Source organism: Vigna umbellata, chromosome 3 (genome assembly GCF_029865625.1).
Source record: "Vigna umbellata cultivar VRB3 chromosome 3, Vumbellata_1.0, whole genome shotgun sequence".
Classification (NCBI taxonomy): Eukaryota; Viridiplantae; Streptophyta; class Magnoliopsida; order Fabales; family Fabaceae; genus Vigna; species Vigna umbellata.
In genome coordinates this window covers 51,699,770-51,806,443 of record NC_142167.1, presented here as the reverse complement: position 1 = coordinate 51,806,443, position 106,674 = coordinate 51,699,770, and the positions used below count along the sequence as shown (strand labels likewise).

The following is a 106,674-nucleotide window of genomic DNA, read 5'->3' as shown; positions in this document are numbered from 1 at the left end:
TAGACGTCAGATCACAAAATAATCAACGTAAATTATTGACTAGTAGCATTTTCGTAAATAAGTTGGGCATATAGACGTCTGTTAGGAAGGGTTCCAACGTCTATAATATTGTAGACGTTGGGACCCCTCCTAACCGACGTCTATATGCTTGACAGGTAGGTGAAAAGTCATTTTTTTGCCATATAGACGTCTGATCCCGCCATCCCGACGTCTATATACGATTATCGACGTCGGCCCCCTGTAACAAACATCTATATGGCTGACAGGGTAGGTGAAAAGTTAATTTAGACGTCGGACACCTTCATAACCGACGTCTATATGCCCCCGCGAATATTAATTTTTAAATCAGAAATACGTCATATTAGTGAGGGCCCCGACGTCTATACTATTATAGACGTCGGTCCCCACCAGCGCACGACGTCTATAGCCTATTATACTGGAAAACGCGAACTCGCGAGGAGTTACGCTCATTGTTCATCGTCTTCCTCCTCGCGTTTTCTCTCTGCGGCATTGCATTTTCAGGTGCGTTTTTTCTCTTTTGGACCGTTTAAATTTACTTTTACTCTGATTAAATTACACTTTCATGAAATATCTTCCATTTGAACCGATTAAAATTCGTTTTCGTTACGTTTTGGTGCAGTTTCTGGCGTGTTCTTGGGCGACATTTTTGACCCTTTTTGCCTACGTTTTTGGGCGTGCACTCCTCCATTTCCCTCCATTGCTTTTTTAATCTGCTAAAAAGGTTAGCTTCTTTGTTGAAACTTTTTTTGTATGCATGTTATTAGCTTTTGTGTATGCATGTTATTGGCTTTTGTGTATGCATGTTATTGACTCAAACCATTCAACCTTCTGGTAATACACTTGAAAGCAAACAATATTATTTGCAAACATGGATGGCTAAGTCAAATAGAGACATATACCTTGTGTCATACATTGATGGGTATGTGTTGTTTTATGTAAAAGTTCATTAAAGTTTACTTAATTAGTTTACTAACTATTAATGATTCGTGATAGGTCTCACTGGCAACTGATGGTCATCATTCCCAGACAATGTAGAATTATATGGTTTTGTTTGCTGCATAGGAAGATGAAAAATGACTTGAGAAGCATGCTTTAAGGGTAAGTGTTTCTCCAAAAATGACTTTGAATTTCATGTTGACCTTAAATTTTTATGATAAATATAGTTATATTAATTTTACTTTGTGTTTTCAATCTAAATAGAGTTATGGGTAAATCCCAAGGTCAACTAGTTCAAGTTTTGTATCAAAAGGTCGTAAGTCATTTATAGTTCTAATTCATTTTCTATGTTATTGAATGGTCTAAATTCTTGACTATTTAGTTTGTCATTTTAGTGTAACAAACGCTAGATTCATGGGAATGTGACTTCTATGTTATGTCTTGGATTAAGATCATCATTCGAGCTGCCATTACAGATGATTAGAATGAGATAATGATGCATACCTTCAATACATTATAAATAAAATTCATCTTTGAACATATATGAAACCATAATAAATCTTTCTTAATTCTGCAGCGCTTCAAGAGTACATCTCCTATACCAGAGGACACAATTAGGCAGATAAGGCAGGAGTGAACAACTTATCTTCTGCAAAGATGGAGCTATGAACACTTATATTTGTTGTTGAACATTACTTAGGTTTAGTTTAAGTTTATATTTTGATAGTTTTAGTATTTGATTGTTTTTTAGATTAAGTAGAACTTTCTTTAGTTGAAATGCATATATATATATATATATATATATATATATATATATATATATTATATTATAGTATACTGTTATGGGACAATTTTCTGTTTTTCACGTATAGTTTTATTGTAAAAATAAATTAATTTAAAAAAAAAAAACACTCAGTAGATGTCTGTTAATGTCATGTCCGACATCTATAGACGTTTGTCAGTGCACAAACAGATGTCCAATGAGTTACAATAGACAAAACGTTCCAGGGCCTATAGACGTCAGATATGGACACATCCGACGTCTATATAGATGTCTGGTATACCTACATCTGACGTCTATATAGACGTCTGGTATATCCAGTCCGACGTCTTATTAATGTCACCCACAAAGACGTCGGATATGGATCTGACGTTAAAAGGACAAAATAACAGATGTCTAAAGCCCTTTCTACATTGGTGTTTGTTTCAACCAATTTAAGTGGATGAGCATGCATGAAAATGAGAGATGGGAACTGGTGGAGTTCCTCATTGTGGTGAAGAGATATGACGAGAAAGACAACTCATCACTTGTGAGATTATACAATTAACCTTATGTTTTTAGGTGTTTTTTTCCTCTCATAGGGTAAATATGAGGGATTTGAGGGTGTTAAATTAGTTGTAGGATGAATTATTTTCTTGGTTTATCAGTCTTGTTTATAGGTAGCGACCATTGTGATTTGCACATGCATTTTTATTCCACTAATACAGCTCAAGAGAAGCATCATGGTGTTGTTTTTTTTTCCAACAAACTCCTTCTCTTCACTCTTTTTGCACAAAGAATTGATTCTTGGTATTACATGCGTTAGGAGAATCAATTCTCTCACTCATGTTTTACACATAATTGGTTTTTCTCACTTTTGTTTTGGTGGTTGCAACACATTTTCTAATTGGTGGTGTGATGGTACTGTGTGCTGAAGAAGAAGAAGAAGTTGTTGAAGAAATATTCAATAATTAGAAACCAATTTAGACCCTAACTCCTTTATAACTAAAATCTTGATAAATGTAATACTCTTTCAGAATGCGACTAAAAGATTAAAAACTTTTTTTGTGCATATACTAAACTTATTTATTTTTTATCATAAAATAAATAATTAAAATGTTCATTTATTTCATCAAATAAGTGTTTCATTCAATAAAGTTTATTCCAACAATAAGAAAACATAAAAGAGTTAATAACTAATGTTTACTCAAAATACAAGAAAATGTGTTTCCGATGCAATTCTCACGCTTCTCACTATTGTGCATCTAAATCACCATCTACAACATTATTTACTCACGTATAACACAAGTCATACTATCATCAAAGGTGAAAAACACAACCACAAATATACAAGGATGAGTTAACTTAAAAGAAAATATAATAAATAAACTTACATATAAATAATAATAACACTCATAACAAACATCATTCAATCTTTCGATAATTCATAAATAACATATAATCAAATAGCAATTTTTGTCATATCATCCAACCACAATGAATATATGGGTAGTCTCGACCCATGAGGTTCAATCATCAACATAGCTCTCGCACATAGCTTATCGTCCAAAATCAGCTTAAGTGTCATTTCCCACCATTCTTACAAAGAGCTTCACCAGACAAGTATACGATGTCACTTCCCATCATTCTTCCAAAGAGTTTCACTAGACAAGTACACAGTGTCACATCCTACCACTCTTCTAGAGAGCTTCATCGGAAAAGTATGTGGTGCCATTTCCCACCACTCTCCTAGAGAGCTTCACCGAGTAAATACATAGTATCACTTCCCACTACTTTCCCAAAGAGCTTCATCGGGCAAGTACACCTCTAGTATCGCTACGTTAAGTCCACCACTCCCCACTACTCTCCTAGAGACCATAACTGGAGTCCTTAGGGTCAACTCCCAAAGCTCCCTCACCTCTGGCCGAGACACACGCTTCTCATATGCACCATCATATCACATATGTAGGCATCACATTCACAATAACACATGCTATTTCATATTATCAAACAACCATATAACTTAAACTCACATAATTAATACATGTAATATAAAAATCACATCATATCCCTCAACCAACATTCTAACTCGATCTATAATCATATTTTAGCTCAAAACATGTTATCAAACCAAAAATGCAACCACACATGATTTCACACCCTAGTTCATCACACAGAATGATCTCAACACAAGGCATCGACTCATACAAAGTCATATAATATATCTAAGTAAGGATGAGTCTGATACAACACGACCAAGGGTTGATACATCTCGACCAAGGTTTAAAACATCTCGACTAAGGTTTAATACAACTTAGCCAAGGTCTGAAAAATATGGTCCAAGATTTGAAACATCTCAGTCGAGGCCTAATACAGCTCGATCAAGATCTAAAACCTTTTGGCCAAGGTCTAAAACCTCTCGACTGAGGTCTGAAAACTTTTGCCCAAGGTCTGAAACCTCTTGGTCGAGTTTTGATACCTTTCGGTCGATGTTTAATACGTATATAAATTATAATAAAGCCTCTTATTGCCTTTTTTGTAACCATAATGAAACCAAAACAACATCATGCCCCATCAAAGTTGTATTGATAAACAAAAACACAATTGTAATTTACCAAAACTGCATCATCTTTAGTCTAAGGAAAAAATATCAAGACCTAATTATCAACATGTTTACTTTCAAAGCATAAAAGAAACATCTGCGTACACTAATCTATAAACAAAATGCCTCAATCCCAAAGCAAAACAAATCATCAATCTTAAAATGCTTAATTAACTTCCGCAACACCAAACATGATGACCCAACATCTTACCCGCTTTCTCCCATACATTATAAATACAATACATTTAGGCTGAAGAGAAAAACAAAACAATCAATATCCAATGACTTAAAACTTCATATATATTTTAGTATAATGCATATCCATTCTGATTCAAAACTTTTTTCATAAACTCTTATCAAAATCACAAGACAACACATATTGAAGTAAAAGAAAAAGATATAGTTAGCTCCCCTTACCTTGATTCACACTACTTTTCTTCCTTAATTACAAGAACATCCTTCCATTACCCTCATTAGCTCTTACGAATCTTTTAATAAGAAAAAAAATATTTTTATGACTACACACTCACATCTCTACCTCCTTTCCACGCTATCTTACCTTATAATTTTAGTTTATAAATTGGTATTTAAATTGGTTGCTATTTAAATATTTTTTCGTAGAGAAATTTATTACAACAAGATAATAATGAAAGAGAATTAAAAGAGGGACTTATATTTGATATAAATAACTAGATTGAACTTAAGTTTCAGTAAAAAAAAATTCAAAGGTTAAATATGCTTTCTAGTTCATAAACTTGGATATGAAATTATAATTTATTTTTTATACATTTTAATCTCAAACTTTAAAAATAAATAAATATAATTCTCTTATTCTAAATATGTTAACTTTTTTTTCTAAGTGTTAAAGGTCATTTAAGACTAACATTTGAATTAAAATATGTTGAAATGCGTAAATAATTTAAATACCAACTCAAAGTATCACTTGATATAAAAAAATTTAAAATAATTAACTTAAAAAAATTATATTCATTTATTTTTAAAATTTGATCGAATTATATAAAAGTTTCAAACAACTACAAATTTCAATTTTATATTTAATTCGACGAAAATATCAATTAAAACAATATCAGCTCAAACAAAAGTGCACTGCTATTTCAAATTGAAGATAACAAATATTTCTTTTATATAATAATACCAACAAGATTTTAACATGTAATTCAGTTTAAATTATTTAAATTTTGCTAAAAGTATACTAATTTCAATAAATAGTGAGATTAATTACTATATTTAGTTTAAGTGATGTATGTTACATCATGATGACATGCATGATTGTAAAAAAGGAAGAAATGAAAGATGAAATTAATTTAAACCATTTAATGAGATAAAAACGAATGAAAAAATAATCATGGAACCTTATTGCAAGATAGATTAACAATAATTTTTCTTCTTATTCTTTTGCTATTTCTTTGATGACATATTTAGCCTTTTAATTCATCTCTCCTATCTATTTTTTGCCATAATTCTATTTTCATACACGCTCAAATTCTCTTCTCTGAAAGAAAAAGGGAATATAGAAAAGAAAAAAAGGAATATAGAAAAGAAAAAAAGGAATATAGAAAAGAAAGGCGGGCGAAACGACGACGTAATTGGGGCGTAATAATAGCAGGGAAATTGAAGATTGTGACTGATAACATCGAAGTTCCGTTTCTCGGAGCACACTACGAAGCTATCAACAATGGCGATTTCCGGCGATCTGCGAGTCTCTGCCACTCTTCCTCTCTATCGCTTCCACTCCCACTCACCTCCACTTCGAACTGCTTTCGTCCCTTCTCCTAAGGTTTCATTTTTTCATCTCTCTATTTCCCTCTTATCTTCTCACGAATGCTTCTCACTCTCTGTCACAACATGCATGCATTCTCATTGCAATTCCACTCATGCTGAATTCAACGCTTAATTACCGGCAAACCGCACCGTTTGAGGGCTCCACAATCCGGTTAGGGTTTTTATAAAATTGCGGTGTTTTATAATGTTGTACTCAGTGGAGAGTCAAACGTGAAGCATTCAAAATAGAAACAAAGAAAAATATAGTTACCATTTTAAGATAAAATAGTAGTCTTGAAGAAACTGATGTGACCCGTTATCCGAGCTCATAAATTTTGTTTTATGTATGCATTTAGCGTCATTTGGCAATTTGGCATGATGTGATGGATGGTCTAGTGACATGTCTGGTAGAACGTGAAAACCTTACACTATAGTGGTGATTGCTTAGGTGGTGTATGCCTGATTTTTGTTAAGTATGGGCTTAGGTTCGATTTTTGACCCTTGTAAAGATTAAGACCCTATGACTATTCAGCCTTTTATGTGCTTTTTTCCAGTCGCTAGTGTGTGTGATGGAGCAGGATTGAGGGGATTGTTTGCGAAGTTGGCGAACTTTCTTGAGCTTCAAACCTGCAAACATTTATGTTAGGATCCATTTGCATGGAAGGAACTAGAGTGCCATATTGGAATTATGGGATTGTAGTCTGGGGTTTATAAGACCTCAAGCTCTCCAACTACAATCATGGACTTTCGTGGTATGGTTCTCCCGAGGATCTTATCAATTTATAGTAAGCTTACGATTTTGTTCAGGTTATGACACTTGGGCCAACCACTTTCTCTATTCTCTTCCTCGAGTGTTGACAGCCTGTGTGGTGGCTTGACCTTCTTGAATCACACAATCTTCCTCTTAATCCCTAAATCCCCCTCGACTCGACCTCTTTGAATCACTCTATCTCTCCTCACTAAGACTCTCAACTCCTCTGATAGGTTGTATAACTTGGCTGAAGTACCATTTTTTTTGGTTTTGAAACCCGTGTAGTAGACTTCTTTTGGCTTTTTCATTGAAATTCAACATCTCCTACTTTTGGAATGTCTTTTCTGCGCTTCTTTATGCTATTCTATGTTTTTTCTACCTACACAAGATTGTCTCCCGTAGAAGGTACCTGTGGTTCTAAACCAAATAATATTATAGGTGTTTTTCATATGATGGAAATCCATGCAAAGTGTTGGATTATACACTATTTTGTCTCTCTGCGATTAGTTGAATGCTATGAAAGATCTTATTAGGCTAAGTTGATATGATAGCGTGCATTCTTAAGTTGTAACTCCATTTCATGGCCCTCTAGACGAAAGTATTAGAGGAGGGCATCATTATGTTTGCATCATTTTTCATTTGATTGAAAATATTTATAACATATTCCGTTAGACATTATAGAATATATTTTGCGATTCAGTTGGAGGGGTTCAGTGTGATTACAGAGATTGTGGTAGTGCATTTATGTTTTCTGATTTTTCAGTTGTGGGGAAAGGTTCAACAAAAAGCTCTTTGATTTTCTATTTGATTAGATGTCTTTATTCAGATTTCAGATGCTCGTGGCGTAGCTTCTTGTATGTTGATAAATGCTCACATTAACCTTAATATTATTTCAAGATCTTGAAAGAAATGAAAAATGCCTTCTCGATAATGTTTCAAATTTTTTGTCTAATAGGTAGACTTTCATCGATTCTTGAATAGAGCATGTAACATCTCTGAATTCACCCCAAAATGCCCTTGCCTGACAATTGTACGATGCAATATTCGTGGGTCTTGCAAGCCAGTGGCTGCAATCCTTGGAGGTCCTAAATTCACCTCAAATTCAGTTAGTCAAGAAGCTGAAAATTTTCTCCTTGACGCTGTCAAAATGAACTTTTTTGAGCGATTAAATTTGGCTTGGAAGATAATTTTCCCATCGGCAACATCTAGAAAAAACTCTAATGCTAGAATTGCTAAGCAACGCTTGAAGATGATTTTGTTCTCTGATCGGTGTGCAGTAAGTGATGAGGCAAAGCGAAAAATTGTCAGCAATGTTGTGCGTGCTCTATCTGACTTTGTGGAAATAGAATCACAGGATAAAGTTCAGCTGAGTGTCTCTGCTGACACAGATCTTGGAACTATTTACTCTGTTACTGTGCCTGTACGGCGAGTTAAGCCAGAATATCAAGATATGGATGAATTTGGGACGATAACAAATGTTGAGTATAAGGACACTGGAGAGAGTTCCGGTTCTGTTGATGTTAGATTTGATTTCTATGTTCCAGACGAAACAACTGGATTTTGAGTTGAAAGATCTTGAATCTTGATTTCTATGAAAAGTAAGCGTTTGAAATGCTTACCAGTGAGAGCAAATGTGGAGTGGTGTATATATTTTAAAATTGAAGCTTACATTAGGTTGACACTAGATTTTGATCAGAAATTTTGTTTTTGTACTACCTATATCAGTTATTTTGGTTCGTTGCATCATTGAACTATGATATGCTGTGATTTCTTACGTAGCATTTTATGATAAGCATTTGTTTTAGTGTATGAATCGTGATTATTCATGAAATTTGTTCTACTTACGTGATTCTATATAAAATTATAACTAAGTGGTTTGTAAACATGCACCTGAATACATTTTGTATGTGTTATGTAGTTTTATGACTCAATTACCTTTTCTGCGTCCTACTTACTTTTTCATTTATTTGGTTTAATTTGATTTTTCTATTGATAAAGGTTTCAATCAAATTCTTCAATTTTAGAAATAGAATAATGTGATTATTTGAAGATTGAATCAAGTGACTCAATTTTGAAAATGTAACAATGCGATCTTTTATTGGCGGAAACATCATTAGTTTCATAAATTATTATACGTGAACTAAACAAATTATTAATATGTTAATTAAAATTATTAATATTTGATTATATTTATATGCAATGTTACATTATTTTTCTGTATTTATGTCTAATCAGTTTATTATTTATTATGGTTTGGTCAACTTTTAGTTGAAGTTGTAACAGGTTGAAAAACCATTAAGAATTATTGATCTAAGATAACATAATAAGAAATCATTTTGATGGATAATGATTTAGTGACCATCTCTTGAAACCTTTAAAGAATTATATTGAAATCACCTAAATAAGAGTTTCGTACGAAATTGCCTTTATCTTTAAAGAATCACTTTTAACTTCTCTTACCATGTAATTGTAGTTACATTAAGCAAATAACACTTGAATCCCTCAAGGAAATTACAATAATTACTCATTAAATAGGTGAACTAATCCCCAGAGTTTCATATTCTAATGCAACACTATCATATTGATCAATAACAGTCCGAATAATAAAATAAATGAATTACATACAAATATTTTATTATTTTTTTTAAAATTATATTATAAAAGAATATACATTTTTATCATAAATAATGTAAAAGAGGAAACCTAATATATTTTTATATGAAAGAAAGATACCTCCAAATTGACCTCTCTTCTAAATACCCATTTTTTTTTTAAATTTTCTCTAAAAGTGAGAAGAAAACTAATACTTTTTTTTTTCAATTATCTAAAACAAATTTATTTAAACTCAGTTTTTCTTTCCTTCTTTATTTATTTAAAACACAAAAATAAAAGTTAAAACTTACGAATCATATTACTTATAGTAGTGAAAAGACATATGTTATATTTAACATTTCATTTTAATAGTATAAAACTACCAAACTGAAATGTAACATAGATGTTAAAAAAGAACAACTAACTAAAACAAACCTTCCACAAAGAAGAGATCTACTTCTGTAGATCCATCTAACTACATCGTTGTTTCACCCTCACCTCTCGTCGGAGCAACTGTTAAAACTTCTTCCTAAGCTCACACCATTTAGGTGATCATTGCAAAGAGAATAACAACACGAAAACAAGGGTAAGCTAGATACAAGACAAATTATATGACCTTTATAACATATAGCATACATAAATAATTTATATCACATACATCAACCAAAATATCTTAACATGCAAAGACTTAGACTGACTATCTGGAAATTGTATGGAATGTCGAGTTATAGAGGTTCCTACACTTGTGGTGGCCTCTATTGCTCTGTAGAGCCATTACCAATGAGTTTCACCCTACCACTCACAAGGTTAGTCCTCAAACGCCCTTTTGCTAAATCGAGAAAGGCTCCTCAGGCTTGGACCTCATACTATTCTCATAACACGACTCATCATTCTCTACTTGAACATAGATGATCATTAGAATGTCAGGATAAACCCCATCTTAACTTCGACCATTCATACTATCAATACTTAAAACCACCATCAAGAAGTTCCTCCTTGGAACTCATTTTCACAACTTTGAAATTATTGATATCACTTCACCTTTACATTGAATCCATTTGAAACCATATACATATATTCCTTCACTTTCACATTGCATAATATACCAATCACGCCTTAAAGTATCAATGTAATTATCCTTCATTAAGAAGATAAGAGAAGAGAACACAAAACTCATCATCGTCATATATCATAAATAATCATATACATAACCTTGTTTCCAATTCATATTATAAATAAATTCATACTTCACAATAAGTATTATAAACCAATCATTCAAACAATCACATATATTGAATATACCTTAGGAAGTATATAAAAACTTAGTTGAAAATCTTATATTTTTGCTTAGTCACCAAGTCTGCTCGCTTAGCTAAAAGTTTTTGCTAGCTGACTTGCTCAACCACCATGACTCGCTCTATGAACACAGAAACAATTAGTTTTGCTCGCTCAACGACTACACCCACTAGCAACTAGAAGTGTTCTGCTCGCTCAACGGATACACTCGCTCAACTAGATTGCATAATTCTACAGCACCAAAATTGAAAAATTTGCACCCTTCAACTACTTATGACCTTTCCTATGCATATTTCCCAACTTCTAACATTCCTAATTTGATTTCAAAACTAAAATGATCCTAAACAAATGTGTATCATCCAACTTAAACTAGTTCTTAACTGTTTTACAATAAGATTTTAACTTAAAAACAACTAAACTCTCACCTTAAAGACCAAAATTTAATTCTACAAGTTCTAGCTCATTTTTTTTATCAACTTAAGGGCTCTAACAAGTCAGAAATGCCAATACCCTCAAAAATGACCATTTTGACACATAACTTAAAATTCAAAATCTCACTAGTTCAAACCCCCAAAATACACTTGAACAACTTTGCAAATACTCCAAAATGACTACTACTCAATTCTAACACACATATAAACTAATTCTCGTCCAAAACAAGTTATAAATGACCAAATAACAGCCTTAAAATAATTGCTTCTTCACCCTAACACCTATTTCTCAAACTCACCTATCAAAACCTCCATTTTTAGCTACACCACCCATGTATTTGATCCCTCTTCCCTCCAAACACTTTGAATTTAAAATTTCCAACATAAAAAAACTTCATATTACATCATTCAAGACAACAAAGACATCCAATTTCATCATATCAAACATAGGTCATACAATACAATAACATACACATATAATTGAACTAACATAACATAATTACTCAAATTAATACTCAATAAAGTTAATAAGCAAATAACCACTAAACTTGCAAGACAATTATAGTTAATGATAAGACATCTAGCTTCCCTGACCTTATATTGGAGCAACAAAGCTCTATAAACACCGAACCATTTCCTAGAGCTCAATGAACTTTAGAAATGCCTACAAAACATTGAACAAATATCAAAGAGAGTTCTTAAGACCTATGATCAACAGGAAATTAGGAAAAGACATTACAATTCACATGTGACAAGAGATCATCAAGCATAATCTCAATTAAGAACGAAAAGAGAAAAAAAACTGAAACTTACTTACTCTATTGAAGTAACTGATCGGGTAGAAATGTAGACCTTGTTGCCGTGATCGTTTAGGTACCTCTTGATTCTTAGAAAAATGACTCAGAGTTAGAATTCTTAGAGAGAAGGTAAAAAACTCTAAAAAAGTGGTTTCTAGAGAAATGATAAGTTTTAAAATAATGAAACTCGTTTATAACAAAACTATTTATAAATAAACCACTTAATATTAAAATGACTAAATCTCACTATTTTTAAACTACTACCACTTCAAAAATACCATTTTCTGGGGTTTTATACTATTTACACTTGTATATTTTTATTATAGGAAAACATTTATTTGTATCATAATTATTGAAATAAAAAATATTATTAAATTATATACATTTTTTAATTATTAAATAAAAATATCATTAAAGTATAAAATTACAAATAAATCTTTTTTATAATTTTATTATAAGTATTTTTATTGTGTAAATAATCTTTTTATTATGAATAATTATCTGATTAAAAAAAGTAATTATTAAAAAGTAAAATAAAAATAAAAATTATATACATAAAAAAAATCTCGTTAGTGAAAACATACAGGTCCATACATACTTTTCTATGATAAAAAAAGAATGAAATTATAATTATAAAAATAAATATAAATAATTTTTATAATTTAATTATAGACAATTTTTATTTATGTTGTAGATTACTTTTATGTAACTTGAAAAAGTGGATAAATTTAAAAAAAAAATAGTCAAAATTTAAAAAGAAAATGTCACTTGAAAGGTAAAATTGAAAAACAAATACGAACAAGAAAAAAAATGAATCCTTTAATATATAGGTTTAAGATATAAAAACAAAATAATTGTTATAACAAATAATTATAAAAATAAATAATTATTATATTTTATTATAGGTAATTTTTTATTGTGTAAATAATTTTTTGATGATAACTAGTTATTTTGAATTTAAAAAAGTAGGTAAATTGTAAAAACATTGTACAAAAATTAATGTGCTTTACTTGGACATGCCCATATATGTAAAGTATTTCCACTGCTGTATGTATATTCCTGCCATTTGTAGGGGGGAAATTCAAATCCAAGCTTGGAGCTTCAGTTTTGAAGTCATCCAAAAGAATGAAGGATGATTCGTTCGAATTGAGGTTGGAGAAAGGAGTAGAGGACGCAATTTCTCGGACAAGATTCGCGCCCCACTCCAACAACCTTCTCATATCTTCTTGGGATTCGGTAAGTTTCTTCTTGATCTTAACCTTTCCCCTTTCCTTCTCGCCATTTGCTGAATCTGAATCCGAAACAGACTCTCCGCCTCTACGACGTGGACGCATCGCTCCTCCGACTCGAAGCTCCTTCGCAGTCTCCTCTTCTTGATTGCTGCTTCCAGGACGACGTGGTTGCTTTTGCCGTCTCCTCCGACGGTTTAATCCGAAGGTCTTCTTAATTTTCCTTCATAAAAATAAACTTTAACTTATTCCTCTTTGTTTTCTTCTACTGTAATCACTGTCAGATGAATAAACTAAAGTGTAGGAAGTCAAAAATTTATTCGCCTAGAGAAGAAACTGAGTTGGTTCATTGTTATTTCTTAGTCATCAAATTATTCATTGCTAGGTACATTTATTATGCATATGAAATTAGTGGTCTTAAATAATCATTAAATTGATGAAATTTCATAAGTAGTTCCTAAAGTGATGAGCATCCGGAAATTTAATCCCTATTTTAATTTTTTTTTGGAGGGACTAATTGAAGATTATTTTCAGTACTTGAGGGTCTGTGTCTAATATTGTGATGGCTATTTATATAATTTGCTTAGTTTAAAGACTACACTGGAGAAGGTGATAGTTTGGGGATCAAATTGGTGGTTTATTATGAAATTAAGTTACCGAAGTGTTGTTTTTATTATTGCTTAATGGGTTTGGAAAATAAAAAATATAGATAGGATGACATTTTGTAATCATAAATGATTAATTATTAATAAAAGCATATTTACTGGAAATAAAATTGGAAAACAAGATAACCAAAGTCCTTTGGATTTCATTAGTTTCGTATATGATGTGATATATGATGAATTTCTACAATGTTTCAAATGTGTTGTTTTTTGACTCCTTTAGAGCTAAACTTTCTAGGTATGACTTGCATTCAGGACTTGTTGATACAGTGGGTTGTCACAATGATATGGCAACATGCATTGGATATTCTAATGAAACTTGTAAGCTAAGCTACAGATACGATGCCTCTACTCATTTCTTTTAATAGCATGGATAATTTGTTCTGTTTTTAATTATTTGTATGGTATTGAAAGGCCATATTAGCTATTAATATGGAATCTTCACACTTCCTTCCTGCCGTTCCACTCTTACCCAACCTGAGAGGTAGCCCTTAGGTTTTTACAGTTACATGAACAGAATACAACAAGGATTGTGTTAGAGATAAATACTAATATCGAACATGTCCGAGTTACACACCCTTGCATGCCTTGACACACATGACAAAGGAGTTTTAGATCTGATTGCACCACTACTATTCCCTTGAAGTTGATCAACTTTAACTTGGACGTGAGGCAAACTGAAGCTTTGCCCATCAACTCCACTTGGGTGTGTTCTTGGTTTCTTAGATGGCCCAGGAAGAGATGGTGATGTGGGAGCTACCTCAAACAAAACATTACTAAAATTGTTTTTAAGCATTGTTGGAGAGATAATTTCTTTGCACGACATTTGTATTGTATATCTGTACCTCCAATGTACATGTTTGTTGGTATTTGAACGTCACAAGATGACTGTAGCCAAGGGAGTAATAAGTGAAAAATTCCTTCCAACCCTTATCTAACCAAACATTACCAACACCGTCTTTAGTCCAACATAGTTCCCATTCAATGCCATTGGGAACCTTGAGAAACAGGGGGTTTAACAATCTACCACCATATTTCTGAGTGAACTCCTTTGGAATCATAATTTTTCCCTCTTGGAGAGTAGTATCCCTAATAATCTTGAAGAAGCAGAACTCAGAGGGAAGAGGATCAATTCCTGGGCAAGAAGTCATGACTGATGTGACTCGATTGGGTTAAGAGGTCTCTGAGGTGAAACTCAGCAGGTAGCTAGCACTCTTCAAGGAGTGAGGGGGAAAAGTGAGCAAGGGAAAAACGCGAGCGACAACTACTAAATCGCATAGACAAAGTGCAAAGCTCAGTGAACCGTAGGAGACTAACAAAGAAGAAGAGCTTCGTCAGTCAACCTTGTCTACCGATTCTCCTCTTTTACCACTGGAACCCTACAAAAGACGATAACACGATTCATAAATATGAGGGTTGATCGTTGAACCCCCTATTTCTCAAGATTCCCTATGGCATTGAATGGGAACTATGTTGGACTAAAGACGATGCTGGTAATGTTTGGTTAGATAAGGGTTGGAAGGAATTTTCCACTTATTACTCCCTTGGTTACGACCATCTTGTGATGTTCAAATACCAACACACATGTACATTGGAGGTACATATATACAATACAAATGTTGTACAAATAAATTATCCCTCCAACAATGCTCAACAATTTTAGTAATGTTTTGTTTGAGGTAGCTCCAACATTACCATCTCTTCTTGGGCCATCTAAAAACCAAGGGCACACCCAAGTGGAGTTGTTGGGCAAAGCTCTAGTTTACCTCAGCACGTCCAAGTTAAAGTTGATCAGCTTCAAGGGAATAGTAGTGGTGCAACCAGATCTGAAACTCCTTCTTTTATGGTTACCATGAAGGATTCATATGTGAATGGATATTTTCTAGTCATTCTGTCCATCTTTGCTAAAAAGTATTTAAAGGAAATCGGACGACAAGATATCCTCTTCTAAGTCTTGGATGGGAGAACCTAGCACGTGACATTAAAGGATGGCAAATTTTCTAAGGGATGGAGGACTTTTGAGACGAATGAGAAATTGAATTTTTGAAATAAAAAATAATTCTTCCTTGAATGTCAGGCTAGAGAATCCTAGAGATCCTCCTCTAGCCACCTTCCAAGCACACCTCCTTCATTTCCATTCTCCATTTGTGCTTCATGAATATTCTCTCTCCTCCACGCAACATACTACATTCATCTTGCATCAGCTTTCGACACGCACATCAGCTGCCACATCTTCACCTGCGTGGCTCGCTTATTGCGCTACATCATTTTCTCTCTTGAATCAGCACATCAGAGAGCTACATTTTCATTTCTCACTTTGTCTTCTTCGAGTCATCATTTTCTCGAGAGAGCAGCGTAACATCCTATTTTAATAGTATAAAACTACTAAAATGAAACGTTACATAAATGCTAAAAGAACAACTAGGTAAAACAAACCTTCTACAAAGAAGAGATCTACTTCTGTAGATCCATCTAACTACACCTCTGCTTCTCTCTCACCTCTCGCTAGAGCAACTGTAGAGATTGTCTCCCTAAGCTCACACCATTTAGGTGTCATTGCAAAAGAGAAGAACAACACGAAGCTAGATACACAAGCAATACATTATAAGTTTAAAGCATTTCATACAAGAATCATATATAATTTAATACGACCCAAACATCTTAGCATGCAATGACCTATATTGACTGTTTGGACTTAGAATAAATGTCGAGCTATGGCGGGTTGTGCACTTGTGGTAGCTTCTACTGCTTTGCAAAGCCATTGGCAATGAGTTTTACCTTACCACACTCACAATGTTAGTCTGTTCTATGCCTTGGATCATACTGGAAGTAGCCAAGACTAAGACCTCTTGCTACTCTCACTACATCTGTCAATCCTCTCTATTTGAGAATGAATGACCATTAGAGTGTCAGGATAACCCTCAAGACTAAGCTTCCCGCATTCAGATTAACAACACTTGAAACTACACCAAGAATTCCACCTTGGAACTCACTTTACCAATCGTGAAACCATTTGAAGTCATACATATATCCATATACGTTCACATTGAATCCTAACATATAACATCATTGATCATACATCAAATACATACATAATCTCAAGAATAAACCATCATATAATACAATAGATACTTCTACACCATCCTCAAAGTCAAAGCATAGCTCAAAGTTATCAGAAAACAAAGAAAGAAAGAATCAAAACATGTTCTGGACTGGTCGCTCAGCGCACAAGCTTGCTATGAGAAATCAGAAATAGTGGGTTTTGCTCGCTATGCGAAAACAAAAATAGTGGGTTCTGCTTGTTAAGCGATTACACTCGCTCAGTTAGAAGTGTTATGCTCGCTCAGCTAGATTGCATAATTCTGCAGCACCAAAACTGCAGAATTTGCACCCCTCAACTACTCATGACCTATTCTGTGTATCTTTTCCAACTTGTAACACTCCTAGATTGTATTCTAAACTAAAATTGACCTAACCAAATGTATCTAAACCAACATAAACTCGTTTTAAACTGATTGACCACAAGATTTCAATCCAAAATTAACCAAAACCTCACTTTAGAGAACCAAATTGAATTCCACAACCTATAGCTTATTTTTAAGCAACTTAGGGACTCCAACAAGTCACAAATGACTTACTAACACCCTCCAAAGTGACCATTTATATACAGAACCTAGAATTCAAATTCTCATTAGTTCAAACCCCCAAAAACTAGTTCCAAACCCCCAAAAACTAGTTCCAAACTAAGCTAAACTCCACCTATCAACCACCAAACACTCTTACATCAGATTTCCCCCATTTCAACATCAAAACCAGCTCTAAATGACCAAATAACTAACTCCCAAACCTCTGTTTTTCCTTCCTAACTCTTGTATCAAAATTCACATGTCAAAACCCCTTATTTGAACTGTAAACCTTCTAAAACCATCACATTGACCCATACCAATTTCCCTATCAGATTTATACCAACTTATGGTGCTAACAAACCCCAAATGACATATAAACAAACCTGCAATACCAGATTTCTCCATCCAAACACTATCTCACCAAAATGCATATCAAAACCTCCATTTTAACTACCAAAATTCCTAGATTTTCAACTCCTTATTCCATAAACTTTACAACACACATTCCAATCAGTAATACAACATATTCACATACAATTCATGACCAAAATATCATCCAAGATAACTCACATCAACATTTCATCATCAAATACTCAAACACACCCATTTAAACGAGTTAACACTAGCACAAAAACAAAAATCACACCAAATCAGTTTAATACACATATAAACACCAAACTTACACCACAAACATCAATTAAAGAAAAATCTAGCTTCCCTTACCTCACAAGAAAACTGCTCAAATCAAAGAACAATCTGTCGATTACTTGAAACGAAAGAAATCTCTAGATGAACCTACGAAACACCAAATTGAAAACGGACAAAGTCCTTAGAACTCTAGATGAACCAAGAATGAGTAGGAGAAGCATGATCACACATGCAACGACACTTGCTGCTTCCAAAAACATATTAGGAATAAAAGAGGAAAAAGGAGTTGAAACTTACTTGCTCTATAGCAGAAATTGATCGGTTAGATGTGGAGATAACTCAGCTGTGATCTCCTAAGAACTTCCTGATCTTCAAGTAGATGATCGACGAGTAAGAAAACTTAGAGAGATGGTAGAGAGAGTTTAGAGAATAGTTCTAGAGAGATGAATAATGTTTGAAGTAATGAGACGAGTTTAAGAAATTCTATTTATATGATCAAATTATTTTAATTTTATAATAGTTGGTATCGTTATTTTAAAACACCTATCAACTCTAATACTCTATTTTCTAGGTTCTTACAAGAAGCAGCCACAACTCCATTTCAGGTTTCTCTAGCATCATCTTAGATCCATATCTTCCATTTTTATCAACATTCAAACATCTTCTTCTCCATTTCCTACCTCATCGAACCTTACAACCTATTTTGCTAGGGTTTCCTTCGTAAAACACCTTTTTCATCGATTTCAATTGTTTAAATCCTCATTTGCACCGATCAAACTCCTTTCTACGGTTCAATCTTCATTTTACACTGGTTAATCGGTTCAGTCTAGGGTTACTTCATCTTTTAGGGTTTTCCACCGAACAAAACCTAGTTCTTAGGGTTTCTATGAGTTCGATCTTAGTTTTGGTCCGCTAGTTTTCGATTTAGCATTTATCCTTCGAACTTAAGGTTTCGCCTAAGGTCCGCGTATCGTGTCGCGTTTAGTCTTCATCATTTTACCATTCTGTTGCGTTATTCTTCATTGGAGGAAGCTTTGAGGAGGTTTAAATCGCGTTCGTATCGCTTCAATCAGCCTCTCCTTGGAGCCTTCGCTCATCAAGTGGTATTAGAGCTCCAGTTTGTCCACGGTACAAGAGATAAGTATCTCTGTCTTTGTTTCGAGTTTTGTTTTTCAATTTTTTGTTCATTTGATTCAGTCGTGTGTTGATTCTGAGTCGTGTTTCTGTTTTGAGGTTTGTTAATTCTTGTTTTAAAACTAGCATTTATTTTTGTTCATTTTCCGTGTTGGTAGTTACATTTCCTTTATGCTCTTGAGTCTCTCTTCAATTTCGACTTCTCTCCTTATCCTCTAGATTCCTTCCTTAGTAGGAAGGCCTTACGAGTTGTGAGGCTTCCTACACACATCTCTCTTCCACTTAAACACATCAAACACCTCCTTTCAACCTCATTTCCGCTGCACTGGTTTTCTTTGCTGTTTATCTCTGATTTTGGAGCCTCTTCTTCGTGGTTCATGCTTGGAGGAGCTTCCATCATCATGAAGATAAAATTATTGAGATGCCAGGTTTAGGAAACTTAAAGTTGTATTATAGCCATGCTGTATTGTCTTTTAAAAAGTTCATATTATTCTTGGTCTTGTTTATTGCAGGTCAGTTGGTCACATCTGGATTTGACAAGAAGTTATTGTTATGGGATATGCATATGGAGAAGGCTTCTTCGTGGTTGAGAAGTCTAGAGGCAGAGGTGAACTCCATGTCTGTATGTGGGTTTAATCTTGTTGTATCCATTGGAGCATCAGTGCATGTTTATGATTTACGTAACTTTGACAAACCAGTTTTGTCAAAGGAAGCGTTCAATGGAACACACTCAAGATGTGTCAGTTCAATTCCAAATGCCGAAGGTATGAACTATGTAGTCTTATTTTATTTAGTCAAATTAGGAAAATTGCTGCTCTTCTTTTTGACCCACTAAGAACATTTTTCAAGTTTAATCACATTTTTAGTTATTGGTTTTCTAGACGCCTTTAATATCTGAGATTTAGAATTGCTAACGACTTGTTCATAGGCAATAAATCAGAAATCAGAGTTTAGGCAGAGTTTAAATTAAATCTGATGCATTTGCAGGGTTTGCCCTTGGGTCTGTAGATGGACGAGTATCACTGCAGATTTCCTATCCATCCAGTTCAGATGACATTGGGTCAGTTTTAGAAGAACATTTTACATTTCATATATGCATTTGTTAAAATTAATGATACATTATATTTGATTGTCGTCTTTTACCTTTCTTTGTCGTTGCGACAGACGAGTACACTTTAGTTGTTTTAAGTTTATAACTTATTACTCACACCTATATTTCTTTTTGTAATCTTGTAAGCATTCCATTCGTGTTCAGGAAAAATTCAATAATGGATGAGAAACTAGAGTTATTTAAATGTGCATAATTTTGTCTAACAGCCACATTTTTTATTTGTCAATTACTGGTTTGATATGATTTTGGATTGGAGTTGATGGTTTCCATGTCATGAAACACAGACACTTCAAAATAGTACTTGTATAGGCACTTCACATGCTTGTAGCTATATTTTAAAATTTTGATTTTGTTAACTTTTATACTTGTCTAATTATGGGAAAAAGGTTATTAGAGACACTAAAACACTCGTAGTCATATTTTACATTTTTTTTCACCATTATTTTTAATTTATATACCTATCCTGTTAGGGCCAAAGTAATTGACAATTGATTAAGACAAGAAACATTATTGAATATCAATTTGGGTTGCTTAAGAGGTCAACCTTGAAAACAACATACTTCTTGTGATACTTAATGCACAGATATTGGAGAAATCAAAAAGATTATTATTTGGTCTTCATTCACATGGGAAAGTATATAATTAGGTGTCAAGTGTCAAGTGTCAAGTGATGTTTTATGAAGGATCTTAGGAAAGAAAGGAAATTGTATTTTGCACATATTCGAGTGTTGAGTAGTCAAAGACGTTTACGAGGAGGTAACGACTTAGGTGAGAATATAATATGTTGTGGCTGTAGTTTTTCTAATAACCACAAGAATATACCAAGGGTTAATTCTGAACCCTTTCTCTTTATTTATTGTCTTGGACGTCCGTAGCAAATCCAATAGCTGGTGCTACTATGCATGTTTTTTGTACCAATATAGATCTGGGTTTTTGGTTGTAGGAGATAAATGAGAAATTTGAGATTTGGGCACAAGCTTTGAAAGATCATGACTTTTTCTTAGGAGTAAGACATATTGACGAAATGTAAGTTTAACAAGAGGTACAACAACGACCCCAAGTGTAGAGTTAGCTATAGCTTGGGGAGCATACTTTAGCTCAACTCAAACAATTTAAATATCTAGTGCCCATCAAAGAGGACAAAGAGAAATAAAGAGAGGCAAATCATAGGGTTCAACTAAAATGAATAAAATGGGGGAGGAATAGCACTGATGCTTAAAGGACAACTTTTCTGCAATGCTATAAACCCTACGATATTGAGGCAGTAAAAGGTCAACAAGAGAATAAACTCCAAGAGAATAAACAAGATAGAATCAGAACTGAACACATTTGAGAAAAAGTTGGGGGTAATACTCATTATGGAAAAATATAGAAGAGTAGATTTGATGGAGGCTAATCCAGTTGCAAGATACGAAGACCAAGAAAAACTAAGGGGCAAAAATCCATGGATTTAGATGCCAATAATGTGTTTATATGACATGATTTATTTCAAAATATTATGATGTCATCTAGTCCATGTAGTCTACACAACCTAGTGAGAAAAGGATGTTGTGATCGATGTCATAATAATTAGATAACTTATAGCATTTTTTATGTTCGCTTTTATAACTTTGATTCTCTCTTTTGATTAGAGATTTGTGTTTATGCTAAATTTATACCAACAGGATATTGTCGTCTTTTTGTCCTATAATTTTTAAAATTTGTCATATCCCTGTGTTTGTGTTGAATCGTATATACGCGACCATTGAACACATTAAGACAAAATCTTTGGTGTTTGATTCGCATTTTGAGGTCATGAGGGGAAGGTGTGATGTTCACTGTCTAAGTGTTAGTACAACACTGATAAAACTGACATTTGCAACATGTTTCCGTATTCTTTTTTCCAGCTACCATTGACCAATTGCAAAGTTTCTTTAGCATTAGATTCCTTCATAACAATATCTAAACTGTGCATCTACTTATTGTTTGATTAGGACCCTAATGTTTTATGTTGGAAAACACGAGTTTGCAGATTGTTCTTAAGGACAGTCACAGTTTCTCACGATTTGCTTTATCAAATCCTCGCAGATATATATTCCGGTGTCATCCAAAATCAAAGGATGGACGGCATTACTTTGTATCAGTGAATGACATTGCATTCAGTCCACTGTATGTACCTTTTTATAAATGTTGCATTATAAGTTAACAAAAGTCAAAATTTGATTATGTTCTGTTCAGTGTATGTGGTGCTTTTGTCACTGGTGACAATGAAGGTTATGTTACCATGTGGGATGCTGGAAGTAAGAGAAGACTAGTCGAGGTACTTGCCTGTTAATTTCACAAATGTAATCATTTTAGTGTTGGTAAATTGTAATAGGTTCAATGGTTTCCTTGCTTTACTAATTACTACCAATATTTATCAATATCAGCTGCCGAGGTACTCAAATAGTGTAGCATCCTTGTCATACAACCACGTGGGAGAGCTTCTAGCTGTAGCATCAAGCTATACTTACCAAGAAGCAAATGAAATGTGAGTAGTTTTTATCTTCTTTTCGTCCTTAGCACATTTCTTCTATAGTAAATTTGAAACCTGATGTTCTGTTCCGATGTTACCATTGTCATTGAAATTTTTTAGAATTTTATGCTTCATAATGATCAAGGAGTCAGACAACGAGTTTCATATTATTTTACACTTAAGTGTGTCTAAACATCCTTTGATCATAGTATTAGCCAACGTGTAATAAGGGAATTAAAAGGTTTTAGCTACAATTTTTTTTATTTTATTGATAGAAAGCCTTTTTTTAGCAGATTAAAGAAAATGCCTAAGATGATCGTGAGATTTGGAATTTCCATCACCTGAATCATTGATTCATTTCATGCTTTGGATTGTTGAAATTTCTATATCTGCTGGATATCCTAAAATATGAGAATGGGTTATCCTTTTCTTTATTTTGTTTCTGGATCAAGAAGTTTTACTTCCCACTGTTTAACTCACTAATGGGATATAGCTAGTCTTGCTATGACCTTGTAGTTCGTACGTTTTATTGATTTTAAATATTAACTTTGGTTGTTGTACATTTCATTTTCCATTTAAATCACGATAATACTTCATCTCATTACACTTAAACCAAGAAAGGCCTTGATAGCTGTAATATCATGCTGCATACTAAACGACTTAATTACTTCGTAAACAGCTAGGCAATAAACAAACCCAGGCCTTGCTACTAGAAACTAAACATGAAAATATCATTTTTTGAGTCAAGCCTTTATTCTATTACTCTGACTATTGCCTCTTTGCTACTGACAGAGAAAAACCACCTCGTGTATTCATCCATAAAATGGACGAAGTTGACACGGCATCAATTTCTGCTGGAAGAAAAAGTTAAGCACTTATGGCTATGCTTGCCAACGAAGGCAAGCGGTTATTCCTTTGCAATTTATTTTTGAAACAGGAATTTTAGGTTTATATGTTGGCGTTTTTTCTTTCACTCGGTCATTTGCCTGGTTTTCATACTTTTTTTCTAACGTGAGAAACCTCATTTCACGGAATGATCGTAAAATGATATTGCCATTGTGAAAAATGCTTCATCTGTACAAAATCTCATAGATGAAGTGAGATTGGAAAGGAAAGTAGTTTAGGCATGTTTTTCTTTTAGTCTTACTTGGGACTTTTGACTAAATGGGTTTTGCCATAATGAGTCAAATGTGAAGTAAATTAACAGATTTGTGTTGATCGCCCGAGGCAAGTGGAGGAGCACCGGTGAGGAAAATATATTACATAGTTTTGAATTCTGTAGAAAAGGATGAAGTCAAGAAAAATATTGGAGGAAAGTATTGAGAGAGATGGATAATAAATAATCATTAAAATTTTGTTTTCTTATTCGTGTTTTGATAACTTTACATTCATGTAATCGACTTTATCTAGTTAGATAGTGATGCTCTTGATGTAAAATGTATCATGACTTTAGAAAAGTTAATTATTATTAATTCTGTTTGAAAGGAATAGGCATCAAAACTGGAAAGTGACAAATTCATTACAATAGAAGATCTCCACATTTCACGCCCGTTCACACTCGTCAATGAAGTAAAAAAATCTTTTAAATTTGTTAAGTGTAACATTCTTTTTAATAGTCCAAACCATTAAGTGAAATAAACAAATTGATAAACAAATGCATAAATTAGATATTATTACAATTATCAAAAAAGTATAATTATAATAATCAAAAGATATGTTTACAACAAGAGTGATTTAAATACAAAAGTTATAAAACTGAAGGTTTTTCAAAAAGGTTGAAATCTATTGAACTACAATCCTATACTATTAAGCTCCACCATCATATTCTAGAGGTAGTTTAACACTTGTTTCCTTATTTGTATATATCAAAAAAGGCACAAACATAAAATAGACCAATAACAAGAAGATGGTAAGCTAATATATAAAAGAGACATCATATAATCTTTAATTAAGCAATAAACTAAGCAATTTATACCATTGTAATCCACAAGTCACTTTGAAAAAGATCCATTAGATTTGGAAGTTTTAGCACTTGCAATGGATAACCTAAATCCACAAGGTTAATTCTATATAGATCCTTAGAATTATAAAGTGTTCTTTTAACTAGATCTTCTATTATTCTAAATTCCTAATTCATTCTCTTATATATGAGTATGAATGATTAGTAGAATGTTAAGATAACTTCCATTTTTGAGTCCTTACTTCAAATGCACACTTAAAAAATCATACAATACAAAGATTTTCTCGGTGGAATCCCATCATCATCATCATAGTTTTATACAACATTATATTCCAAAATTCATATCATCCCTAAACATTTATTTAATATAACTTAGCAAGCAATACATATTCAAATTAGTTAAGGGTTTTGAGAATAAAATTGAATCTTCTACAAAACTCCAAAAATTATTTTCTTGCATTCAAATTAAAGATAATTGAATCAAGAACATAAAGTAAAAAAAATCAATCCAATTAGGTACCTGTAGGAAAAATTATGCACTAAACAAGTGATAAAGGTCAAAATTGTCAATAACTTAATATATGGGAACCTTACACGAAAAACTGCTCTCACTGTAGATCTCTAAATAAATATTTGCCCATCAAAGTAAAGAGCTATGTGTCTAGTACCCTTTACTAAAAATTTAGCGTGATCCAACCGTTAACGAAATGAGAATTTAAATATATTTGAAATGACTCAAAATAGAAAAATCTAACTTGCACAACTAGAAAATTCTCCCCAACGAGAATTGTTGCCCAAAAGCAAGCCAAAATTAATTTTGGCACTCCAATGAGCAATGAGCTCGTCTAACGAGTTTGCATAATGCACAAACTCAAATTTGTAATTTGTATGTTTTTGACAAAGTAAAATTCATTAAATGCTTCTAACAAGTCTCAAACACACCAAAAATCGCATTAAGACAATTTATGTTAGATAACAACATCAATTTCATAATTTCATTAATCAATCCATATACAATAATATATAACATCTTGACCCTTTAATTTCACAACATAAAGAAAAAACTTGCAACCAAATTCGTCTATCTCAATTCATTTAACTACCAAACAACAAACATACCCAATAGTCATAGAATTTCAGTTTCAATCATAACCAAAATCAATTGAAATTAAACCAATAATTAACTAAAATTAACTTTTCTCAACTTTGAAAGACAACTCAAACTCTAAGACTCCAAAATGCTTTCGAGCCCGCAAAAACTCTACAATAACATAGAGATAGCGAAAAAGAAGCAATGAGACTGAACCAAACAAACCATTGATTAGTGAGGTGGGAAAACCAAGATTATAGGAATACATGCAACCAAAAAGAATTACATGCACGATCCAACAACTTGATATCAAAGATGAAAGTGGGAAGAAAACGTTCTCATGATTTACTGTTTTCTAATGCAATTACTAGTTTTGTCTATTTTAAATAAAATAATTTTCTATAAAAAAAGATTACAATTTGAGTTTTTATTTTTAAAAATATTATAATCATACATTTTTTGTTTTATTTTTTCTTAATTAGTTTTGTTAATGTTAAATGTTTTGGTCAATAATTTATGTGGTAAACAGTTTGTAAAAACATCATTCAAAGTATTTTTATTAATATTTTATGATCTTTAAAACTTTGATTCTTTTAATTCATATGGGCAGTAGGATAACCGAATCTAAATCTTCGGGCATTTATCGTGATTCTCCAATTAGCACGATTCAGTAATTTACATTTTTCAATTTACCGACTTTGAAAAGAAATTTGTTACGCCGGTTTATTTCTTTTTTGTTTTAATGAAAATTTATTAAATTATAAAATAAATTTTATTAAAAATAATATAAAACAAATAATTTTTATAATTTTTATTATTAATTATCTTTTTATTATAAATAATTATTTACATTAAAAAAGTAATCAAAAAATAAAATAATAAAATAATAAAATAATAATTTTAATTTATAAAACAACTAAATTTAAATGAACAATTATTTAAAAATTAAAAATAAAATATAATTAATTTAATTTAATTTAATTTAAAATAAAGTTACTTAAAATAAAATTGAAAAGAAAAATATATACCCGGAAAAAAACGAATTCCTTTTATTTTATATATAGACAAGATAAAGTTGTATTTGAATTAAGTTTTTTTAGAAGTTTATAAATTCCTGCAACTTATAAGATACTTATAACTTTTTTTAGTAATAATATATAATCTTATCAGTTTTAATGATGAATATGGATTGAGGTAAAGTCTAACCTTATCAGGTAAAAGTATTTATTGAATAATCTCTCACACTGAAAGCAGGTTTTGATCAACAACTTTTCTATAATATATGATTTTATTTGTGATTTTAGGATATTTTACCGGCTTTAAGATTGCTATTTCAAATGACCTTTTTTTATAAAAAAATGTATGTTTTATTTATTTGTCGTAAGAATTTCAAGTAGGTTATCTTATAAAATTGTAATAGTTAAGTATTTTTGTTAAATGGTTAGAAACATCATTAAAGTCTTCTAATATGGTGATGCTGATTTAGATGATTTTATTACGTGAAAAATTTAATTTATGAATTGTAATTCCCCATCCAAATTAGGATTCTGATGCATTGGGAGGTTCATCTTCTTCATCACCGTAGAACCTTGCACTGTTGGGACCACCACGACTCTACCATGTTTGTTTCAATCATCACCGTAGAACCTTGCGCATTCATCAACTTCATCACACACAATAGTGCCACCGTGACGAAACCCTAATCGCAAAAGTCGCGAGTTCCACCACTACACCATGATCACGCCTCCATGAAGACCTTAAAACCAGAAAACTCAGATTGCAAAAAGCCCTAAATTTCAACCAAAACGCAAACTAGAGAAGCACCACCACAGAAGTTTTCAAGTCTCTTACCCTTCTTTCTTCCCCTCATTTGTCACTCACGGGAAATTTTAAAAAAAGGAAAATCGAAGAAAAAGAGTGAGAATAACATAAATGAACAACTCACGTCCGTCTCTTTGTCCTCTTGTTGTCTCTCAATGTAAGCACAACTTTTCTTCAGTGTCATTGTTCACTCAATGCAGGTTCGTTCACACCCAAAGCCTACGTGATTCGTTATTGGGACAAAGAGATCCACAACTTCCCAAGCCTATGTTTCTTTTGTCCAAGGCTTCATCGCTGAGTGTGGCGGAGTCGGCGACGTTTGTGAAACTCGTAGCTTAGAACGCGCTTGACCAACTACTACCGGAATTTTGTGCCTCCGCGAAGCTTCTCTACTTTCTAGAGGTGGGGTCGAGCTTTGAGAGCACGACAAGGACACAAACTTCGTCGTGTACAAAGACAAGAACTTCACAAACTACGAAACGGATTGACCCTCTACAACCCTAATTTGGGTAGGAATTACAAGTTAAAATTTTATTTCCACTTAATAAAATCATCCAGATCAGCATATCAACATTGTAAGATAAAAAAAATCTCAATACGTGCACAAGATTTAAAACATATAATTCTTATTGTGATAAATAACACATTTTTGTTTGTTTAGTAAACTAAAAGAGAGAGTTTAACTCTTATAAACATTCAAAGATGCCATCTCTCTCTAGTGAGAAAACCTTATGATTTGTTGATCACATCAAAGACCATATTTAATTTATTTGGGAGTTCTTGTTTTTAAAAAAATTATATTATCATGGATTGTGCAAGAGTGATTATATTCCAAAACAATATTTGAGTTTAACTAAAAGTGACTTAGTTGTTGAAAGAATATTCAATGGGTTAACATGAATTGACCACATTTCGAAATAATACTTATATGAGTTAATTAGAAGTCATTATGAGCCAAAATAATACTTGTTCTGTATCTTACAATATAGTATACATTCTAGAATTTAATCAATTGATTGAGAACTGGTATAATGCATGCTATTATATCTACACTAATATAAGAAGGAGAATTTCAAACTAAGTTTTTAAAAGTATTTAACATATTGTCTACGTAGTTAACATTATCCTTTGACTGCATAACCAATCAAACAATATATGTGAAAAGCTGCAAAAAGTTTTTAAAACAAAATTAACCTTTTTTTATTCTATTTTGCCTATTTTTCACAAGTTAGTTGTGATTCAATAATATACAAATTATAGTTTTAATAATAGATAAATATTTAAGATTGATGTTTTAATATTGGTTCATCTATTAACAAATAGTATGTCCAATTTTTTATCAAGTTTAACTAAGTAAACTAAGGCTACAAATATAAACCAAGTACTCTTTGAATCTCAATCATTTCTGGTTAAAATTGAGTATTATTTTAATCACAATCACTCTTAGCTAAAATTAAGTATTGCTGAGCACTTAGTCATTTTTTACTATGAATGAGTATTGTTTGAAACATAAACACTATTAACTAAGATTGCATACTTTTTGGAATATAGCTACTCTTAGTTAAGAATGAGTATTATTTTAAACACCTTAACTCCTTGCTAAGATTGTGTATTATTTAAAACATAGTTACTCCGGACTAAACAACTATTTCAAATAAAGTGATTTAAAATATCACATGTTCTGCTCACCAATAGAAGGATGACATCCTAAGACTAATACAAATGAATGTCACTCTTTTAGATAGTTGAAGGACACAAATGATTATGTAATGGCATGTTAGGTTTTACACACTTATGGTTTCAATTTCTATATGCAGATCACAAGTTTATAAGACTGATCATCGTTTTCTAACATTTCTTCTTCAAAGATATCTTATATATAGAGAGATTTTTGAAAGAATAGATACAAATCATTTTCTTATCGCTCTAAATATAAGAGATTGTCTTCTTATTCATATTGTGTTTGTCAACATTCATGCATAGAAACGTATTAAATGCTCTCCATGTAACATTAATTGCATATACTTTTTTAAGCAAAAACTTGATACTTACCACTTACTAGGCTTACTGTAAGGGCCTGAAAAATATAGGGCTTTTGGGCCTTATGTTGGGGCAGCCAGGCCCGTAAAACTAAGGACACCATGACCTTAGAAGGGACTTTTCCCAATCTGAGTTCATTAGCCAACTTTTCCTTCTCTCTCTAACCTCTGTTCTTTTTCTTCTTACTCTGCCTTCTCTCTACCCATTCACAAATTACAACCGTTGCATTGTCAAATAGGTGGTATTCTTTTCTTCACGGAGTTGAGAGCTTCCCATCCATCCGATTAGTTTCCGTTTGGGACGGGTAAGTCAGTTTCTCCATCTCTCTTGAACCTAGGGCATGCAACTTTACTGGTTGCATACAGCTGTTAGTCTTCCTCTTTTAATTGTCTGCCTATTATAGCTCTAAGAGTTGTTTCTGTCTCCACTTTAGTGGATTGTAGGGTCTTACTGTGTGCTGGCTGTGTAAGGCACTGTTGGGGTTTTGCTACTATTATGAGTAGTACTGTGCTTATAACCACCAAGATAAGGGGAGCTAATTATTTTCCTAAAATTCTTTCTTGGAACTGCTTTGTAAATGAATGCATGTTGACTGCTGAACTGATGGGTGTTGGATTGTATTTTATGATTTTAAGCATGTTGGATGTTATGACCTGAGATGTGTGGTTGATGAGACTGTAGTGGTTTGTTTGGGAATCATTTTGGATGAATGAAAAAGGCGATAAATTGAACCTGTAGGAAGGGGATGGAGCGAGATTTCTGGTTAAGTGATAATTTGGTAAACAGTTTAACAGTCAGGCAGAAGTTTAGGTTAGTTCAAGGGAAGTGAGGTGTTGAATTTAGGCATTTGGGGTCTAGAGCACAATGGGACAGTTTGGGCAACTTGGATGGATTAAATGTAACTTGTTAAGTACATAAGGAAGGTCTAAAACATGTTAAAAACAGTAGAATGAATCTTAGGCCATTAGGTTGTTGATTTAGATGTTCTAGAGAGTGAAGTGAGTTTGGATCACTTGAAAAAGCATTAGAGGAAAGTCAGGAACCGCTTAAACAGGCTTAACTGGGACATAATAACGATCTAGAGGACTTAGAAAATGGGAAAGAGGACGAGAATTGGTTTAGAGGGTGCAAGGGGGCATAATTTGCAGAATTGGGCGTTCTGCAGACTATGCAGAGTCGCTAGGCGAGTTGTCTCACATAACGAGACCCTGTAGAGAGTGTTCACTGTCTGAGTCATTCGCTGTGCGAGCTGGTGCGCTGTGCGAATGACCAGAGGGTGTTGCTCTCTGTTTGTGGATTCGCTTGGTGAATCCTGTCGCTATGCGACTGGTGGTGGTATAGAACCACTGCCCATTTAATTTGAAAGGTGAGTGGGGTGCATAGCGAGAGTTTTAGGGGGGTTGGTCTCTGTCTGGGTTCTCGCATAGCGACCTGGGTGTGCTATGCGAGGGACCCAAAGTCTGACACTTATTCAGACTTAATTCGCAAGGCGAGCTGGGAGGGTGCGCTATGCGAATAGCGCCAGTTTCGTTTTGCAAGGGTGGTGCGTTGTTCGAAACGTTCGGGGTTTTATTTTCTATTTTCTTTTTTTATATTGTTTCACTTAGAGTTGAATGTTGTATGGTTTGTGAAGTATGTGTTGGAGAAAATTATATCGTATGATGGGATTCAAACTTGTTGTATACTGTTAAAGTGAAAGTGTGTGTGATTCAATGGTATGATTGGTGATTCAAAGTATGTGGCTTTAAAAGTATGGTTGATGGACGTAATTCCATGATCTTCAAGGAGAAGATCCATGACGGTGCCCTTAGTTGTTTAGAATGAAAGTAGGAGCTCAGTCTTGGGGATCATCCTGAAACTCCAATGGTCTTTCTTCTCACGTAGAGAGGATTGAACCATGTGGTGAGGAGTAGTAGGAGGTCTCAGTCTTGGGGGCTTCCAGTATGCCTCAAGACCCGGAACAGGCTAACCTCGTGAGTGTGGTAGGGTGGGGGAGCCCAAGTTTCATAAGCCACCACGACTGCAAGACCCGCCATAGCTCGACTATCATTTTAAAGTCTGAACGAGTCAAGTTTAGTATTCAACATGTTAGGATGCGTGTTTTCCTTGCTTGATTGAAGTTAACTCTTGCATGCATATTGTCATATTGTATGCTTTTTATATAATTAGCTGACCCTTGCTTGTTGTGTTCGTGCTATGTTTGGGTATGTTTCCTCTTGCAATGATCATCCACTTGGATAGGAGCAGATGGCAAGGAGGTGCCCCTGGAGCAAGCATTGGAGGAAGATGACGTTGAATCCTAGTACCATTAGGATCTCCTTACTTTAACTTTTTGCATTTTAAAAACTGTAATATGTTGAACCCATGGTATGTGGGCAGACTTGAGTACATTTGCTTCGCTTCTTAGTATTTTAAGGATGACTGTAATCCTAATATTCGAATATATATTTCCAACTGCTTTCTATTATTATAACCTGGGGACGTCCTTATTATATATACACGTCATATATTTTGGGGATGTCACACTTACATTAAATAAATTTTATCCAAATTGAAATAAAAGACATAACCATAGAATGTTGATGATCTAGAGAGAGTTTACGTATAGTCTTTCTAAAAGATATATTTATGTTCAATAACATTAAAATATTCTTCAATATATCTTTGATTTGTGAGATTTTCTTTTAAAATATATTAGAATAAAAATACTTTAAACACAACATAAACATTTACAATATTTGAATTGTAATATAATATACTTAAGATATCTTTATCGTTCATGGAAACATAAACATAGTAAAAGAATACTCTAAAAGATTAACTAATCCTTAAAACATTTATTAAGATTGGTATATTATTTTTTAGGCTTAATACCTATTTTGCCTCTCGATTCGTAACGTTTGTTTAAATGGTCCTACATTTTTTAACAAAATTGTCCCTTATTGTGTAAAAACGGTTCAAGTTAGTCCTTTTTGCTGACGAGGTGTAGCTGTCCCCTAGACAAAACTAAATGAGTTGTGCTTTTTTTTTATTGCGTGACATGATGAGGTCAATTGAGATGTAAATTTTACAAATAAAAGTTAATGACATGGAAATTTGGGGTTGAAGAATATGGTGAAATTGGTCTTTAAATTGATATTTTTCCTATTTTCTCCTTCTGCCTCTTCAATTATTTCCCCCTCCCCTTTCCACAGAAAGAATTTGTTGAAGATCTCCATCTAAAACTCTGACAACCACCATCAACGTCTTCGATCCAAGAAGAGAAACAAAAAAAAAAAATACCAAAACCTAAATTCGCAGTCATCCTCCTCCAAGCGAAAATCTAGAATCCTAATTCAAACCTTAATCTCAAATTGCAATACGAAACAAACACAGAAAAATCAAGAACGCAAAAATAGGAACCTTAAAAATCCAATTCAATAACCTGCAAACCACAAATCCTAAATTTGAAAATTGAGAAAGCAAGAACAGAAAATCTCAAATTGTAAGATCATGAACACCAAAATCCAAAACGCGAGATCAACCAAAGAAAAGAAAATTCCCAAACAAAGAAAATAACCCAAAAACACGAAATCAACCGTAATTCAAAACCCTAATATGAAATTCCTAAATTTGCAAGATCTAAAACACAATGAAGAAATGTGGCCTCATTTGACCTCACGTCATTAAGTTTTATTTTTAAAATTGACATCTCATTTGACCTCATGTCATTAATTTTTATTTTTAAAATTGACATCTCATTTGACCTTAAGGGACAATGCAATGAAGAGGTGCATTTAGTTTTGGCCTGGACAACTACACTCTTAAAGTTTTTATCACCAAAAATGACTTACTTGAATCGTTTTTACATAATAAGATAATTTTAAACTTTTTTTTAAAAAATAAGATCACTTTGAACCACCCATGACCAAAATAAATATCAAACCTATTTTTTTTATCAAATTCTTATTAAACAATTTATAAATATTTAATTTCACAGAGGAGATATATCATATAATTAAGTCATATTAATTAAAAATATAATTAAGTCATAATATATAAGAAATATTTTTTCTTATTTCTCACTCTCTTAATTTGAATAACTATTTTCTATTATATATTTTTTTACTTTTCACTTACCAACTCTTTAATTCTTTAATTGAAATAAAGTGCCATCAAAACAATATGAGTTTCTATCTTTTGTTTTCTTTTTCCCACTTTCCAGCGTTTTAGTCTTATTCTTTTTAGTGGTATCGTGATATCATTATTTTTCTCTTTTCAGATTCTATATGGAAAAAAAAAAAGTAGATATCATACATTTTTTTAATGATTGCTTTGAAAATGAACATACTTAAATGCAAATTTGGCTGTTCAGAACCAATTCTTCACTTATCAGACAAAAATATTGTAAAATGTTGAAAACTAAAAGGAAAAAGAAAAAAAGAACCTTGATGATTAATGGGTCCCATATAGTCACACGTGGCCACTCCTAGTTGTGGCGTTGAATGAACGCAAATCCAACCCAGCACTGCATGAAGACTTTTCTAAAGGGATAAACCACTCCAAAAAAAGTTCTATATTATATAATTTTTAGATTAATATAGCTTTTGGGAAAGAAAAACAAAATATACAAAACTGTTCATGCTTCAATATGGAAAATTTTTATTCTTATTTATTATATGAATAAAATTTTCACTGTAATTTTTCAATATTTTCTTTTTTATATTTTTTCTTCATATATCATAATTCATTTGTTTTAAATAAAATATTATATATACATATTTAAAACATTTTTTATATGATTTTTATATAACTATATTACAGATTTTGCGCACCTTAAAATACTGCTTAGATAAGAGTTTTAACAATACATAGCAACAACACACTTATGTATAAAAAATAACTTTAAAAATATAAAAGAAGACTTCGTATCAAATATTTTACTAATTCCATTCAGTTTTTACAACAGAAGATACCAGTCATTACTATTTTTTCAAAAACTAAAATTCAACTATTTAAATTAGTTATGGTATAATTTATATAATTTAAATAATTAAAAAAATATTTTAATATTTTAAATGAAAAAAGAAACATTTATAATTGGAAAAAAAATTATGCTGTCAATATTATAATAAACAAAGAAAATTATTTTATTGGTTAAACTAAATTATTTAATTAAAATTACAGAAAATAATTAGAAATTTATAATATTACTAAAAAATAAAATTGTACCATAAAAATTAACATTAAATATGGTTACAAAAATTTTCACTTATATTTCTGTTTAATTAATTCTACCACATTATACAAGATAAAGTCGAAGTTTCGTGGTGGGTTCAATATTACCTCAAAAAGGTTTAATAGTTATCATCAACTAAAAAACGTGAAAAAATAAAATAAAAAAAATTGTTACTTCTTTTCAAGGGTGCCTCTATAAGAAGAAGAGCAGAGGCTTCATACATTAAGATGCTTGTGAGGAGCCACAACCATGTCGGACGAGGAACACCACTTTGAGTCAAAGGCTGATGCTGGAGCATCAAAGACATATCCCCAACAAGCTGGAACTATCCGCAAAAATGGATACATTGTAATCAAGAACAGGCCATGCAAGGTTCATTTTTTCCTCCTTTAATGTTTTTGGAAAAAATTATGGTGCCCTTTTAAGTTTTTCACTTTTGATCGGGCTTGCACTGAATTTTGTCGAAAGGTTTCTTTTTGTTAAGTGGATCGAGACAATTGACGTGATTAATCAGACCCCACTTGGTTTTTTTTATGAAATTGATTTCATGTGGAACTTTATCTCTCTCTGTGGCTTTTCCTCTTTTTAGGGATTTTGTTTGTGGGAAACCTAGGTTAAAGTTTGGTTTTTTATTGACGATTGTGTTGGCTGAACAGGTTGTGGAAGTTTCAACTTCCAAAACTGGCAAGCATGGACACGCAAAGTGTCACTTTGTTGGAATTGACATCTTCACAGGCAAAAAGCTTGAGGATATTGTGCCATCTTCCCATAACTGTGATGTATACATGAGTGTCTTTTGGATTTGGGTTTTACTTATTTAATTAGGTCACTAATATGCTTATCATGGTATGATTTATGTGTTTTTGTGGTTATAATAGGTTCCTCATGTCAATCGCACTGACTACCAGCTAATTGATATATCAGAGGATGGATTTGTAAGATTTTAATTACACTTTTATCTGTTAATCCTTCCCCTTTTCTATTGATACCTCCCAAAGTGATTTTTGATGTGATGTAAATAAAGTTGTTTTGGTAGGTTAAATGATTATTTGATTTTCTATGATTGCATGTTTGAATTATTTTATTTCATGATCAATTTTCTTAGAAAGTGCTGAATCAGACCCAGTGATTAAAGTAAATGATTAATGGTTGATGCATGTGTAGGGAATAAACTATATATGTTTGAAATTTCATCTTTATCATATAGATGTGTGTGTTTTCTGTTTCATTTTTCACATTCTTTTCTGATATGGTGTGATTAATCTAGTTTGACAATTGGTTAATGATGTTTGTTACCTTTCATTGAATATGTTAGGTAAGTCTGCTGACTGACAGTGGTGGTACTAAGGATGACCTTAGGCTTCCAACCGATGAAAGTCTGCTTACGCAGGTTATTGTTTGATACCTATTCTGCTTTTTATGTTGAAATTTGCACAAAATTGTTAAATTATGGTTATGAAGAATGAACATTTGATGATGGCATTATTTGTGCAATTAAACAAAGGGAAGAAACTGGCATGATCTTGATCATCTGAACTTTCATAATTTGCTCCTTCTTATATTGATTTTAATCTGTATCATGCAGATCAAGGATGGATTTGCTGAGGGCAAAGATCTGGTTGTGTCTGTTATGTCTGCAATGGGAGAGGAGCAGATTTGTGCACTTAAGGACATTGGTCCCAAGTAATAGTTCCATGTCAGGCTAATGGTGGAAAGCTGAAGTCGTAACTGAGATGATATAGTACTTATTTCTCTTTTTTTCTTTTATGTGGGTTTGTATGCTAAATCAGCCAAAAAATTGTGCCATTCTTATAAGATGTGGCCAAAATTGGATGGCTTTATTTGGGAGTCCTTGATCTTTATTTTTATTGTGTTGGATATAGAACCATAAACTGTTAAATGTTATGTTTGGATGCTATTTGCAAGTTTTCAGACCCTTTTTTGATAAAAATTTTCTTCACTATGGTGTTTCTTAATTGCATTGTGAAATATACCCTTTGGTTAGGGATAAAAAAGATGCAATCCCTGGATTCTGTACTGTATTGTTTTTTTTTTCTGGAATTCTGTATCAATTCCTTCGGGAGACAGAAGGTAAAACATGACCTCAAATTCTTGTTAGATTGTATTCACTTGTAAAGAATTTGTTTGGATGAAATTTTATAGAAAAGATAAATGTAAGAAGCTTCTGTGTAAATAATCTTGAAGAAGTAAACATAAGAGAGATCTTACAAATTGGACAATCTTTATAAATTAACTTCTATTTATTTATCTTATTTTCTTCTTCTATCTGGAAAAGATTATCATAAGGGATCTCTTTAATACTGACGAAGAGAAGGCAAAACATTGCCTCAATTTCATTAGAATTCAAGGAAGGTATGACATAGTTTTCTTCTTGTAAACTCCACATAGAGCCATTCTTTTACCTCTATTTTCATCAACAAACAAATAAAACAGTAGCGTTGCAGTTCATAGTTTAAAATGTAAACATTCCTCAACAGTTTTATGCAGAAGAGGAGATAGTAAATTACACAAATCCACTTTATAACATATTCATAAAATGACTGTAAGAGGTCAAATAGGAAAAGGAGAAAGCAATACTCAGTTTGTTCTATTTTAGGTAGCATTGCACTTCACCCTTTGCTACTCTGCTACTTTAGGATGTGTTTGAGAAAAACTATTTAGGAGGAGCAAACTATACAAACATAGTAACATTGTAACAGCTACATGTTTGTCAAATCTTATATTATACTAAACTTCATGGTAAACATAAATAAAAGGACGAGGCATAAAATAACAGACATGTCTGGGAGAAGTTTGAATATTGAGATCTCAGAAGTGGCTAGAGTCTGATAAAAAGGAAGAATATAACTGCCGTGGAACATATTAAGATGAAAAATCTGATATTTGCATAAAATGAAATGACCCTTCGTTCTTAACAGCATCAGTTGAGTTTAAACAAAAAAAATTAAAGAAATTGTATTTCAGTAAAAAAAAAGGTGTTTTAAAAGAGAAATATATTAAATTTTCACATGAACAAATTAAACTAGAATAAATAGTCAATTTTATCTCCAAGTATTATCAAGTAATCTGTTGGATAATTTCTAAAGTAATAGAATTCTATACCGGCTTATAATGTTAGTCTCCAGTATTACAGTTAGAATTAGAGTTTAACTTAATAAGCCATGCTAATTTCTAATGCAAAGGAAACTTCTGATTACTCAAAATAGGTTTTAAGTTTGATTCTCTTAGTAAAGTTAAAGAACCAATTCAAAATATATTTCAATATAAATGTATTATTAAAACAATAACCCATAAATTAATTTATTCATTCTTTTAATTCATATCTTATTTGTGACTATGATATTGATAGAAATTATTATTAAAAAATAATTAATACAATCAATACTTTGTTTTTGTTTTTGTATTTTTTTCAATCCCAAATATGAATTTTCATCCAATTGTTCATCTCTATTAGTGACAATCAGTTTTGACATTTTATAATCCTTATAGCTTGCAACACAGGAAAAATCCTATTTCAGCTTTTTCCATCCAATTTGGATCTTTTAACTATTGCAACAAGAACATAGAAAATTGATCTAAAAATCTTCAATTTTTTGTACTGGCATCACTCTTTTCCAACATTTAATTGATGTTTCTCTTGAATAACTCACTTGGGTTGTCTATTTAAGAGATATAACGTTGTAAACAGCTTCAATCCAAAGATTATTTTTAGGTATCTTTAGCAATTAAACATCTCACCATTTTTTAATTATCTTAATTTTTCCTTCAGAAACTTCATATGTTCTAGCGCATAGTTAACTGTTAATTGACAATTAGTACTCATATTCATAGAACATATTGAATTTATTTGAGGTATATTCATTTTCATTGTTTGATCTTTATTTTAATCTTGTAGCCATGTTTAGTCTCCACATAGCTCCAAGCTTTGTAAGACATTAAAAGTTTGAGTTTTGCTTATTAAAAGATACATCATGTCATTTTGGTAAAATCATCAACAAAAAAGTGAAATATCTTAAAGAAAAAAATACTCTCATAAGGCCACACAAATAATTATGAACAAGTTCTAATTTATTTCTGGTTTGTGTGACATCTAAACAAGAGAAAGAAAACAATAAATAATGCAAATTCACTTTTTGTTGACCATGAGCGTGGTCTTTGTATAAAATTTTTTTAACCTAGGAAGTTGAAATTCCAAGATTTCAGTGTCATTGATGTTCCAGCCGCTTCATTATCAAATCTAAGTCCAACAATGATTTTTTTATTCATATTATGTAAATCTAAATTTGGGGAAAATGATGCTTGCAACATCTCCACTCAACTTTCTTATTGGTTACTTTGTAATTAGGTTATCAAGAATCGTGTACTGTTGTTTTTTCTAATGAATTCCATGTTCTTTTGTATGGGAAGATAATATGCCAGTTCCTTCAATAGAGACATGAGGCACGGATGAAAGCATCAAGTTTCAACTAAATCTTATACTTGCGCTTCTGGATGTTTAGAGATCCTTTTTTTTCATTCACTGCACTCTTTAGGCAATAAGGATTATATTTCCACCATGAATATGTTAATTTGTTTCAATGTATTTGGGAATGAAGTGTTGCAACTCATACAAGGGAAGCACTTAAAAACATTGATGTAGCCAGACACAACTTGCATAAGCAACATAAGCTACTCAACAATTTTACAGAAACACTGTATTTCCTTGAAAATTTGGTTTATAATCAAGTCTACTGACATCAACTAATTCATGTAGCTAATCTTGACAGCACATAATGGAAGAGTTTAGGATAAAATGAAAAGTTTCAAATGATTATCAGTAATTCATTCATTCAGCATTTGACACATGATTTGGAAGTTGTATTATTTAGATATACAACTCATATTCATGACGCGGCCAAAAGTTACAACTTCATGTTGTTGATGGTTGAGAACTATGCAAAAGATTTTGTCAGGCAGATTTATCTCAAGGACCGAACAACAGTCCCAAGCCAGTCATCAGGGATGCTGCTTCTCAGATCTCCATTTAAGGCCCTTAGTGAGTGGCTTGTAGCTGCCTGAAAATGCAGCCAAAGGTTTCAACATTAGTAGTTCTGACATAAAACACAAACAGATCAAATGTAACAAACATTACCTTAACAATGTAGACATCAATTCCGTGTTTTGCTATCATTGCAGCTTCTGATATCTTTGTTTTCATCCCACCAGTTGTATCATGAGCAGCAACTGTCAGTTCAACTATAGAGAACACATGCCACGAAAATGCATTCTATATATTTCAGTTCAATTTAAGCCCTCAGAAGAAATAACCAGAAAGAAAGGAGGAATAACTAAGTCATTGTGAATGCTAAAATTCTTCTTGGAACAATTACTGGACTAATAATTTCAGAAATTTCCCCACTGCAAAATTTGTCAGACCAAAGAATAGAAGAGAAAGAAAAATGAATATTGATTTGCCAAGTTTGCTCACTTGAGTTCTGCAATTTCGGTTTTACAACTGACCAGCTTCCATCGTCAGCAACAGCTGTCACAACAGTTGAAAATTCTTTTATAATACCCAATCATGAAGATATTAGACCATATTCAAGATCATATACGCAACAAATGCTTACCAATCTCCTTTAAGAGTATTGCATCAGGTTCTGTTGGAGGGCGATCATATACCCCATACACATCTGTCTGAGTCATATTTAATGGAAAACATTCATGCAATGTCTTCAAAAATATAATATATATATATATATATATATATATATATATATTATACAACCCTTTGTGATAGCTAAACTGCTCTCATCATTTGGAGATATGAATGGAACTCTATAACATACACTAACTAGAAAACTATTTGGTATGGTATGTTCAGAAAGAGCTTATATCTGTTGAAATTAAAGAATAAAAATTGTTGCAAATGATATATAAAGGATACCAGAAAAACAACATATTTAGGTTTTGAGTACGCTGCCAGATGACTTATGATAACATCTCCACTCAAAATAGTGCATCCCTGAAAACAACCTAACTTAAAATGCCATCTCCATTGATAGTGAATAAGGAACAATGAAACTGAATACACTTGGTCTGTACCTGAATCTCATCAAGCACTGCATCTCCGTGCAGAACCTAGAGATATATACTGAGGTCAATGTTATTCAAAGGGAAAAAATTGAAGAAAAACAATTACAAGATTTAGAACCCTCAAAGTAAGATTCAAAAGAAAAAAGATAGCAGTAAAACTTTATGTTCAGATTTTAAAATTTTACATATAAAGAACTACTTTTTTTCTATTTCATTAAATGCTGTATATAACAATTCATTTGCTTTTGGCATTGCATAAAGAATAATATAGTACTCAAGAAAAGAGTCCGTTGTTGGGAACTATGAACCATTTTGGATTAGCTTCTAGCTTATGGGAGCAATTCAACTGAGACAAGTAATTCATTTCTGACATACAAAATAACTCCTGGAAGTTCATTGTGCTTATGAAAAAGATAAGGAAGTTTTCGAAAAAAGTCCATAAGTTGATTTTAATTTATGCAAAAATGTTTGATTTATTTTATCTTCTGTAAGTGCTTTCTAAGAAAATTATCCAAACTGAATCTATATTTTCGGATGGAACTACCCATTCCCCAACAAGCAATGTATCAACTGGTATAAAATATAGTAGGGCTCCACAGATCCGACATTATAATCTTACAGTTACTTTCACATTTTAAGTACTACCAATGATTTTTCTAAAAGATATTTAGAAACAACAAAAGAACATCTATATGTGACAATGAGGAAAGGTTAGAAGGGTAGAAAAATGTTTAAAAGCTTTAAATCAGTGAAATAAATTTAACATTCGCTCTTACAGGTGTAAAACCAGAATCAATTGCCTTAGCCACTGAAGATAAATCAGCTGAAGATATCTGCACATGTGGAAAACGAAGATAGATCATTAACATATATTATTATCTGAAAATGAAGACAAACAAGTTTACAATTTATTATGTTGATGAGTATGATCTGGAAAATATTCAGTTAAAAATTTACTAACATGTCTCTCACTGGTTAACCATCCACATGAGAAAGGTGACATTCCAATTGAAGGAATTCCCTCTGCACAGAGAAACAAATATCTTTTAGAATGAATTTCATTACTTTACAAAGAACATAAAGCCAATAAAGGGGATGAAACAGAATAACTGATAGCAGCGGGGTATTAAGATTGGGTAATAATTATTGTTGGAGATTCCACATTGACTACAAATATGATCAAATTAATAATATATAGATGAATGCAAACCTCTAAGTAAATTTTGTGATGTTAAATTGTGCTTAAAATCCACTTTCATTTTTTAAGATGAGTTAAGCTTAATTTCCATTTTCTTAAGATCAGATCAACATTCATCCAAGTCAAGTTTGTTAAGCCAATCATGTCATCCACTATTATGTTTCTCCCCTAGTCCCATGCTTGAGATGTCCAGTCCTGAGTTTGAGGGGATGTGCTGAAGATTCCATATCGACTAGAGATATGATCAAATTATAATATATAAGTAAATACAAACCTCACTTTATTAAGTGAGTTTGTGATGTTGAGTTAGGTTTAAATTTTATTTTCTCAAGAATTACCAATGCTCATGGCATACACAACTTTTCAATTACAAATAGGAACCTCACTCAATAGATGAAATAGTATATGCACCTCCAGTTATAGTGGAAGCGCATATCAGTGGGTTATCAGTGTTGTAATAATTGTAAAGCCAAAAAAGTGCTCACAGAGATGCAAAATTTCATATTGACTTTTAGTGCAGAAGTTTAACTCTGTTCACCTTGCAGATTTTGTAAAAGCATAGATTAACATTTACTGGAGAGTCTATGCTTTCTGCATTCCATTAAGTTGGAGGCAAGGAGAGTATCAAGCAGCCCAAAATAATAAAGCCAGGAAGATGTCACATTAGTAAAATCAGAATAGCAACCAAACATGAACAGAAGACTGGAGAAGATAGACAACAACCATGTGAGCCAAATCCCAATATGACTGAAAACTTGAAATTTACATCATGTTGCCATGATAACATTGAGTACATTACAGATGATAAACTACATTATGAATCTAAAGGCATATAGGTTTGACACAAAAGATAAATGCCTAATGCTCTGATATAAGAAGAATGTGTGGTCATATATACATAACAATAATTGCAAAACTACCTCTGGCTAGTGCTCTGACAATTTCCAGATTAAGAGTGGTTACCTGAAATTAAAAGTAAACAGAATGATAAGAACAGAGACAATTCTCATTCTGAAATTAATTTGTATATAAACAGTTTATTAATATTGAAAAAAGATGTTCTCATAATAACTAAGGATTATGAAAAATTCAGACCAAACATATATAAGGAAAATTAAAAATAAAAACAATTAAATTATCAAAACACTCTAGTGATACCACATGGCCAATTTCTTCTAATATATAAAATATGGCGCTGATGGAGACCCAAACTTTCTTTCTTACATTGCGGTATGCCAGACTGCACCAACCAATCATCCCTTCAGTGATATCTTACTTGATTAATCTCCTCTATTCATAAGAAATATATCTACTGCTTACAATCTAAACTTTGATAATTATGGTAGACCCTAAAAATATATTCATCATAAACCATATTCTAGATGATGTCAGACATCATGCCACCAGTCAAATTCTCCCTTTTTAAATTAAAGACTGTCATCTCCACATGTTACATTCAGAATGCTTCTTTCTCAGGATTGGTAAATTTTGAGGGCCAGAGCTTCAATTTTTAACAAAATGTTCTATGGTTTTTGCAGCAGTAGTACAATTCTACAATTTTGACATCTGTCGTAATATTAATGGCAAATCACTTCATAAACCATTATGGTTACAAATTAGAACTTATAAGATCCCCCAAAAATAACTAGAAAGAGCTTATCATCTACATTTAGACCAAATTTGGAAGCAAAGAATTTCGAGTTTTCACTGTCAAATATAGGACTAAGTTTTTTATTATCAACTTGGATCTAGACAAGAAGTTATTTAGCAGGTGCTAGGTACATTGATATAACAGTGTAAATGTCATACTTGTCTTGACAACCTCAACAATTACAACTGCAGATATCTTGCCATCAATTACTTACAGATATTCGGGTAGCAACAAAGCCTCCTTTGACAAGAGGTTTATTCAACTGCCCCTTGTGGACACCAGATTTGCTAGCTTGGAAGTGCCCAAAAGAACCTGAGATAATCACCGGTTTGAGGACAAAATATTGTTAATTCAGGGAGCTCCATCCATCCAGCGCAACAGATAATACTAAATCTCTATAACAGTTTTAACTTGAATAGTTTATAAAAACTAATAGATTACAGACATCAAATTGGTCTTCCATTTATAAATACATCAAATTGATACACAAGATATGTGTGCCAATTTTGCATTAATATGTCCTTTAATGCCATATTTTCTTTCACTTTTCCATTAAATGGATCCTTAAAATAACATCAAATTGGTCCATGAAGAACAAATCTTTTGACGTAAACTATCATTAGAGGATTAATTTGGTGTCATTCATAGTTGGAAGACCGATGTAATAATGTTAGTATGTGCGACATCAAAATATTAAAAAAAAAAAACTAATTTTCCTAACATTTCTAGTGTTTAATTTTCATGCACTATCAATATAAAATTCTTATGCCATCAACCAATTGAAAATCATCCCCAAGTATGACTTTTAAAGCAGTTAATATAAAAATCAACAAACTTAGTTTTATATGATTACATGAGGGTGTAAAATGCCTTTATATTGTCAGTGTATTCACTATTCTAATTGAATTCTTATTTTTCTTACTATTACTAGAAAAAAAAAGTTTACTTCAAAACGAAGAGAAAAAGAAAAGGAACTCAAGGAACCTGCTCCATGAACCACAATGAAAGGGCTACATTCCATAGCAGAATGATCTCCAAATTCTTCCGGATTGCAACAGATTTCTGACCCTCCAGGTCTCTTGCTCCAATCCATCCCGGGAGGCTTCTCAGAAGATGCAATCATAGCTTGCCTCAGCTGTTCTGAAACCTTCTGAAGAACCTCCTCATTTATCATCTCCAATTCATCTTTGCAAGTAACCGCAGCTCCTCCTGAATACCCAACCAAAAGCATTTCACTTTGTTCACTGATTGAAAACCCTCAAAGTGAAGCACTCCATGTACAACACTAGAGGGTCTCATCCAAATTTTTTAAGAACAGAACAAACAGTCTTCAAGGGTCTGTCTGTTTGGTCAATAAGAGACACCCCAGATGCTTATATGCAAAAAAAATAAACACTTTGACATGGAAGAGGGCAGCAGCATTGTAAAACAACAATCTTTGGAAAGAAAATATGCAAATAATACAAAAGGAGTTCAGAAACAAAAGCCCGGAGAGTGTGATACCGAGTTTGACTATGCAACGGATTGATGGAGTGAAAGGAGAAAGGGGTGAGGAAGTGAGTGTTTGGCTCTGATTCTTGTTCTTCTCCATTCCCCTTCTCCGATTCTCCACACGCCTACTTCACCGATCAAAGATGTTTAATGTCGTCGAATCTGTCCACAAGTTAACTATCTTTTCATGGTTTAACTTCAATTTTAGTTTTTTACTTTTATTTTTTTAATTTTCAAAGTTAAATAAATGGTTAATGCTGGGTTGATGTATCTCCTGCAACTAGGTAGAGTATCAAGAATAGATTTTTAAAAGATGATTAGATCTCTTCACAAGCTATATGTTTGGAGAATTATTATTATTATTATTATTATTGGCAAATGTTTGGAGAAAATGTTAGTAGCTAAATATCAGTTTATTTTTCTTTTAAAGTGTCATTTTTCTGCTAAACTAAAATATATTATATTTCTTTCAACCATTTGATATAAATAATAAATAATAAACATGTCAATTAATTAAGTTTTAAGTATTTTATAAATTTTTTTATTTTTAATTAAGTTTTGAATATATTTTTTCTACTTAAAATTTGTATGTTTTTTTAATTATATTTTTATCTATTTAATTTTTTTAGCAGAGTGATATAATTATTATTTTATTTATTTATTTTCACATATTAAAAAAATGTGAAATATTTTTTTTTCTTAATCGGATGAAGTGATTATTTGTTTTTAAGAAATTTAAATTTTCATAGATGAGTTTTATTATTCTAACCATAAACACATGTGTATATATTAAAATCATTTATAATAAGGTTTTGTTTTGTGAATGAGTATTATGACTTTAATTGAAAACGTGTTTATGTTAAAGTCATTCATATAGTTTTACATCTATGGTAAATCATACAGTTTTACATATTTTAACAGGTGGATATACTTAATTAATAAAATAAATTAAACAATGAAACTGAATTAAAAAATCAGTTTAGTATTCAATACATAAAAAAAAAGTTTCATAAACACTCAATTATTTAATTTTTTGTTATTTAAAAATTTATACTAATATTTTCTAACATAATTTATTTGGATTACATTTTTCAAATAATTTTATTTAGAATTTATAAATATGTTCTAAATTTTGAGAAATTGAAATGGATAAAAGAAATTATAGTTTTGTCATTAAAAAGTATTTTTGTGTGATAGAAAGATATTTTATCTTTTATTTCTTAAAGTATATTTAATATCTATATTTTTCTAAAATATTAATCCGATGGAGTAAATATAACTATATGAAATGAAACAAAAATTTCAAACCAAACTTATACTTGAGATGAAATGAACAAGATGATCGGTAAATAGCAATTATTGTTTAACTAATTTTTTTTTAATAATTTTAACGAAAAGCATAATTGTTCATTTTAACGAGAAAGGGCTCAATTAGTTGAAATGGGCTTTAGTGGCCCAACTTGCTATCTTCACGAGAAAACGAAAAACAAAAAAGGGATTGTAGTACTTACATATACTTATAAAGTTGTGCAACATTGCTTTTTTTAAAAAAAAAATCCAAATAAAAAAATTACTTATTAAATTTGGTTCAAGTTTGATAAAAAAAAAAGAGTCAAACATTTTCATATAAAAAAATTTGTAGCTTATATACTTTTAAAATATGAAATTTAAAAATTAAACAAAAATCACAAATCTTTGATAAAATAATGTATTAAATTTACTGTAAAAGATATTCCTTAAATTTCAACAAAGAAGATTGAAAAAAAAATTAACACTTGTTTGTTAAAATTTATTTTTTTACGAAACTAAAATGCTTTCAAAATTCTAAAGAAATTATGATTAGTTTAATTGAATTGAGTTTCAAAAAATTATCAGAAAACAATGATTTAATAAAATCATATCAAAATTAATTTTACATTTTTTCACTTTAAGTTAAATTGAAAAGTATCTAGGATAAGGAATGATTATTCAAATCTTAAGTATTTTAGTGCTAGATAAAACATTTTTGAACGATACAGAAAAAGAATAAAAAACAATCGGCATGATGATAATTGAAATGTTGAATATATCGAATTGTGGTTCACTTGCACGAGATTAGTTCCACCTAAGTATAAGTTTTATGATATTAATAACTTTAATAATAACAATAATAATAATAATAATAATAATAATAATAATAAAATATATAATAATTATTATTATCAGTGTGGTGTATATTATAAACTTTTAAGCCTTTCTGAGTGAAACTAAATATACAAAAATATATATTTCGCTGCTTTTCAAAATAAATTATTCGACATAATAAAAAGTTAAAAGTAGGCTGAAGAAGCTATGATTGAAAGAGGAGTCTAAATATTAAGAGCATATTATAGAAGAAATGAAAGAATGTGAAGGTGTAATTGATGGATAATGATGTGTAATGTAATGTCACACCGTTATGGGACAACCTTGTCTCAAATGTCCCTTTTGGCCCAAAAACACAAAAAGCATTACCATCAATGTATAGACCCATGTCACTATGCTCAGTTTCACATTTTATTAATGCAATTGTTCAAGTATAACTCTCATTCAATCACACACCAAAACTTATTTCAAATATAATAGTAATTTCATCAAGATATATTTTCTCTGTAATTTCACCATTGTTTCCCATTATTCAATCCCATCAAATTCATTTTATTGGTTTGCTTAAATTTATTTTCAAAAAAAATATTTGAAACAGACTAATCACAAATGCGTTGTCAAAAAATTTTCAAATTTTCTTTTTAAAAGAACTTTTCTCTAACCAATAATATATCTCACGTTTCATCCCTCCAATATCATCTAAAATCCTAAAAGTTCACAGATTTAGCATTCGGCTCATTTTAAATGAAAACAACTCTTAAAACAAACAAAACATGTAATTTTATAATTCTAAATACAACTCATCATTTATTTTAACAATTTCAAAAGAAATTTCACAAAGTTTAATTAGTTTCCACTCGTCTTAATAACAATCTCAAAATAAGTAAACGAAACTCACAAACCTTATGAATCACGAAAGCTCGAACTTAATCTACGAACAACGTAAAACTCAACTAATCGAACCATCAATTAGCAAAAAGCAAAATAAAAGGCTCTAAAAACACATACAAAGCCAAAAATAGTTTGGTGATTAAAATAGAACAAAATTTTCAAATTATCTAAATAATGAAGATTTTTTTGGATTAGATTTGATGAGTCTTTCGCAATAAATGCAATCTAACTTTTAATTACAAAAAAAATAGAATATGAATTGACCTTTGATTACGGAAAGAATAGAATATGAATGAGAAATTGGATAAGGAAGATGGAAATTATGACAGGAAATGCGTGTTGGAAAAAAGAAAAAAAAATAGTCTTTTTAACTTAAAAGGATTGGTTGGATTTTAATTTTTAAAGAATGGTTTTAAAAAAAAAACAAAAGAGGTTTTGCATGTGAAAATATATTGAAATTTATGATATCATTTATGGTACCTAACCTAATTAAATTTAAGTGGTTCTTATGTATACAAATTTATTAAATAAAAAGTATAGATGTAATTTCACTAAAATTTATTATTTGTTTATTTTTGCATTTTAAATACTTACATATGCAAAAAGAAATTGCGTGTGAATAGTTATTTACTTTTAAAATAAAATTTTATCATTTTCACCAAAAAATACTCTAAGTTATGGTAGAAATCTATTTCTTTTTAAATATAAAGGTTAGCAGAGTAAATTTTGCTTTCTCTTTCAACAAATACACGATAATACTGGTGCAATTTAGAATTTAGAGATCGAATGAATTATTAAAACAAATGAAAAGATGAAGTTGATGACAACATGATTATAAAAGAAAAAAAAAATCTTTCATATTAAAATTATCTGAATACTTTTTGAGACCCTTTTCAACCAAAAAGTGTTATCTCATAAAAATCCCATGTTTTGCTCAATTATTTGAGCATTTTGCTTTATCAATGTGGAGAGTCCCATTATGTGAATTTGGGACCATTTGTGCAAACATTTCCGTATGAAGCTATTGGCAACATTCAAATTCTAAAGCATAAAAGTTTTTTTTTTCTTTATTATTTTTATAAATATACAATGTTTAGTGTGTTTTTAATTTTTGAGCCTTTCTTAATGAACTTTCAAAATATATAATTTGTAACCCTTCTCCACTCCTCTTCCCCCACCTATTTTTTCTTTCTCCTTCTCTTTCTTTCTCAAATATTTTCTTTCTCTTTTATTTTGTTTTCTTTTTTCATATCTTATCTTTTTCATTATTTGCTTACACTTCATATCAATTAAAAAACTAAGAATCAAATTTAATCAATCAAATTTTCAAATAGAATATGTTCTCGTTTACTCTTGTGTTTTTAATTTATTTTGATTAATTATTTTGCTTGAGTGAGAACGAATTATAGACCATGAATTCTATTTATGTTTTTTTTATGGAACCTTAGGATAATGTGATTACCATATCTTGAGTTTTATTTAGGATTGTGTTATTTGAATTTCTTTTTAGTGTTTGAGATAAGATTTGTATAATTGAATGAATGAAATGTGTTATATGTTATCACTTTTGCGTTAGAAAATTACTACGTTTGAGATAAATTAGTTCAAGTTGTCATTATTTGAAGTAAAATATTCAATGTTAGTTATGAGCTTGATTCAAAAAGAAAATTAAGTAATGAGTTTTAATGACCAAAGTTGAATTGAAATGAATAATTTATTATTGAGAAAATTATAGATTATATTGATCATTTTGAACGGTTTGAAAGCTATATTTGGTGAAGTGAATTTGAATAAAACATTTAAAAATTAATTTGTTCTATTGCATAAGTTTAATTTTCTGATATTTATGTTCAAGTGAATGATTTACGCTTAAGCAAATATAGAACAAAGATTCATACCTTACTCTCTTACTTATTTTTTATCCAATGAAAACTCTTTGCTTAAATTCAACTTGTTTTTAGTCCTACTTTTTCTGATGGGAAAATATTATTGTAAATAAATCCTTGTTAAGGTCAGATTTTCCTCAAGCGAATAAATTTTCACTCAAGCTAAAAATTTTTATTTTTTTAATTTCTCTTCTTTCTTTTGTAAAGATCTAGAAAATTGTGTTTTAGAAGTGGTAGTATGTTTAAAATAATGAGACTCAATTATTTTAACATTAAAATGCATAATTATAAATATAAATTTTATAAACGAGTTTTATTACTTTAAAGCATTTCATCTCTCTAGAAACCACTTTTCTAGAGCTCTCCCACTTCCTCTAAGCCTTCTTACTCTCTATTTGTCTGTTTGAAGATTGGAGATCGTTGGAGTGATTCTTGTGGCGAGCTCTTACCTTCTATCCTATCAGTTTCTTCATTTGTGTAAAATTTGATATTATGCTCTTTTCCTTTTTGTCAAATTTGTCTTGCCTTGCATGCAACCTTTTTATTGGTTGCATGTGAGGTTTTAATCTTCTATATGAGTATCTGCTTATCAATTATCATAATGGTATGATCTGATCGTTTTTGTGATGTTTCTTTGTGTATATAGAGCATCCTACGAGTTTGGAGGCGTATTTACGGTCTTAGAATTATCTTGAGTTGTTTTGTCAAGTGAGGAATCTAAAGATTTTATGTTTATATTTTGATTGGTTTAAGTTTGAATTGATACTTCGATGAGTTGTGTTGATATTTAGTTCCTGTTGAATCTGTGAAATGTTGTTGTGTATCTAAATTAAGGCATGAATAAATTCTATGGACTGATAATGGTTAAGATTTTACCCTCATGAAATTTGATTTGGGTAACCTGATACTGGTTGAGCTAAGAATCATGATTGTAAAATCTTAAGGTGTTTATAATTGTAAACTATCTAAAGGAATGTTAAATTACACAAATCAAACTCAAAAGGGAAATTTTTGGTGCACAGATATGGCAATGGGAACCAGTGATAATGTTGAGCGTTGTTGAGGCAATAACTTCTCTGAGTTGGTTTTCGTTGGGCAAAGAATTTTCTCGCTAGGCAAAACTAAAGTCAGAGAGTTCATTGACTTTGTGCCATTGAACGCTGATCATGACTGTTGGATGAAGTACCTGAAAAACACTAGAAGGGGAGTTGAATAATGTTATTGGAAGACTTTTTCACAACTAGTATGATATAGCACCTTCGTTGAGATAGAATGATTTTACGTAGATAGTTTAAATGCTCGAATTTGAAATAGATTTAATCATTGAGTTCTTTTCAAGTGTTATTCAGTAGTTATGAGATATTCGTTGCAATGTTTGGATAAAACTTCCTTTTTAATAAATATCGTTTAGTGTAGGAAGCTTATATATTAGAAATAAAAGTGCAACGACAGGTTTTGTAAGAGAAGCGTTGAGAGAGAATAAAATAATAAGTGCACATATATTTTTATACTGGTTCACTCCAACTGAACTACGTCCAGTCTCCTCTATCCTTAGAGGGTTCCACTATAATCTTCAACAATATTACAACCGAGTATTTTCACCACTCTTGGTATCCCTAGAAAATCCTAGTATCCCCTGATATTCTCCCTAGTTGAGTTTCACCTACTCCTGATTGTGCAGTATATTTCACTACTCCTGGTATCTTTAGACGCTTTTGGTATCAACCTAATACAAAAATGCTATGATGCCATCTCCCTGTGAATATACCCACATAGGCAGCGTATCAAATTGATAGGTCTATTCACGAGACATAAAAAAACTATACCTATTATAAAAAGAATTAAAAAAACATGAAGGCAAAATATTAAATCGCTTATATTGTTCTTTATGAATGAAAGCTAAATTAGCTAATTTATCAACACAATGATTTTCTTCACAAGAAATATGAAAAACTTTGAATTGCATATGTGTACAAAAATGCTAGCACCGATGCCATTTCCCTTAAAGACTCCAACAAACCACTCATTGATCCAAAAAACCATGACAAACTAAAGAATAATCACTTTCCAACCAAAGCCTTTGAAAGTCATCCTTCCAAGCATGCTCCAAAACATAAATGATATGATGAACTCAGAAAAAATAGAAGTTTGAACCCCTAAAAAAGTTGGAAAACTCCTCACTTATTCATCTGACTTCCTATAAAAATACTAACACATAAAGTCAAACCAGGACAACTCCTAGTTGCACCATCAGTATTCACCTTAAGCTAATTAGCATATGAAACTTGTCATATTACGACTATAAATGAAATCACTCTACCCTCCCTAGTTTGAATATTGAAAATTTTCAACACCAAAAAATCAAAGACAATATTACCCATATGCTTCTTATATTATTTCCAACCATACACGCTAACTCCTTAATTTGAAAAATAGCATAAGAAAACACAATTGATCCTGAAATCAACTATGATTTATCATCCTCCAAATCATCCAATATGGTAGTAATGACAATTACTTTAACCACTTTAAGCAAATAACTACAATGAGACTTTAGAATTTGAACAATTAAATTCAAAGAAAAAAACTGTAAATTCTGATAAATTTCTTTCAACAATTCTCACAATCGTATAACAATAGAATAATGAAAAAACAAATGAGAGAAATATTCAACATTATTATCACACAAACAACACATAGAACATAAAACCATTCATTTCTTTAACTTTCAAATCAATAGATAAACAACTATATAACAATTTCCAAAGAATCCAAGTTTTAGCTCGTGACACCTCATCCAACCACATCAAGTTCACACGTTTCATACTAGAAGAGTAAAACTTTTTTGTTACTTTTTGATAAAACACACCAATATCATCCAAAGTCCAATTAGACACATCCTTATTAACCATTAAAGAAAAAAATAATATAAACTGACAATAAAAAGAGAAAAATTTCAATAAGTCTAGACCAAGCTAACAACATAGTATAACCTTATTCTATATAAAAAAAATTATAATCAATTTAGATACATAAATATCATAACATCAACCATCATTCCAAAAATTTATAAATTCATCATTATAATATTTACTCAATGTTTTGAATATGTTACATTCAAAATAAAATGATTTTTTTAAGTGAATTTAAACATCTTTTCTACATGTTTTATGATGCTCTTATTCTTATAATATCATCTATTTTTTATTGTCAAAATATGATGGTTGTTCAAAAGGTAACACACCACGTATAAAGGACTGGAAAATTGACTTTAGTAAATAAAGATATATTACTCAAAACATTTTATTAACAATATTCATTTGACTCTTCTTGTAAATTCAATAATATTCATATATAATCAGACGATTTCCTACATATTATACTATCAGTATCATATATTAACATCTTATATATAAAAGTCCGTCTTATTACGGGGTGACACTTCATTTTGATCTTATTAATAACCTAGATTAACATAGGGTATATAACTTTTGAAAACATGACCCACACTTCAAACAATTAGCATAAATTTCGATACTTCTCACCATTTGATAACTTCATCTATGTCATTAGTGTTATGACTTAACCTTAAATCTCATTCATTCTTAAAAAATTATCATTATTCATAATTCATTCAAATATATAATTCATAATTCATTATTTAGTTGTGTAAATACTAATATAGGGTCTTACATATGATAATGGACCTTTTTAGAAGCTAACATCAATTCTATCATTGCCTCTTTTTTTTTCTATTCTTAGTTCTTTGTTTTGTACAAGTGTTTAACCTTTATTATTTCTTTACTTTGGATTATCTCTGTTTTGCTAGACCTATAATAGATCTACTGCTTTTATATACTCAACCTTTTTGGTTTTTACCTTTGTAGAAAAAGAGAAATATTCTTTCTCATATCCTTTGCCTTTCTTCTCTGGATTTCATCTTCTACTTTTTACATAATAGAACCTAAAATATAATAAATTTATTTATTCAACTCATATCTTACCAATAAAAACTCGAACTAAACATGCAATAAAATAAGAATAAATCAAATATCTAAGAAAAATTATAAATTTATTCAAAATAAAACCAAATCATATTGTAATATATTGTGTCACATTCTAAACTTATAACATCCTAGTAACAAAAATAGAAAAAAAAACATCAAATATGAAAAATAAGAGATGAAATGTTTAGATGAATAAAAAATAAACTCAATTTATATTATATAATTTTAAGAATTTTAAATAATGAGCTCTATTTTGTTTAAACTTGCTTCTTTGAACTTATTACATCCTTATTCACATAATATTATAAATAAATATTTTAATATTATAAATAAATATTTTTATATTATAAGTATACGAAAATAACCCTGCTTTATTCACTTATGTTCCACGTGTTTCTTACTTATAGAACTGTAGAGGTTGATGATGGCACTCTGGGTCACGAAGCTCTTCATAACAATATCATTCATCTTCTTTATATTTTTGTATATAAAGAGAAATGCAGAAAGTATTTTTTGTATGTATTTGCAGAAAAGAGCGGATGAAGAAAGGGTCCATCCTGCTTAATGGGAGACAGAATAGCAGACACTCCATGACAAACCACCATATGGCCCATCATCATCCACTCACCTTTCCAAACCTTCTATCAAAATCATCTCAAACTTTTGTGCATAAATATCTTTTTAGAATTTAAATTAAGTTTTAAGCTGTTTATAGATTTAAATATTTTTAATTCATTTTTTATTAATTTTTCATTAAGTATTCAAAAAAATTTGTATTTATTAATTAATTTTTAATTGTTTAATATTTAATTAATTTCATTTTGTTTTTTATTAATACAAAATGTAAAGATCCAAAAAATGACATTTTAGAAATGATACTGGTTTAAAAATAGTGGAACTCAATTATTTTAATATTAAGTGATTTTAATATAAAATAGTTTCGTTATAAACAACTTTCGTTATTTTAAAACACACCAATCCTATAAACCATTTTTCTAACGTTCTCTAACTTCTTTCTAAGGATTTTTTTCTCTTTGCTACCGAGACCGTATTAGTGATCTTTGCGGGAAGCTCTTCAATCTAGACCAATCATTTTCTCTGTTCGAGTAAGTTGATTTTTCAATCCTTTTTCTTGGTCTTTTCTTATATATGTTGCATGTTGGTCCCTCTTAGCTTGCATGTGTCTTTTAAGTCTTCAATCTAAGTCTCTATTGACCAGTGATTCTAATAGTGTACCTTGATCATATTTCTGTTGTTGGTATGACTTTTATTTTGCAGAATTCTAGTTTGAATACGGGGAAATTTGATGTTAGTGTTTTGGGTAGTTAGCTTGATATGATGAATTGATTTCCTGTCCAAATGAGCAAATTTGTATTCAATCTGAGGTATAAACATGTTTCCTAATCAATTACAGAGCTAAGAATACATATTTGGTCATTTGGATAGGTCTTGAGTGCATTAAGATCAAGATTTAAAGTTGTTGTCATCTGGTATAGAGCTAAGTGGCCCTGTAGGGCGTTGAACATAACAAAAATAGAGAGCAACTGGGTTTTAGGGTGCTAAGCGACCATTTTGGAAACTAAGAGTTGTGAAGTCATTGAACTCATTGTTTCTTAGGCGTTGAGTGGTGATTTAGGGCACTGAGCACCACTTTCCACTACAAGTTTGGGTTCTTTTTCTCTTCTAATTCGTTGGGCGAGAGATTGTCTCGTTGGGCAAAGGGCATGGTTCATTAGGTGCGAGACCTGGCACTAGGCGCCTACAGTTTCAACTCTCTTTTCATACTTTCTATGTTTTTCTGAGTTATGTTTTGTTTGAGCTGATTTAAAGTATACTTAAATTTACAATTATTGATGCTTTATGGGGTAAATATGGTTGTGAGTATGGATGACATGAGATGTGAGAAGAATCTCAAGGATAGATTATGTGATTTGAGAAAGTGCTAGTGTATGCTTGATAAACAGATTTCAGAAAGGAGGTATCTTGATATTCTATCAACCATTCAACTCACGTAGAGATGAATGGGGTAGGAAAGAGAATGATAGGAGGTCTTTGCCCTAGACTTTTGAGTCTTAGGAATAACAAATTAACCTCATGAGTAGTAGGTTGATAAACCCATGTTTATATGTCTCTATGGAGTATAAATACTACTACGAGTGCGTACCTTCAATGAAGTTTATGTCAGCATGTATTTGGATCATTGAGTCTAGAGTCAAATGATTATATCCTTATATGAGTCATAGAATGTTTTTAATGTTGAACTAATATGTGATGTATTAAATTTTTTATGAAGTTTTCTTTTGAACACTAGTTCACCTTGTTGTCTTTTTGGTTGTCTTTGATGTGTTGTTTGTTTTTTTTTTTTTTGCAATGATCACTTTATTGATATGAGCGGATGAGGTTTAGGTGTTGAAACATCTCTAATGGTGGACGATAATGTTGTAAAGAGTCTTCTTGGTGGTCTAGTGGTTAATTTTAGTTCTTTTAGATATATTTATTATTATAGTTATTTTCTTCTAAATAATTGTATTAATACTATATCTATATGTTTTGTTTTCTCAATTTTATAACTCCTTCTTTTATTTGGTAAGCTACTAAAAATTGGGATGTTATACAAAACAATATTATAGATAATATAAAAAAAACAAGTGATTTATGTTGAACAATTAATAAGTGATTGTTATTGTTAGATACACGGTGACAACGATAATTTCTTGATTATTATAGGTGATGAAATAAAGTCTTTATAAATAAACAATTGCACTGTCACTAAAAGAAGATATACATTAAGTATTTTTTGTTTAGGCTACCACTTCAACTTTAGCAAGAACACATTTTTATCAAATACTAGTTTGCAAACATAGCTCTTAAATACATTCAAATGATCAGTTAAATATGAAATTTGTTCAAGCATCATCCTTCACTTGTTTCAATTCAATTTTTATAAACCAAACTCGATACAATGAAAAGTTATTAAAAATCTAATCACACTCATCAAAATTGTATTCACAACCCACAATGGTAGCTTGACATACCTACACCTATTTGACAGAATTTTTATAATAAAAAATAAAAAATAATGTGTCAATTGAATGTAAAAGTATGTCAAAATATATTTTCTCTAAACAATATACTAACATGCATAATCCAATAACTAAATCAACTTTTTATCAATAACATTTAAATCAAACATTCTAAAACAATAATTTATTAACCAAAACTCAAATAACATTTAGCTTTCAACTTTCAAATAGTTTTTAAAAAAACACCGTCTCTATATCAAATTCAAAATAATATGACCATGTCACTTTCCTATCAAAATTTCACACTCAAATAATCTATCTTAAGATTCTATATAAAATTATGAATAGATTCCTTTATCTGCAATCCCTTGTCCTCAAAGTAACTTTCAAAATTAAGTAATAATTCAAAATCTATAAATTTAACTCAAATCATCTAAATATAACTAAATTTTAATGAGATAACCAATTTTACATGAATATTTTTTTCAACTATAATAAAATCATTAAAAAACAAAACAAAACTCTTTAGAATAAATAAAATTCAGTTTAAAATTTTGATAAGTTAAAATTAACCTTTATATTTAAAATATAAGTATATTTGATCATATTTCTAGAGTTCTAGAAAAGAGAAGTATGTGACAGGGAAGAGAAGGACTCTGCGTTACAGACACCACATTTAAAAGGTTGTTTAATTTTAAAAAATAATAGAAAGGAGTTTCTATTAAGGTTATCATGTTAAGAATATTGCTATTAAAGTTTTTGCGCCGTCGGAAAAAAAACAGAAGAAAAAGGGTTTGTCAATTCATTTCATTGTTGTTCTCGTAATTTTGTCTTATTCAAATGTCCAAAAAGATTTACAGTAAATTTGCAGCTAGCCACTTACACATTATATAAAAATTATATAATTGTATTTTAAAATTATAATATTTTTTAGTATGTATAAATAAAAATAATAAAAAGAGAGAAAAAGTAATAAATATAAATTAGTCATGCACTAAAAAGTAGTTACATAAATCCTTATTTATGTACGAATGTCTCAATTGGGTCCTCGTTTTTTAAAGTGTATCAAAATGGTCTTTAATTTTGAAAATTCATATCAATTGAGTCCTTTCCGTTAAGTTGGCTGGATGGCGTTAAAAAAATTCATGAGTGGATGCTGAGATGACGAACGAACGCTCGTCCACCAGCGAACGAACGCAACGAGCGCTCGTCCACCAGAAAACGAACGCTCGTCGACCTCTTACTGCTGGACGACCGTTCGTTCCACACTGGACGACCGTTCGTTCGGTGGTCGACGAGCGTTCGTTCGCTGATGGACGAGCGTTCGTCCGCTGGTGGACGAGCGTCCGTTTGTCATCTCAGCATCCACTCATGAATTTTTTTAACGCCGTCCAGCCAACTTAACGGAAAGGACTCAATTGATATGAATTTTCAAAATTAAGGACCATTTTGATATACTTTAAAAAACGAGGACCCAATTGAGACATTCGTACATAAATAGGGATGTACTAAAGGATTAAACCTACATTTAAACTCTAATACTACAACTACAATTTTTTTTTTCTTTTTTTCCAATATGTATCATTGTATCACCGTTGTTTTCATTCAAATTACAAATTACACATTAAATAGAACAAATAATGATATAATATTATATTTAAGTAAATTTATCAAAGTTTACGAGTTAATATAAATATTAAAATGACATTATAATAAAAAAGTAGGGTATGGAAAGAAAGTAGATTTTACTTTTAAAATTTTAAGTAAAGTTTCAAAATAACTTTTTGTAGTATTAATATATTTAAAATATAGTTTTTTTTAGAGATATTAGTAGTTCTTATAAAAAAAAGACTTATTTTACATTAGAAAGATTTTCTCCCTTCTTGTAAATATAAAATTGAAGATAAGCTACTAAAAATATTTGAAAATAGGTATTTTTCATAATAATAATAAAAAAAGTGTGGTTCTAAGTTTTAAAAAAAAATATTTTTTATTTAAGTTTAGATAAGTTTTAATTTTTATGTTTTAATCCAACTAAACATTATCCCTCAAATACCATAAAGACGAACACAATTATTTTATGGATAGTGAATTTATAACTAAAAGTACTTCAACTCTATAACATAATTATAACTTCTGAGCATATGAAAGATATTAAAAACTTTAGAAAAAAAAATATTAGCCATTTATAATTCTACATATACTAACTTATAAGAAAATAAAAAAAATAAAAAATATTTAAAAATATGCAATAATAAGTTGGTGGTGGACATGCCATCATTTTCTTCTCATCCTTTTTCATTGACTTACTTACTCTGCCAAATGGCTTATTTTTATAAAGTCTTTTGGTCAATTTCAACAATACTTCATTTAATAAGCCAATTATTTTAGGCCACTTGCCTCCCTACACACCACAGATTTCATTCCTACTTATTCACGGCTCCACGACTAATTCAAAATTAATTAATTAATTAATCTTTATTTCCCAAAATGTTGAATGCTTCAATTTTCTTTAAATATTTAAATATTCTTTATATTGAATCTTTCAATAAAGTAAGACGAAAATTTAATAACTTTTTCTTAATTTTCTTACAAATTATAGTAATAAAAATATTAGGTAGGATTTTGTTGGTTGATTATAATACGATGAAGATGTTTATAAACGTTAAAAAAATGAAAATGTTGATAGGGTTATGTATTATATCAGTGTTCACGTTATTTTAAAACATGCATGAGGAGATATCAAAATCCTCTTAAATTAAATTTATATTTTCAGGTATTATTCTTATTTTTTTAAGAAGATATTTCATAAAATTGTTCTAAAATAAATTTTGCACACCATCTTAGTAGTGTAATAATTATATTTGAGAAGTTTATATCTTGATAATAATTGTGATAGTAAATTTGGATAAAACATTTATAGTTTTCTGAACAAAAAGTACACCTTAGTTATAAAAAAGGCAGAGTTTTTAATAAGATGAAAGCTAAAATTTATAGAAGAAAAGATATTATTTTTTTGTATTACAGAGCATTTGGTTGGGCAAAGAAGGCGTGGACTTTTTTGATACATTTTCTTCATTCAGATCCACCAAACCAAACCAAACCCATCACACAAAATCACGTAAAACACCCAACTCAAAAGCTTCAAACTTTTTCAGTTTTTCCAAATTAAGATACAGTGAAAGAAAAGAAAAAGACTTGCAAAGTTTTCTTCTTTTTTGTTTCTTGAAAGTCAGAGAAAAGTTTGAAGCTTTCTTCCTCCTCCGTTGAATTATTTAACTGGGATGGCGGGCGGCGGAAGTGGGGACCGACCACCGTGGAAAGAGTCGGCGCCACCTCGACCCACCATCAGTCTCCCTCCAAGAGCTGCTTCCATGGAGACCCTTTTCAGTGGCGGCTTCAGTCCTGGTCCCATGACTCTTCTCTCTGGCTTTTTGACTGATGGGGATGACAGCAGCAAGTCCTTCTCTCAGCTCCTCGCCGGAGCCATGGCTTCTCCGGTGGCCTCCACCGCCGTGCACGACTCGCATGGCCTCTTTTCACCTTCCCAGGTACTACAGTTCTTTCTTTCACTCATCACGTGCAAGTTCTTCTAGTGTTGCATTTTCATTTATCAAACATAGTAAGCTTTGGAAAATTTGTTTTTCATTTTTGGTTTAGACAAAATTCTGATGCAAAACTTTACTGCTTTTAGCATGATTAAAATTGAAGTTTGACCCCTAAGTAATTGACTTTTGATGTTGACTTTTTATATGCGGATTACTGAAGTGTTAAGTAAAAATGATTTTGATTCTGGAATGGCTTAAAATCCACCTTGATAGAGAGGAGTTGTAGACAAGTGTTTTTAGTTGGTTTCTGGCAATTGGCTAGGAACCCCCTCATTATAGGAAGATTGTTTTTGTCATGTTTTGTGTTTGTTATGTCTGTACAAACACATTTAAGATTTTACTCAACTATGAGAAATTTGTGTTAAGGCCATGTTTGATAAATCTCTTTATAAGCATTCACGAGGGAATAAAATAAGAAGCAAAAATTAAGTTTCTCTCTTAAGCTAAAATTAGCTTTTGCATTGTTTAAAATAAACTTCTGGAGAAGTTAAATGGGAAACTTTTACAAATTAGTTTAGAGGAAAAGCTTTTTTTCCTTATTCTCCTGTAAAAGGGTCTTAAATAGAAGTTTTTCTTTAAGGTGGTAATTGTAACTACAACCCTTTGATTAGATTCATGGAATTTAATGTATTACTATGAATGTAGTCATTGAATGTGAATACATACATACATACATACATATATATATACATACATACATATATATATACATACATACATACATATATATATATATATACATACATATATATATATATATACATACATATATATATATATACATACATATATATATATACATACATACATATATATATATACATACATATATATATATATATATACATACATATATATATATATATACATACATATATATATATATATATACATACATATATATATATATACATACATATATATATATATATATATATATATATATATATATATATATACATACATATATATATATATATATATATATATATATAATTTCATAGAAGGGTATTTTTTTCTATTATTAGAATGGGATCTTTGTAATGGTAATGGACAAGTTATGATGCACAAATAAAAGCTTGGAAGCAGGAGCTGTATTCAAGTTACAGATCAATATAAGTTGGAAATATAATCATTTGCAATGCTTGATATTGTTATTTCTAGTACTTCATTAAAAGGAAACTAAAATAAATTAGTGGATATGTCTGAAATATTTTCTGGACATATTTGAACATGTCTACGTTTGCTAAGGATCGTTTAAGTTTACAACATGTGTTGTCCACATTTTGTAGCATGTTGCTCCTTCAATCTTTCAACTTTTCACATTTATTGCTGGCCAAGTTTTTAACTTTTACGTTGAAATTGACAGGCTTCTTAAATGGGTGGGTCCATCAGCAACCCCAGTTGCTTATTATAAGCAAAGAGTGGTATTGCAAAATAATTGGATTTCAATTTTTAAAGTTTTAAAATAGTTATATTAAGGTACTTGTTCTCAAGTAAAGATTCATTTTGGGTTACTTGATGAAGAGACCTCATGCACATGTTTGTGTTGGCGTCTGTTAACTTTTCTATTTTGGAGATGAAGTTTCTTTATACTTCTTTGTAAACTTCATTATTCATAAGCATATATACTACATTTAGGGCTGAAACATGTTGACTACAAATTAACTTTGTCAATAAATTGATTCACCTGTATTGTTCTTCTGTTATCATACAATCAACTATACAATTTATAGACTCGCATATTCATTATGTTGTACTCAAAACAAACAAAAGACAGCTAAAAACGACTAACACATTAACTATCCATAAGACTCCGACTACTACATTACTATCTATAAGATTCCAACGGCTAATACATTAACTACCCATAAGACTCCAATGTTAATACATTTAAGTTTATTCCAAACCCAACAAAACACTTATATAGTATGAAACTTGATCTTATTGAATGAAAACTATCTTTTCTGATTAAGGAATTAACCATGCTGTTTTGAAATCTTAGTTTTACTCAGTGTGAGTATTAGTCTAAAGAAATTTACCCTTTTAAAGTGGAAAACAGCTTTTAAGCGAGTATTAGTGATATGATATTTTTAAGTGATTATACTTAAAATCACTTATTCTTCTGACAAACTGATTTCTCATATATGTAGATGTCATTTGGAATGACACACCAGCAGGCACTAGCCCAAGTTTCAGTGCAGGCTTCACAAGCTAACTCAAACATGCATATTCAGGCTGAACATTCATTGCCTGTATCAGTATCATCACCTACCTCATTCACACAGGTTCCTGCAGCTACTTCCAATGCTACACAACCGCTGATTCCACCCTTAACTGCAAATTCTTGGGCCACAATGACAGAATCCACTGATCATTCTCACTCTGAACAAAAGTTGCAATCTTCATCACTCAATGTTGATAAGCCTGCAGATGATGGATACAACTGGAGGAAGTATGGACAGAAACAGGTGAAGGGTAGTGAATTTCCTCGAAGTTATTACAAATGCACACATCCACATTGTCCTGTCAAGAAAAAAGTTGAGCGTTCACTTGAGGGTCATGTTACTGCAATTATTTATAAAGGAGAACACAATCATCAACGTCCTCATCCTAACAAACGCTCAAAAGATTCTGTGCCTTCAAATGAACATTCAAATATGCAAGGGAATGCTTCTGCTTATCAAGGGATGACTAAAATGGATCCAGAGTCAAGTCAGGCAACAACTGATCATCTATCAGGAAGTGACAGTGAGGAAGTAGGTGATCATGAAGCTGAAGATGATGAGAAAAATGTTGAGCCTGACCCAAAGAGGAGGTAAGCTTTTATTTATGAAATCCTTTTCTTGTAGGTAAATTGCTTATTGTGAGTTAGAAAAGAAGGAAAATGGGTGCAAACTTCACCTTATAAGTTGGTTTTGTAGAATTAAGTTAAATTTAAAGTCCACTTCTTAACAGAAAACTTAGTTACAATTTACAAACAAGTAGAGTAATTAACTTGTTAGCTGTAGAAATTAATTAGATATAAATATGGTGAATTAAAGGAAAAATGTTTATTCTATTTGATTATAATTTGTGGATTGAGATTTTGCTCTTTGGTAGAGGAAAAATCCTTTGTGTTGGTGAAAGGTCTCTATCCTAATATTCTCAGCAAAATTTCTCTTTTCTTTTTGACATTTATCCTTGGTAACATCAGTTGTCTTTTCTGATCTTGAAAGTGTTGTAATTATGCAGTAAAACAGAAGCCACAAATTTGGATCCTGCATCTTCACATAGGACAGTCACTGAGCCTAGAATCATTGTGCAAACAACCAGTGAAGTTGATCTTTTAGATGATGGTTACAGATGGCGAAAATATGGGCAGAAAGTTGTCAAAGGAAACCCTTATCCGAGGTGCTATTGCATCTCCTCCATACTTTGTTGCATTCATCGAACTATTCATGACTGTTAAACAAGTTAAAAAATTATCCATCAAAGGAAAATGCTCAATTTTTCCAATTATATTCACTGCATCACATCATATTGACCTCATCATTAAGCTTGTCTAGTCTAATGCTGAATCTAGCATATATCATGTGTAGGAGCTATTACAAATGTACAACACCAGGTTGTAAAGTCCGAAAGCATGTTGAGAGGGCTTCAACAGATCCTAAAGCTGTCATAACAACATATGAAGGAAAACACAATCATGATGTTCCAGCTGCTAAGACCAGCAGCCATGTTATGGCAAGTAACAACACTGCACAGATAAAATCACAGAATTCCAATCATGGAAAACAAAGTATTGGCAGCAGAGATATTGGAGGCAATGAGCAACAGCCGGTTGCACGGCTAAGGTTGAAGGAAGAGCAGATAACCTAGTGTGTGCTGTAAGAACTTGCTTCTATTTAGGAAAAGTGTGTATCACTCAACAAATCATCTTTGTTTTCATGCTCATTGCATTCTTTTTAAGTCTTAGGCCTAAGTTTTGATCATGGCCTATCAGTGCAATCCCTAATAAACAAATGGTTCAACACTTTTCTCTTCCAGTCTTCTCCCACAACCACATCATGATGAAAGAGGTAAGGACAAAAAACAAAGGGTTTATTTGCACAGTGAAAACAGGTTTTGGATGATTATGTACTATTTGTATCATTTGTGTACATTGAAAATTTATGTTATGTTGTTTAATATAGCTGGTCATCATTTCATAGTGTAATCCTTGTTATTTAATATTTGTTTTTTCAAGAATGTGAAATTTTTGGACCATGATGAGGTAAGTGTAAGCTAGTAAAGATTGAGATTATGATTATGATTGCTTTGATTTGGTTCATGCAAGGTTGTGGTCGTACTGGTATAGTCAGTGAAGTGATTTGTTGGCAGTGGGTTTGGATATGAATATGAGAGATGAAAGAGATTAAAATCTAACCTACAAAAAAAATCCCAGCAAATAAGTACCCACCACCCCATGTAACCTACAAATACTAAATTTGCCATTAGCTAATCTAATGCAATTAACACATGGGACCACATTACTCAATTAAGTTAAAAATAAATATAAAAAAAAATAAATTATCAATTTAAATATAGAATTAAATTACTAATTACGTTTTTTTTAATTTTTAATTGGGTTTGCATTTTTGTTTTGATTGATATTTTGGTGACGCAAAAAATTTAATAAGTGTAAACAAGGTAGGTTCTTAGAAAAATAAAGAGTAAACAATTTTTTTACTCTTTCACATTTAATGTCAAAAGGTTATAGAAATAAACCAGAATTGATATATAATAAGTATGACTTATCATAGAAATAAACCAGAAAAAAGGTTATATAATAAGTATGACTTATAAGATTGATATTGCAAAAACGAACAAATCTATCACACATATTAGGCATCAAAATTTTAGTTTATGATTGTTTTTGGAAAGTAATTTGACAGACTTCTCACAAGTTGAACAGCAGAACAAAAGTTGGATTATCAGCAAATCTGTTTTATTTTTCAAGCTAAAACATTATATTTTAAAGAAACAAATACAAATACATATATATCACTTACGTAAGTTAATTTTAATTTAAAAAAGCTATTTTCACATTTAAAAATATCAATAAAAAAAAGTTCTTTCAGCATAACAAGTCAAAATAATTGGTTCTCATATGTTTACCCCACTCCTCCCCATCACTATATAGTTGGTAAACCTTTATTCAAAAAAACTATTATTTAACATTAATAGACTATTTAAACAGCAATGAAATATTAATAGAATTTGTTTACCGATAAAATATATTTTAAATTATTTAGAAAATTTTCAAATTCAGTTTTCGTAATCTAAATTTGGTGCTTGTTTAAATTAGAAATATTTCTCTCTAAAGGTGATTATAATTAACATTTAATGATGCTCAGATATTTCTAAAATTAAGGTAATATTTTGAGAAAATTATAACTGAATTTAGAAAGTTGTACAGAGATTAAAAACTATCATTTACTAGTTGTTTAAATAATTGATAACTAACTAGTTAATTAATCATATATAAAGACGACATACACACTCTGAAAGATTTATAATGTTTAAGTTTAGTATTAAAGAACAAAAGTACGGATTTTGGCAATCTCCTCGAATAAATTTATAATTTTGTAATTTCAAATACTAAATTTTATACTTATTTTATCATCATTATAGTGTGTCAAGGGTTACTATATTTATCATGATTATATTATGTCTAGGATTATCCTATTTATCATGATTATATTGTGATATTTATCTTATTTTATCATCATTATAGTGTGTTAAGGGTTATCCTATTTATCATGATTATATTATGTCTAGGATTACCCTATTTATCATGATTATATTGTGATATTTATCTTATTTTATCATCATTATAGTGTGTCAGGGGTTACCTATTTATCATGATTATATTATGTCTAGGATTACCCTATTTATCATGATTATATTGTGTCTAAGGTTACCCTATTTATCATGTACTTGTGTATCAATTTATTCTTATAAATAGAAGATTGTGAGAGGGATCAATCAAGCCCTCTAGAATTATTTATCATCATTATAGTGTGTCAAGGGTTATCCTATTTATCATGATTATATTATGTCTAGGATTACCCTATTTATCATGATTATATTGTGTCTAAGGTTATCCTATTTATCATGTACTTGTGTATCAATTTATTCTTATAAATAGAAGATTGTGAGAGGGATCAATCAAGCCCTCTAGAATTATTTTACAGTTTCAATCTTAAGTTGGTATCAGAGCGGGACCCGCTCTGGTTTCTGTCTCGTAATATATATTTGTTTTCCTTTATGACTTTAGAAATTAAAAAAACTAAAAGAAGGACCGAAAGAAACGAAAGAAAGGTGGGACAAAATTATACAGGATGTCGAGCAAGAGGAAGAAGATATTGGGGAGAAAAAACAGCCTATAGCGGTGCAAGATGAGAAAGATTTTGTTCAAAACATAAGCGTGGAATGGACGGAAAACGGTAACTGTGTCCATGTGGAAAAGGATACCAAGTTCTTATTTCACTTACTACAAATTGGTATAGTATATTTTTAAACATTATCAGTACTCTTAGTCTATCGTTTCAAACAATATTATCAGTAATGTTTCAAACAGTCGATGATAACCGATTTCAAAATATACGTGCACACAAACTTGTATACAATCTTTATATAAAGAATCTTTTTATATATATATATATATATATATATATATATATATATATATATAACCTAGACGTGTAGCTGCTGTCACTGTGGCAAAAAGAGTTGCTGAGGGGTGTGGTGTTGAATTGGGTCAGAAGGTTGGGTATTCTGTTAGACATAGTTCTCTTTAGTTGCCTCAACTTTTAAAATATTATAAAATAACATAAGAGTTCAAATTCAATAAATTTTAAAGCCCCAAAATGTAGAATTTAATGTAACTAGAATCATTAAAAAACTAATATTTACAGAGAATATTACAACCAAAATAATGAACAAAGTCATATAAGAAAAATAAAAAATTAAATCAAACATGTAAAATAAATCCAATTTATTAATAATGAATGGAAATAGTTTAAAATCTAACATATGAAAGATATTGAGAATATTATATAATAAAACTATATATATATAATATGGTTATCAAAACCATGTTTTCTTCTCTCTATTAGTGTTTCTATAATAGATTTAGGTCTAAATCTTAAAAAACTAAAAAGAAAACAAAACAAAAAATACTGCTAAATAAATGATGTTTTTGTGAAATGGAATTTTAATTTTAATTATAAAAGATAAAGAATAATACTTTTATAAAGAAAATAATGTTACTTTAATAAATTACATTAACAACTAATATATCTAGTGTTATTCTAAAAAAATAAATTATAATGATTTTAAAATAAAAATATATAAAATTAATCAACTCTTATATTTAAATTCTGAAAAAACTTTTTAATGAAATTTCCTCCATTGAAATATACTAAATGACACTTACGTCATTGTTTGGTTTTACGAATAGCATTTACAATCTTCGAGCGTCTTATGTACTAACAAAAACATGCGAGCTGTTGTGTGAGCGCTATGTCGCGGCATCACTGTTTGGTTGTCGATCATCAAGTGGTCGACATCAACCTGTAAATGATACGAACGTAAGAAAGCCCAGTGAACGGTCGCTTGGGTTATTTGTCGACCGTTAGTGGATTCAGGTATCCTACGGTACATGCCCCCCGAGTCCGAGTAACGAGCGCAAATTTTGCTTGCGAGTTTACTAAAGGACGTTGAGTGGTGACTTATTGGGGAAATGATACGCACATTTTTGACGTTAGAATTTTTAGGGTTTTCCCGCTTTTTTGGGGAAGCGAAGAGACATGAAAAGGCAGCCGTTGGATTAAAATGGATCCTACGGCGCATGACGATTAAACTTCCTGCCTTCTTCAACACGATTCAGAAAGAAGGTTTTCACTTTTGCTGAAGAAAGAAGTTGGTATTGTGTGCTGCAAGTGAAAGCCTCTTTTCAACACCTCTGATTATGCTACCTCAAGAATCTGCCAGGTAACCCTTAAGCCTTCCTTCGTCTTAGTGCATTTACTGCTGATAATGGAAGAAAAGGGGCATAACACCGGTGACAATATACCGGGGCCGTCGTCAACGACGAAACGCCCTGAAATCACCACTGTTCCTTGTGGTGACGATGCCTTTGTGTATGGGAACGTGTGTGGTGAGGGTCCAGAGGAGCGTGTAACGTTTTCGGTTAGCGGTGATGATTACGCCTGGGCGGCGCGTGAAGTGAAGGAACATAGGAGTCTGTTTATGAGTAGGGCAGTGCTAGTAAATTGGATTGAGAATAGTTGCATTTTGAGAACCCTAGGGTACCAAACGTGTGTGAGGTTGGTAGCTTGACGGGAGGATGAGAGGGTGTGCCATGGGAGGGAGAATGCTCCAAGTGAATTCTTTTATTGTTATGCTTCGCCGTTTTACGATCTGTATCTGAGATTGCCTTTCACCACTTTCCAAATGGATGTGTTAAGGACCCTGAATGTCGCGCCTAGTCAATTGCATCCCAACAGTTGGGGGTATATGCAGGTGTTTGTCGTGTTGTGTCGGTCGGGCCTTAGGAATTAGGCCTACTGTGGGACTGTTTTTGTACTTTTTTAGATGTCGACCGGTTGCGAAGAAGGGTTGGGTATCGCTAATCTCCGAGCCGGGTAATGCTCTTCTAGAGCTTTACCTGCAATTCTGGACGGAGGTTCTTTTTCGATGGTGAGAGAAGCCCCAAGTTCCCATTGTACTGGACGTAGGATCCGTTGAGGTTCACCTCTTGGTCCGAGGATAAAATGACGATTGAAGAGTTAGAGGCCCTGAATGTGTTGACGTCGTTGCCACGCCCCTTTTCTTCCCGTCAGCTTATAAACTGCCTTGAGTTCGACGACGCTGATTCGAGGGTGTTTGGTATGTTTCCTTGCTTGTTATTTTGATCTGTTGCTTTGTTGTTGTTGACTGTTCTGGATTGACCTTTGTTTCGCAGAGATAATGGGGAGAAAAGGAAGCGTCCGAAATTGGTTTCACTCCATCGACACCGAGAAGGCTGAAGGTGACCTTCCAAGGTCCTCATCCAAACGTACGCAAGATCAACCGCGTGCACAAGTTCCACCACCTGGTCGTATCATGCTCTCGGTGTCGACTGATGAAACAACGGTCGCCAAAGAGCAACCCTTGGTACGAAAAAGGAGAGGGAAGGCGGTCGACACTAGTGGCGCTGTGTCGAAGAAGAGGAAAGAGACCGCAGATGAGACAGAGCGTCCCCTCCCCCACGGCGTATGGGACCCCTCCTTCACGTTGAGCCTTAAGGTCGAGCTCAACCTGGATAACTCGGAGAAGAGGGTGGTAGAAAACATGACCGAGCAACAAATGGCCGACGCCATGTTGGAGATGACGACCCGGGCCCAAATGTTAGCTTGGCATATGGCATATGCTTCTGATAGGGGTGTGCTGCGGGTTGAACTGGACAAGGCGCAGACTCAGCTGAAGGAGCTTATTGAGGCGCATGCCCTCTGTGATTCAAAACAGAAACGGTCAGAGCAATTGCTAAGAGAGGCTAAGATGTTGCTGAATGACGCCCGAGACGCTGGCCTGGCTTTGAGAAAGGAGCGCGATCAAGCGTCGCACGAGCTGGAACAGGCCAAGAAGACTGTGGCGGCGTTGACCAAGGAGAGGGATGCCATGCGGGCGGAAGCGATGGAGAACACAGAGTTAATAGGAGAACTGAAGGAGGCGGTATTTATTGAACATACCCGGGGCTTCCGGAAGGCTTTGAGGCAGGTCGGACATCTGCTTGATGTGTCGACCGAGGGAATGAATTTTGACGTTCGGAAGGACGTGTATGAAGGCCAACTGAAGCCTCTTAGCGAAATTCCTGATGATGCTTTTATGGAAGCGGAAGAGGATGAAGAGGAAGAGGCAGTCGCTGACGAAGAGCATGATGGAGCAGTCGCCGTGGATGAACCGACTGTGGAGACGGTCGGAGATGCTGCTGGCGACTCGCCTAATATTGTAATAGACTAGATCAGCTTATGGGGATGTAAATATAAACATACATGTTTTATACTTAAAGTTTTTCAAATAATTCATAAAAGCATACCAGAACATATTGCAAAGCAGAGTACAATATAACGGCTTTTAGATTAGAAATTTTTTTGCAAGTATTAGATTTCTACATAACAATAAAAATGCCAAATCTAAGGACTCATTTTCTTTCAAATATTTTCATCAGGCAAAATTCCATGTAGCCAGGCTTTGCAGTGAATTCTGTGGAGACAGAATGATATAACCATTACACTCCTACTAACAAAGAACTTTCGAATTCTTATCATGAATATCTCTCAACTTGTAAACTCTTATCATAAATAACTCATCATCACATTAAACATGAAGGCGTTGATAATCCTTTGTGTCCTTTAGCTAGTGGTGGTAGTCTGGTGGATAGTGCTTACCCTCAAGAAGCATTGGCATTTGGTGTGCACAAAAAACGTAACCGCTTTTCAACCACTAAAGAATAACCTTTCATAACTAGGATTTAAATATTGCTACTCGTATGACTAAATTGATCACTGGATTCTTTGTAGCAGCTTTTCAACCATTATTCTCTGCTGAGCATCACTCAGTGTCTCTGAATTCATGATCGCATTAGCTACGATAATAGTTGTTTGTGGAGATGCTGCCTTGACCTGAATGGAACAATTCAAAAGAAAAGCTGAAACTAAGAGAATGAAATTTCCTCCAACTTCAACTCAAATGATGGTGAAGCATAGATTTCATACCGAGCCATGTCCGTTTAAAAATAAACAAAGAAAAAGAACAAGATATGGCACACTAAAAATAGTGAGTGTTTGCATACCCAAACACGTCCATTTAAGCCAACTGCGATCTCAAAGGAAATTTTCTTCCCTAAAGCATCAAGAACTGGACACGTGGGTGAGCTGAGAAGCCTAGAAACACAATCTCTCGTGTCAGTATCTGTTCATGTTATGCATGAACAAAAATTAAAAACCACTGGCATACCTCCTTGAGAGACCCGTTGTACACTCAAACATATAGCCATCTTTTAGAGCACCAAATTCTGCGGCTTTCCCAGTAGCTGAACAAACACCAAAACAAAATAAAAGGCAGAGTTAAGTCTGCAAAAATTAATACAGAAATAAATTTAAACTTAAGTAACAAAAAAAACACAAGAGGCACAAGGAAAAAATTGTCGAGATAAAACACCTACCATCAGTGCATGACAACTCTGGATTCATTCCAGGGTTTGCTTTAACAACCCGCACGTAAAGCAAAGTACCTATCTGCAAGTGATGCATTAGGCAAAAGAAATTACAACATACAGAAATGTGATAAACCAACCAGACAAAACATGGCTAAATAACCAGATGAGAACAAGTTGCTAGTTTGACATCCAAAATCAAAAGAGGAAAACAAAAATGTATATGAATTTTACTCTTCACGTTTTACAAGAATTAATTACAAAATACACTTCCAAAAGACTTGGTTAGGTTAACCAAGGTGATCTGTGGCAGTAGCAAAGTTCATTAATGGAAATAGCACCCACTACTTCATAGTCCTAATCACACCCTAATCGATAATAGAAAAAGAAAAACTGTTTGTTAGAATTCATGCGAAAGAGGAGAGAACCTAGCCCAAAATACTAGTCCATTAGGTGAGAGTCCCAAGGCTTAAGTACTAAGCCAAGTAGTTCATCCTATTTAATGCGGAACGCCTAACATTACTACCCTCATTAAGGGCATGCCCATGACCACTTTAACTTTATCGAACTGTGCCTTTATATCTATGAAATGAAATCACTGATCTATCGTTATTGCTAGGACCAACTGTTTGCACCTTAATCCAGACTACAAACAGCCTTTGTCATAGTCCAACTCTAACGTATGCACCAATTGTTAGCACTTAAGAACAAGAAGAAACCCCCAATATTTTATTAGATGGGAGAGTCTCAAGGTACCACATCAAGTAGCTCATCATACTTACTTTGGGACTATTAACAGTTTTCCTGACTTGTTCTTCTTCCATATCCAATAAATCCAACGAATCTGGCAAACCACATGGAGCTGCAACTTGTCTTATTGTTTGGACGAACTTTTGTATCCTTTCACCTCCTAATGCATAATTCATGCCAAAATCTACTTAAAACCTAATACTCCACATCTGCCATCAATACTGATCTGAGCCTGGACACCCTGAAATTACTTTTTTTTTTCTAGGAAGCACTCCCTTTCGAGCATCCAGAATGCACTCTCTTTTTCTCTTAAATGATAATGTCTCAATCGTCCTAGCAATCTTATCTAGAAGGGTGAGAAATTTAGTTAAATGATAACTAGGAAATCTTTTAACCTATAAAGGCAATCTTTTATTTTTAATCATACTAGCCAAAGTTACCAGTGCCTCCAATTGGTGACACCAATCTTCTAATGGTCCATGGTTCAATGCCTAATACTGATCTCCTTCACCTATATCTAATTATTTACATTAATAACTGATGACCAAAAAATGAACCTTCTATTTTACTTTTGGTACACAGCAACAAACTCCTAAATTTCTCAATAACCATCGTGATTTCCAAATACCAACAGAAAGTTGCAGTGATTTGAGGTAGACAACGCTACGACAGAAAGAAATAATTATGAATGTGTAATCTTTATATATATTATGAATAAAAATGTTTCTATATTTCATCAAGATACGTTTCCAACCTGCAGACAAAGAGATGAAACGGACAAATTGAAACTAAAAAAATAGTATTGCATTATTTTACATCTGCATGAAATACATCAAAAATAATTTATACACACCTCAAACTTAGGTATATTTCTTCTAGTTCCTCCTTCAAATGCAAGCACCGGTAAAAATGCTATAGCTGGTCCTTTTATGTCCACAAGAAAGTTCTACACAAATAAATTGAAATTTTTATAGAAAAAAAACCTAGATTTAGATGAGAACAAATTTTAACTATTTTCAAGCAACTAAAAAAAGTACAATAAATGGCACAGAACCAAGCAATCCATTCATTTTGTATTACAAGGGTAAATTCCTTTTTAATACTTCAACTAACATTTACATGATATTAGTTAAGATGAAGCCACCTTTGATTATAAACACGACTTTGTAGAAAGTCTTAGAATTTGGATCTCAATCCCACAAAATCAATTTGTAAGATGGGACATGCACTTTACTTATATTCTATATTTTAACTAAATCACTGGTTGATGTTGGACTACACCACTCTTGAGGCTGCAATTATGACAACGCCAAAGAGACTGCAACTAAGGCAGGTTAGGTGTGAGTGCAGTTAAGACAATTGTCCAACAAAAAGAAAGCAAGTAAACAAGAGAGAAAGCAAAATCATAAACAATCCTATTAGCCTCTTGCTTTTTCCGTTTCTCTATTACTTGTGTTCCTGGACTGTTTTCTTGACATGTGTCTTTACAGGAAAAAACTAATGGTTTTGACGAAGGGTAATGCCACCCTGTCATGGCTAATTCTCTTTTTCAGTCTTTAGTCCTCATTAACAACTTAAGACAATTAAATAATTACGTAAAACTTGAAGCAAGCAAGAAAGCTTGAAAGAAAAAAATTAAAAAATTCCTTACATCTGATCTGGAGTCCGCAACAATTCCAAGTACAGAATCCTCCGCATGCGGCACATACTGAAAAAAAAAAAACTGAAAAAGATCAGAGTATGGACGAAAAAAGATAGCACTGCTCACTAGAAACATTAAAATCCTACTCCTTACAAAGAAAAATTGCATAACATAATCCAAAGCTGAAAATAGAAAATGAAATTTATACGCATTAAAAAATAGTTTTCTGCAAGAATACAAACTGTCATTCACCTTAACCGCAAGAACTTAATTCCCAAATAATATTGAATATGTATAAAACTATGAACTGAAATGGAAGAAAGTGCTCAAAGCTACAAACATTTAGCCTAATTTCATGATTGCAATTAAAAATTTACTTAATTCAAGAGGCCATAAAACAGACCCAAAGCCAACATAGGTAAAGGTTTTCCACAAATTTCATGACGGACACTACCTTCCATATGTGATAACAAACAAATTTTGACACTAACAAATGACATTACACTGAAAACCAAAACAATTGATTTGAGGATATTATTCATTTTTGGGTTTAGCCATCTTTTTCTAGATTAAAATCATACTAGCCCTTTCTACTAAAATTTCCCCACTAGTCCATGTAAGATGAGCACATGTTTTTTTTTGAAGTAGTTTATTTACTTCTATTTGACAGTAAATTCATATAGCACCAAGAAAGAAGCATATTAACCAGTAGCAATGAAAAATCAGTATCGGCCAATACCCAAAGCCATGCCTTTACAGATTAATACGTGGATCATGACCGCAGCATCATACTCACCCTCTTCTGAGAATTTTCAACCCAGTATTTATTGGGTTTTGAGAACCTTAGTTTGCCAGCCTTCATTACGGAAATTGCATCGCACTCCTAGAAAATTCAGAGACGATGATCAATATTATTAACAGGAATGAACAGAATAAACAAAATGCAAGAACTATCATCATCTATAATCTCCTTTTTGTTTATAAGATGCTAAATGAGATCAGTCGACAAATACAAAATCAAAAGCAAGACACGTTGAAATTTTACGCAAATGAAAATTGAGTGCCTAATTACATCGACACTAAACAGAAGAAGAACTCAAGAGAGCTAGTATATGTAACGTGTCTAGCATGCCTATAAACTATAAAAACAAGTATGAAGGTAAGGCATCCTAAAATGGGTTATAGGTTGATAAGCACCCAAAAGACGAAAAATCGTCTTTTCAAATGGATAAGAACAAAAACATTTAAGAACTCCACGGAGCATGTTGTATTACTTTGTGTGAGACTTCAGCACCCGATAAGTCTCTATCATTGTAAAAAATTATTTGTGTGTGCAAGTGAGAGACAGGAATGCAAATGTCAAATTGCGAATGAATGTCCTAAATTTTAAAAGAACCAAAGACCTACCTGTCGTAGACCACCTCCAAGTTTAATTGTCTGGTTTGTCATGCTAGACAGGTCAAGAACCACATCTCCAGGACACTATACAATCATTGCATAAATAATTAGCATAGAAAGCAATGCTCAGTGTCGTATCCATACCTAACAGAGATTAACAAGGACTTGAACAAGGGCAAACACTCACCACTAATTGGTCCACGAAATTTGCAGAGGAACTGGAGGGTTTTGTTTCCATTTATTAGAGCAAAAAGGACGCGCTAGACAGAGAAGAAGTTCCAATCCAACAACTTGTAATTTGTACTGTGAAAACCATTCAAACATTCAAATGTAAGTTTTCACATTCCATCTAGCAACAAAAATTGTTCATTTCGACTTCACAAATTACATGAGTAAAACTATCATTCAATCACATCAAAGAACACAGAAAACCAATTCCATATGAAAAATTGCAAATGGTTGCAACAATGCCAGCAGAAATGTATCTTTTATACATTTTAAAACAATAACAGAATTGAAGATACCGAGAAGAGAAGAGAGCAGTGTTTGCTGCTTTGTATCAGTGTGCTCACTGCAAGCGAGTCGTAAAATAGGGTTTGGTTTTGATTCTTATTCGAAAATCGCAAAATTGAAAATCCCCCAGTTTAAACAGATACTCGGTATAGATTAAGAGGGTTTTTATAGAGAGGTTTTCTCTCATAATTATATCTCTTATTTAAGAGAATATTTTAGACATATCATACATATTGATAATACTTCTATATAATATTTGAAAAATATAATTTTCATAAATATTATTCAAAAGATAAAAAGAATTATATTTAATCTAATATACTAGTAGAGGTATATCACGAATAATTATATCTCTTATTTAAGAGAATATTTTAAACATATCATACATGTTGATAATATCTAAAAAATATAATTTTCATAAAAATATTATTCAAAGAGATAAAAAGAATTATATACCAATATCCCATATAATTTAATAAACCCGTAGAGGTATATCACAAAATATATCACATACATATTATATTAGTTGTAGTATCTATTAGAATATAGTCTAATAGAATTAAGGAAACACCACACATCCAATTAACTAGAACAATTTAATTAAAAGAAAAATGATATAAAAATACATTTACAGTTTTGCACTTTCAAATATTTTTTTTTTCTATATCTCTAATTTCCAAAAATAGTCTTCCAGATTACATTTTTATTTATCACATTTCGAAATTCGACGAAGAATTTTTTTTTCTTCAAATTATGAGAATCGAAGAAAGATTATTCAAAGACTTCATCGAATTTCAAAATCTGATGAAAAAAAATAAAAAATCCTTCATCAGATTTCGAAATCTGATGAAAAAAAAATCTATCGAATTTCGAAATCCGATGAAGCACGAAAAGTGGGGTGTAAGGTTTTTTGAATTATAGAGAGTAGTTTTGGACTTTTAAAAAAATTTGGAGGTGCAAAGTGAAATGATTTGAGGTGCAGGATGAAACAGCCTTATTGCACTCATGCTTTTAAAGTTGACACATTTCTACTTTTACAAGGAAAGCTTTTAAACAATAATCAATTTTAAAGATAAAAAATAATTGTTATTATAATAATTAATTTAAATACTTATTTATAAACTAAAAATAGTTTCTATGATGAATGAAAAACTATAATTAATTTATTAATTAGATTCTAAATTGATTGCTAATATTAGTTACCAAAGGAAGTCGTGTTTAAATTAATCTTTAATTAATTAGTGACCAATTTAGACGCTAATTTATTTGATAGACAAAACTTTGGTAATTAATGTTAATAACCAATTTGGAGTCTTATTTATAAAGTAATTATAATTATTTATTCATATTACAGACTATTTTTGTAAAACTATATTTTAGTAGAATAAACTATAAAAATAAAACATTGCATAGATGATAACTTACCAGAAACTGCAGACTACCGATAGAGAAGATTTTACACTTGGAAGACAAAACTATATCTATGTTGTTGTTTCACTCTCAACCTCACGCTGAAACGACTGAAAAGACGACATCCCTAAGCTCACACCATTTAAGGTTATCGCAAAAGAGAAAACACATATACACAAACAAAGACAAAAGCAAAGGTAAGCTAGATTCAAACAATTAATGATATATTTAAACATTTTAAACATTACACATGATACACATATCACATCAACCAAACAAACACTTTATGCATGACAACACTTTGACTGGACTGTCTAGACTTAGAATGAATGTCGAACTATGATAGGTTGTGCACTTTTAGTGGCCTCTACTACTTTATAAAGTAATTCCCAATGGGTTTCACCCTACCACACTCACAAGATTAGTCTGTTCCACACCGTGGATCATACTAAAAGCACCCAACACTAAGATCTCATGTTACTCTCACCACATGTGTCAAACCTCTCTACTTGAGAATGAATGACCATTAGAATGTCAGGACAATCCCTAAGACTAAGCTTCATGCATTCATTCTAACAACACTTGAAACCACATTAAGAAGTTTCACCTTGAAACATTGATATCACTTCACCTTTACATTGAATTCATTTGAAACCATATACATATATCCCTTCACTCTCATATTGCATACCAACATATGGAAACTAATAATAAAATTGTTTAGGATCATAAAAGAACAATGAAAAACATAAATCATATGTGTACAAGTGAATTTGGTTTAGATTAGTCAAAACTTCATATTAGTGGTGATATTAATCAATTATATGGATAATATAATCTATTAAGGTAAGCCAGAACTCACATAAAACAAAACATGATAAAACTGTCTATTTTAATCTATTATGTTATTAACATAATCTATTAGAGTATAGTTTCTCTTTTAATCTATTATGTTATTAAAATAATTTATTAGACTGTAGTTTCTATTTTAATATGTTATGTTATTAACATAATCTATTATATTGTAGTTTCTCTTTTAATCTATTATGATATTGACATAATTTATTAGATTGTAGTTTCTATTTTAATCTATTATGTTATTAACATAATATATTAGACTGTAGTTTATGTTTTAATCTATTTTGTTATTAACATAATCTATTAGACTGTAGTTTCTGTTTTAATCTATTATGTTATTAACATAATCTATTAGACTGTAGTTTCCGTTTTATCTATTATGTTATTAACCTAATCGATTAAAACTAGAAACTATGGTCAAATTAATTTTTATGACTTTGAACACTTTTTCCTACAACTTTAATCAATCCCTAGGACTTTCTAGACATTGAGAAATACCTAAACAACACTATAACTCCAAATTGCTACTTTAAACCCAAAATCACCCATCTAAGCTACCCCAAAACTAATTTTACACATTCCAACACCCATATCAGTTCACCAACTGCATAACCAAATCTAAATATACTTATTAGCACACCTCAACACCTCAAATTACTCATAGCCCTAATGTTTCAAGTTCTCACTATGTAAAACCTCAAAATTTGACTAAAAATACCTAAGAACTCACTCTAAGATGACTCTAACAGTTTTACACCAGATTTTCCTCATTTAAAACTCGAGATAATTCATAATAGATCTAATAATATACTTCCAACTTCCCAAGATATTTTACCATCATTGCTTCAAAATCTCACCACCCAAAACCTCTCTTTTGCACTTAAAACATTCCAAAACTACAACCATAAACTACTCCTTTATTACATATAAGATTTAACTCAAAGAACACTTCTAACAAGTCTCAATTTACCTCATAACAGCCCTAAAACAATTTTTTTCCCACCTCAGTCCCTATTTCTCAAACTCACTTATCAAAACCTCTTCTTTTAACCTTAGCACTTGATGATTTGGTTACTCTTCACTCCAACCACTTTGAATTCAATATCAAACATCAATACACTTCATTATATACAATAATAATAGGAGAAGAATTACAAACACAACATACCAAACATTCAAACATCACTCAATCATTGATTATCATCTAAACATCAAGAAAATTTAGCACAAACCTAACAATTTCACTTAAATTATTATTAGTCGTAAAAATACAAAATTTACAAAGCAAATATATATTCTAAAGTAAAGTCTAGTTTCCCTTACTTTGCATCGAAGCCACTTAACTCTAAGAACGCTGAAACCCTTACTTTCGACTCAAGGAACTTTAGAAATGCCTACAAATCACGAAATCGTGATTGGAGTAAGTCTTTAGGACCACAAATTAACAAAGAACCAAGAATAGAGTACAATTGACACATGCGAAGGGATTCTTAACATGATCATAAACAGATAACAAAAGAAAAAAAAGCTGGAAGTTTACTTACTCTAAACCAAGAATTGATCGGTTAGAAATGAAGATGATTCCTTTATGATCTTATAGGAACTTCCTGATTGTCAAACAGATGATCAAGATTTAAAAATCCTTAGAGAGAAGGTAGAGAACTCTAGAAAAGTGCTTTTTAATATGTTTTAAAATAATGAAACTCAGTTTATAATAAAACTATTTATAAATAAATCATTTAACATTAAAATAATGGAGTCTCATTATTTCTGAAATTTTACAATTTTAAATATCAATAACTTTTAATTTATAATTAATATATAAATTAGTCATTATAATGACTAATTTTTTTTGTAACGAAAATTAGTTGATTTTTAAAGGTTTTCTTATAGTATAATCTCTTAAATATATATTTAAGGAAGTTGATCATATATTTCTACTTTTACTATTTATACTTATTTATACTTCTAAAAATAAGAAATAGAATTATACAATTATCCAATCTAAATAATACAAAATAGAGAAAATGATGGATTAATATTATCATTAAGAACCACTTATCTTAACATGTTTATTGTCATACCTCTATGTATAATATGTTTAATTATTTTTTGCTTTTTTCTTTTAAACTACGTATAATACGTCGAATTTTGTAGGAGTTTTGACATATTATTTTTTAGCCAAAAATTTTCGTTTTTTTTTAAATTTGAGCGGAAGATTGAAAATTCATTCACTTTATCTTAGTGCACGAGACTCTCTTCTCTTCTCAAACATTTCTCGAACGAAGTTTGATGACCATCACATGTAATCTTTCTTTCATTTTATACAAATGCAGGTTAATTAACTACTTTATGTATAATTTTCATTTGTTTTGACTGATTATTTTTGTGTTCTTGTTCTTCATAGGCGCATTATGCTTTCTGTCTCACGAGTGGAAACATTTTATAGTGACGAACCCACCTTTTGAAGGTTATAGTTTTCGTTTTCGTTTTGAAGAACTTGTTTGTTGTTGTTAGTTGATTGAACTTGTTTGTTGTTGTTGTTTGATTGAACTTGTTTGTTGTTTGTTATTGTTGTTTGTTGTTGATATTATACTACACGTTCATAGTTCATGCTTTATAAAATACCAAAAACTGAAATTTGTTGTTTTTATGCTTTTCAAGTCAAGTCTCGTAGAGTTGTAAAAAAGACTACAATTAATTAAAAAAAAACAAAAACAATTGTTGAACGTCGAATATTAACAAAATTCGATGTCAATTTGATTAACGATGTCAATTTAAAATCTGATATGACGTCACCTCGAATTCGACGTGAAAGGTCATATTTTTGTACTACTACATGTTAAGATGTGAACTTTAAGCTACCTATATACTCTAAATTAAGTGTGTTTTAATTAAGTTTAAAGTTCAATTCTTAACCTATTAAATGTATAAATAGTAATATATAATTAAAATATTTGAAAATTATATATATATATATATGTGTGTGTGTGTGTAACATTTTATATTTGTCATACAAGTAAAAATTTCATTAGATTATTTTCATCTTGAACCGTTGAAAAGTGAAAAGCGAGATTTATAGCTCCGGACCTGCGTCTAATTGCGTATGTAGAAGAAAAAAAAGGTAATAAATACTAAAATGAAAGAGAAAAGAACCATAAGAAATGAATTTGTGTAGGAAAAAAAAAGAGAACTGTGACAAGAGTCCTCATGGGTTTTAACCTTCTTATATAGAATAAACTTTAAAGAGAAATTAAACTTACAAACTAAAATGTTAGAAAACATTTTTCTTTTCTCCTAAAAGAATATCCCAATTACAATTTTTAATTAGCCTTCCTCACAATAACACAGAGGAAGATAATTGTCATGCAAAGTTAAACATATAGGACTTTGATAGCATCATCTCATAAATAATAATTTTAAAAAATGAATCTTCAAGTTTGCTCCTCTTCTTCCTTTCTTTTTTTTTTCACTTCCCTTGTTAATTAAATAGATTTGGCACCCCACTCTTTGAATCTATTAACCAAACTTATTTTCTTTAAGTTTTCTCCTTCATCCATCAACTTGAGTTATTCTCAAGAGTCACAAGGGTGGGAATTTGGCCATGGTTAACAAAATCAATTTTGTTCAATCTTAAGCAGCACAGCACCTCCTCAGGAAGTTCCTCTTGCTTTTGTGCCTGCAAAACCATCACAAGTGGATATCAAATATTATTTAACCAAACTAAAATATGTTTTCATTCCATACAAAGTTAACCAAAAACAAAGAGAAAATCTCACCATAACCAAAATAAAAAAAACTTTCACATACAAGTGTTAAGAATTTTGATAGAAAACTACCTTCTGAACTTATAAGAAAAAACTTGAGAAAGAACCTTTATAAGATTAAAAAACAAGTTTCTTTAACAAACACTTTGTCCAGAGATAATAGCTTGATAAACATGTTTACTGAAATTTTGAAACCGAATGTAGGAAGGCAACACAATATACCTGGATAGTTAGGCCAACATCAAGTATTCCAAGCTTTACACGGTCTCTGAGTGAATCAAGTCCTTTCCTTGATATGTAGCTAAAGCGATGTATATCCAGATCTATCTCAAAGTAGTTAGGTCCCTGTAATCAAAATACATGAATCATGTGTACAAATATGGGGAGTAGAAGAATCATTCTACATGGTAAAGTGAGCTTTATGACTTAATGCAACATAGAAAGAACTTCAGAAACATCTTTGCTGCTAAGAATAACTTCATTTGGATCATTCCACCTCAAAATCCTAAGGTTTTGTTGCCTTAAAATGAACTCAATTCTGATGCCATAAATATGCTATATATTGCTGTTTCATAGACTCCTTCAACTGAGAACGAGACATGTATTTTAAGCCAAGGAAGATCTGAGTATATACCTTGTAGAACTCATGCTGAGGACGTGATAACACAGGCTTGCCATTGTAAGCATTTATAAGCTTTTTCTCAGTAGAATACAGGTTAAGGTCCTCTGGATTAACAACACCAGCCAAAATTTTTAGCCTCTCCCTATAGGGAACCATGCTTTCCTTTGTATACCCTTTCACCTTTTCCATCTCATCATCCATAAATCTCTGCCAAACCAATACTGTTGTTTAGCTTGAAAAGAAACAAATGCTCGATTTGATGTTAGGAAACTACAGCAAGATCATATTGAACTTTGACTTGTTTTCCCTTGAGTTTGGAAGGCTATAATTGAGAATATATCGCAAACTTGAGAAGGAAACTACTACAAAGCTTATGATCATGTCATACTAAGAACCTACTTCAAAAGGGTACCTCACAATTTAAGGTGAAGTAAACCAAAAAAGATTATTCTGGGTAATATGATGAAGGTCCTTCTGAAAAAGAATACATGTTTTTAAACTAACTTTTCAAGCTTCTTAATAACAGAAGCCACTTGTGTTTACTAAGTCAAGTTTCTAAATAACAGGTAGCTACTGATGAAAATAAATACCTTAATCATGCTCCGAAAATTTTGTGAGATCTCATTCTCAAAATCCTCAGACAATTTAAAATATAGTACAAGACTCAAGCCTTCCCCATTGGCATCACCAAGGAACACGCTAGCAGCATATGTTGGCAGCTAAGGTAAAAGAAACATAATAATAATGTAAGCAAGCATTCTTTAACGTTGTATAAGTAGAAAAAAGAGCAGCTATAGACCTCATCAAAAGTGAAGAACATGTATGACTTGTGAGCATAAAAGGAGCAAACCTGTATATTAACAATGAGGAGGGAAGGTAATTTCTCATTTTCTGTGACAGATGGAAGTTCAATATACCTAGCAATGTGGTTTATCTTCTTCGGACAGGAGAATAAATCAACACCTATTGGTACGTAAGGACAGATTTCGCGAGCAGGGCTCTTCTGCTTATCTCTGCACAAGTTATTTCACATATAATATCAGTCTTTTTAAGAAGAAACAAACAATGAAACCAATGGACTAACTGATGGATGAATATGAGCATGAAATGACAGAATATTGACAGATACAATTTCACATGCCTGAAAAAGTTTTCACCACGAAGCTTGAACACTGACGGTGTAATCACAGACCATGTACCAGGTGATGGTTTTTCTTGAGTTGAACCTGGGATTTGATGCCCTGCCTTGGGACGATAAAGAAATTTCTCTGATGAACCTGTTCATCCAATCATTATAGTAGCATCAAAATTCTGAGAACTATGGATGTATGTATGTATTAATATAAGAAAAATAGCAATGTAGCGGTAACAAATAGTGCAACACAAAAGATTATCAACTGATATGTATTCAGTGCAGATCACATTCTCATTGTTGTACAAGGAAAGCATCCAAGATGCTCATAATTTCACGTTTAGAGATTTTGAAGAGCAAAAGGGCAAATCATTGATCAAAACAACGGAAAATAGTGCATGTTATGTACTTACAGGATTCGGTCATCTTGTCATATCCATCAATTGATGACCTTTTAACAGAAAGCATGATAACTGTTGATTGTTTTGAGTTGGTTTCTTGTGTTTTCTCCCCATTCTTACAGTTACTTCCATCTATTTTGAGGTAGCTCTCATAAAAGCAAGATGCAGTTTCATACTGAACAACCTGATTTGGGCCACTTGCCAAAGCATTGCTGGCAAAGGGAAAACAATCTGTTACCATAAAAGACAAACACATAAGTCCCATTAAGATAACAAGAATGATTCTGAAATCGACACTGGAAACTGCAAGCAATAAATGCATTACCTCCATGCACACTGCTGAAGTCATCATCTGAATCAGATTCTATAATGCTAACTGAATCAAACCATGCTTCTTCTTGATATTTTCCTGCATAGTATTTATAATGAAGCATGTTGAACATAGGGAGCAATGCCAACTCCATGAAATTCATCAATCTAAATGCCATAAGAAACATCATCACTGACCACAACACCAAGCCTTATCTCAGTTTCAGCAATGTATAATTAACCAAACAATAATACACCCTCAAAGGCACAAACATTAAAATCACAAATAACCATCAATGAGTGCATGATATAAGAAAAATTATCAATAGTTTCACATGGCAGAAAGGAGAAGAGGGAGAAAAGAAAACATTGTGTACCATTTGCATCAATTTGACTGTGGTATTGAAGCTGTGTTAAATGAAACTTCATATTTGAAACCTCTGATCTTCTGCAGGGGGCTGAAGCACCATTCTCAAAGTCCAGGTTAACAAAGTCACTGAGATTGAAATCTCCCACAAGGCTTCCAGCATTGCTTACCCTTTTCAAAGGCATCTCAGGAAGTGATGTGGGAATATTTCCTCTGCGTTTGCCGGACTTGTGTTTTCTTCTCTTGTGGCCGCTGGCTTTTCTATTTGGATTTGAGGCACAGCTCCCCATTGTGGTGGAGGCGATCTTCTTCACTAATCCAGCCAACATTTTGACTTTCTTTTATTTCACCACAAAAAAGGATTAGGAAGTGTGTCTAAAATTGATCCCCCTGGGAAGAAATTAGAACCTTGCAGCCACAGAAACAACCAAATTATAGTTCTAGATTAGCAGAAAAACATGGAACAAAAATACATAAAAAGGAAAAGCCAGGGTTATGGTTAATCTATATATGAACAAGGATTTGAAAGCCAACTCAATTTATATGTGCATACATATACACCAAAGTGAATTTTCTTTCTAAAAAACAGCACTCTTAGACAATGACGCACCTACGATTGATTATAACATGGAGTCCATCAAAGTGTTAGATATATGTGCCTGCCACAACCACCTCAATTTGAAGAGAAATACCTGAATAATGAAGAACACAGTATAAATAGATATATATATTTATACATGGGTATATTCTTACACATACAATTCATACAAAATAAAAAGAAAGAAAGATTCGCAGAATGATTTGGCTCGGAAGAGTTGACATAAACATAATGAAATCACCACCAAACAAAACAAGATGTGACAAAGGATAACTACGTTGACCTGGACTCATGCTACGTGTTCACATGAACACAAACCTCCAACACGTACGTGTGTTGAAGGGGTAACCAACGGACAGAACAATACATAAACAGAACATGCATGCAGGAACGATGAAAAGATGGTTAAATGAATGAAGAAAATGTGAAAAGGTGAAGATTTGAGAAAAGGGTAGTTGGTAAAAGGATTGATGATAAGAAAAAGAAGAAGTGAATCACCTGTTGAGGGGTACTCTGCATGAATGGAGGATCCGTCGTTCCCAGAAAGGAACTAGGATTCCTCTGTCTATACGTGTTGGTTGTGGTTTCCTTTGTCCTTTAACTCGTTTGAGACGAGAAAACGAAAAGACAAGGGAAGAGAACAAAGAGGGTTGTTCCAACCAAAATGAAGAGAGAGACTCAGAGAGATATGAAAATTTTTGACAAGTACCCAACACAACGCAACCCTCCGATCTATTCGGATCCTACTTCGTTGTCAGAGTCTTCTTCATTCTCACAAACTATAAATACCTTTTTTTCTTATCATGGATAGTAACCAGTTTCAAATGTTACATACTAAGGGTAAAAATAGGTGTTCAAACATCTTATTAAATGTTAACCCACCTCTTCTCAACTTTAGAATATTTCCAACGTAATTTTCAAGTGTTTGGTTCACAACACTCGTGTTTTTTAAGATTGATAATTAAACTGTCTTTTCTGTACAAGTGGAAAGAGATTTTCTAACCAATAAAAATTGTCATTTTGGTACTTCTGTTATCTTTGGAATCATAATTTTCTTAAAACTCAGTCCTAATATGCTTCATTTTATGGCTTTCATATAATAATCCGAAGCTAATATTTAGCTACTGAAAAGTAAAAAATTACATACCCTTAATCAATTAACGTCCCTAAAGTCAATTATATCATTTCAAGTATGGTTTGTTTCAAACTTTGGAATTTTATTATACTTTTGTTTTTAAAAAGTGTTTAAATTATTTTGTTATTGGATATTGTCTGTTTTGAGTCAAGTCCTCACGGATTTGCTTTTGGTATAATTCCAAAAGGCTTCTTACCAATTGAGGTATCTTATGTGTATATAAACTCATGTTCATCTCTTGTTTTATCTTATGTGGGACTTTGTTTGTACCTAACCATTTACACCCTTTCACATGTTCTCACTTCAATGTCAACGGGGAAACACATTTGACACAAAAGAGTTTAATGTAATTAGGTTAAAAGGACTATATCAATTTACTTTTAAAGTTTTGGGACCAAAATGTATCAAAGTTTCGGACATAGAGAATTTCAATTTTGCTTCAAAATTCATGGCCTAAAAATATATTTAACCCTTATTTATTTCCAAACAATTTGGTCATTGAATTACTTTGATTTGATGTGATGGTCATTGTTTTGGTACAATCTTAATGACAATTTATACACATCTTCACCCTTCAACTCTTTGAAATGTCTTTTAAAAGAACAAAATTGTAGTAAAAGTCACAAACTTCAAGTATTTTCAAATGTGATGATTCACTCTATTTCATATAACTTGTAAATCAAAGTCAAACCATTTAAATACACCTTCTTCAACCTTGACGTAAAACCAAATAATAAAAGTATCTTTTAGGAAAAAAAACCCGAATTAATATATATATATATATATATATATATATATATATATATATATATATATATATATATATATATCATTCTTTTACTATAATACGTAGGTTTTAATATTTTAAAAAGTTATTAATTTTATTATATGTGACACTTTTATGCAAGATAAATATATTAAAAAAATAGACAATTGAATTATCTCAGTCCATTTACAATCTATATTTAATAGTCCTTCCCTAATCTAGCAAAGGGTTTAACTTAACTATACATCTTACAATCTATCCAATAGCACGCTAAATCTACAGCAATGTTATTTTACATATAAGTATTTTGTCCAGGTTCATAATTTCAATTGACTTGCATGTGCCTGTAATTGTATTGAATTCTCATACTTTCTCAGATTTGGATTTTTGCCTCAAAATTATGCATGTGTTTTGTAGGAACTTGTTGAGACAGTGTGCATGTACGTGACAGTCAATTTACACTATCAATTTATTTACATTCAACAAAATTTAATGAATTATTTTAAAAAATAATGTATCTGTTTTTCCTGTACGTTTAATGTTCATGAAGGAAAATGGACACTATATAAATAGTTTATTTCATTACTTAAAGTATAAGTCATATAGATATATATATCCTATTCTAGTACGTACTTTCATTGATTAAATTATCATCTTAGTCAGTAGAACTGAATTAGTCAATTAATAAACTTTCGTGACTAACAAAATATATTTAATATTTTTTTTAGTTTTTAAATTAATATATTAATTAATGTGTCAATAAATTATCTTGACCAACAAAATGACTTTTTACCTATTGATTTTATTTTCAAAATATAAAAGGCTAATGTTAAATTTAAGATTAAATATAATTTTTCTTAAAGATAGATCCTATTTTTAAAAACAAAAATTGGGTAATATTTTTAGATATGTCCATTTTTTTGTCAAGTTTTTATACCAATTAAAATGTGACAGTAAAATTCATTTTTACAAGATAACTTCAATAGGATGAAGAGTGTCCTGTCCTCCATGATTATCTAATATTTGGTATTCAATAATAAATATATACTAATGAATAATTTTATCCTTTGAGACACTAGTCACTTAATTATACTATAAACAATGAATTTGGGGTTTGGTAACGCGCGCACGTCTATTTGTTCAGTTGGTACATTTTAGCACCGGATTTTAGTAGACAAAAATACCTTTATATATCATGGATTCTAAGTTTTAAGGTTAAGGGTATTTTAATAATTTTCATTGTAAAAAAAAAAAGACCCTGAAACCCTTACTCACCCTTCTCATTCCTTTCTCTTTCATCTCTCTCACTCCAACCTTTTCTTTGTCATCCCGTAGTCCCAATTTAAACAATTTGCCTTTAAACAATTTGCCTTTAAGGCTCTGTTCTTTTAAGTGGATTTGAAGAGATTTGAGAGGATTTGAAGATAAATTTTTTTGTTGTTTATTTGAGTGAATTTGGAAGTAAACGAGAGTGAATTTGGAAATAAATTTCTTAATTTGTCACGTCAATACAATTCTATATTAATTCTCACAAATTTTATTTCCAAATTCATTCTCATTTACCTTCAAATTCACTCAAATAAACGACAAAAAAATTTATCTTCAAATCCCCTCAAATACACTCCCTCAAATCCACTCAAAAGAACAGGACCTAAGAGTTGAGTTATTGACATAGGTTCATTCAAGATCTATTCAATTTCATCATCTTCACTAACCTCTCTAATTTCATCATCTGCATACGTTGACGCATTATCTCTAAAAAACCCTCCAGGTCAATTACCAATTCCTTTGGATGTCATTATGCTTTTGAAAATTAGATAAAATTATATACGGCAAAAATTATAAAATGAAAACTCATTATAAAATAATTTTTTTGTAAGAAATTGTTTAACAACGAGTGTTTCTAATTTTTTTCCAGGCCAATTACCATTGATGTCATTATGCTTGTGAAAATTAGATAAAATTAGATAAGACAAAAATTATAAAATGAAAACTCATTAGAAAATCATTTTTTGTAAGAAATTGTTTAACAGCAAGTATTCCTGATTTTTGCAATCATGGGTTGAGAAGAACGAGAGGTGAGCAAGGGTTTGGGAATTTCTTTTTTTTAGTTTTGAGAATAAAAATTATTAAAATACCCTTAACTTTAAAACTTAGAATCCATGATATATAAGAGTATTTTGGTCTACTAAAACCCGTGTACCAACTGAAAAACAGACGTACCCGCATTAACAAACCCATATATATATATATATATATATATATATATATATATATATATATATATATATATATATATATATTCTGAACTAATTAAATTTTGGAATCAGTTACTTGATAGTTTCAATTTTATTTATTTAATATGTTTATTAACGACTAATTTTGCTCAAGTCTTAAGTAATTGCGAGGAATTGATTCTGAATTGACCAAGTTCTACTCCGAAAATTCTGGTCATAACTAATTCGTCAAATTTTCAGACATTGTGTTAAAAACATGAAGTCAAAATGTCTTTAGATAAATAACTACTATTTAATTTAAATAATTTCCTTATCTTAGACCGGAGCATTATCTCTGTAATTGTTTTTCAAAACATATATAAAAATCGCAGAAATAAAACTGTAACAAATGAATATACGACAAAAATAATGCTTAGTATATAATATATTATTGGAAAACATGGACGGTCAATAGTTTCAGTTGCCAATGGGTGTACATCTGTACCACTTTTGCATTTAAATGGATATTTCTTCACACATAATATAGAAGAAGTAATTAATTATTGAGCTATATCAACCAATTTTAATATATTTTATTTAAAGAATATATCGTGATATCTTATACGATTGTACATAATAATCAACCTATTAATATTTTATTTTAGTTTAGAGACTAAAAAGTGTATATAAATTATACTTTGAATGTGTTGGAAAGTACTTTATATATAGCTGAATTTTTATTTTATACTGTATTACCTACTAGAGTTTATTTTTAAGAAGTCTACTTAATAAGAAGGTTCTACTTAGATAACAATGGATACTAATCCGGGACTAATTATATACATTTTTAAAATAAAAATTTATTTTCATTTTATCATGTATAGAATTTAATTCTCATTTTTATATTAATCAGGTACGTAACAAATATATTATATTCACTTTCATGCATGATCTCGTCCTACGTATAAATGACATATTTTTGTTATAGAAAAAATAAAAAACACAAAGAAAATAAAATATTATAAAGAATTATATATCAAAACTACACACATTCATTCAATGTTAAATACGAAGGAAGAAAATATAAATTTTAAAATAAAATATTTAACAATTTCATAATATCAAATAATTATAGAAAGAAATAAATATTTACAAATAATTAAAATTTCATAAATATAAAATCATCTATTATTTATATAAATATTGAGAAGCAGTGACAAATCTAAAGTCACTCCGAAGAAGCTTTGTCCCCAATTATATATATATATATATATATATATATATATATATATATATATATATATATATATATAATTGGGTCCTCAAATTTATATATATTTATAAATAAAATCGTGGCATCTCAAATGATTTGTTGAAAATCTACCATTGTTGAGAAGAAAAGTAGGTTAGGTATTTGAGGGAACTATGGGAGATAGAGAGTTAAAAATTGGGTAGCAAAGAGAAATATTTCTTCAAATAAAATGAAATTCAAGAACCACTGAGAAAATAAAATATTTAAGGCACCAAATAAATTAAGGGTTTATATAGTTTAACACTTAAAATTTAAAATTAAAAGTAAAACATTCTCATTAACAAAAATTAAAAATATTAAATAAATGATAAAAACATGTTCTAAAAATGATTTAATTAAATTCGATAAGGTTGAAGGTTGTGTTTCCATAAAAGCAATATATTCTTTGAAGAATATCACCTGAAGAAAATATATAATTAGGGTTGGGAAGAGATGAGAAGTATATTGGAAATCTAAACAAACTAGGTGGATATGGAAGGAATTAAACACTTTAGAGAGAAAATGAAAAAGTGTGCAGAAAAAAAATGGTTCTCCAAATTAAACAAAATCAATGACCAAAAGAAAATAGTAAAAAGAGGTTTTTTTAAGTTATGTAGTCAGCTCTTAGTAATTTAAGATGTGAGTGAGATATACATATACCATCTCGTGTCTTCATATACAATTTAAAGAATTAGGTATTAGTCATACTTCTACTTCTACTATGTTAGTGTCAATATAAGTATTATATATTACAAGGAAAATATTAGAGAGATGAATAATATTTTTAAAATTTTTTTCAAAATAGTATCCAATAGATTATCATATATATATATATATATATATATATATATATATATATATATATATATATATATATAAATAAATTTAAATGAGATGTTTAGACGTTGGTTTTAGTGAGATGTATATATGAAAAACGTTTCAAAGACCAAAGCACTAAAGCACAAATTTTGTATTAGTTCACTTAACGTGAGCTACATACAGTTCTTCGTAACAAATTTTTAAGGGGTTCTACTAATTTTTTCAAAAGATAACACGAGTTTTACTTCTCTAGGTTTACAACGAGTATTATCATCACTCTTGGTACACCTAATTAACACGACTAGTCTGACTTTAACCACTCTTGGTATCCAAGTAGTCTAACCACTGTCTCAAATATTTTAACCACTTCCGGTCTTAAGTATTCTAAACACTTATAGTCTCAACCCTAAACAGTTGTTTAGATTCTTTAACTCAACTGACTTAAACACCAAATATTTTAATTATCTTCAAAATGTATAACACTAAGTGTTTTGAGAACATATACAAATTGGTAACTCTCAAAGAGAGAATAAAATCAATATAATGAAATATGAGATATTGCTAAGGTTTATTTCTCTAGAAAGTTTTTGGATCAGACAATATATTAGCAGAGTAACAACAAGCTTATTTTAGCATTCAAATGATCTCTCTATTATCCTCCTCCTCTTCTCTTAAAGCTTTCATTTATTTATAGTTGTTTCGGTTGAATTGGTCCGAGGGTCGGTTGTCCTTCCTTGCTCTGCTCTCTTTTGATCTTCAATCCTCTCCGAGAACGCGATCTACTCCAATGGGTTGTTGACATACTAAAGACACTCTGACGCTCAAGTCATATATGTTTCATAAAGAGGTCTATATTTTATTAGGATAAAAAAGGTGATTGTACCTGGACATTAGTTGTCTACTTATAAGGCTTGTGACAGGTACGTCCATTGATTAACCATTAGTGCAATATATTTTAGGTAATTAAACCCAATAATTAATCATTAATGCCGTATATTTGTAGAGCGTAAGGCAATCTGACCTATTAATACCTGCTTAATGACAATCAATTCCGATCGCTACACTTCATATAGTACATAAGCCCCCCAAGTCCGAGCAAGCTCTTTATTAGAAGAGGTGCGTAGGGATTATTACGAGCTTTAAAAGAGGTCGCTCATGTTGTATTTAGGGAGTCTATCTTCGATGCTTTAAGTCTTCATTGCTCTATGTACCGAGCGACGAAGTCTAGGAGTTCTCTTTGGATCTGTTCCTTAGACTGAACATAAAATGCTAAAAGTTCTCTTTGAAACTTTTTCCTGCAAGAGATTTTTACTCCAAAAAATATGCTTTTAAATAAAGTAAACGCTTCAATATTTATTTTTATAATGAAAAGGCATTGGAACCTGACAAAGTTGAACCTGTTGAGTAGTTGACTGATAAGAGTTCTTTTTCGAACTTCCTGCGTTGAGCGGCGATTTCTGAAGCCATTTTTCTGACTTCCCCCGGAGCGGCTTGAGACAGGAGTCATTTTTCTGACTTCTTGCGTTGAGCGGGGATTTCTGAAGCCATTTTTCTGACTTCCCCCGAGTGGCTTGAGACATGAGTCATTTTTCTGACTTCCTGCGTTGAGCGGGGATTTCTGAAGCCATTTTTCTGACTTCCCCCGAGCGATCCTGAGGCAGGAATCATTTTTCTGACTTCCTGCGTTGAGCGGGGATTTCTGAAGCCATTTTTATGACTTCCCCCCAGAGCGGTCCTAAGGCAAGAGTCATTTTTCTGACTTCCTACGTTGAGCGGAGATTTCTGAAGTCATTTTTCTGACTTCTCCCCGAGCGGCTTGAGGCAGGAGTCATTTTTCTGACTTCCTGCGTTGAGCGGGGATTTCTGAAGCCTTTTTTCTGACTTTCCCCCGAGCGGTCCTGAGGCAAGAGTCATTTTTCTGACTTCCTGCTTTGAGCGAGAATTTCCGAAGTCATTTTTCTGACTTCCCCCGAGCGACCATTATAACCTGACCAAAATGAGGTCTGAACCTTCCTGCACATAACATTTTATAATTTAAAATTAAGAGTCGTTAGAACCTGACAAGGTGTAAAGCAACTCTTAACCATCCTTTGCATAATATTTTATAATTTAAAAGTAAGAGTCCATAGAACCTAACAAGGTTGAACGCAGCTCTGAACCATCCTATGCATAATATTTTATAATTTAAAATTAAGAGTTGGTATAACCTTAGCTTTGAACCATCTTGTGCATAATATTTTATAAGAACCTGACAAGGTTGAACACAACTCTGAACCATCCTGTGCATAATATTTTATAATTTAAAAGTAAGAGTAGTTAGAACCTGACAAGGTTGAACGCAGTTCTAAACCATCATGTACATAATATTTTATAATTTAAAATTAAGAGTGACAAGGTTGAACGCAACTCTGAATCATACTGTGCATAATATTTTATAATTCAAAATTAAGAGTTGGTAGAACCTAAAATTAAGAGTTGGTAGAACCTAACCAAGTTGAACGCATTTATGAACCATCCTTTGCATACTATTTTATAATTTAAAACTTAAAATTAAGAGTCACTAGAACCTGACCAGGTTCAACGCAACTCTGAACCATCCTATGCATAATATTTTATAATTTATAATTTAAAATTAAGTGGTAGAACCTGACGAGGTTGAACGCAACTCTGAACCATCTGTGCATAATATTTTATAATTTAAAATTAAGAGTTGGTAGAACCTGACAAGATTGAACGCATCTCTGAACCATCTGTGCATAATATTTTATAATTTAAAATTAAGAGTTGGTAGAACCTGACCTGAACGCATTTCTGAACCATCCTTGTGGAGGATATTTTTACTCACAAAAATATAAGTTAAACAAAATAAAAATTATAATTTATAAATTATAATAAAAAGTATTGGAACCTCACAAGGTTGGATGTAAGGCTGAACATTCCTGTTCTGAAAACAAAAGACATGCCTTTAGAAATTATTATGGAATTTTGTACTCTTGTTGCAAAACCTGGTATTGATCCGAAGTAGCAATGTCAAGGCCAAGCGCACCTCTACACGTCTAGTTCCTCGTGGTTTCGTGGGGATGTCGCTCGGCCCCACGATGAGCGCCAAAATGTTTCGGTTGAATTGGTCTGAGGGTCGGTCATCCTTCCTTGCTCTGCTCTCTTTTGATCTTCAATCCTCTCCGAGAACGCGATCCACTCCAATGGGTTGTTGACCTGCAGAAGACACTCCGATGCTCAAGTTAGATATGTTTCATAAACATGTATATATTTTATTAGGATATAAAAAGGTGATTGTACCTGGACATCAGTTGTCTACTTATAAGGCTTGTGAGAATTGGTTGTAATCAAACCCAATAATTAATCATTAATGTCGTATATTTGTAGAGCGTAAGGCAATCTGACCTATTAGTACCTGCTTAATGACAATCAATTTCGATCGGTACACTTCATATAATACAATAGTCTTTCTTTATAAATGATCATTAGACAGAGAGGTTGACTTCATGTAGTTGGTAGTCTTCTGGGTGAGAAGTCAAACTCAAGTATACTTTGCAAAGGTAAAATGCTTTGTCATAACCTTTAACAAAATGTAGCTTAAACGATGTGTCAAAGCATAAGTTTTCAAGAAAAACATTCCCAAAATGTTTTTTTATCTCTCTCAACATTTTTTTCTTGGATATAGTGATTCTAATCAAGTCTTTATGCTTTTGTGATCTACACAAATATCAAGAGCAAGATATACAAGCATCGAAACATTTTTCGTACATGCATTAAATATTTTGAACATTGATAAACGTTAAGATATATAGCATGTTCAAAACATTTTATCGTATGTCAACTCATTAATAAATGCATCATTTAGTAAAACATTTAGTACATGTGATCATCATATGGTTTAAAGCATCAGATATTTTATCAAAAGTTGTTTGTAAATGATAGCGCTTAACGGTCATTCTTTAACAATTCATTTCATAAGACGCTTGCTTGAGTAATCATTGTTCTAAATGAAACATACTTTAAAGCTTCAATGTTAACAGAGAGATAAACGTTTCTGTTCATAAAAAGCTTGCTTCTAATGTTGAGACAATATTGTCTAGAGAGATTAGATCGTTTAACACCTCAGTCGAAACTAAAGGAGAAGAAAGAAGAGGTTTATTAATCAATTCATTAAGTTATTTTTATGTTTTTCAACTTCATCTCATCCGAGATTATCTATGTAGCCTCAAGTTATTACAATGGTAGTTTACATGCATTACGAAACTTGCTCGCAAGAAATCAAGAAACACATATAGAAAACTTGCTCGCAAGAAATCAAGAAACACATATAGAAAATGAAAGGTTTATTTTGTCATGTAAAAATGGAGGAATGAAAGAAGATAATAATAAAAGAAATTAAAACTAGATACTTTATATACCGATTGTATCCTTAACAAGTATAAAAAAAAACACTTTCTATATAACATATATTTATACTTAGTCCAAAATAGGGATGGCAACGGATCGGGTCGGGCACGGATAGTGCCTACCCGCAACCCGACCCGACAAAAAAAAATCCACCCGCTACCCGACCCGCTACCCGCACGGATATCCGCTTAAAAAATATCCGCGGATATTTTAAAACCCGCGGATATCCGTGGATACCCGTGGATATCCCATAAATATTTAAAAAAATATATTTTTATAAAATATTATAATAAAATTTAAATAAAATTACAAAAAATATATAAAATATAATATATATTAAATTAAATATAAATTAAAATTTAATTTTAATTATATTTAACTTTATAAAATATAAATTAATGTTAATTTTAATTAAATTTAACTTAATAAAATATAAATTAAATTTTTATTTTTATTTTTTGCGGGTAGCGGATATCCGTGGATACGGATAGTATAATACCCGCACCCGACCCGTTTATAAGCGGGTATTAAAAAACCCGCTACCCGCAACCCGCGGATAGTAAATATCCGCGGGTACCAACTATCCGTCGCGGATTTTATCCGCGGATATCCGCGGGCGCGGATTTTTTTGCCATCCCTAGTCCAAAACTTATATAAAAAACTTTTTTTTAATCAATATAAAAATACTTTCCTATATATACAATTTTCTATATAAATATATCTCACACACATGCAACTATAATCTAATGGTCAAATCTCTAATATAATTTACATCTTTATGTCTCATTTATCATTTATCTCATCAATTTATCAACCATTATACCATGTTTAATAAAATTATATTATGTTCTTTTTAATCACAAATTTTAAAATTTATGAAAATTTAATTTCTGTATCGCTTTTAATCTTGAAGAAACTTCTCATCTAATAATTCGTATTACTAATATTGTAGTTAATGTTCATATTTAATGTTTTACTTCAACCATTAATATTAGAATACTTATAAACAACGTCATAGATGAATGTAAAGTTTACCTCTGTAATTTATGTGATAAATAATTTTTGAAGAACATAAAATATTAATAAAAAAAGTAAAATAAATTGCAAAATAATATATTTAATATTTACCGTACTGTATAAGTTTTGTGCACTTTAAGATATTCTACTTAATACGGTTAATGCATTAATTACTGAAATTAATGTTTGTGTTCTCTTCCAAGTTTCAAAGACTATAATGTTATTTGAATTAGTGTTTTGTTTATACAAATTGGGAAGTCTGATAATAATAATAAATAATAAATAAGTGTAGCCAAAGACAAAGTATAGCTAACTAATTAAGACTTCTTTGTCAATGCGTTTTAATAGAGAAACTCGTAGATTCATTATTGAATTTGCTTTCTTACCTACCATATGTTCAATTCAAAGTAATAATCATATAATTGTTAGAGCAATAACTCATATGATTAATAAAAAGGCAAAGTAATGGGAAAGAAAATGAGACCTCTACATTTTAATTATATAGTGTTTTCATCATTGCCTAATTATTATTTTGGATATATTTCTTGTTAACTAACATGTTAGATTGTCTTTTTATGGTAAAAAAAAAATGTTGTAATTATGGTTATTTGTCGTAAAAATATATAATATAGATATTTTTAATAAATATCTATTAATAAGGAACAAAAGTATTTAATTGTTTGCTTGTTGATAAAATAAGTATGTGAATGATAGTATTTATCACTTTTTTATATTCGTTACTAATTATTAGTAAAATTTATTTGAGTGTTTCTTTTAAAAAACAAGTTATCAAAACAATTTATTGATGAAAAAAATCAATATTTAAAATATGATTTCCTATATTTACTTTTTTTTATTTAGACATATTAAATTGTTTTTAAAATATATACTTAAGTCATTTAAATTTTGTTAGGATTAAATATTCTTAGGATTAAATATTGTCTGTTATTTTATCATTATTTTGTCGTTAAAAAAATACCTCATGTACAAGTAGGGTCGAACAACTCATGAGATAAGGCATATTAAGAAGGTCGGACGACTCAAGGGAGTCAGGAACAACTCAACAACGAATAAATGAGGGATACGATCAAACGGTACTACCAAGTCAGACGGTCTTATTTAGCAGATAAGTTTTCTCAGCAAAAACTAAGGTAAATGGAAATTAAGGGTATTGGACTAAGATTGGACCGAAAGTAAGGTTTCACTAATCTCAAGCTCATGTAAAAAATTATAAATACAAGTCAAAGGTAGGAAGCATATCATTACATTTACTGTGCATTTAATATTATTGCTCGTACGAGACTAACTTAAGCATCCAAAAACCTTTAGCAGGTACTCTCCGGACGACTAGAGTGAAAACGAAGATTGGACGAGTAGTTATTTGAACGATATTTAAGGAGAAATTGTAAATTCTTAGAAATGACTTGACTCTACACAAGAAAGATTACATGTGATGCTCGTCAAATTTCGTTCGAGAAAAGTTTGAGAAGAGGAGAGGGTATCGCGCGCTAAGATAAAGTGAATGAATTTTCAATCTCCCGCTCAAATTTTGATTGAATTCACTAACCTTTTGAGGTCGAATTTAAAGGGCATTCGACGTTTTATATCCTTTTATTACGTCGAATTATACTTCTAAACGACGTTTAATAATTGCATTTATTTACAAAAATGTCACCTCTCATTTTTAACGTTGGCTATTCCGTTGACGTTATAGATTGTTGTTTTTGTACTAGTGAAAGAAAAATAAATATGTGATATGTACCCTTTTTTATTTATAAAAATTAAACTACTTAAAAAATAGTTTTCTATTGAGCGCTTCATTGTTTATCCCGCTCTTATCATCAATAAATAAGCCGATCATTTAGAATGAAAATATTTATATAATTGTTTTTTGTCTTATTTTTTAAAGAAATCATATAATTTAAAGTGAAAGTACTTTATATAATTGTTTTTTTTTCTTATCTTTAAGAGAAATCAAAATTATTCTAGAGTCCATTTTCAATAATTCTAAAGTTAGTATTTGGTGGGGTTTCTTTTAAATTCCTCATGTTAGGTTTTAAATTTCTAGTTTGGTACGAATGTTTCAAAAACGGTTCAGGAATTCAACATTTACTTTAGGAATTGATTGTAATTTCCTCGCTATAATATTTTCACAAAAACGGGTGAACATGAGTTTCTAAATAAAGTTTAGTTTCCTTCAGTTTTTTTAACATGGTTTTAATTTTTTTATTTAATAAATTCTATTTATTTTTTGTTAATTTTGTCAATTAAATTCCTTTTCATAATATAGTTTAAATAGTTAACCATGTGAATCATGTATATTACGTGATAGTTTACACTTTTTATTTTTATAATTTTATATTTATATATTTTTTTATTTAAATAAAACTGTTCACTATTAAGTAAGTATCATCTCACGTAATAATTTATATGGCCGTATCACGTATCATACCTTATATTTAATTCAGTTTATTTTATCTCTTTTTAAATGGACATAAATTTAATTTTTATTAAAATTCATATTATTGAAATATAAAGCTATTATTATTATAGAACACTGTTACATCCTGTATTAACTATACTAATTTTGACAACTGACAATTTTTTAAATAAAAAAAATAAACAATTATTTAAATGATTAACAAAAAAGTTTAATTGAATAAAATTAACAAAATTTAAAACTTGTTTTAAAAAAATTAAAACCACATTAAAAAACTAAAAGAATAATATGAACCAAAATTGTATTTAAGTCTAAGTTTTTTTTTTCTCCTTAATCATGTGTCTTATTTTTTAAAATCTGCGAAAAATATAAAAAGTATAAATAAATCCCTCAAAAAAACATGATTACAGAACATTTAATATCTCAAACATCCCTTTCAAATAACTTCATAATTTATCTTTTTTTATTGAAGATATGTATCCTTATTCTAAAAATTGGAGAATAATCACAAAAATTTGTATAAATGATAATCTCTTTGACAAATATCTTTATATAACCTTAAAGATTGAAAATTTTAATATATACTCAAATAATTCAGTTATCAAACTATACGAGTTAGTGATTCCATATATATATATATATATATATATATATATATATATATATATATATTATTTTTGATAATTTACAGAGGAGTGTTATTCATTCTTTTAGTTAAACTTCGTGGAAGTTTATACAACCATAAGTATATACTATTTTTAGTAGGTTTTAATTTATAATGAAAAATGATAAAAAAAAAGAATGTATTAAATAATATACATACATTATTGAATTGAAATACGTTGAACCAGCAAGGTATTGCGACAAGTGAAAACAGCCAAGGAAGACAGTGGCTAACAACTACGTACTTTAATTAATTAAATATTAACCATGAAAAATCTGATAATCTTTCTTGAAGTATTTTAAAGATTTTCCATTTTAGACCAAATGAAAGAAAACCCTAGTTTACCCAACAATTGAAAAGCCCTTTCCAAGTGATACACAACAACATAAATTATTCAATTCATATATATTTAGGTTTTCCAATAAAAACACACTTCACCAAACCAATCATTGATTTAGGCATTCAGCCACTCTCAGAAATAACAAGATTCCTCTAAAAGACTTTCTCTCCCCATGGAAGAAGCTCTTTCATTATCTTCCACCATTTCCACTTCAACAACCTCAATTAACTATAGAACACTAGGCTTTCTTTTGATACATCATTCATATATATACATTTTTTAACATATCAAATAAATAAAAATCATTTATATATATTAATTATTATAAAAAGAATAATACTTATGTGTGTGTGAAATGAAATTGAATGGTGATAACAATATAATATCAAGAAAAATATTAAATAATAATTAATGTATAGACTAAAAATAACTAATTGACTAGATTAGATAATATTTTAAGTTAGTAGTTATTTAATAACTTGTGTTGCTGTTGTATAGATCATTCACGTCATGAATTGTGTTAGCTATTCTAGATTTGCTTTTGTGGTAAGCAGTAATTAGTGAATTACATACAGAAAAAAAAATATTGCGTCTTTTAAGGCCAATAGATTATATTCTTCTAACTTTTTCACCTGTGTGTAAAGAAGGAGGGAGAAATTATTAATTTGCCCTAAAAGTAATTTTAAAACTTTTTTTAATATAATAGTTATAATAGACTAAAATAAAGAACAAATATAAGAATAACCCTTTAAAACTATTTACTTTTTATATTAAGATTTAATTGAATAGATCTAGTGACATGTTTTGAATCATTATATTAAAATAAATGAAAGGTTAGAATAAAGGGTAATATTTTAAAGTCATTTAGGAGAATTTTTAGTTTTCTAGAGTGAGGTTGGAAAAATATAGCATTAGGTTTACCGTTTTATAAAATAGCCTTATCAAAAGGAATAGTATTTTTTTTATAATTAAAAGTGTTTATAAATATTGATTTGACTAAGAGAGGGTGAATAAAAAATTATGGGATGAACTGAAAGAAAGGTTATCAAAAGGTGATTATTTTAAGATTTGTGACTTACTTCAAGACATTCATTCCATCAAGTAGGGAGAAAGAAGTGTAAATGAGTTTTCTGCTGATTTAAAGATCCTATGGAAGAATTGGAGTCTCTTAAACCCATACCATGTTGTACTTGTGATGTCCCTTGTAAGTGTGACTTGTCTAAAATTTCTCTCAACTACAGAGAGGTGGAACATGTTGTTTGTTTCTTAAATGGCCTAAATGACACTTATAACACTCTAAGAACACAAATCTTATTGATGGAACATCTTCTCAACATCAATTATGTTTTCTCCCTCATTATGCAACAAGAAAAGCAAGATTTTGGCCTCACCAATCAAAACATTGAAATCAAAGTTCTGGCTAACACAAATGACAAACAAAACCACTAGAAAACAAAACAGACCTAGAGGCCTCATGGATGTGGTTTTGGATCTCGCGGTCAAGGAAGAGAGAGAGGAAGAAATCCCAACTATGGGAAACAATGCTCCTACTGTCATAAGATGAACCATAGTGTAGATGAATGCTACTCTAAACATGGTTACCCACCATGGTACAAGAAGATGACAACAACAACAACAACAATCAAGAAAGAGGGGGACATAGTGATTGGAACTCTCCCTCTGCAGAGACACATCCCACCCTTAGACAAACACTAACACTACCTTCAACTCTTTCACTCCAAAACAAATGGAAAAATTATTATAGATGATACAAAAAGTTGATAACTCTTCCCATAGCATCATAGTCAAATACAAAGGGATACAACAGAGGACAAACAAGGTATGTTTTCTTGGATTATAGATACAGGGATCACTTATCATGTGACCCATGAGAAAAAACATTTTTTCACCTTCCATAAGACCAAACCTATATTTGTTAAACTGCCAAATAATTCCATTGCCATTACTCAACATGCTAGAACCATTCAATTTTCGAAAGATTTCATTATCTTTAATGTTTTATACATTCTTAATTTTCCTTTCAACCTAATATCTCTTCAAAGTTTAACTAAGGACATAAATTGCATCCTAAATTTTTTTCTTCTAAGATGTGTCAAATACAGGACAACTCTACATTGAGGATGGTTGGATGTGCTAATGTCTAACTGTCCTACTTTGTATGATTCTCATGGTATTCAACACCAAATAAGTTGTCTTGAAACTCCCCAACAAAACTCTGTTGTGGAGCATAAACACCAGCACATATTGAACATAATCCATAGCTTACTTTTTCAATCTAATATTCCTAATGCTTATTGGTCTTATGCTGTCTCTCATGCCATATATTTGATAAATAGGCTTCCTTCCCCTGTCCTTAATGAGAGAACTCCCTATGATATGTTGTATGATTCTCCTCTAACTTATCTCAATTTAAAAATATTTGGTTGCTTATGCTTTACTTCCACTTTAGAAAATAATATAAGTAAACTAGATCCTAGTGCTAGAAAAGGTGTTTTTCTTGGTTATAAAAATGGTGTGAAAATACACATTAAGGAGATCTTTATAAGAAGGAATATTATCTTTTATGAAAATATTTTCTCATACAAAAGCCAACAAAACAATAAGGAAACCCATGGTAATGAAGAGGATAAAATACTTTTTGTTAATGATTTGTCATGCAGTTATAACTCTGTCAGTGAGTAAAACTTGGTTGAGAGTAACAATAATGGTAAACACCCCACTGAAAATACTAATACTAAAAGCATTGATCCTATTGAGGGTGAAGGAATTTACAATCACAAAAAGTCCACTATAGTTAGAAGGACCCCTGGATACTTGAATGACTGCATACATCAAGTTAGTCAATCCTCATCCAGACCTCTATGTGTAAAAAATGGTTTGAAGACTCCTTATATTATCTCTAACATTCTATTTTATGACTCTTTATCTAAGAAACACCTAAAATAAATCTTGGCTATAACTGCTAGCAGTGAACTCAATTCCTATGATGAAGCCAAAATCAATCCCGAGTGGGCAGATGCTATGCAGAAAAAGATCAAAGCGTTACAGGACAATGGTACCTGGTATTTGACCCAACTTCCTCTTGGAAAAACTCCCATTGATTATAGATGGGTATACAAAATCAAACACAGGGCAGATGGCATGTGAAAAGGTATAAGGCCCGCTTAGTAGCGAAAGGTTATAACCAATAAGAAGGAATAAACTTTCTAAACACCTTTTCTCCTGTTGCTAAGCTCACCACTATCATATTACTGCTTGTTTTTGTTGTCTCAAAGATTTGGTTTCAATACTAACTTGATGTAATAATGTCTTTCTACTTGAAAATCTAAATGAAGAAATTTACTTCGAATGAGCACTTGGTTTAAATGTTCATAATAAGGGACTGGTTTGCAGACTAATTAAGTCTCTTTATGATCTAAAACAGGCCAATAAATAATGGTTTGATAAATTATCTACTTTCCTTATGTTTGCTAATTATACTCACTTCAAATCTCACCATTCTTTCTTTATTAAAGAAACATCAACAAATTTCGCAGTTTTATTTGAGTTTTATTTGAATATCTGGATAATATTATTTTGATAAGAAATTCTATGAGAAAAATTGATCACATAAAAACTCTCCTACACCATCAATTCGAATAAAAAATCTAGCAAAGCTAAAATATATAAACTATTTATACTAAATATATTGTCTGGAGTAATTTTGTTGACAAATAAATATTAAAAAAATTAAAATAATATTTACATGCTAATTGAAAAAGTTTTAATGAAGTAATTTTGCGTACTTTAGCGTTTTTATTTTTATTTTTCATTAAAAATGTTAAAAGATAATCCCACTCTAACGTACACATGTGTGACATTAGTACATTAGTACAATGTCATGTCAATGCCATCACATCAGCTAAAAAGTTGTTACACTAGTAAAGTCACGAAAAGTGAAAAACAAAATTTCAAGATTCAAAATAATAGGAAAAGAATTTGCAGGAATGGAAAAAGTAAAGGACGGGGTTTGAATAGCATGTTCCAACTTTTTGCCAATTTTCTCTATTGGGCCATAATGGCGAGTCTCTTCTTTTGAAATTTCTTTTTGTACCTTCATATTTTCCTTTTGCTTTTCTTATTTACGAAAATCCTCAGTCTACTTTTCAAAACTAGTTTTAGTTTTTTTTTTGTAACTATGAATTTTTTTTTTCCTTTTAAATTATTCAAATCGAAAACAATTTTTTTTATGGATTATGTAATGTCAAAGTTAAAATAAAGTATGAATTATATATTCTACAAGTCACTTTCTTACATTATGAAAAAATATATATATATTTTAGATTATACAATCCAAAATTATCTTTAACTTTGAAATTTCACAATTAGAAAACTTTTTAACTTTTAATTGCACGATTTAATGGTTATAATTTCACAATTTAAAAACTTTTTTAACTTTTAATTGCGTAATTTAATTTAATAGTTATTTTTATATATAACATAACTACAATGCTCAAAATTTTTTATTTGGATCCATCAATGAAAAATGTAAACTTCAAAGCAAAATTTAAAAGTAAACAAGTGAAATTCCCAACCAACACAAAAAAAAAACAAAAAACAAAAAACAAAATTGAAAAGTTAAAAGATAAAAGATAAAAGATAAATTTATGTGAGGAAAAATAGAGAGGAGGGACCACAAGAATGAGAAGCATGGGCATATAATTAAATGCATCACATGTTTGTCTAAAGTTCCATAATGAGACACAACCACCACACCCACCACCCTCTTTGCCATCTTCACCACCACCTCTTCCTCTTTTACCTTTCTCTCTTTTGTTCCCCATCAACCTAAATTTATCATTCCTTTTCATCTCTATACTCATTCATCTTTCTCATCATCATCATCATCTTCTTCAATGGACCCACTTCTTCTTATCATTCTACCTCTCCATTAAATCACATTACATTGCAAATTAACTTATTCTCTCAACCTTTTTCACCATTCTTCTTCCATCAATTCCGCCTTTTCTTTCTCTTTTCATCACTCCAATGCATCTTTTTATCAAAAGGAATGACATTCTTAATGCCTACACTCTTTATCAAACATCTTATGATGTGCACAACAACAATCTCTCCCCATATACCTACTAACAAGTTTCCCATGTCTAAATTTAAGTATTTCATTATCATGGTGCACTAATTATCTTGTGGGAGGTCTTGCATGTAACCAAAATCATTCAACTAATTCACTGTTATACTTTCTATTCAGATTTTAGTGAAAAAAAGTAGCCGACAATGGAGTGGTGTAACTAGTCAAAACAAAACTATAATAATTGATATAACATAACATTAATACTAACGTGACATTATTTTAACATTAATAAGAGATACAAATTAGTTTGAAAAATGGCTTGAAAAATACAATTGGATACCTCAATTGATAAAATGTTTGTAACCATGGCAGATATCTACCAAGACAAAGAAAAAAGAAACCGAACCTTTTACCCAGATTTTTAGGAACAACTTTATGAAGTTAGCATCACCTATTCAATGCTTCTTTTTCCGTGCCTGTTAGGTAAAAGTGAAATATTATTTTCTCCATTCTACTACCT

The 106,674-nt window shown here is 31.1% G+C and overlaps 8 protein-coding genes across 14 annotated transcripts; 5 read left to right on the top strand and 3 right to left on the bottom strand.

The window, feature by feature from the left end:
- Window positions 1–5,911: 5,911 nt before the first annotated feature.
- On the top strand, window positions 5,912–8,661 carry MINE1 (homolog of bacterial MinE 1). The gene is made up of 2 exons (XM_047299192.2): window positions 5,912–6,117; window positions 7,808–8,661. The coding sequence occupies exons 1-2, from the start codon at window positions 6,016–6,018 to the stop codon at window positions 8,414–8,416; spliced, it is 711 nt and encodes a 236-aa protein (XP_047155148.1). The 5' UTR covers window positions 5,912–6,015; the 3' UTR covers window positions 8,417–8,661.
- Window positions 8,662–13,038: 4,377 nt separating this feature from the next.
- Window positions 13,039–24,362, top strand: LOC124826370 (Transducin/WD40 repeat-like superfamily protein). The gene is made up of 9 exons (XM_047299189.2): window positions 13,039–13,204; window positions 13,275–13,405; window positions 14,098–14,180; window positions 19,780–20,031; window positions 20,255–20,327; window positions 22,446–22,526; window positions 22,596–22,677; window positions 22,787–22,887; window positions 23,665–24,362. The coding sequence occupies exons 1-9, from the start codon at window positions 13,094–13,096 to the stop codon at window positions 23,741–23,743; spliced, it is 993 nt and encodes a 330-aa protein (XP_047155145.1). The 5' UTR covers window positions 13,039–13,093; the 3' UTR covers window positions 23,744–24,362.
- Window positions 24,363–35,214: 10,852 nt separating this feature from the next.
- LOC124826372 (eukaryotic translation initiation factor 5A) lies at window positions 35,215–36,933 on the top strand. Its single transcript, XM_047299191.2, has 5 exons — window positions 35,215–35,373; window positions 35,658–35,780; window positions 35,880–35,936; window positions 36,317–36,391; window positions 36,587–36,933. Exons 1-5 carry the CDS (start codon window positions 35,251–35,253, stop codon window positions 36,686–36,688), a joined length of 480 nt encoding a protein of 159 aa, XP_047155147.1. The 5' UTR covers window positions 35,215–35,250; the 3' UTR covers window positions 36,689–36,933.
- Window positions 36,934–39,701: 2,768 nt separating this feature from the next.
- Window positions 39,702–45,640, bottom strand: LOC124826369 (Amino acid kinase family protein). 6 transcript variants are annotated; one of them, XM_088111040.1, is made up of 12 exons: window positions 45,450–45,639; window positions 44,931–45,155; window positions 44,161–44,258; window positions 43,216–43,258; window positions 42,059–42,120; window positions 41,874–41,930; window positions 41,107–41,142; window positions 40,949–41,026; window positions 40,632–40,734; window positions 40,490–40,543; window positions 40,154–40,207; window positions 39,702–40,076 (listed from the first exon to the last, which is right to left on the bottom strand). In XM_088111040.1, the coding sequence occupies exons 1-11, from the start codon at window positions 45,535–45,537 to the stop codon at window positions 40,170–40,172; spliced, it is 882 nt and encodes a 293-aa protein (XP_087967166.1). In that variant the 5' UTR covers window positions 45,538–45,639; the 3' UTR covers window positions 39,702–40,076; window positions 40,154–40,169. The 6 variants fall into 6 exon arrangements, with proteins under 6 accessions (XP_087967166.1, XP_087967168.1, XP_087967165.1 ...); XM_088111042.1 differs by having other exon boundaries at window positions 40,632–40,698; window positions 45,450–45,633; XM_088111039.1 differs by having other exon boundaries at window positions 39,811–40,076; window positions 40,154–40,257; window positions 45,450–45,632.
- A 14,749-nt stretch (window positions 45,641–60,389) lies between these two features.
- On the top strand, window positions 60,390–65,174 carry LOC124826368 (putative WRKY transcription factor 4). The gene is made up of 4 exons (XM_088111038.1): window positions 60,390–60,919; window positions 63,130–63,794; window positions 64,211–64,369; window positions 64,558–65,174. The coding sequence occupies exons 1-4, from the start codon at window positions 60,653–60,655 to the stop codon at window positions 64,835–64,837; spliced, it is 1,371 nt and encodes a 456-aa protein (XP_087967164.1). The 5' UTR covers window positions 60,390–60,652; the 3' UTR covers window positions 64,838–65,174.
- Window positions 65,175–69,759: 4,585 nt separating this feature from the next.
- LOC148202907 (uncharacterized) lies at window positions 69,760–71,005 on the top strand. Its single transcript, XM_088108687.1, has 2 exons — window positions 69,760–69,892; window positions 69,969–71,005. The coding sequence occupies exons 1-2, from the start codon at window positions 69,778–69,780 to the stop codon at window positions 71,003–71,005; spliced, it is 1,152 nt and encodes a 383-aa protein (XP_087964813.1). The 5' UTR covers window positions 69,760–69,777.
- Window positions 71,006–71,103: 98 nt separating this feature from the next.
- LOC124826367 (uncharacterized) lies at window positions 71,104–76,655 on the bottom strand. The gene is made up of 10 exons (XM_047299186.2): window positions 76,515–76,655; window positions 76,178–76,293; window positions 76,000–76,074; window positions 75,389–75,475; window positions 74,602–74,658; window positions 73,804–73,896; window positions 72,210–72,282; window positions 72,002–72,077; window positions 71,838–71,928; window positions 71,104–71,667 (listed from the first exon to the last, which is right to left on the bottom strand). Exons 2-10 carry the CDS (start codon window positions 76,226–76,228, stop codon window positions 71,548–71,550), a joined length of 723 nt encoding a protein of 240 aa, XP_047155142.1. The 5' UTR covers window positions 76,229–76,293; window positions 76,515–76,655; the 3' UTR covers window positions 71,104–71,547.
- A 5,311-nt stretch (window positions 76,656–81,966) lies between these two features.
- On the bottom strand, window positions 81,967–86,703 carry LOC124826366 (beta-hexosaminidase (DUF1336)). Of its 2 annotated transcripts, none has more exons than XM_047299185.2 (11): window positions 86,466–86,703; window positions 85,980–86,061; window positions 85,380–85,777; window positions 85,019–85,102; window positions 84,706–84,924; window positions 84,302–84,437; window positions 84,011–84,173; window positions 83,751–83,879; window positions 83,173–83,367; window positions 82,761–82,883; window positions 81,967–82,450 (listed from the first exon to the last, which is right to left on the bottom strand). In XM_047299185.2, exons 3-11 carry the CDS (start codon window positions 85,696–85,698, stop codon window positions 82,331–82,333), a joined length of 1,488 nt encoding a protein of 495 aa, XP_047155141.1. In that variant the 5' UTR covers window positions 85,699–85,777; window positions 85,980–86,061; window positions 86,466–86,703; the 3' UTR covers window positions 81,967–82,330. The 2 variants fall into 2 exon arrangements, with proteins under 2 accessions (XP_047155141.1, XP_087964702.1); XM_088108576.1 differs by lacking the exon at window positions 86,466–86,703 and adding an exon at window positions 86,251–86,386.
- Window positions 86,704–106,674: the final 19,971 nt, after the last annotated feature.

What these genes read in the sequence shown, in the direction of transcription:
- LOC124826372 (XM_047299191.2), top strand. Translation starts at nt 35,251, where the DNA reads ATGTCGGACGAGGAACACCACTTTGAGTCAAAGGCTGATGCTGGAGCA. An exon ending in TCAAGAACAGGCCATGCAAG is followed by an intron (nt 35,374 to 35,657) that starts GTTCATTTTTTC and finishes TTGGCTGAACAG; the next exon opens with GTTGTGGAAGTTTCAACTTC. An exon ending in ATATATCAGAGGATGGATTT is followed by an intron (nt 35,937 to 36,316) that starts GTAAGATTTTAA and finishes TGAATATGTTAG; the next exon opens with GTAAGTCTGCTGACTGACAG.
- LOC124826369 (XM_088111039.1), bottom strand. Translation starts at nt 45,537, where the DNA reads ATGGAGAAGAACAAGAATCAGAGCCAAACACTCACTTCCTCACCCCTT. An exon ending in CATTGTGGTTCATGGAGCAG is followed by an intron (nt 44,259 to 44,930) that starts GTTCCTTGAGTT and finishes TGATTATCTCAG; the next exon opens with GTTCTTTTGGGCACTTCCAA. An exon ending in TTGTTGCTACCCGAATATCT is followed by an intron (nt 43,259 to 44,160) that starts GTAAGTAATTGA and finishes TTTTAATTTCAG; the next exon opens with GTAACCACTCTTAATCTGGA.
- LOC124826366 (XM_047299185.2), bottom strand. Translation starts at nt 85,698, where the DNA reads ATGTTGGCTGGATTAGTGAAGAAGATCGCCTCCACCACAATGGGGAGC. An exon ending in CTTCAGCAGTGTGCATGGAG is followed by an intron (nt 84,925 to 85,018) that starts GTAATGCATTTA and finishes TTATGGTAACAG; the next exon opens with ATTGTTTTCCCTTTGCCAGC. An exon ending in TGACAAGATGACCGAATCCT is followed by an intron (nt 84,438 to 84,705) that starts GTAAGTACATAA and finishes TTGGATGAACAG; the next exon opens with GTTCATCAGAGAAATTTCTT.
- MINE1 (XM_047299192.2), top strand. Translation starts at nt 6,016, where the DNA reads ATGGCGATTTCCGGCGATCTGCGAGTCTCTGCCACTCTTCCTCTCTAT. An exon ending in CTTTCGTCCCTTCTCCTAAG is followed by an intron (nt 6,118 to 7,807) that starts GTTTCATTTTTT and finishes TTTGTCTAATAG; the next exon opens with GTAGACTTTCATCGATTCTT.
- LOC124826367 (XM_047299186.2), bottom strand. Translation starts at nt 76,228, where the DNA reads ATGGAAACAAAACCCTCCAGTTCCTCTGCAAATTTCGTGGACCAATTA. An exon ending in ATTTCGTGGACCAATTAGTG is followed by an intron (nt 76,075 to 76,177) that starts GTGAGTGTTTGC and finishes ATGATTGTATAG; the next exon opens with TGTCCTGGAGATGTGGTTCT. An exon ending in TTGCGGACTCCAGATCAGAT is followed by an intron (nt 73,897 to 74,601) that starts GTAAGGAATTTT and finishes TTATTTGTGTAG; the next exon opens with AACTTTCTTGTGGACATAAA.
- LOC148202907 (XM_088108687.1), top strand. Translation starts at nt 69,778, where the DNA reads ATGACGATTGAAGAGTTAGAGGCCCTGAATGTGTTGACGTCGTTGCCA. An exon ending in CGCTGATTCGAGGGTGTTTG is followed by an intron (nt 69,893 to 69,968) that starts GTATGTTTCCTT and finishes TTTGTTTCGCAG; the next exon opens with AGATAATGGGGAGAAAAGGA.
- LOC124826368 (XM_088111038.1), top strand. Translation starts at nt 60,653, where the DNA reads ATGGCGGGCGGCGGAAGTGGGGACCGACCACCGTGGAAAGAGTCGGCG. An exon ending in GCCTCTTTTCACCTTCCCAG is followed by an intron (nt 60,920 to 63,129) that starts GTACTACAGTTC and finishes TCATATATGTAG; the next exon opens with ATGTCATTTGGAATGACACA. An exon ending in GAGCCTGACCCAAAGAGGAG is followed by an intron (nt 63,795 to 64,210) that starts GTAAGCTTTTAT and finishes GTAATTATGCAG; the next exon opens with TAAAACAGAAGCCACAAATT.
- LOC124826370 (XM_047299189.2), top strand. Translation starts at nt 13,094, where the DNA reads ATGAAGGATGATTCGTTCGAATTGAGGTTGGAGAAAGGAGTAGAGGAC. An exon ending in TTCAATTCCAAATGCCGAAG is followed by an intron (nt 20,032 to 20,254) that starts GTATGAACTATG and finishes ATGCATTTGCAG; the next exon opens with GGTTTGCCCTTGGGTCTGTA. An exon ending in TACCAAGAAGCAAATGAAAT is followed by an intron (nt 22,888 to 23,664) that starts GTGAGTAGTTTT and finishes TGCTACTGACAG; the next exon opens with AGAAAAACCACCTCGTGTAT.